The 143,094-nt window shown below is 34.6% G+C and overlaps 2 protein-coding genes across 2 annotated transcripts; both read left to right on the plus strand.

Annotated features, from left to right (window-relative positions):
• The first annotated feature begins 10,018 nt into the window (after positions 1 to 10,018).
• On the plus strand, positions 10,019 to 79,782 carry LOC132565402 (ceramide synthase 2-like). Its single transcript, XM_060230041.1, has 12 exons — positions 10,019 to 10,212; positions 10,374 to 10,458; positions 22,609 to 22,802; positions 34,403 to 34,529; positions 39,403 to 39,509; positions 44,452 to 44,509; positions 44,890 to 44,940; positions 46,779 to 46,871; positions 50,489 to 50,617; positions 50,889 to 50,995; positions 76,445 to 76,604; positions 79,651 to 79,782. Exons 1-12 carry the CDS (start codon positions 10,019 to 10,021, stop codon positions 79,780 to 79,782), a joined length of 1,437 nt encoding a protein of 478 aa, XP_060086024.1.
• A 15,344-nt stretch (positions 79,783 to 95,126) lies between these two features.
• Positions 95,127 to 128,900, plus strand: LOC132565432 (ceramide synthase 4-like). Its single transcript, XM_060230073.1, has 10 exons — positions 95,127 to 95,302; positions 107,190 to 107,316; positions 112,286 to 112,392; positions 113,011 to 113,068; positions 121,084 to 121,134; positions 121,321 to 121,413; positions 122,242 to 122,370; positions 123,886 to 123,992; positions 124,497 to 124,653; positions 128,742 to 128,900. The coding sequence occupies exons 1-10, from the start codon at positions 95,127 to 95,129 to the stop codon at positions 128,898 to 128,900; spliced, it is 1,164 nt and encodes a 387-aa protein (XP_060086056.1).
• The last annotated feature ends 14,194 nt before the right edge of the window (positions 128,901 to 143,094 follow it).

Raw genomic sequence — 143,094 nt, forward strand, 5'->3', positions numbered from 1 at the left:
AATCACTCTTGTTGGCCCGGATGTAAGCGCGCGAGGGGTCTTATTGTGGGAGGAAACCGGAGTACCCGGGGAAAACCCACGTGGTCCGGCAGGTGGCCCCTTACCTTTTCACGTCCGTTCCGGGAATCGAACCCCGGTCGGCTTGGTGAAAGGCGAGTGCGTTAACACTGCGCCAGAGAATTAATTAATGGGAGGGGGCGGGTTCACACTTTTGACAACTTTTGGTTGATATCAGAGTTGTCTTATGTAATTATATTAGATAATAAATATCTAATAAATAAATGTTAAATTGTACTGCATTAAGAACTGTTTAAAATAAATTGCTTGATAAATGTAGAGATATTTAAACCAGTTTGGTACTTATATATACAATTAAACGTGGGAGCTTTAAGCTAAAATGGCGGGATATAATGCCATCTCCTGACATATACCTTGTTAAGGATCTTTGTGTCTAACGGTGAGTATACATGTGCACCTTGTCTCAGACAGTTCATATACCCTTATATATACAATTAATACGTGGCAACTACACTTCACAACCTCAGCGATTTTAGTATACTTTCTTGGTTTGACTGTCACTGATATTGTACATATAATTTAGACATATAATTGTAATTCAACTGTTGTTCATAATTTTGTTCATCCAAATTAAGGTTTTAATAAGGAGTGTTTTCTAAGTTTATGCCCTGTTTTCTTTTCTTTTATCAATATGCCAGTGCACAGGCAGTGCGCTTGTTGTAAAGCACAATATAAGCTAAGGCTCTGTTGTCTGAATAAAACAGACATTCTGTCTTACTTGAAAGCAAATATTAATGATGCCTTAAGGTTTGGTGACCCCGTATGTAAAAAATGCAGGGGAAGATACTACAATCACCATTCATCTACTGAACATCCTAGTAGCGATGTAGAGCACCAGCTTGAGTCACATGAAAACAAAAAAAATCAAACTTGACATTCCACGGGCTACATTAGGTGAATCTCGATGTTTCATTTGTAAAATGTTAAGAGAGGAATGTAAAAGTAAAATGGTAATGCTCTCAACAGAAATGCGAGTAAAGATTTTTATTAAGACAGGTATCCTTGTCCCAAACACCTGCAGATGTTGTTCTTCCCACATAGTGAATGGTGATTTCCCATCTGATAGTCTATCTTCACTCGCATATTCCAGCAAAGACACTGAACTGGATTCTTCTGAAATATCAGAGATCCTTTTGACACTTAGGGCAGCTGCTTCAAAGAAAAGTTGTTTAGACTTTGATTCCTCAGATGGATTAACTGATCAAGATTACTACCGTCTCACAGGTCTGTATAAAAATCAATTTTCTGACCTTTTACGATCAGTTAATCCCTCTCTTTACTCTACACTGAACAGAAGCGCAAGGACTGCATTAGCCATCCTGCTTGTAAAGTTGAGGACTGGCATGTCTTTATCAATATTAGCTTCTCTGTTCAACATGACAAAGAGAATATGTGGAAAATGTATTCATTCAGCTCGCCAAGCATTGATGACCCACTTCGTTCCTTCACACCTTGGCCTGCAACACATCACTAGAGAACAAGTAATTCAAAACCATACAACGGTATTTGCAAGGAAGATGTTTGCCTCTGGTGAAGATGTCGCTATAGCTGTTGCTGATGGCACATATATTTATGTTGAAAAGTCCAGCAACTATACTTTCCAACGACGCTCTTTTTCGATGCACAAAGGACGCCCTCTCCTGAAACCAATGCTTCTTGTGGCCTCAGATGGCTATATACTGTCTGTCCTAGGCCCATATTTAGCAGACGGTCGAAATAATGACGCCAACATTACAAAACACATGTTGAAAACTAACACTGAGAACATCAAGGATTGGTTTCAAGATGATGATGTTCTTGTCGTTGACAGAGGCTTCAGAGATGTGACAGAACTGTTGAATGATGCTGGCATCAAAACAGAAATGCCATTTTTCTTGCCAAAGGGGCAGAAACAACACACACATACTGAGGCAAACGAATCTCGTCTTGTAACAAAGGTAAGGTGGGTTGTGGAGTCGGCAAATGGGCGGATTAAGCAGTGGAAGACCTTGGGACATGTTTTGCCCAACACTCTCATTCCAGTTGTAGGTGATTTTGTGAGAATTGTGTGTGCAATTTGTAATGCTTTTCGCCCCCCACTTGCCTCTGATTCTCCCAATGACCTCATCATTGCTGAGCGAATGTTGGCTCTGTCAAAATGTCCCAATAAATTGCAAATTCAAGTTGAAAAAGAAGGTTTGGCTAGGAAAAGAGCCATATGGGTCAAGCTTGATGAGGCCAGTTTGCCTGACTTTCCTCAGCTGACAGAACCGGAGTTGAGAGATCTTACCATGGGAGTATATCAGTTGAAGCAGGCAAAGTCATATACCATGGAGCACTTGTCTGAAGATGGCCAGTATGAATTAATGGCATGCAGGGAAAAGCCTGGCTTAATTAAAGTTCAGATTCGTTCCAGACATGTTGCTTCGAAACTGTACAACCTGTGGATTGAGTATTCCCCTGGTTTGACTCCTATATCTGGTTGGTATTGCCAGTGTAAGGTTGGTGCCAGGGTAGTGGGCTGCTGTGCCCATATTGCATCTGTTCTCTGGTACCTTTCTTATGAGCGACACCAGCCTAGGATAGCACACCCAACTGCCTCATCAAGCTACCTCAGCTGTGCTGATGACGCAATGATGATTGAGGACTGGTCTGAGTCTGACAGTGACAATGAGTAACTAACTATGTGTACGACCATTGTATGTATAGTGGAGTGAAATGCAACACTAGAGGTTAAGATTGATATCTTTCATTAGCCATTTCTGTGTTAATACTTCGGTAAAACCACTAGATACAGACATATGGTCAAAGTTGTCGAACTAAAATTCAAAGCACCGCCTCTTCTTTGTTTTCTTTAAAGTATGCAAAAATATTTCTTATTAAAACATGGTACATGATAAAGGTATTGTTTTTATGTACATTAAGGCAGAAAATTAAGTTCATCTTTAATATAATTAGCAATTAATGAGCTTAATTACGATGACCTACTTTTCAACAATGGAATATTTTTTTCAATCAATTTTACTAATGAATGTTTTGATATGGATTATTACATGAAAATTAAGAAGAAAAAATCCAAAAATATAATGTAGGTTTGTCATAATGGAGCTGTTTATGAATTTTACCCCCCACTTTCCCCCCCCCCCCCCCCCCATAACTAATGAATGGCTCAGATCTGACCTTAATTTTATGTCATATCATGACCGCCTAACCCCAAGGAATTCCTACACAAGAAATAAAAAATATCGGTCATGGCCGCCAGAAGGCCCAAATTGGCACTCCTCCTTTCTATCGTTCCAAATGACTGAATTTGGTCAATATTTTTTTAAAATTTTGTAAAAGAGCGGAAATCCTAATACCGAATGGTGAAATGGTCTTTGTTTTGTGTTGAAACAAGGTTTTATATTTTGGATCAAATATAAGTGAAAAATCAGGATTTGACGGATTTGACTTTAGCTTTAGCCAATTTATTTCTATAGTGATGGTTCGTTAGCCTCTACACAGAGGCTTGCTGTGGGTGTGGTCTTAAAAGCTCCGAGAGCGAACCTCAGACCCTGGTGATGAACAGTGTCTAATGATTTGAGATATAAAGGTCTAGAAGATCCACACACAATGGAACGTTATTATTTTTCTTATCCATTTGACTATGGATATCTGTTGTTAAACTTCAGTAATAAGTAGTTCCGCTTGATTTGTTCAATTAATGATAAAACAAAAACAAAATAGTCAATACCTTATCATAGCAGTCAAGGATAAGTCAGCCCAGGTACTTTTTACTCTACCATTGAAGTTGTGTTTAGAAATGTGGTCTATATATGTATCTGTCACCCTGTTGCTGATCATTTTCATAGTTTTCTGACAGTAGCCTCGACGTTTGAATAAGTTTTCTATCAAACTTGACCCTGGTGAAGTAATAATCATAAATACCATTGAAATAATCAATATTGTGTGGCATAGCGTACACTTAATGAAAACGATATTTGATAATCGTCAATTAAACATTTACTGAGTCTAAAAGATTCCGAGAATGGACTATACAATATTATAAACAGGTCGTTACTCCTCTCATCGACTCAAGACGATATATTAAGGTCCCTAAAACGTCACAGTAATTCGGACTGCTGTCTAGACGTCACTCATACCTTATTTTTCTATGACCAATACCATTGTAAAGAAAGTCAATATAGGTAGTTATCAAATTTCAATCACCTGACCACTTCTCTATAATAGGTACTTGCCTAACGTTATAAAATCCTTGTATCATGCCTAGCGTTACAACATCCTTGTATCATGCCTAACATTATAACATCCTTGTATCTTGCCTAACGTTATAACATCCTTGTATCATGCCTAACGTAATAACATCCTTGTATCATGCCTAACATTATAACATCCTTGTATCAATTCTCAACAATAGATAGGCATTGAAACTTTATAACAATTCTTTTTAAACACCATTTTCTTCTCCTTTCAGAGAGTTCGACTGACATATATGTTATAAAAACAAAAACGAAAAAAAAACAGGGATGTTTCGAACGCTTTTTGTTAAAATTTTGGGATTGTTGTTGACCATGTTTATGCTAATAGTCTAGTGATTTACAGTGTATAACTGGTCAATCTTTGAAATGACTGTAACTCATCAGTGCTAATTAAATGTTCTCTGTAGGTGTGTTTAGCTTTATATTCATAGGTACTACTTTATCGATTGATATCAATTCTTTGATGATGATGATGATGATGATGATGATGATGATGATGATGATGATGACAGTAAATTTACATTAAGTGTGCCTTCTCATAGTGTTATTTACTTGAATGCATATAATGGTGTGAGAAAGTGAGGTTGTGTATTGATGTATTTTCATGTTCATGTGTTATACTGAAAAAGGGAGAAAAAATGAAAAGAAAAAAAAAATGAAAAAATAAATGAATAAAAATAGAAAAAAATAGAAAATAAATATATATTCATAGTAATTAAATCAGAAATCTAAAGAGAGCGTTCTTATCAAACACATGTTAGAGAAATCTGGTCACGTGGTGTTATATTCAAGTCTCTGTTCATGAGATGTCTCCACAGTGTCACACGTGTTGTTGAAGATTTGGATAATTTTGGCAATGTTGAGAAGCTTTATTTTGTGTAACCAAATAAGAATTGTGTAAAACATATTACAAAAACCTCGGATAATGCTATTAAGAGGCGAAAGTTTTTTCTCCATTTTAGTGAGTAATTGGGCCAAATACAAAGCTTGTAGAAATCATGTTTTATTGAAAACTAGACAGACTAAAGCTAACTACATAGAGGAAGCTATTTCACAAAATACTCATAGTTTGAAAAATGTATGGAAAAAGATAAAATATTTTTTTACCGCCAGAAAAAAAGGAAATATTAATGTTACTCTGAATATTGATGGTAAAGCTGTCTCAGATAAATTTTAAGTTATCAATATTTTTAACAATTTTTTCAGTAGTATTGGTGCAGAAATAGGCAAAGACTTTGACAACAGTTTACCGACTGTTGAAACTTTCAATACTGAAAATCCCTTTGAAATACCATATATTACTCCTGAGTTTGTAGCCAAGCAACTTGAGCACATGTCTGCTGTCAAAGCCACTGGCTTTGGCGGTATGGCTGTAAAGTTGTTAATGTGTGCCGGTAACGCGATTGTACCACTGTTAACATTTCTGTTCAGTACATGTACTAGATCTGGTAAATTTCCTACCGAATGGAAGAAGACAAAGTTCACTCCCATTTTTAAGCAGGTGATCCTAACTGTGTAAATCACTACAGACCTGTATCTGTGTTCTCAGGCCTTAGTCAAATATCAGAAAGGCATGTTCATGATACTTTTCTATGAATTTTTTATCAAGTAATAACCTTATAACTGATAGCCAGTTCGGTTTCCGACCTCACCACTTAACCGAAACGGCTCTTTTGCATGTCTTAGACAAATGGTTTAAAAATATAGATCAATGTTATCTCATTGGTCTTCTTTTTATCGATCTACGTAAGGCATTTGATACAGTGAATCACAATGAATTTAACACAAACTTGAGTCTTACGGTGTATCCCAATCAGCCTTACACTTTTTTTCCAGTCATATCTATTTGACAGGTCTCAAGCTGTCAGCTATAAGGGTGCACTCTCTGAGTTCCAGCCAATTAATATTGGTGTCCCACAGGGCTCAATTCTTGGGCCTCTGTTCTTTATATTGTACATAAACGATTATCCAAAGTGTTTGAAAATCTTTCTGTTACCATGTACGCAGATGATACGTTGCAATATGTTAAAGTTAAAACAGTTGAGGTACTGGAGCAAAAAGTGTACGAAGACTTAGAATGTACATACAAATGGATGGAGAATAACAAATTAAGTCTCAATCTCAACAAAACCTACTGTATGATGATTGGTTCTGTGCAAAAACTTGCAAAATGTAGAACTCTATGTTTGAACTTTAATGTGAGAAAGTCATTGTTGATTGTGCCAAACTTCTCGGTGTTCTGTTAGACAAAACACTGTCATGGAAAGAACATATTGACAATGTTTGCAAAAAAGTATCTAAAAAAGTAGGAGTTCTTAAAAGTCTACCAGTGTGTTACATATTGTTCCAGTGTTTCGTGTGTTCCAAGCAACTAAATGTTTATTGACAATTTTTTTCAAACTACAAAAGATTTTACTCAACATCAAAGATATTTTAATGTCATCTAGTACTCTTATTAATGCATTGAAATGGATGCCTATTCCTGATTTTTACAATTTCAGGAAAGCTGACTTTTAACATTCTTAATGGACAAACACCACATGTTTTAAACAGTATGTTTTCTTATGTCGGAGATGTTTCCAGATCTGCCAGGGCAGCTACAAATGACAAACTCTATGTTCCTTTAGCCAAGACAAGTATTTTTAAGAGATCTTTTAGCTATAGTTGCTCTGTTTCATGGAACAGCCTAAGTTGAGATATCACAAGGGCTTCCAGTGTTGATGAAGAAATACATTGAAATGTTTTACAACCAGTAGACTATATGAAGCAGTACCTGTTTGTCTGTGATACTTTTCATTGTATATGCATTACATGTACATTGCTCTATGAATTGTTGACTTGTAACTTTTTATTGTCTTGTTAAACTTGTACACACATAGGTCGACACTCGACAGCAGGGCTATATTGTAAACTAGATTTTATCTAAATGTGTCACCCTGTTTAAATAAAATATATTATTATTATTATTATCCATTTTATAATTGTGCAGTATGAAATGTGATAATTTTATAAAATAATATGATGTTTGTAACGTTATGTAAAAAAAACCAACATTGTTTAGTAAGAGTAACTATAGGCTATCACTGTTTAGAGCGACTATAGTCATCCTGTTATATATATATAGTTCAATTGGGTGAGAACATTGTGTATCGTTAAAATATGTAAACATGAAAGGCCAACAAGGCAAATAAACTTGATTATCGCTAACGTTTTCAAGCCGTGTCTCGGCTATCTTCAGGCGAATACTTTAATGTCTTAATAACAACATTATGACGTAATTAAATCAATAATATATAAGGGAGATAATAACGTTATTTATATTTTTAAGGCGTAACGACACTGATTAATTAACATTTAGTGAAGAGTTTGACAAACATGTCCTTTTTGCAAAGTTTCTTTGTTGTATTTGAATCGGGCATCTTATGGAAAGGGTACACCCAGAATAGTCCCTTGCCACAAGTGTCTAAATGTGAACTGAGTGGAATTTTACGAGTTGCGGGTGTGCATATGCAAATACAACATAGGCCTACTATGCAAAGAGGACATGTGTAGTGGTGGTGGTTGTGTGTGTGTAGTGGTGGTTGTGGTGTTGGTGGTGGTGTGTGTGGTGGTGGTGGTGGTGGTGGTGGTGTGTGTTTTATGTGTGTGTGTGTGTGTGTAGAATTGGCTGTTTAGTAGTCATCTTAAGCGCTTTGTTGCGTATTTACTTCAAATCAATTCCTCTAAAGCATGAACTATCCGATCTTATATACACCTTCCAGGTCTACATGTGTATGATATATTTCCTGTACATCAGAGATAAAACTTGTCGTGTTACATTCAGCTCGTCGTCTGTTTACCCGGAAATCTTACTTCATATGCAATGAAACTCGTTTCATTGGTAAATGCTAGATAGTAAAGTGTTGTTTAAGCTTAACTCCTCTACTTTCTTGGCGTTAAAGTAAAATACAATACATGTACGTGACCTATCAGTGTATCACACAGGTACAGCTATTCTCCGAACGGAATTTTAATCCGATTTAGGATTCACTCACTTAAGCAGCAATGCTCTTTGTGTATAATTTATATAAAACATTCGATACATTGGGAGTAAGAAATGTATAATTTGCATTTGAGAATGACAACACGCACAATCTATTGTCATTGTATGGCACTGGTATCGTTGGTTTTACATTACAATGACATACACGATAGAATGAAAAAGAGAGATGTGTTACTTTATTCTGGGTCACATCAAAATAGTTCGTTTGTACATGGACTGTTTATATGTATGGAAATAGTCGGTGAATACATCCATGGGCAGGGCTCTTCATCTTTTTCACATTCAAAATTAAAAACAAATGACCATTAACTCTGCAACTAACTTTGCCATGACAAAATCACTAACTTGACTTGTTTTTTTTTTATCACTTAACGAAATTATGACAGAATGACGACTAAGTGTAACACTACATTCAGAAATAACGGGACATTTACAATTGTAGAATAAAGATGCAATTATCTACTAGAAAACCTAGAGCTCATTGTAGTGTATTTCATACTAAAAAGGGGGGTATTAATAACAATAAAAAAAATCCAAGTCGTTTTTGCTTAAGAAAATGTCTGTTTCTGTTTAGACAAGCAGATTTGCCATACAAATATTTGAAAGACGGATGTTAAAAAAGAAAGGTTATAGGCGATACCATTTTCCGAATTTGCTGTGAAAAAGGGAGTATTATCTCGAGGACATCCAATTAACACATAATATCAATGTCGATTTGAAAAATCCCTCATAAAATTAAGTAATAAATCTGAGAAAAGGTTTATGAGTATGGCGCAGACAATTCTATGAACTTTTAAAACCTTGAAAAGTTTTGTGGGGAGAGAGAGAGAGAGAGAGAGAGAGAGAGAGAGAGAGAGAGAGAGAGAGAGAGAGAGAGGGGGGGGAGAGAGAGAGAGGGGGGGGGGATGGGGGGACCTAAAGCCAAATTATTCTGACGTTTTATCGACTTTCCCATATCGGTCTGGAGTCGATGACCCGATAAAAAATATGTCGATAGAACGTCAGAATAATTCGGAGTAGTATCAGACATGGTTGGATGAACCAGACAAAAGAGCGTCAGTATACTTTTCGGATGTAGTTGATTTTTTTTGTATATAGTAGATTTATCTCCAAACTTGGCAGTAACAAATCGAAGATTTTGTTTTTTCCACGCATTTTTTTTACAATAACTCTAAAACGAAACCTCCATATCTACATCAAGTGAAAATTTCACACACACACATACACACTCACACACATCATTGTTAATTCCGTGCTACCAAACACAAACGTTTTTTGATATGAGATATTCTTTTCATACAGACGTTTGAAAGCATATTTTTATGCCGTTCATGGTAATAGTCTATTTTCTACATGACATCCACAAATTTAAATATCTTTTTTCTTTTTTCCCCATGTTTTTTCTTTTCTATATGCATAATCGTTACATCATTTTCTTTTTCCCAACACCTCCTACCTATCCGTCAATAGCACAATAACGTCGATATAAAATCAGTATAAATAAAATGAACGAATTCAGAATAAATCAACAAATTGTTACAGTTTCTGGCTGTGTCGGTTGAATGCGATCACACAATACGTGAATGATGGGAGACAATCCCTTGTCGATCCGGATATATTTACACGCAGGCCGAGTTAGTTGTTTAGATCAGAAGACAAGATGGCGTTTCTTCGGGAAGCGTTCGGGGCATTTCATGCCTTTTTTTGGGATGAAAAATTTTGGTTACCAGAAAGCGTAACTTGGAAAGATTTTGAAAATTACAGTGACGATTTCTATCATCCTGTTGTGTCGGATTTAAAATACGTGATATTTTGTGGTTGTATGTTGTTTGCCGTACGGAAGCTGTATGAAAGGTGAGTGGCTGGATTTCTCTTTCACCGGTACTGAGTATGAATACATATTGTTCTGCTTCTATTCATAACATGTAAACGGTTTGGAAATATATCTTTCTTTTTGTTAGTTAGTAAAAATGTTTCTTTATTTGTTTTAATCAAATTATAATCTTCATACATAGGCCTACTATCAGAAATGATACAGAGCTGAGCATTGAAAAACGGGCACCGCCTCGTTTTTATGCCCCATCCCTCAAACATGCTTCTGTATGATTCATTCCCCGGTCTAAGAACCAATCGTCACAAAGTGTTTGTTATTTACAATCGCGATCATCTTTTTGACAAAAAAAGGTGGCGTGATCACATTTTTGCGACGAATTATTCAATTAATAAATGAGTTTTATTGAGAATTATATCTTTCGTTCTACAGTGTACATACAGTTCAGCAGAGCAAGTCATAAAGTAGCTACATTACACAGTGCACTGGGTGCAACTCAGCCAAGAGCGATACAATTGTTGAATCACACTTTTCGTATGTTAAATATTTATAAAATGTTCATCAACTGTTTTGTACTAGTTACAAAAATGTATGGCCACAAGCATGCAAGTTCAGTTTTTTTGTTGTTGAATGATGTGTAATTCGCACATCACATTCTCAGTAGTTGCTACCAACTAGTTGGTAAATTTGTTAATATATATATATATTGCGTGTTTTGTAACATTTTCTTGTTTTTTTCATTCAATCAATAGCTGTATGACGTATGTACAGCAGTTTTCTTAGTTTTGTATGCTAAATGCAAGCTAATGCTGTGTCTTTATATATAAAGAATCTAATCATATCTTTACAGCTTCTACCTGCATTACAATTACAGTTTGTAAATTGTTGTTCATAAAATTATGAATCAATATTTATTGTTGCATAATAAGTCTGCCTCAGACTTTGAGGAAAAGGCATTATGTATATTACCAAGTATGTTGGCTCATCTGGACATATGGTGGATATAGACAGTAGAATGAATGTAACCTGACCACTAGTTGATACCTTGATACTATTGATGGAGGTCACACAGTTTGTCATATGACTTGGAGATTAACCTTTAGTAAAATAGTCTTATTTATTCTACAAATCAGATACAGTGTAACACACATATATATTCATATATATATATATATATATATATATATCTATCTATAACGTAGTTAATAGACTCTTATCAGAGGTGAATCAAATATGTGTACTTAGTAAACCTTTACAATTGGTGGCTACTTGAGCTCTAACAGGTCATCTTTTCATCATTGTTATCCAGTAAATTTGGTACTTCATATGGATACCCCACTGGACAAAAAATAACTTTTTTAATCAAATATTATGGAATATGAATAACTTTTATTTTATGGTAATTTTTTCTGTTTTTACAAATTATATCAAGGTACTAGAAAATATGGATCTCAGGTCTCCTCTAGATCCTCTAGAGGTTCTTCAGAACTCCCATGCCTAATAATTAAACCACAAAAAATTTAAATGCTAACAAATGGTGTTGCCCATTTCTATATGCCTGCTTTCCATACACTTTTTAGTTCTGAACTCCATCCGGTTCCCAATTTCCATTACCCTGCTGTATCTTAAAAAGCTGAATGGTTTTTTACATAAAAAAGCAATATCAGACTGAGGAGACCTAGTTGTACAGTTTCATAATTAGATACACACATGTACAGTATTTAGCCAGCTGGTAGATGCTATAGCCTGACCTATATTTTCAGGAGTAAATATCATACATAGCTGTTAGCTCAGGACATATCAGGCCAGTAGAGTTGTGGGTCCTTGAGTAATATGAGATATTATTGGTTACTTAAAATGGAATTTTTGTAATTATTGTAAGAATTTTGATGATGATAACTTCTATATGGGAAAAAATCCTACCATAACCATAAAAAAATTGCCAAAAGATCTGTATGCCTAGCTACATAAATGTACTACAATGACTGTTGTATCATTGAGTACATGACACTGTTATCATTTAAGGTACATAATGTTTATATGTTTGCTAAATTGCTTCATGAACAAGACACTTTACACTAATTGCTCTTGATGGCATGCTATGGGCCTCCAGTATGTTGTTAAGTAAGGTATAAATGTAGCCAACAGCAACTAAATCTTCTTCAAAATGACCTTGGCGGTTCATTGGGTGATAAGTCCAACAAACAAATGCTAAACCATTGTAGATATGGTACCATCTTGAAGGTGTTAGTATATATATACATACTTGGTACATAATAATTATGTCCTTAATTATGAAGTGAACCATATCTTTCATAATTCTGGTAAACCTATTTCCTTACAGTATAATGAGAAAAACAGAAATAAGTATAGCATATCCAAGTGATAATTAGGCCAATCATAGACATGGCTTCTTTATGGATATGGCTAGTTATGATGCCTTCTAAAACTTTATTGCTCTTTAATGTTAATGGCATACCCTGAACTGACCAGTAATTATTTGCTCTCTATCATGGTGATTAGTGTGTTAGTGATTTGAGCTGAAATACTTTGAGTTCTGTATAACCAAGCCATTTCACTGGGTAAATGATATTGATTTCTCTTGTAACATGATGACTTTTTTTACTTTATTGTTACAGGTGTCTGTTCTGGCCAATAGAAAATGTGGGATTACAGGGGAAAATAATCATATACCTTAATGAATGCTTAGAATTAGATTTTACAACAATTTCTAGAAATTTTTGAGTTATATACATTTATATCGCAGATATTTTTACAGTTAAGAGATCACAGTACATTCAATGTTGATCACCCAACTATTTTATGTTATATGTCAACTTTGTGATTCATTTAACGAATGTCAACAAATCATTATTAGATTATAAGACTCACAAAAAAAGGAATATTTATGAAAATAAAAGCAACATATTTTCAAGTGTTTATTACCTATTTCTATTTATCTTAATTTAGGAAACTAAATCCAGACACGCCTTCACTTACAATCCTGTGGTTTTGAATGAGTGCATACAGGTACTTTAACAACAGCTGAGCCTTAGAGGCCAGAGTTAAATACTGTATGTATATGGTACATAGATTCGTCACTGTGTGTTCAACAGACCTTTTTTCATTTAAACAATACTTAACAAACACTTTTCAATAACATCCGGTTGAGACTGGATTGACACATAATCCATTTCAGGGACCTAAGATTACTAAACGTGTAAGTAGACTGTCTTTGTGTAATATTGAGATAGCTGACAACACAGACTGTGTCTCTTCTTCCATGAAAGGATTGATCCCACACTCTAAATGTAATCTAACAATTCAGTAGGATTAATGTTATTTGTGTGTGTAGGAGGATTGGGTTGAGATCCTCACCTGTATTTGTAAAGGATACACAACACCTCCAGAAAAGTTTTGTGATATTAACCATTTTGCCTGTAGTGCAACCAACCTGAGAACAAAGGAAAATGGGTTTAGATTTTGTGGTAACTGTTTGACAGAATTTACAATGTGGTGAAACTGAATTGTGAAATCAATGGTTCACATCCTGAAGCAACAAGTACTGCTGCAGAAAAATTGTTACTAAACTGATTTTTCTGATCCAGCAAGTGCTTGGTCCTTCCTTTTCTGAAGAAGTATCATGTGGAGAGGTTGTGACGTGGGATATCAGAAACATTTTTTTTCCTTATTTGGTGAACTGAGACTTAAACAACATTACGTGTCAGATATTTTCTTTTTCTTTTGGAATTATGATTTACAAAGTATTACTTTTGAAAGTTAGGCTTGCCTAATAAGAACCAGATATTTTTCTTCCCCTGAATATAAAGCTCTTGAACACTCATGTAGCTGAATTTTTATTTTGAGGGTTTTCTAGGTCCTGTCAGCAAAGACAAATAATTCACAGTGGTAGACAACTAGGTTACACATTATTTTCCTTGATTAATTCAACCTTGTATTTTTCCATTCTTAGTGTAATGATGTCAATCTACTGTTGAATAAAGGTTATTTTCAAATTGGTCATTTGGAATTGTTTGTATAGAGGATCTGATCAGAAGGACATACATCTAAATGTTCCATTTAAGCATACTCCTGGACAGATACACGTTGGTTAAAGGGACTCCTTAGGTTTTTGCTTTGAAACATTTCATTTCTATGCCTTACTATATCGCAGTAGATTGTCAATTTTACCTTTTCATACTAAACATTTTCTGAAATGGGAGATTTTTTCAACTTTTTACACATCTTTAAAACATCAATATTTTACCAATAATTTTCAAAAACTCCATTGATATAATTGAAATAATAGATTAAAATAAATTATTTTGTTGAAATATTCTTCAAAACAGGAGTTGTTCTTGGATTTTCTGGAGATAAAATTTATTTATGATAGTGCCTTTTAGGAAGAATACAACAAAACTGGTCAACATCTTAGTAAGAGTGTACATTTGTATATGTCATTGTAGTCAGGCTGTGAGAGCTAGATATGTCTCTAAGGTAATAGGAAATTCAAACACACCTGGGTATACATAAGACTGTTATAATTATGTAAATGACCTTCAAATTGAAATTGGTGTTTAAATATTTATATGTGTAAACCAAACCCCCAGTAGAAATTTGATGTCATACATGGTATGTAGCAGTTGTAATTATATATATATATATACATATTGGAAAGTTTATCAGAGGATCTGTATAATGCAGCATAATACATTTGGTTAGTTATATTAGTTAAAACATTATTGGAGTAATATCACTACTATTGTTATTTTAAATCTGATTGCTGTAGTTGGTTGACAGGATTTTATGTCTATAGATGCTGAAGGGTGACATTTATCACCGCCCAGTACTTTGTTCTTAGTCTCTGGAACAAACTGGTGAATAGCATAACACAAGGGATCCCAAGGGATCTGTCAAGACAGTCATTATCAGTTGAATGCTGTCGTTTTAACCTACGGCTGTACATTTAATTTGTAGTCTAAATACTGATGATCAATAAAGGAAAATAAAATGTATTGTTTACTTGTAACTTAATTGAAAACTGGTTAGGATTTAATCTTTGATTAAAACCCTGATTTCTTTGCATGTGTTTGTAATATTACACCTGACCTTATATATTGAGACTGATGTTTGTATTGTGTGATATGATTAAGATAATAGGATTTACTCTAATGATGTGTTCGCTGTTCATGTAAACATAGTCAATAGTACAGGAAATGTGTATGTATCCTTATATCACTCATCCAATATGAATATTGGGATTGATTATTACCAGAGTTGACTCATTCCGTTAGTTAATCAGCTCCGAGATATTCATAGTCATGTCAGCTTTACCAGGTATTAATTGCCACAAATGTATTTGATATTCAAAAAAAGGGAAAATTGAAATGAGTCAATAAAGTTATTAAGTTAGAACTCATATTATCACCAATCTCAAACAGATGTAGAAACTGTTTATGAATCGATTCAAAATCCGGGTGTCTAGACAGGTGGTTTCTCCACCCACTTACCACCAATACAGGATCAAGTCCATCGCCTCCTGTTGTCATTGATTACTGATGATCATGAGACGAGGCTTAACAACAGGCAGATTCATGTAAATGAAAAACATACTATAACAATATGAAACAACAATGGATAGAAATTTCTGAAGAGAAAGAGTTAAGCTGGTAGTACTTCAATTGAACTGACTACTGGAGAAGGTGACCTCATCACATCCCATAGGTCAGTGATCAGGTGCCTGTAACTTGCTAGCTAGCTACCTGTTGTAATGGCAGCTCTGTGTACAGATCTTCCACATTCTGTTAAGCCTTCATTAGTGGCAAAGTGTATATTGATTTTCCTGTAGGTATGATATCAATAACCTGACTATATATACCTGTGTACAACACATACATTATATAGCCGGTCTCCTTATATACAGGCAAGGAAAATCATTCAAAGTAGCTGCACAAAAGGTTAGCTCATACAGAAAAAACTTCTATAGTGTCATATACAATATATTTATAATTGATGGGAAAAGTATAAATAGCATAGTGTAATCAATCATTGCTAGTCTGACCATTGGCTAAGACCAGCTGTATAAATGTAACTGTAGCATGAGCTTACAAACTACATATATGGTACCTATTTAACTCAATCAGGTCAAATAGTTGGATGTATTTGACTTGCATTGTGTTCATTCATTAGTTGGTTAGATAATACCTAGGTCATATGATATTTTGTCATGAACTTGAGTAATACATAGACAAGTCTATTTATTCTGCAATTCACACACATTATTTATTATGGCAAATAGATACTGGGTAATTCTGTCAGACAGTGGTATTTCACTGGATATTGGAAATTAGGCCATCCCTCATTTAGTAACCTGTAAAACCAATTCAGGATATAAGTCCCTGAGAGGAAATCCTCCTATGAGTCAGGGTTGAAATATTAATTCTAGAATTCAGGAAACAAGTGACTTGTTCCTGGTAGAGGAAATCCTCATAAACTTCATAATGATATGGATTGTCTGTATCAGGTTAATGATTTGCTTTTATTTGAAGTAAAGGGTGTTGGAGAGGTCCAGTTGGAAATTAAACATTGCTCTGGTTGAAAGTTTAGGAAATCCTTAAGTGACTAGCAACTGAGTTGTATTAGAAAGAATAACAGAGAGAAATGACCAGGTTCTAAGTGATATTATCTAGTACATGGATCTCTGTGGTGGTTTTACTTACTTCCACTGTACCTACCAACTACAGTGAAGGAATGTTATAACATGCCAAAAGTTCTTGGTGACTAGATATGTTATGACCATCCTTTCAACCTCTGACAATCTGCTATCATTCAGGTGTATAGATGGTAGCTTGGGGTTATGCTCTTGACCCAATTATATTGACAGTACATTGTGTCACTGATATAAGAGATAAATGGTTACAGGATGTTATATCTTATCTCTGATTACCTGCCCCTGATAAATATCCTATCGTGATGACTGTATCGTATAGTCATCGTTTAGCTGCTATATAATATTATTTCCCCTGGATTTTCATTTGCCATATCATGATGACTGTATTCATTAACCCGCTGAATGCAGTAGTGTTGCTGTTAGTAGACATCACACTAACCTGCATATCCTTGTGATGGTGTTCTTGTATTAGTACAAGGCCTTAGATATTTCATCTTTATTATTGGGGTATAGGAATTAATTTTTTGAGGCTCTGCAGATTGTCAAAATTCTTCCTTCACTAATGAATTAACATTTCCTTGAAAAACATGTCCAGTTATGAAGTAACTAGTCCTCTGTATTCCATGAATGAAATGGTACAAACATCCAATAGGATTTTAGATCCACTTCCCAGTTCTATAGATGTGATAATTTTACAATGCTAGAAGCTGACTAAATGCTATTATTTCAGTAAAAAGGTAAAATAATATTATGTAGATAAATAATGATGAACTGGTTAATCCTTGGGTTTTATACAGATCATTTTTGTTTATGATAAAATTTAAGTGGTGCATGTGTATCATCTGAAGTATGTATATATATGTATTTAGCTTAGGCTTTTCTGTTGTATCTGTCTTTGTAGACTGGCATTAAGTCATTGTAAGTGACTCATGTTGACAGTGCTAATATTTATAGTTCAATCATAATCTGCTGAAAAAATTCAAGTGTAAATACACAAACAATATATTTCGTCAAAAGTATAGTGTTTCCTTGTCTCAGCTTGCTCACTGGATCGATAGACTTCAATGATTTTGTTACCAGAAACCCTTGACTCTCGCCTTTAACTATTCTGCTCACACCCATTTAGCTGTCCTTCCTGAGCCCTTGACATTTTTTTTTACCTGAATCTTTGATCCATTCCTTTTTTAGCCCACCATCTAATAGATGGTTGGTTATTCAAATCACTCTGCATCCGTGGTCCGTGGTCCGTCCGTCCGTCCGTCCGTAAACAATTCTTGTTACCTCTATTTCTGGAAACGTACTAGATGGATCTTTCTCAAATTTCATATGCAGGTTCCCCTTGGTCCCTAGTTGTGCATTGTACCTTTTTTGAACTGATTCGCATTCAAGATGGCCGACAGGTGGCCATCTTGGATTTTGGAAGTAAAAGTTTGTTACCGCTATTTCTGGAAAAGCACTGGATGGATCTTTCTCAAATTTCATATGCAGTTTCCCCTTGGTCCCTAGTTGTGCATTGTACCTTTTTTGGACTGATTCGAATTCAAGATGGCCGTCAGGTGGCCATCTTGGATTTTGGAAGTAAAAGTTTGTTACCGCTATTTCTGAGAAAGTTCTGGATGGATCTTCCTCAAATTTCATATGCAGTTTCCCCTTGGTCCCTAGTTGTGCATTGTACCTTTTTTGGACTGATTCGAATTCAAGATGGCCGACAGGCAGCCATCTTGGATTTTGGAAGTAAAAGTTTGTTACCGCTATTTCTTGGAAAGTACAGGATGGACCTTTCTCAAATTTCATATGCAATTTCCCCTTAGTCCCTAGTTGTGCATTGTACCTTTTTTGGACTGATTCGAATTCAAGATGGCCGACAGGCAGCCATCTTGGATTTTGGATGTAAAAGATTGTTACTGCTATTTCTTGGAAAGTACTGGATAGATCTTTCTCAAATTCCATATGCAGTTTCCCCTTGGTCCCTAGTTGTGCATTGTACCTTTTTTGGACTGATTCAAATTCAAGATGGCCGACAGGCAGCCATCTTGGATTTTGGAAGTAAAAGTTTGTTACCGCTATTTCTTGGAAAGTACAGGATGGATCTTTCTCAAATTTCATATGCAGGTTCCTCTTGGTCCCTCGTTGTGCATGGTACCTTTTTTGGACTGATTCGAATTCAAGATGGCCAACAGGTGGCCACCTTGGATTTTGGATGTAAAAGCTTGTTACTGCTATTTCTTGGAAAGTTCTGGATAGATCTTTCTCAAATTTCATATGCAGTTTCCCCTTGGTCCCTAGTTGTGCATTGTACCTTTTTTGGACTGATTCGAATTCAAGATGGCCGACAGGCAGCCATCTTGGATTTTGGAAGTAAAAGTTTGTTACTGCTATTTCTTGGAAAGTACTGGATGGATCTTTCTCAAATTTCATATGCAGGTTCCCTTTGGTTCCAAGTTGTGCATTATACCTTTTTGGACTGATCCGAAATCAAGATGGCTGACAGGCAGCCATCTTGGATTTTGAGAGTAAAATCTTGTTACTGCTATATCTGAGGAAGTACTGGATGGATCCTTCTGATATTTCATAGATATTGTATTGGTTTCCCTTGGTCCCTAGTTGTGCATTGTACCTTTTTTGGAGTGATTTAAAATCAAGGTGGCCCATAGGCAGCCATCTTGGATGTCGACAGTAATACAGCACAAGCATATTGTCCATTATCCACCTGTAACTGACTGCTATCTAATGATACTTTGGGATCTTTTTCAAATGATATTTGCTAATAGGTGCTTAATAAAAATATCTTGTGCCATCATTGAGTACATTCAATGAAGACCAGTTCATGAACATTTACAACACCTGTAACAAACCAAAAAAAATAAACAAATCTTCAAGAACTGAAAACAGATCCTCAAATGGTGGGCGCCAAGATCCCTCTGGGATCTCTTGTTTTTTCACCTGAACTCTTGACACATTCCTATAGTTTATTTTTTTCACCTGAACTCTTGACACATTCCAATAGTTTATTTTTTTCACCTGAACTCTTGACACATTCCTATAGTTTATTTTTTTCACCTGAACTCTTGACACATTCCTATAGTTTATTTTTTTCACCTGAACTCTTGACACATTCCTATAGTTTATTTTTTTCACCTGAACTCTTGACACATTCCAATAGTTTATTTTTTTCACCTGAACTCTTGACACATTCCTATAGTTTATTTTTTTCACCTGAACTCTTGACACATTCCTATAGTTTATTTTTTTCACCTGAACTCTTGACACATTCCTATAGTTTATTTCTTTTTCTTCTGAACTCTTGACTCATTCCTTTGGATTATTTTTTTTCTCCTGAACTCTCGATTCATTTTATTATTTTTATGCTAAGAGCATTTTCAATGCTCTTCAGCATGTTGCTATCGCCCCTGAGGTTGAGTATCAAGTACTTTTTTTTGTCATAAAACAATTTTGTTAAACACTGTGTCTTTTAATTTTTTACATTTGGACCATTGACTCTGTCCTTTTTTGTTTTTTTCCCCCTGAATCATTGATACTCTTCCTTGATTATTTTTCACCTGGACAATTGACTCTCTCTCCTTCTTTTTGTTTTTTTTTCCCCCTGAATCATTGACCCTCTCTCTCTTTTTTTTACCTGAATCATTAACTTTTAAAAAAAATGTAAATCAGAATTTTTTGAAGTTGTCGTTATTGTCAGCTATATATGGCATAACATTTTGCTATTTTTATACTTTCAAGAAGTTGTCAGGACAGGATAAGTCAATATAAACATGATGCTACATACCAGGAACTTCTTCAGATTGTATTGAAATTACACTTACATGTTAAGAAACATCAAATCTGGCTTGTATTTGTTCATTGATATTCAGAGTTCATAAAATGGGTCTCCATAATTCATCTTTTTGTCCATCATGGCTTTTAGAAGCTCATTTCATATTATGCAAAATCTACTGCATAAGCAAGTATATGTATATATATATATGTAGGCAAATATTTGTATGAAGGGAATATGTTATTATATTTAAGATCCCTTTCATTCATGAAAATTTTTTGAAACTGTACAAGTAAGACTTCTGATATATTATTTGCATGGAAAATGAAACCTTCCAGGTCAAGAATTCCCCATATGACATTGGAAATATAAATAAAAGATTTGGTTTGTGTTTGTCATATGGAAATCAGCAGTAGTTAAATCCTGAATTATTTAAATGAAGTCACCAGACTGAAACGATGCAGAGGAAAATAGTTGTGACACGATCCTGGCATGGTGAAGGTGTTGTGTTTATGATTTTATAGATGAAGCAGATAAATTAGGACATCATTTAGAAATGAATTATGAGGGCTGTTTACAGAATAATTAAGGTTTTGAATATTTTTCTCTAAATTACACAAGATATCCTTTTGGCAAATGCTGTTTATTGGAAAATACTAAGAGTATATAGCCTTTCTGATCCATCTTTAGATCTTAAAAGACAGAAAAATTCAATACTTTAGAATCTCAGAATTATTACAGCATATTAGGGATGTAACACATTTACATCATACATGTAAATCAATGCCCCGTATTATACGTTGGCAGGTAACACTTTTACCTAGGCACATGTAATATACATGGCTTAATATATATTGCAAGGCAGAAGGCAATGGCATACCTATCATTTACAGCCAGCTGGATGCTTGTCATTAGGCTTGGACTCAATTTTTCTTTTATCATATATTGTGTGTGGAAGAGGGAATGGAGGAGGAGGGGTGGGGAGGGGGACTAGGAGGACAGTGAAATAATCTTAAGTACAGGATTCCCAATACAGCATGTCAGTGTATAAGGTTCATACTATTACAATACTTTAAAAAAAAATCAGAAATGATATTGATGGTCAAATTAATTTATCCAAAGTTGTTTAAGTAAGGTCCAGTACATTCTTTGTGTGGTGTGGTTTGCCCCCTTGGATATTTAGTAAAGGAGAAAGTACTTAAATGTGTGTAGCATCTCCAGGGCTTGAGAATTTATATGTTAATGAAGTCACTTTTACCTGTGTGTAGCTGACAAGGATTAAACAGACCTGGAGGAGTAGGTGACTATGAAGGAATTTTAATAATGGTGAAACTGTTGATTATTTGGACAGGGATATGATGGCTGTTAACAAGTAATATTAAAGACATGTCTAGAGGCTATGTACATAGGACAAAGTGATTCATAAAGTGTAGTACACATTCCATACAGGGGTATGTAAAGGTCAAGGTTGCTAGTGTGTGTAGATGAACTGTGGCAGGAAGTGACCCTCAAGTACTCAACATGTGTGGTGTGGTGTAGGATCAGTTGATAACAGAACAACGTTGTTTCATTTTGTGTGCTACATGGGAAAAGACAGGATCAGGACTGTGAGAATCAATTCAAAGAGGAGTTTTAGAATAAATTAGACTCAGTGTTCAGGTGTTCCATCACTACTGTCCTGATTGCTTCATTATTTGATTCCTAGTGGTCCACCATCTTCTAAAAGGGCTGTGAAAAGTGACGCTCCTCTGTAGACATGTGGGTCCTAACAACATATTGATAGCTCATTTGTGAACTAGATAATGGACTTTCGATAAAGTGTGCACTGGTTATGATTTTGATGGCTTTGTGAGATTTTCATTTGTTTGTTTTTAACTTGGCTCGTGAAATCTGATAGCCAGTGAAATCTGATAGCCAGTGAAATCTGATAGCCAATGTAGCAGAACTTATCTAGTAGAAATATTCATATCAAAGCTGGTGATGATGGAAGTATACGACTATGTAAGGACAACATTTTGGAGTGAGTGGTTTTGGTTTGGTGGATCAGGACATTCCTGGACTGACTTTGTAGATAAAGACGATGGAGTACGTCACCCCCAGTACACTGATTTACTATGGTCCTTGTACCTAGGCTTGGTCATATTCTTTATAAGGAAGATATGTGAGAGGTAAATACAGCTATTTTTGTAAAAATTATATCTTAACAAAGATTATGCAGCCATGAGATCATGCCAATATCTACCAGAACTATTCCGTAACAATCCCATATTTAGCAATCATTTAATTAACATAATTTTCACTGCCCTTCAATAAAATATAAGCACACCCCAGACCTGTGATCACAATTCATAAAAATTTTGTAAAAATGAAATTATTATTTAACTGAAGTTTTTGAATGTTTTTTAATTTAACTTAACTAACAATTTACAAAAAGGAAGAAAGAGAATGCTACTTAAAACAGCAGATGTGTTGTGAAGTGTTGAAATTGGTATTGATCATTGGCATTCCTTGCAAGGTACATTTCTTTCAAACACCTTCCTACACAATATAGAAAAGGCAATTCCTAAATCACACATGTCAGTGAGTCTTGTTTTTATTCTGTTTTTTTCTCAATAAAAAGGATTGATATTTATGAAAAATACACCATATTGGTTTTGGACTTGTGGTATTTTCCCTTGTTGTGATTCGGTCTCTGCTTTCAATCATATTATTTTTGTTATCAACACAAAGGAATCTGACCATGAATGTACTGGTAAAAAGAGGAGAAGATTTATAGGCTCAGCAAGTTGTAGAGCACCTTGTATGGTCTCGTTATATAACTGCAGTGAGATACTAAATAGGGTTGATTATCACACGATGGACAGCTGCTGACTGATAGAAAGATCACTCATCTTGAAACAGCAGTCAAGTTTGGAGGTGTGTTTATTATCAGCCAATGAAATCACTTGTGAAAGTGATTTAGAGCAAACAGTCGTCAATGGTTGAAGTCTTTTGATCATAAATTTAATATTTTGAATAACAAGCTCCTTTGATATTTACATCTGCTGCATATGCTAATGAAGTTACATGTAATTATATCTAAAAGAAATAAAAAGGTGTTATTAAGCTGCGATGGAATCGAAGAATATTAGACACTTTCTTAATAAAACTAGTTTTGAAAACCATATGATTTTAATTGTTTCGTGGCTTCTCTGTTTTGAGTGCTAAAATAATCTGTAAATGTCATGTTTTGTTTAATGTCTTATTTTGTTTACTATCACATTTTTCATACTCAAATGACACGTGATATTAAGCAAACTATGAATTGGGCTATACTTTTCTGCAGTCGCATTTATTTAAACTGTACAAGGAAGTTGAGATTAATTAGGTTTTAGGGATAAGTAAAGTAAGACATCTTGAAGTATGGGATAGATGGTACCATGGAATCTGGGTTGATATCCTCACACTTGAAACAGTTTAGACAGATTTTAGGGATAAAGAGACTGAGAAGGGCCTTGAGATCTATCAGAGGGGAAGAAAGTATATATACATCTTATTAAGGTGCTCAGTGGATGGTTAATGGACATTTAGAAATATGTTAAGGGGATGGGTCAGTGGATGGTTAATGGACATTTAGAAATATGTTAAGGGGATGGGTCAGTGGATGGTTAATGGACATTTAGAAATATGTTAAGGGGATGGGTCAGTGGATGGTTAATGGACATTTAGAAATATGTTAAGGGGATGGGTCAGTGGATGGTTAATGGACATTTAGAAATATGTTAAGGGGATGGGTCAGTGGATGGTTAATGGACATTTAGAAATATGTTAAGGGGATGGGTCAGTGGATGGTTAATGGACATTCAGAAATATGTTAAGGGGATGGGTCAGTGGATGGTTAATGGACATTCAGAAATATGTTAAGGGGATGGGTCAGTGGATGGTTAATGGACATTTAGAAATATGTTAAGGGGATGGGTCAGTGGATGGTTAATGGACATTTAGAAATATGTTAAGGGGATGGGTCAGTGGATGGTTAATGGATGATATATTTAGCAGATTGTTAGTAGGCAGTCAATGGACGGTTAGTTGATGGTTAGTAGATGGTTAATGGACGGTTAGTTGATGGTTAGTAGATGGTTATTGGACAGTTAGTTGATGGTTAGTAGATGGTTATTGGACAGTTAGTTGATGGTTAGTAGATGGTTAATGGACGGTTAGTTGATGGTTAGTAGATGGTTATTGGACAGTTAGTTGATGGTTAGTAGATGCTTAATGGACAGTTAGTCGATGGTTAGTAGATGGTTAATGGACAGTTAATGATGTGTTAAGTGGAGAGTGGGGGAGGATGGGGTGTTGATGGACAACTAGTGGACAGATGGACAGTTAGTGAATGTTGATAATTTTGATAATGGCATCTGTATTGAAGGTGAACATGTTTTTATTTGAACTAGAAATAAAATGAGACTGAAATTAAATGCAGTGCACCCCAAATATGATGATTATTGCAAATTGGAAGTTTTTAAAGGAAATGCATAATATTGACATGTTATAGTGTATATCAAACAACAAAAAACACAAAGAGGTAAAACCTTTGTTGTCTTTGGTCTTTTCCCAGACATCATTGATTTGGTCTGACTACAGGAATTTCCCTCTAGCTGAGGCTGGTGAAGTTGACTGTAGGTATTCTAATTGGCCTGTACGTATACCTGTATCTTAGTTGTCTGTGGTAACTCAAAACATTTCTTTTGACCAAAATTAATAAAACATTGATTAAACAGCTGTGAACCAGAAATAGGAATTGAAATCGTGTATACCATTTTCAAATAACTGAGAGTCCCTGACAAGTTGTAGGATTATATTATTTAGTCAACAATATACTGGAATGACATACTGCAATGATGGATACTGCAAACTAACATATGTAATATACTGTGTGTTAATTACATGTACTTCAGGAGTGATTCCTTCCTTATGGCAGAAACACACTGATTTGTGACAGTTTATCAGTAGATTGATTGTACCAATGTAATGGACATGTTCCTGAAGAGTATAATGGACCCAACACCATGATGTTAAACACTAGTGTATTGATCCATGGACTCTTCTTGATGCTCTTAAACATTCATTGTCCTCATCCCCAAAGAAATATACACCAGTCCATTGATATAAATTTTTCGTGTAGTCCACAAAGAAACCCCATGTTAATTCAGGGAGGATACTTAGTAAAGTTACTGCTTTTTCAGTAGTATTTTACAAGGCTTTGATGTGGCACCATTGGAACACAAGGTTATTGGTTTTTTATAGCTTGTCACAGTTAATGATTCCAACACAGTATAAACCAGTTCCAAAGTAGGACTGTAGCAGATTGATCATTAGTTCAATTCTACTCCAGCTCTGCTTTTTCCATTACACACATCATTTGTGTGATTTTTTATGAAACACTTTTAGCTAATTTACATAAATTAAATAAAACATGACAATTCTGTCTATATCTTATAATTCAAATTGACCAGTTTCACTTTTTTCTTTTTAATGAAATATACTATAGTAGTAACTTTTATATTTCATGTTTGCAGACGGTGTATTCTCTATCAATTTTACTACTTTCAAATAATCATATTTCCTCAATTTGAAAAGGAAAAAAAAATTGGATAGCAGCAGTGTTTTGATGATTCTTGTGTGATACAGATTAGATCCTCAACAAAGTTTCACTATTATAAGCCTGGTGGTGATATGTGTGCCTGGTATGGTGTGGAAATTAATGGGCTGATAATTGATATATGATTTGAAACTCTGCTCTGGGCTGTTCAGGTAGGTAATTACTTAGTGAAGATAAACATCCCTGTACATCCAAGTTGTACTTGTTATTCAAAGTTATGTAAAGTTTCTTATTCAAGATAAGATTTTACTACCCAGTGAGATGACAGACTTCTGATCTATAGAAATATATACTGGTATTGGGCACAGCAACATAACACTGTATTACCCAACAATAAACTCGTAACTAAAAATAAGTCCAATCCTGGCTATTGTTTATCAATGTAAACAAATTCCTCTACATCATTATCTTGTAATAAATATTCATGGTGAATCATTAGAAAAATCTTCAACAAGTTACGAGGGGAGACAACTTTTGAATGAGTCTTTTAAAGGCCACTAAATCGTTTACCTATATTTATGTTGAGTCCATGCAAAATGGTTTGAGGTTGTTTTTGCCCCTCAATTTACATGATCATTGTACTTTTGGCGCTGAATCTGAGTTGACTAACTCCCATTCTAGATTTTCACACCAGCTCCTAGCATAATGAACAAGTTGATGACTAAAATTAGACATGTGGTATATACATTACTGATTTCATATTGAAAAGTACAATGCTGGTTAAGGATATATATCTACTTACATAGAGAACAAATCTCACAAAATTTCATCTGAATCCTGTTTAAAAAAAAAAAAAAATTGTCATTACATGTGAGCTTGTGTCACAACTATATGAATTGACATAATCATATGTTAAGTTATTCATTACTCACAGTTAAAGAGTATTGTGTAACAATTAATGCATACAAGCATAGGATATTGTATTTCTTGTTAATAGTGGTATGGCCAGCACACAGTACTGAGGGATTTCCATCAATTGTACAAATTGTATGTTTCCTATGTTATCTAGCTATATCTGGTAAGCAGATAGTTTTGTACAAACTGTATGTTTCCTATGTTATCTAGCTATATCTGGTAAGCAGATAGTTTTGTACAAACTGTATGTTTCCTATGTTATCTAGCTATATCTGGTAAGCAGATAGTTTTGTACAAACTGTATGTTTCCTATGTTATCTAGCTATATCTGGTAAGCAGATAGTTTTGTACAAACTGTTTGTTTCCTATGTTATCTAGCTATATCTGGTAAGCAGATAGTTTTGTACAAACTGTATGTTTCCTATGTTATCTAGCTATATCTGGTAAGCAGATAGTTTTGTACAAACTGTATGTTTCCTATGTTATCTAGCTATATCTGGTAAGCAGATAGTTTTGTACAAACTGTTTGTTTCCTATGTTATCTAGCTATATCTGGTAAGCAGATAGTTTTGTACAAACTGTATGTTTCCTATGTTATCTAGCTATATCTGGTAAGCAGATAGTTTTGTACAAACTGTATGTTTCCTATGTTATCTAGCTATATCTGGTAAGCAGATAGTTTTGTACAAACTGTTTGTTTCCTATGTTATCTAGCTATATCTGGTAAGCAGATAGTTTTGTACAAACTGTATGTTTCCTATGTTATCTAGCTATATCTGGTAAGCAGATAGTTTTGTACAAACTGTATGTTTCCTATGTTATCTAGCTATATCTGGTAAGCAGATAGTTTTGTACAAACTGTATGTTTCCTATGTTATCTAGCTATATCTGGTAAGCAGATAGTTTTGTACAAACTGTATGTTTCCTATGTTATCTAGCTATATCTGGTAGGCAGATAGTTTTGTACAAACTGTATGTTTCCTATGTTATCTAGCTATATCTGGTAAGCAGATAGTTTTGTACAAACTGTATGTTTCCTATGTTATCTAGCTATATCTGGTAAGCAGATAGTTTTGTACAAACTGTATGTTTCCTATGTTATCTAGCTATATCTGGTAAGCAGATAGTTTGGATAATTTGATTTATTTCTGGTTAATTGATACATGGATCTTTTTTTTTTTCGTAAAAAAACTTTATGATTGAATTTCACTTTTTCTGAAAATATCTAGGTGAGATGATTCAATATGGCCACACATTTCAAATAAAAACTGTTGGCATTTGCCATTTCATTACGATACACTATTTGAGTAAAAGCAGAAAGTAGCTGACATTAAACAAATCACCTGCTGATCTGACAGGCAGGTTGCCATTTAGAAAATGTTGAGTGCCTGTGTCCTCTGTGCAGCTTACAATCTATGATTTTATCTTTGATTTTTGTTGGTTATTAGTAGGAAAATAACATTATGAAACTTTGTGCTCACATTTTCTTTCAATTCTCATCACATTGGTATTTTGTTGTTGTATGTAGATGCCTCATACATGCCATATAAAATCAGCTCTATCTGTGGCATGTGTTACTAACAAAAAAGTCTCTTTTAAGAAGGGCTTTAACTCTTAACACAAACACTGATTGAAAAATGTATTTGCAATCTCCCCAAAACATTTGTTTCCTTTACCAAGTAAAAAGTGGTTATGACTGAGTCTTTATCACTGTGAACTATTTGGCCAAATTTGAGGTTTTTCATGAAAAACCAATTTTCATGATAATACTTACCATAACTTTATGTCTAAATGCTTTATTTGTCCTTCTGAAGGACAGCTGATGTTTCCTCCATCTGCCCCTGGATGTTAAATATGAATGATATTGCAAATAACCAAATGAAAGAGTGTGTATTGTGAAGGGTATATAATCCTATAAAACCTAAAGTACATAAATGTATAGTGTTGCAGGCTATCCTTGCAGCCCTCTTGCCTGCAGTTTTAATTCCAAAACCCCTCCTTTGATCACATTTTTATTCTTTTGTCAAACACTGTCTGTTATCCACATGTGCCAAACCCATGATGAGATTTTACTCTTCTTAGCTGTCTTCTGAATTCTTTTCATTCAGATGAAATAAGTGAAGAGTTAAATGAAAGCTTTATGGCATTATTTCACAAAGACTTTAATTTTCAGTCCTATAGATTTGTTTTTCCATACATTCATGGGCTTAAGCTTGTTAACAGTTGTATCACTTCCATATATGTGTACATCGTGTTAGAATATAAAATTTGTAGCTTGAGATCAAATCCATTTTTCCTCTATATATGTACATGGTTTAAGGAGATTTGTGTTAAGGTCAGATATTCTTCTACATGAATTGTCCAGTATTGAGTTCAAGCTGGCAAACATGTACAGTATTGTGATAAGTGTTGACCATATTTAAATACCCACAAGTTTTATAGGTCATAGGATTCTAATTCTGTGACCATATTGTGAAGCAACAGGAAACATGGCTGTTTACATTTGAATTCATGTGCAGGTCTGTCTCTTTAAACAGCCCCACCCATATACACACAGAGAAATAATGACTATATAATAACTCGCCATTCACTCATTGTCATTGACGTCACAAAAATAACCTGATGCCACAACATCAAGACTTCACTAATTGTCTTGGAATTTAAATAATGGTTTGTTTGTCACCAAATATTCCCTTCATTGCCTTCTCTTTAGATCTCTTTTCTTTTTGATCATTATCTTGATGTAGTCTCATCTCAGTATAATTCATTTTCAGTTACTGTAGTACAGTTTTCATGTCAGCTCTGTCTATTGCTCTAGGGTATTGTTAGGGGTGGCCTCTGTTATACTGGTGTGGTGAGGTGGAACCTTCTGTCTAGATGACTAGTAGATGTCTCAATGTTGAAGTGTTTTGGTACATGGTTTCCAGCCCATATGCTGCATTAATGTATATCATATTGAGAGCCAAAGTGCCTTTGTGTTCAGTGTCTTCATTTGCAAAAGAAGGCTTAAATCTTAACATTCTTAAAGACAAAGTGGTTTCTTTGAAGTCTGAAAATTTACTTTTTTTTACCTTTACTTTTTAGGAAGTTGAAAACAGGATTTGAATTCTGAATGTAATTAGTTAGTTAATGCATTATGAAACATTGAAGTACATGTTTAAAACAAAGAAGTTGTGAGATCAACTATTGAAGTAACATGCCTGAGGTCAAGAATTGATGATGAAATTTGGTAAATGGTACAAGTTGTATAAAGACACATGTGAATAACACCATTTACTATGAATACAAGTTGAGTCAGATATATAATTGATCTAATATTCATTTACAGCTGGTTTTCATAAGTTAACTACAGATTAAGATTTCCATGTTGAAAGTCAAGTTCACAGAGGCTTCACAGAGACCATCAGACTTTGATGGTCTTGTATAATATGTTTCATATTTCTTGTGACATTCTGATGCGATGTTGTTCAGAGAACAAAGCAAGAATCATTATGACTAAAGCTTCAGTTCAATGTCAGTGTTACAAAGTCATACTCTTAATCAATATCGTCTTTAAAATCTGCTGTTTCTTGTTGGAAGTGAATTCTTCATTTCCGAATCAAAAACTGAATTACTCCTCTTAGCTCTTGTCTATTCCTCTCTGGTGAATAATCCTCACAAATTTTTCTTACAAATATTGATACACTGATCAGATTATGATGAAGTTGAATTTCCATCTCATCCTCCCATTTCCTCCTAAATCTCTCTGTACTGATCCTTCTTATATGTACTGTATGTTACTGGCAATCATAGGGAAGGTCCACCTTTGGGAATATGCTGCAATTGAAAGAAAAAAAACCTCAGAAGAACAGAAAATTGATGAGGTGTCCTTAATGCCAGAACAGGTTGACAGTTGCTTACAACCATTTTCAAAGATACTGCAATTGTATCACCTCATACAAAATATACACTAAGAGATGTTTAGACCTTTCCTGCTTAAGTGTGACAAGTATGTACAAATGTTTGTTGTACTCTTATTAAAGTTGTCTCAAGTGGAACTGTCTCGATTTTCAACAGCATAAAAAGATCTAAAAAGGTGTCACACAGGCGTCATTCAAAAATTGTTTTAAATACCAATATATAATTCTGCACTAACAGTAATGTTTGCCTAGTGCGTTCAGTTATAACTGTGTAATGTGTCATATAACCTTGAACCTTCTATCTTTTAAAAAAATAACCAAGACTTTTGTCAGATTATGCAACCTGTTCCCCAAATCCTTTATAATGTCCTTACTCTGTTTCATGCATTTACCTTTTAAGCTGTCAAATCAGTAGCCCCTTTTATTTTAGGGACAGGGCTTGGGCATATAGTGTTACTCACTGCTGTCTCAACCTGTGTCTTGCCATTCAGAGTCGATGTCATGTCTGAGGACCTCTCAACAGATTTGATATGAATTATGATGTGAATATTTTATAGGAAAAAGTAAAACAAAATAAGATAATATTTTAATCAAGATTGATTATGCACAAACTTGGTGTAGACAGTTGAAATTCTAGTATGTTTACATTGTACTTTGTATAACAAGGTGTTAGTTTGACAAAAAAAGGCCAACATCATTTCAGAGTGAGTGGGTTGGTTGGTAAGTGGGATGCTGCATGTTGGGTGTGGATACTGAACGGTTTGCCAGGCGATGAAATAAAATATCAAAATTAATGCAAGTAAGGCCTTGATGGACCCTTACACCAGAGGGGAAACTTGTGGGCCAATAAATATCTGACTTACTGGTAATGCTTGTTGTGTGATTTACTTGGATTAAAGTTGATAGTTTAGATACAGTATCTTAGATCAAGTATCTAAAGCAATTTATTTATTTGGAATTTCAATTATAACACATCATTGTCTTCAATAAATTAAGTTTGAAAGATAGAATTGGTAATATAAGGAGACAGTATCTATTAAATATAGAGAAGACTTTGGACATGTGATTGAACCAGTGACCTTTACATATAGGGGATTGTTTTGTTTGTTCACTGTGTGAGCAATGTACAGAGATCAGTCATTGACTGAGATTTCTGGTCACAATAAGGATAAGTGTTACACTCTTCATATCTACCAGTCCTCAACTCTTAATCAAACATGTAAAGTACATTTGATAATTGTATCACAGAGATTTCACATAGTTTTAATTTCTTCTTGTTAGGAGACAATGGCTTCCATCACAATTGATGATCATTGGATTAGTTTCCTAGAAAGTTTTATGTAGTTCAAATATTGTCATGTGAAACATCAGACCAGTAATAGAAATAGGCATAACGTTGTATGATTTTACAGGGGTTGAAAACTATGATACTCTGATGGATTTTAATAACAGCAATGAAAGCTTGTTGAAGAACTACTTTTAACATATTTCAATCAAAATTTTTAGCTTGTCTATTTGGGGCTAATGTAGTTACTCTGCCTTCAGTGGCATCCCACCTTAAAATGACAGTGAGCAGTTGATTACTAAATAGCTCAAGCATTAATGTGAGTTATTAGCAGTATGCTGAATCATATTTTTAATTTTGGGGCCCAATAGGGGACAACACTGTTTGTTTATTGTCTTATGCTACATTTTTTTTACAAGTTTTGGCAGGCAGTGCTGAATCACAAATGATAACAGGCAGTTGGTCATGAAATAGTTCAATAATACTTTGCATTATTAATTATATGCTGAACGATATTTCTATATCTATTGGGTCCAAAACTGGTAAATATTGTTTATCAGTATTTTGCAAAATGATTGCAATGCTTTAAGATACATATAACATTCAACTGTTATCCCACATCATATGGTGTATGTTACTAATGTAGAAACTGATGGGATAGACAAAAGCGTAAAATTCATAAAATGGTGTAATATATGTCAGCAGACGGCCATAAGCTGTTAAATGGGGTCCATTTCAACCTCAACCTCTTTCCTTTCATAATGTTTGCCCCATGAGTTCTGACAAAATTCCAGTCACACCAGGGAGCACTGAGCTGTAGCATAATTAGACCATGGTATGTTCTGTATAATTGATGTCAGACAGGACACTGACCTCAATGTTAATTAGCATCTGTCTTTGATGGGCAATTTTAACCATAAAAGATTGAAATTATATTTATAAAAGTTACTAGAAGTTTTTTGTCCCCCCCCCCCCCCCCCCCAAACACACACACACTGTTTCTATTTTCTAGTAATACTACTTCTGGTAAGAATTTCTGTTTTTGTGGACTAAAAGGCAGAAAGGCCATTATATTTGCAGATCCTGTACATTAACATCAGAACATGAGTGAAGCTAGTGACTGTGAGATAATTTAAAGCTAAGTACATAAGTGGTCATTTCCCTTTTGACTCAAAAAGGATAAAATAAAGTAGTAGAGAGGTAGTAAGAATTCAAACCATTTCTAGTGTATCTACCTGTCTTAAATATAGCAAACACTCATTCTTATTGGAGAGATTGAATGATTGGGACGTTTGGAATGAAGTGATTTATGATAATGCACATCATCACTATAGATATATCTTTATCGCAAGACTTGACTGTACTCAGCACACACTGCAAAAAATAGCCTCAACTGCACTGCTTAGGAATGTATGGAATGCTTAACTTGCAGTTTGGAATGTGTAGAGATTTTTTGTTGTTTTAATAATTTTTGGCTTTCTGATACCTATGAAAAGTCATCACATCCTGATGTATATAGTACTTGTTCAAATCAACTAGTGGAATGTCATCAACATCTGCTGATCCTAATTATGGTATACAGCATGTAATCAGCTGATAATATCATTTTATTACATTTCTGGAATGCACTTTACTAAATACAATGTCTTTGAGGTTGAAAATATGTTGGATGCCATTACATGTATATTTCATGTGTATTTATACATATACAGAAAAATATGTTTCAGCAAATTTGATAAATGTATGAAAATGTACAAAGATCTGATCAAACAAGTGATGAAAGTTATTTTATAGGACCGAGTTTTAACTTAAAATATAGTATTTAGCAGATTTTCTAACATTCTTAATAGTTAATTATGGAGACAGGGCCAAGTCTTAGCAATAGTTTGATCTCTTTTACAAAGAAGGGAAGCAATATAACCCTAAGGTATTTCTGTAAACTGTAGCAGTTGGAGAATGATGCAAAATCCATTTGTAACAATATATTGCTAATCAGACTGCTATGAAATGTACCTATGCTGTGTTTAAAGATTAGACAACATTGTACAATGCTTTAAGTTAATATTTGACTGGTTTTTCTTTCCACAGGTTTGTAGCTGCCCCTGTTGGTAGATATTTTGGAATCAGAGACACACAACCAAGGAAACCTCCGCCCAACCCAGTCCTAGAAAAAGCCTACAGGTGTCACAAATTTCCTGAAAATGACAAAATCCAGGTAAAAACCATGAAAAAGGAAATGAGTTAACAGCCACTGTTGAAAATTATTTTTTATTGTTATTTTGCCTCAGCCAGGATACAAAAGTGTAATAGCACATTTAGACACCCCAATCCCCTTAGGTGACCCCATCACCCAAGGCCAGAATAGGACATTCTAGTGTGATATCCCTCTGTTAACTCTTTCACCCATGGCCAGGATAGGACATTCTAGTGTGATATCCCTCTGTTAACCCTTTCACCCATGGCCTGTATAGGACATTCTAGTGTGATATCCCTCTGGTGACCCTTTCACCCAAGGCCAGGATAGGACATTCTAGTGTGATATCCCTCTGGTGACCCTTTCACCCATGGCCAGGATAGGACATTCTAGTGTGATATCCCTCTGGTGACCCTTTCACCCATGGCCTGTATAGGACATTCTAGTGTGATATCCCTCTGGTGACCCTTTCACCCAAGGCCAGGATAGGACATTCTAGTGTGATATCCCTCTGTTAACCCTTTCACCCAAGGCCAGGATAGGACATTCAGGTGTGGTATCCCTCTGTTAACCCCATCACCCATGGCCAGGACATTCAAGTGTGATATTCCCTAAGGGACCCTATCACACATGGCCAGGGTAGTACATTCAAGTGTGATGTCCCCTAAGTGACCCCATCACACATGGCTAGGGTAGTACATTAAAGTGTGATGTCCCCTAAGTGACCTCATTATCCATTGCCAGGGTAGTACATTCAAGTGATATTTCTGAAATGACCCCATCACAAGTGGCCAGGGTAATACATTAAAGTGTGATATCCCCTAAGTGACCTCATTATCCATTGCCAGGGTAGTACATTAAAGTGTGATATCCCCTAAGTGACCTCATTATCCATTGCCAGGGTAGTACATTAAAGTGTGATTTCCCATAAGTGACCTCATTATCCGTGGTCAGGATAAGATATTTTAGTGTGAAGTCACATTTAGATTTCCCTCAGGTGACCCCTTGTCCAGGATAGGACATTTCAGTGTGATGGCACTTTTAGTTGTCATTCTTGTTGTCCCACCACAGCATTATGACATTTGCTTTGTTATTGCTAAGACATGATGGTAAAACCCCAATTAAACAAAGTTATTAGTGTTTCCCCCTTACATTTTTTGATTGATCCTTGAAAATTGTTGTTTTGATGACCTGTCTTTGTTGAGCAGCAATTTGGACATGGTCCAACCTTTCAACAGACTAGGAAACACTGAAAACTATCACTCTTTACTGTTACAATAAAATTCTCTTTGCAATAAAAGGTAGTTTCCCCTGATAGGCACAAAAGCAGTATTTGTTACAGAAGATTGTATCAGATAAAATCTGACAATCTTGTGATACTTGGTTATTATCATGAAAACACTCCAGGAATTTTACTGGCCTACATATACTAAGATAAAATTACAAATGTCATGTGATGTTTTTATCAATTTGTATCATAAACAAAACACAATTGTAGTTCTTTTAACCACTGAACTGAGGAATGCAGCAGAAACAGAATGTTAAGCCTACACAAGTAATACACATCAGCCTACACCAGTAATATCAATCAGTCTACACCAGTAATACATATCAGTCTACACCAGTAATACATATCAATCTACACCAGTAATACATATCTGTCTACACCAGTAATACATGTCAGTAATACATATCAGTCTACACCAGTAATACATATCAGTCTACACCAGTAATACATATCAGTAATACATATCAGTCTACACCAGTAATACATATCAGTCTACACCAGTAATACATATCAGTAATACATATCAGTCTACACCAGTAATACATATCAGTCTACACCAGTAATACATATCAGTCTACACCATTAATACATGTCAGTCTACACCAGTAATACATGTCAGTAATACATATCAGCCTATAACAATAGTACATAACAGCCTATAACAATGCATATCAGCCTATAACAATGGTACATGTCAGCCTATATCAGCCTATAACAATAGTACATAACAGCCTATAACAACAGTACATAACAGCCTATAACAACAGTAAATAACAGCCTATAACAATGCATATCAGCCTATAACAATGGTACATGTCAGCCTATATCAGCCTATAACAATGGTACATAACAGCCTATAACAACAGTACATAACAGCCTATAACAACAGTACATAACAGCCTATAACAACAGTACATAACAGCCTATAACAACAGTACATATCAGCCTATAACAACAGTACATAACAGCCTATAACAACAGTACATAACAGCCTATAACAACAGTACACAACAGCCTATAACAACAGTACAGAACAGCCTATAACAACAGTACATAACAGCCTATAACAACAGTACACAACAGTCTATAACAACAGTACACAACAGCCTATAACAACAGTACACAACAGCCTATAACAACAGTACACAACAGTCTATAACAACAGTACATAACAGCCTATAACAACAGTACACAACAGCCTATAACAACAGTACATAACAGCCTATAACAACAGTACATAACAGCCTATAACAACAGTACATAACAGCCTATAACAACAGTACATAACAGCCTATAACAACAGTACATAACAGCCTATAACAACAGTACATAACAGCCTATAACAATCGTACATAACAGCCTATAACAACAGTACATAACAGCCTGTAACAGTATTATAAAACATGGCAATGACATTATTTCATTGATTCAGGGCTACCTTGTAGGTTGATGATTGATACTAGTAAATAATGTGTTGGTCTGATGTTCCTGATTATTGATACTATGTATGTAAAGTGAAGAAACCATCCACTTCACCAGGAAACTTTCCAAGTAGAAATTACATGCGATATAATACTACATCATGCATGAGCTACTGTAGATCTAAATATATACAACATTCTCAAATAAAACCATCATACAATGCAATTTTTGCTGCCCAGTAACAAGCCCATCCTCTGACTTTGAGTAAGATAAAAATTATATACTGGGCCCCTGGGCTTATTGTAAGGATGAACCTAATGTAACTTTTTATCGAAGAGTAAGGTCATCTTTATTATAGAATTATAGTCTATGTTGGCCATGTTTAAAGTTTTGAAACAAATGGTTTATCTCCAAAAATAGCCAGTTTTGTATTGACTTGTTGTAATATGAATCTATATACATGTATATGCTAAAAATACCCTGTTCAAAAACAAAGGGATTTATCATTAGCAATGCTGAAAATAAATCAGTATTGTTGTGATTTACTTATAAGATAATGATAGAGAGGTGTTAAAGGGAGATAACTAGTCACAAATAAAATATGTACTATAGCATAGATGTAGTAATTAGATCGGCTGTTTTGTTTCAGGATGTTTATATGGTATGATGTAGTTTTATTCTTCCATTGCTAACCACTTGTATTCCTTTGACCACAAGCACTCAGTCCTAGTTTCTGGAGGGAATATATTAATGATTTTTCTCTAAACATAAAACATATGAGAGGAAGGATTTCATGTGACACCTGTTAAAAACATCTTTACCTCAGACAACAAGAACTGGTATTCAGAAAGGAAAATGTTTGTTGTAGTATTGCATATCAAACATATTTATAATAATTAAGTGTCAGACAATTTCAAATTTTGTCATAAAAAGCTATCCCTCGAGAACTGGGTTGATCCTCCCTAGGCTGTTACCAGACTGCAAGCACCATATGTAATCAGGCAGGTGATTGTATTGGAAGGCTACACAGTTATCATATATTAAAGACAAATTTTGCAGAAAAGAAAGAAAATCCATTGTTTTGAAAATAATTGATAAATGTTGGTTCATTTTCCTTGTAAATAAATGTTATGACACTGAAGTTTTTACTGTATTTGATCTAGACCAGTACACAGTGTGACATGTTTGCTATATATTTTACATTAATCTTTTTAAGTATTGGAATCTGAAGTGAAGTTAACAGTGGTAAATCATATTTCCATCACTGGGTTTCAATTCTTCTTTAAAACATTTTGTTGTTTTTATCCTAAATTTTGGTATGAAATTGTCATATTCCCTTTTTTGTAGAACTAGGGTGAAAAGGTTTATATAGCCGAACAAAGGTCAGAACCCTGCACCCAATACTCAGCCGCTAGTATTTATATGTCACCATCAAAACTTAAGTGTAACAAAAATGCTTGGTGACTATGTTAACCAGTTATTGTAGTAGTCGATCAACAGTGACAGATTGATCTCCTGTGTTACCCCAGATTCTGCATTATTTAGCATTGTTAGTAGGCAGGTTTTCTCTTGCACTAGGTTGTTTGGTGATTTTTTTTATGATTGATGATTGAAAAAAGTACAATGAGATTTTCTTGTCCAGTTTATATAAACTATTTTCCTTCTCTGTTGCTGTGTGGACTTTGAGGCCTAAAATGTTGATAAATTAACATTGAACACACACCTTGAAACATACAGATATGCAGTGGTGTGCTGTGGATGTTTTCTTTTTAATATCTGTTGTAAAACAAAACTAAAACAAAATTTACATGACATGAGCAGGTAATTGAATTAAAATTAAATTTTCAAGAAAAGTTTGAAATTAAAACACCAAAGTGTTATCAACTGCAATCAATACAAAATCATGTAACACTGATTTAAATTTTAACCCACAAATATATGTACAGAAATAGATTGATATTTTATATGTATATTTTAGCTTTTAATGAATGACATACAGTTTCCATCTTACTAAGATTTCCAGGTGAAGCTTATTATGCAACAAAAACATGTGGCTATATATTACATATAATTACTTTGTGTTGTTAATTTCTAGATTTGTTATATTGCTATTTTGTTCTTATATTTAGAAAATATCCTTTAATTCAATAAATTTTGATTTCTTCATTATGATCTGATTTGCAGGATTTATCAAAACAGACAGATTTATCTACGAGAAAAGTGGAAAGGTGGTTTCGGATGAGGAGGAATCAAGATCGTCCGAGCCTTATGAAGCGTTTTACAGAAGCTGCGTAAGGATTTAAGAATTTGTTTTCTATATATATATCTGGGATTTGCTTTAGAATCAACTAGTTTGAGTAGGTGGTTTTGTGTTATTCAGTTGCTGGCAAGTTTTGAAAAGAGCATATATATTTGGGGGGGGGGGGGGGCAATTCTAAATTGTACTTAAAACAGTCCACATACATATGCACACATCAAACAGTAGTTTTGTTGATTTCTTTGTTTACACTCATCTTGTACAGTGAAATTTATACCGGTACAAACTTCTTATTTGCTAGGTTGTTGACATGTCTAGGAATCCCTGTTACATTGAGGCTTGGAATAATGTATAGACATGGACTTAATACATATTTGTTTAGTAAAACACTTTATTATCATACAGTCTAGAAAGTGATCATACAGTCCAGAAAAAGATCGTAGAGATCAGAAAGTGATCATACAGTCCAGAAAGAGATCATACAGTCCAGAAAGAGATCATAGAGATCAGAAAGTGATCATACAGATCAGAAAGTGATCGTACAGTCCAGAAAGTGATCGTACAGTCCAGAAAGTGATCAAACAGTCCAGAAAGTGATCGTACAGTCCAGAAAGTGATCATACAGATCAGAAAGTGATCATACAGATCAGAAAGTGATCATACAGATCAGAAAGTGATCGTACAGATCAGAAAGTGATCATACAGATCAGAAAGTGATCATACAGATCAGAAAGTGATCATACAGATCAGAAAGTGATCATACAGATCAGAAAGTGATCGTACAGATCAGAAAGTGATCGTACAGTCCAGAAAGTGATCATACAGATCAGAAAGTGATCATACAGTCCAGAAAGTGATCATACAGATCAGAAAGTGATCGTACAGTCCAGAAAGTGATCATACAGATCAGAAAGTGATCATACAGTCCAGAAAGTGATCATACAGATCAGAAGGTGATCATAAAGTCCAGAAAGTGATCATACAGATCAGAAAGTGATCATACAGTCCAGAAAGTGATCATACAGATCAGAAAGTGATCATACAGTCCAGAAAGTGATCATACAGATCAGAAAGTGATCATACAGTCCAGAAAGTGATCAAACAGTCCAGAAAGTGATCATACAGATCAGAAAGTGATCATACAGATCAGAAAGTGATCATACAGATCAGATACTGATCATACAGTCCAGAAAGTGATCATACAGATCAGAAGGTGATCATAAAGTCCAGAAAGTGATCATACAGTCCAGATAGAGATCATAGAGATCAGAAAGTGATCATACAGATCAGAAAGTGATCATACAGTCCAGATAGAGATCATAGAGATCAGAAAGTGATCATACAGATCAGATACTGATCATACAGATCAGAAAGTGATCATACAGTCCAGAAAGTGATCATACAGATCAGAAGGTGATCATAAAGTCCAGAAAGTGATCATACAGTCCAGATAGAGATAATAGAGATCAGAAAGTGATCATACAGTCCAGATAGAGATCATACAGATCAGAAAGTGATCATAAAGTCCAGAAAGTGATCATACAGTCCAGATAGAGATCATACAGATCAGAAAGTGATCATACAGTCCAGATAGAGATCATAGAGATCAGAAAGTGATCATACAGTCCAGATAGAGATCATACAGACCAAAAATGATCATACAGTCCAGAAAGTAATCATACAGATCAGAAAGATAAACAAATGACACTATCCTAACCATCTGTATGTAAGGGAGGATTTCTGGTCTCTCTTTAGTGAGGTAATTTACTGCTTTGTGAATGACTTTATCTTGTTTGATTTATTTGTCCTTTGAATAGCCAGGGTCATTTTGTAGAAGCTGATGACAACCTCATTGAACAACATGCAGGAGGCCCATCATATGCCATCTAGAACAATTAGGGCAGTGTCTCTTGCTCATGGATATAAACATGCTTACACAAACTGGTCTGTCTTTCATCTTTCTGAGAAACACAAACCACATTCAACTTTGCAGATATATGATAGAGACATAATCTTGTTAAATAGCTTGATTGGAGTGAGTGAAGTATTTTGAAAGAAAGTGCCAGTTACGTTGGGAGGGTTACTCCAGATATACTTTTTCAAAACAGATCTTTTCTATTTCAAGAATTTCAGTGATTTAAGCAAAACAACCATTCTAAAATTACCACAACATAATTGTTAAAGATTATAATTTGGAGTTATTAGGAATATCTCTTAATTTTTGTTAATTCATAGCACTCCAACTATTCAAATATACAGATGTAATACAAGTCTCCACAAGGACAGAAACAGGACTCTTGTAAGGCTACATGTATAGCTGAGAATGGGAGTCTTGGCAAGGGATATTAACTTAATCAAGCTCTTTCATCAAGTAAAATTCTGCTGTGAATTGGAACATCAGCTACCGTTGTAGCCACTCATCCCCACCAGCTACTGTTGTAGCCACTCATTATCACCAGCTATGTTGTAGCCACTCATCCTCACCAGCTACTGTTGTAGCCACTCATCCTCACCAGTTACTATTGTAGCCACTCCCCTTCACCATTCACCAGCTACTATTGTAGCCACTCATCCTCACCAGTTACTGTTGTAGCCTCTCCTCCTCACCAGTTACTGTTGTAGCCACTCATCCTCACCAGTTACTGTTGTAGCCACTCATCCTCACCAGTTACTGTTGTAGCCACTCCCCTTCACCAGTGACTGTTGTAGCCACTCCCCTTCACCATTCACCAGCTACTTTTGTAGCCACTCATTATCACCAACTACTGTTGTTGCCACTCATCCTCACCAGCTACTGTTGTAGCCCTTCATACTTACCTGCTACTGTTTTAGCCCTTCATCCTTACCTGCTACTGTTGCAGCCACTCATCTTCACCAGCTACTGTTTTAGCCACTCATCATCACCAGCTACTGTTGTTGCCACTCCCTTCACTAGCTACTGTTTTAGCCACTCATCTTCACTAGCTACTGTTGTAGCCACTCATCCTCACTAGCTACTGTTTTAGCCACTCATCTTCACTAGCTACTGTTGTAGCCACTCATCCTCACCAGCTACTGTTGTAGCCACTCATCCTCACCAGCTACTGTTGTAGCCACTCATCCTCACCAGCTACTGTTTTAGCCACTCATCCTCACCAGCTACTGTTGTAGCCACTCATCCTCACCAGCTACTGTTTTAGCCACTCATCATCACCTGTTGCTGTCTTAGCTACTTGTCCTGACTGCTGTACCAGTTCAGCTTAGTCATTGGTAAAAGATATATGTAGGAAGAGAGATTTACATGTGTATAGAGTGGGAGGCGAGGTATTGATTATTGGTGTGTATTATTATGGTCTGATTCCTTTTTTAATGTGTTTGTCCTGTAATCAGGTGATCACCCCACTCTGGAATGATATTTGTTTGTCTGACTGACAGTACGTTATATATTCACTGTCCCATCTGTCCTGCCCACAAGTTATGTGAGTGAGTGTATATACAGTGACCTCCCCTTTTCATCAGACCTCCCCTTGGCTTACAGACCAATGATTACATCCCCTTTTCTCATCTTTCCACTTTACTTGTCTACCACATTACTGCAGTTCACATCAATTTTTTCCCACTGTGGACTTGTTCAGTACCATACAGTTAAATAACCCTTACACTGTGATACCCTCAGTCAACAATGCTTTAGTTAGAAATAAAATTCTCATATGTATTTCACATCGTTGAAGTCAAGATGCATACTACTAATCTCTTTTTATTGCTCGTGTCAAATATCTTTTATATATATAACGGTTTGTTTAAATGTTCACATGAAATTCTACTACAAACTCCTTTATTACAGAGATCTTATAAAATCCATTCAAGGAGTAACGTACTTGTTTTGTGTCTTTCATATTGAAGTTACCATTCTAGAATTATATAAGATAATGGGAGGGATCAGACAGGTATAGTAAAACTCCTTTAATGTAGAATCTGCATATGTTCAGTGATTATAGATGTAATTTGTTGAAAAGCAGAGCATAGTAAGGAGAAAAACCTCAACTGGTCAATGTAAGGTTTAAAATGCTTTTACAAAAAACCACACAAGTGAATAATAGATTTCAACACAACCCTAAATAAAGTATAATTAATACTATTAGTCTAAAGAGTTGGAACCAATGCACTTAACACATGATTCAATATAATTTATAATTCTGAATAATATTTCAGTTAGATATGAGAAACCCTATAGCTCACCTGGCCTGAAGGGACTCTCACCAAACTTCACACACTTATGAAGCATTAAAATATCTTTGTCATATTTCAGGGTTGTTGGGTTAGGGTCACTTTAATTATTAAAAAAAAAACCTGATGTCAGCATCTACTGACTTTATTTCATTAGGGATCCTCATCAAAGTTCAAAAATTTTCATAAGCATCATATTATCTTCCAAAAGTTAAAATTTCAATTTTGTTGGATCACTGGTGCTATTTTTAGGAGATAATTGTCAGGTTTCTACTGGTTTTATATCTTGAAGGATTCTAATCAAACTTCACAAACTCATACAACAGCAAAATACATTTAACCAGTTTTGAGTTCCAGAGTTTTGTGGTCACAAGGTCAATGTAACTATTTTTAGACAATCATTGTCAGCAGTCTAGCATTTTCACTCCTTCAATATTAAAAAACATTACTCATTTTGAAAGCCCTAAATTGTTTTGAACAAGTTGAGTTCTTGGGTTGTCAGGTCAAGGTCAAGGTCACCGTTACTATTTTTAAAAAATTGTTGATCAGCACTCCAGTGACTTCATTCCTTACAGACTTTTGAGCAATCCTTTAACACTAACTAAATGTATGTTTTTTCTTTTTTTTCCTTTTCCAAATTAATACCCAAGAGTGCCATCTTCATAATTCATTACATTGTAAAAGCTCATTGGGGCAGCCTAGGGAATATGTAGTGTTTCAGTTATACTAGGTGTGCTTTTTAACCTGGAAAATGTTGTTATATTTTACAGATGGAGATTTGCCTTCTACATTTCTGTATTTATATACGGTGTGGTGGTCCTATGGGATGTAAGTATACAAACATTTATTTGACAGAACATCTCTGTATTTATATATGGTGTGATGGTCCAATGGGATGTAAGTATATAATACAAACATTTATGTGACAGAATGTTGTGTTAACTAGTCAGTGTGACTTATATGTTTACTATTAACAAGTGCTTTTGCGAAAGTGATGTGCAATTAATAATTTTGTTTTAGCTCACTTAAAGGTAATTAAAGGAGTTAAAATGAAACAAGGGCAACATCAAGCATCTCAGCTTATTACTTACTAAACATTCCATATTTCTAGTTTAGATCAAATCTTATATTCACCGTTTTGATCAATATTTAAAAAAAATGAACTTGGAGTCAATCATATTTAAATGTTTACCCTCATATCATTTCAGAAACCATGGTTTGCAGATTCCTCAAATTGCTGGAATGGGTACCCTCACCATGTAAGTTGACTATGTACTGACTGTCAGGGGATATAGAAGATTAACTTTTAATGAAAGGAATAAAACAGAAAGTTATCACTTTGTGTTAATGGTGTCATAATAACAGCCTCCTGTAAATCAGAATACTGTTTGTCATTTCCTGACTCATCATTTATAAATATCTTAGGGGAAAAACAAAAAGAAAGATAATTCTTTAATTTCTAAGAAAAAGGGAAGGTGAGACATTTTGTAGTTCGCTTTCATAGAAATTTCAGAGGTAATATACTGTACACATATCATATCAGGTGAAATCAAATTTTACTACATTATTACATTTTGGTAAATTAGCCCAAGGAGAAAGTCACTCATGCACGATACTTATTAGATACATGTAGTATATCAAAACTCTTCATTGTAGGACACTCAGTCTTTTTAGCTATTACCTAGATCAGCTTGTAGCTAGCTAGGCTATTTATAGACTGGACCGAATTTTACAACACAAAAAGACCCAACAACGCACATATACCTCTGCAAAAAGAATAGAACATCTATTTTGGAATTAGTTCATGAAGCAGTTGATGCGGTCTTTTATTGAATACATGTATATTAGATAAAGAGATGAAAAAGGAAATGTGAAAAAAAGTTTTGTTTTAAGTAACAAATTGGAGTTTCTTCATGTAGATATTACTACGCTTCTACTCTGTTTGGAAGGACATTTTTATTATTTACACTGTTCAATTTATCTCACTTTAACCACACTTTTAAAGTTTCCTGTGTACTTCTGTAGATATTTTGTGGTAAGGTCTTAATCCCACTACATAATACAAACAATGTTTGAATATTTTCAATTATTATATGGAAGATATCAGTGTTGCATAGATGATCATACACATTTGAAAGGGTAACTGATTTCTGTCCTTATTCTAAAACTAGGACTTCATATTTTAGTTAGACCTGCCACACACACTCCTTGCCAATATCTTAATCTTTGGTACCACTATGCCTATGACATCAAGGTTCTTACATGGTTTAAACAATTGACGTTTGAAATAATCTTCACTTTTGAAAATTATGTACCTGGTAACATTAAATTAATTAATTTTTTTCCATTGAAATGAAAGCTATTGTGTAGTCGTTGTTGATTGTATCTGGAAAGGCGTGATTGATTCATATTTTGACTGAAAATGAAAATGTTGAGATTTTCTTGGATTTTGATGCATATATTTAATATATACAAATCTGCTCTTATGTGCATGGGTTTGAATTAGGCTTCTTTTTCTAGGTTATCATGATTCTGGTGAGGGTATAGTGACTGTTTGGTCTCTTGGGCGACACTCAATCACTATACTAAAGAGAAATTCTCTCTTTAGCCAAGGCTAGAAAGGTGACCATCATCGTCTACAACTTGTAGTATCAGGACTCATCAGTTTTACACTTTGTATTTTAGAACTAATAATGTGCAGTGCTGTTGTGTAAGGTTTTTTAAAAATCACTAGAAAAAAAACAGTGAATTGGATAAACAAGCCAGTAATTGATTGGTTGTCAGTGGCTGGTTTTAATAACTGATCATCAATATTGAAATCTCAACACGTCCCCATCAATACAAGTAAATATTCAACTGATTAACTAGAGTTCACTACTTGTTAATGATTAAAGAAATGCCTATTTTGTGAAAGCTGCAAAAGTATTTCGAAGGAGAAAATGTAAATAAAATTATGAAGATTAGCATTGAGACAAGTATGACATTTTGCCATTCTCCTGGAAAGTTGATGATCAGTATAAATTAACAACAGCCTTGTACTCCTGTTAAGTTCTATTTAGTGATCAATTTACTAATATTGGTGTTATGTATTTTTCAGCACATCCCACCATCTATATTTTGGTACTACATGATAGAGATAGGATTCTACTCGTCATTGATGTTTTCACAATTTATAGACGTCAAAAGAAAAGTAAGTATTTGACCATTGCCAAGTAGATCTGGAAGGATTGCATAATGATAGATTTTGCAAATTCAATTTTTTTATGTAAAAGAATTATGAATATTCTGCATTAAATTGTGGTTCCATTGATTCCACTTTTTTTCCAACATAAAATGCATTACATGATTTGTATGATAGCAGTGAGGAGGACTGATTTGTATGATAACAGTGAGGAGGACTGATTTGTATGATAACAGTGAGGAGGACTGATTTGTATGATAACAGTGAGGAGGACTGATTTGTATGATAACAGTGAGATGACTGATTTGTATGATAACAGTGAGGAGGACTGATTTGTATGATAACAGTGAGGAGGACTGATTTGTATGATAACAGTGAGGAGGACTGATTTGTATGATAACAGTGAGATGACTGATTTGTATGATAACAGTGAGGAGGACTGATTTGTATGATAACAGTGAGGAGGACTGATTTGTATGATAACAGTAACAGAGAGAGGACTGAATTGTATGATAACAGTGAGATGACTGATGATAACAGTGAGATGACTGATTTGTATGATAACAGTGAGGAGGACTGATTTGTATTATACCATTGAGTTGACTGATTTGTATGATAACAGTGAGGAGGACTGATTTGTATGTGTATGATAACAGTGAGGACTGATTTGTATGAGTAACAGTGAGGAGGACTGATTTGTATGATAACAGTGATGATAACAGTGAGGAGGACTGATTTGATTTGTATGATAACAGTGATTTGTATGAGGACTGATTTGTATGATAACAGTGAGGAGGACTGATTTGTATGATAACAGTGAGGAGGACTGATTTGTATGATAACAGTGAGGAGGACTGATTTGTATGATAACAGTGAGGAGGACTGATTTGTATGATAACAGTGAGATGACTGATTTGTATGATAACAGTGAGGAGGACTGATTTGTATGATAACAGTGAGGAGGACTGATTTGTATGATAACAGTAGGCATGGAGGATGACTGATTTGTATGATAACAGGAGGACTGATTTGTATGATAACAGTGAGAGGACTGATTTGTATGATAACAGTGAGGAGGACTGATTTGTATGATAACAGTGAGGAGGACTGATTTGTATGATAACAGTGAGGAGGACTGATTTGTATGATAACAGTGAGGAGGACTGATTTGTATGATAACAGTGAGATGACTGATTTGTATGATAACAGTGAGGAGGACTGATTTGTATGATAACAGTGAGGAGGACTGATTTGTATGATAACAGTGATGATAACAGACTGATTTGTATGATAACTGATTTGTATGATAACAGTGAGGAGGACTGATTTGTATGATAACAGTGAGGAGGACTGATTTGTATGATAACAGTGAGGAGGACTGATTTGTAACAGTGAGATGACTGATTTGTATGATAACAGTGAGGAGGACTGATTTGTATGATAACAGTGAGGAGGACTGATTTGTATGATAACAGTGAGGAGGACTGATTTGTATGATAACAGTGAGGAGGACTGATTTGTATGATAACAGTGAGGAGGACTGATTTGTATGATAACAGTGAGGAGGACTGATTTGTATGATAACAGTGAGATGACTGATTTGTATGTATGATAACAGTGTGATATGATAACAGTGAGGAGGACTGATTTGTATGAGGACTGATTTGTATGATAACAGTGAGATGACTGATTTGTATGATAACAGTGAGGAGGACTGATTTGTATGTAACAGTGAGGAGGACTGATTTGTATGATAACAGTGAGGAGGACTGATTTGTATGATAACAGTGAGGAGGACTGATTTGTATGATTTGGAGGACTGATTTGTATGATAACAGTGAGGAGGACTGATTTGTATGATTTGTAACAGTGAGGAGGACTGATTTGTATGATAACAGTGAGTATGACTGACTGATTTGTATGATAACAGTGAGGAGGACTGATTTGTATGATAACAGTGAGGAGGACTGATTTGTATGATAACAGTGAGGAGGACTGATTTGTATGATAACAGTGAGGAGGACTGATTTGTATGATAACAGTGAGGAGGACTGATTTGTATGATAACAGTGAGGAGGACTGATTTGTATGATAACATAACAGTGAGGAGGACTGATTTGTATGATAACAGTGAGGAGGACTGATTTGTATGATAACAGTGAGGAGGACTGATTAGTGAGATGACTGATTTGTATGATAACAGTGAGATGACTGATTTGTATGATAACAGTGAGGAGGACTGATTTGTATGATAACAGTGAGATGACTGATTTGTATGATAACAGTGAGATGACTGATTTGTATGGTAACAGTGAGGAGGACTGATTTGTATGATAGCAGTGAGGAGGACTGATTTGTATGATAACAGTGAGGAGGACTGATTTGTATGATAACAGTGAGGAGGACTGATTTGTATGATAACAGTGAGGAGGACTGATTTGTATGGTAACAGTGAGGAGGACTGATTTGTATGATAACAGTGAGGAGGACTGATTTGTATGGTAACAGTGAGATGACTGATTTGTATGATAACAGTGAGATGACTGATTTGTATGATAACAGTGAGGAGGACTGATTTGTATGATAGCAGTGAGGAGGACTGATTTGTATGATAACAGTGAGGAGGACTGATTTGTATGATAACAGTGAGATGACTGATTTGTATGATAACAGTGAGATGACTGATTTGTATGATAACAGTGAGGAGGACTGATTTGTATGATAACAGTGAGGAGGACTGATTTGTATGATAACAGTGAGATGACTGATTTGTATGATAACAGTGAGATGACTGATTTGTATGATAACAGTGAGATGACTGATTTGTATGATAACAGTGAGATGACTGATTTGTATGATAACAGTGAGATGACTGATTTGTATGATAACAGTGAGGAGGACTGATTTGTATGATAACAGTGAGGAGGACTGATTTGTATGATAACAGTGAGGAGGACTGATTTGTATGATAGCAGTGAGGAGGACTGATTTGTATGGTAACAGTGAGATGACTGATTTGTATGGTAGCAGTGAGGAGGACTGATTTGTATGGTAACAGTGAGATGACTGATTTGTATGATAACAGTGAGATGACTGATTTGTATGATAACAGTGAGGAGGACTGATTTGTATGATAGCAGTGAGGAGGACTGATTTGTATGATAGCAGTGAGGAGGACTGATTTGTATGATAACAGTGAGGAGGACTGATTTGTATGGTAGCAGTGAGGAGGACTGATTTGTATGATAACAGTGAGGAGGACTGATTTGTATGGTAACAGTGAGATGACTGATTTGTATGATAACAGTGAGATGACTGATTTGTATGATAACAGTGAGGAGGACTGATTTGTATGATAGCAGTGAGGAGGACTGATTTGTATGATAGCAGTGAGGAGGACTGATTTGTATGGTAACAGTGAGATGACTGATTTGTATGATAACAGTGAGGAGGACTGATTTGTATGATAACGGTGAGGAGGACTATTTTTTGTATGTTTTAAATATGTGAATGTATATTGATCATGAAAATAACGCCGGTGATTATATATTACGCTAATGATTGTGGCATTTCTTGAAGATGGTAACAGATATTTATTTGTTTATATATCATTCTGATGATTGTAGGATTTCTGGGAGATGTTTACACACCATGTAGCCACCATGCTCTTACTGTGTTTCTCCTGGTCAGGAAATTTCGTCCGGGTCGGCACTCTTGTATTGGTCATTCACGATGCTGTTGACTTCTGGATGGAGGTATCTTAGTGAAATCCTATCACAGGAGTTTGACAAATTTTTTTTCTTCATTTTTATTATTTATAAAGTTATGTTAGATAAAATTATGTATTCTTTTTACAAAGGAATTAAACTCTAATTATTTCACCTGTAGGCAAACACCATTGAAGGAACTTTAAGATTTTCATCGGAATTAATATCTGAGAATGGTTTTGCTGTGTTCTATTTGTACCTATGTTAAATACCAAAATGTTGATTCAATGATTGTACTATGATCCTTCTGGTTTTACAGGCAGCTAAGATGGCTAAGTACCTGAAATACCAGCACCTGTGTGATGTACTGTTTGCCATCTTTGGTATAGTTTGGTTTGTAACCAGACTTGTTATATTCCCTGTCAGGTAGGTGCTTTTAACTTGGTGCATGGCGACTATGTATCATAACAATATGGAATGAGAGCTTTGAGTGAGAATGTAAATAATCTCTAGATGGTTTAGCATGGTCCTTAGATTGCTGGCTCCTGATCCAAATGTCCTCATATGTTTTATCTTAACTACCTTTACTGAAAAAGAAATGTATATATTATATATAAAACTTGTAGACCCTGTAATTAATATCATACCTTCATGTATTGTTTGTAATGTTAAATCATGAGGCAAATATTATGACCATATTCACTATTACTATGTATAATTATAATGCAATATTCCAGTACAAATTTTGAATGTTTGTATCTTTGTGTATCTACAATCTCATATATTTTATGTTCTCAATTATAGAATTAAATATATATTCTAAATGATAATCTTAAGTAATGACTATTATGTGTTGAATATGATTCTATGTGTTATACAGGTGAAATATTTACCTACAATACGATCAGTAACTTCATCATTCTTGATGTATGTTAATTTTCAGTTCAAATCGTAAGAATATTTTGTATTCTTATGTCTATACATTATTTTGTTTTATATACTACTATAACAAAAATTACAAAAAGAAAGGCTTATTCCAGCAAAATATTTGTAAGTAATAGAAGGGAGGTAACTGTAGCAAAATATTTGTGAGTGATGAAAGAAGGTAACTGTGTGTAAATATTTGACCTGTAGTATCATTGAAGGCACACTGTCACACTGTAAGTCTGTGTTTGGAGATCTGTCCTACTTGTCCCAAGAATACAGAACACTCTTTGCCTCTACATTATCCATTCTACCTTCAACAGAGAACATATATCGTATACTATATACTATGCAGTATAATATACAATATAATATACTATATCAGCCAAATCAGAAAATCTACAGCCAGGTTCGGTCTTTTAGAAATCCAGTTCCTGAAAGCTTATAAAATGTGTATAGTTTACATGATTTAAATAGAGTTAGGACTTTTGACTGAATTTTGCTGTATTGTTTAGCATGTCCGTGTTAGTATGAAACAAGATTTGATTATCGTTATACAGCATTAGTGTTTTTATTTAAGGAAAGCATGTTCTTTTGAAGCATGCATGATCGATCATTTTAGTATAATGTTTAGATTGTGTTTTACATTTCCTTTTGTAACTGTTTTAAATAAAGGTTTGGAAATAACAAGGATACTAATTTTACTGAAACAAAATAAGTTTGATACTAAATTAAAATTTATAAACATGTGTGATTATACTTCTCAAACATTTGTTGCCAGTGGAGTTTGAACTTTCCTCTCCTCTAGACCTAACCTAGCCACCCTGTGTGATTTACACTCATGTCCAATATCATTTCTTTAAATTACACATATTATGGAACCTTTAAAATCCTTTGTCAAATCCTACACCAAAACAAATCAAAACAAACCAATTTGAATTGATTTTTTTTGAAAATCTGCATTGTCATATCATATATGGGGTATTTTTTGCATTTAAAAAAAAAAAAAAAAATTTTCATCCCTATGAATTATGAAAAAAATGGAAAATTGTACAATTTGTCTATTGTCTGTTAGAGTTTGACAAGTTTTATGTTAATTAATTTAATTTCCTTCAGTTGTAATTTATTGATATGTAATATTTAAATAATCATTGTAACCCTTATAGTACTTACCTTTTTTTTTATATATCAGCATTTTGCCATGCACTTTGGTGATGTGGAATAATATTGTTTAAAATCAAATTAAGTTTTTGTATTTTCATTTTTCAAAAAACCTGGAAATCATCAGAAATCAAATACTAAAATAGAAGAAAAAAAAACCTGCAGCAAAATATACATTTTGAAGATTTTCATAAAAGAAAATGAAACTTTGCAAAAATGTCCCAATATATGTTATGTAGTACAGATTATAGCCTAAGTTATGTGGCTGAAATCACACCTTACCGTGTTCTGCCTTAGTGCTTTACCCTGTTTCTGTACCACATCAGCTTTTAAAGAGATGAAGGAGTTGTAGGTAACATGCAGAAAGCTAATGCACAAAGTTGAAAAAAAACAGGAGTAAAATGAATCATTGGCTGACTGATAATGATTGTAGAATATTCATATGATTGGTGAGCTGGGTTTAAGGTGATTTTGTCTCATTGGTGTAGAATATTCATATGATTGGTGAGCTGGGTTTAAGGTGATTTTGTCTCATTGGTGTAGAATATTCATATGATTTGTGAGCTGGGTTTAAGGTGATTTTGTCTCATTGGTGTAGAATATTCATATGATTGGTGAGCTGGGTTTAAGGTGATTTTGTCTCATTGGTGAAGAATATTCATATGATTTCTCATTGGTGTAGAATATTCATATGATTGGTGAGCTGGGTTTAAGGTGATTTTGTCTCATTGGTGTAGAATATTCATATGATTTGTGAGCTGGGTTTAAGGTGATTTTGTCTCATTGGTGTAGAATATTCATATGATTGGTGAGCTGGGTTTAAGGTGATTTTGTCTCATTGGTGAAGAATATTCATATGATTTCTCATTGGTGTAGAATATTCATATGATTGGTGAGCTGGGTTTAAGGTGATTTTGTCTCATTGGGTCAAGTAAATGCACTGGGTTTAGGATATATCTACAAAAACAGTTACATTGCAACAAACCAAATCTACATTCTTATCAGATATGTATTCAATTTGTATAAGAATAGATCTATGCAAGTGTACTCACTGCACTGTGCTTGTATTTCAGAGATGTCTTTTGACTATTATTGCAGTAAATTAGAAAAACAATAAATATGAAAATTGTGTTGTTCTTCTATTGTAGAATAAGACCCAATATGTTACTTTATTTGATATGATGGGTATGTAAACAATATTTGATCTTTAGGATTTGCTGTTACATGATGTAAGCCTAACTGGTTGATATTTCATCTATCTTATAAAATCACATATAGTGATTTCCCTACAAGGAGTTGACCTAGTATTAGGTTTCTCTTCAAAAAGTTGATCTTGTATAATATTTGCCCCATAAGGAGTTACCTTGTAAGGTCATGTTTGATAGTTCCTCTACAAGGAGTTGGTCTTGTATGATATTGTCCCATATGGAGTTGGTCTTGTATGATATTTGTCCCACATGGAGTTGATCTTGTATGATATTTGTCCCACATGGAGTTGATCTTGTATGATATTTGTCCCACATGGAGTTGGTCTTGTATGATATTTGTCTTACATGGAGTTGGTCTTGTATGATATTTGTCCCACATGGAGTTGATCTTGTATGATATTTGTCCCACATGGAGTTGATCTTGTATGATATTTGTCCCACATGGAGTTGGTCTTGTATGATATTTGTCCCACATGAAGTTGGTCTTGTATAATATTTGTCCTACATGGAGTTGGTCTTGTATGATATTTGTCCTACATGGAGTTGATCTTGTATGACATTTGTCCCACATGGAGTTGGTCTTGTATGATATTTGTTCCACATGAAGTTGGTCTTGTATAATATTTGTCCCACATGGAGTTGGTCTTGTATGATATTTGTCCCACATGGAGTTGGTCTTGTATGATATTTGTCCTACATGGAGTTGGTCTTGTATGATATTTGTCCCACATGGAGTTGGTCTTGTATGATATTTGTCCCACATGAAGTTGGTCTTGTATAATATTTGTCCCACATGGAGTTGGTCTTGTATGATATTTGTCCCACATGGAGTTGGTCTTGTATGATATTTGTCCCACATGGAGTTGGTCTTGTATGATATTTGTCCCACATGGAGTTGGTCTTGTATGATATTTGTCCTACATGGAGTTGGTCTTGTATAATATTTGTCCCACATGGAGTTGGTCTTGTATGATATTTGTCCCACATGGAGTAGGTCTTGTATGATATTTGTCCCACATGGAGTTGGTCTTGTATATTTGTCCCACATGGAGTTGGTCTTGTATGATATTTGTCCCACATGGAGTAGGTCTTGTATGATATTTGTCCCACATGGAGTTGGTCTTGTATATTTGTCCCACATGGAGTTGGTCTTGTATGATATTTGTCCTACATGGAGTTGGTCTTGTATGATATTTGTCCCACATGGAGTTGGTCTTGTATGATATTTGTCCTACATGGAGTTGGTCTTGTATGATATTTGTCCCACATGGAGTTGGTCTTGTATGATATTTGTCCTACATGGAGTTGGTCTTTCATGATATTTGTCCCACATGGAGTTGGTCTTGTATGATATTTGTCCCACATGGAGTTGGTCTTGTATGATATTTGTCCCACATGAAGTTGGTCTTGTATAATATTTGTCCCACATGGAGTTGGTCTTGTATGATATTTGTCCCACATGGAGTTGGTCTTGTATGATATTTGTCCCACATGGAGTTGGTCTTGTATGATATTTGTCCCACATGGAGTTGGTCTTGTATGATATTTGTCCTACATGGAGTTGGTCTTGTATAATATTTGTCCCACATGGAGTTGGTCTTGTATGATATTTGTCCCACATGGAGTAGGTCTTGTATGATATTTGTCCCACATGGAGTTGGTCTTGTATATTTGTCCCACATGGAGTTGGTCTTGTATGATATTTGTCCTACATGGAGTTGGTCTTGTATGATATTTGTCCTACATGGAGTTGGTCTTTCATGATATTTGCCCCTCAGGGAGTTGATTTAGTATGTCATTTGTCAGGAGTTAGTCTGTATGATATTTTCTCTGTCAGGAGTTGGTCTGTATGGTATTTCCTTGATATGAGTAGATCTGTATGATATTTTTCCCATTAGGAGTCAGTCTATATAATTTCCCCATCAGTTCGCCATCCATCAGGAGTCAACTTTGTATTTTCAACATTGTTATTGACGAAAGCTTTATATCTTAATGAACATAATGAAATATTCTATACTTTAGAACACATTTTTGATACAAAATTTTTTTATGTGTTTGATAATAAAAAACAAATTTAGATTTATTTTATCTTGGAATGCACAATTCAAGTCCTTGTTGCAGCATGCAAATTCAGTAAATTAGCACAATGTTGACAAATTAGCACAATGTTGACAAATTAGCACAATGTTGACAAATTAGCACAATGTTGACAAATTAGCTCAATTTAGACATGCTTTTGTATTTAGTATACCGGTAGTTCTTATCATACCAAATTTAGCCTTCCTTCATAGTAGGATATAGAATGCATCACCAAACCAAGCATTAGTATATAGTGATCTATATATCTCATATTTATATGATATAGGTTTACACATAGTTATATATATCATAAATATATGTTCTATGTTATTTGGTGCATTTACATTGTGAACTCTTCTTAAGCACAAGATCTTCATGGATTCATTAGTCCATGAATCCAATAAAACATGCATTTAATCCTTTCTTGTCATACATGATCACATAGAGATATACAGTATTTAATTATCATATGATTATTAGATATATCCATTATGTGTCTGAGAATGATGAACCAGGTATTAACATAATATTATTATCATTTTTGTATGCTTTGTTTCGGTATATAGACAGCTTGGTGTGCAGTATAATCCTGCTTGTTCAGTAACCATACTGGGCTTGTTGCATGTGAGATGTGTGTGAACGATTTACTAACACTGCATGCCCCATGTTTCCCACCCAGTTAGCAGGAAATATGGAACATTTTATTCAAAAGCAAATAAACAATCTTTTATTTATATTGTCTGAAGAAAAAGATTTAATCACCTCAAAATCCAGGCTATTATCAAAATTAATTGTTGGCATGTTTGCCCCCTAGATTTTTGTTGTGTTGTATATCTATATGGTGAGAAAGTCTACGCTAAAACTCAATGTAGAAAATGTGTTTTTATGAGATGATGCTAAAATCTTGGTGAAGAAAAGTGGCTATACTTTTTGTTATTGTTTGCATGTGACTGTTGTAAAGCTTATTGTTTTGGATTTAGAAGTTTTGGTTGTATTGGTTTTTCTCTTTTGTGTAAAAAAGACATATGAGGCACACTGTTCACTGATCTCCAACATTTGCTTGCCTTTACGGTGAGGGGTGTTGTTATAGTTTTTTTTTAAATCGGTATAATTTACTTTGGATGCAATTTTTTGTCATATAGCCATTACAATGGGCAGTTATACCACTAACAGGAGAATGTGGTATCGTATAAAATACCATCAAGGAAATATACTAACAAAACCAAATACCATAGGATCCTTGTTTGTCTAAAATATTATAACAGTATTCTAATGTTATTTACAGGAGGGCTGTACTTTAGTGTCATCGTGAGGGCAGTATCTTACAATGGTAATTTAATAGTAGCCAATGAGGGCATTTTGTTATTACTATGCAAACAATATGAGAGCACTATTTTACTGTTACTCTGAGGGCAGTATTTTTAATGTTATTATGAGGGCAGTATTTTAATGTTACCATGGATGCAGTATTTAAATGCTACCATGGAGGCTGTATTTTAATGTTACTCTTTGGGCAGTATTTTTATGTTACCATAAGGGCAGTATTTTAATGTTACCATGAGGGCAGTATTTTAAAGTTACCTTGGAGGCAGTATTTTAAAGTTACCATGAGGGCAGTATTTTAATGTTACCATGATGGAAGTATTTTAATGTTACCATGAGGGCAGTATTTTAAAGTTACCTTGGAGGCAGCATTGTGTTGTTCATTATTTACTCCAGAGTTCATGAAATATTCTATAGAATGTAATGATGGCAGTACTTTTGATGGCAGTGTTGTAATTTTTAATTTTATGATTTTCTTGTTATCTAATGACATGATAAGGCCAGTGTTTTGTAGTTTCTGTGAGGGCAGTATTTTCTCATATCATGAGTGTAGTATTCTTTTACCCTTTTGAGGCCAGTATTTTATCATTTCTATAATGGTTACTAGTATTTTGCTGATATCACAAGGCCACAATGTTATCATTTCCATTATTCATTGATTTATGTGAGAAAAGTGCCCATAATTTACTTCAGGTGCCAAGTGAATATAGTATTATATGATGAGACTTACAGTTGTAGGACAGATGTCTCTGGAGGTTGGTTCTAGTCCTTGGTCTAAATGATTCTGTATACTCCACTCTGGTGTGTTTATACTGCTCTCGTAGAGCTCTTGGTATAGCTTTGTCTTGTGAGATTTTTAGAAAAAATTATGCAATGATAATGTTGATGATGACATTCCCAATATTGAATTAATACAAAATCCTCTCAAGATCCAAAGCTGTTGTATCCTATATGTATCTACACTGTTACTCTCTCAGGGTCAATTTGCAAAGAAAGCACCAATGTCTGATTACATGCCATAATTTGTTGTTATTGGTAAGCAAACTCCAAAAGTAATCCAATAAAATCTACATGTACTGCAGACATTTTTGTACATTCCTCCCCTAGGGCACAGCTATACTAACCATTGGTTTTCCGCTAACATAATACCCTGTGTGGATTTGCCAAGCACAACTAATTGGCGTGTTTACCAAGCAGCAGTTGGTGCAATATAGTATGTATGCTATCAACATACTTTCTTTGATCTGGTCACTGATAGTTCCTTCAAATGCTTATATAATGAGACTTCAAGTTATAGATGAATGCACTCTGGGAGGTTTTCAGCTCTTCTTATGAAGCTTTCTTTTTCTATCATAAAATAATTTTTATGACATCTTTCCAGGTGGATAGAAATACATTAAAAAATCTTGAAGTCTTATGTCTTTACAGTTATAGCTAAGTCATACTGAAATACTTGGTGTATAAAAGTGGTAGAGTTCTATGTCTATACAGTTATAGCTAAGTCATACTGAAATATTGGGTGTATAAAAGTGGTAGAGTTCTATGTCTATACAGTTATAGCTAAATCATACTGAAATATTGGGTGTATAAAAGTGGTAGAGTTCTATGTCTATACAGTTATAGCTAAGTCATACTGAAATATTGGGTGTATAAAAGTGGTAGAGTTCTATGTCTATACAGTAACAGCTAAGTCATACTGAAATATTGGGTGTATAAAAGTGGTAGAGTTCTATGTCTATACAGTTATAGCTAAGTCATACTGAAATATTGGGTGTATAAAAGTGGTAGAGTTCTATGTCTATACAGTTATAGCTAAATCATACTGAAATATTGGGTGTATAAAAGTGGTAGAGTTCTATGTCTATACAGTTATAGCTAAGTCATACTGAAATATTGGGTGTATAAAAGTGGTAGAGTTCTATGTCTATACAGTAACAGCTAAGTCATACTGAAATATTGGGTGTATAAAAGTGGTAGAGTTCTATGTCTATACAGTAACAGCTAAGTCATACTGAAATATTGGGTGTATAAAAGTGGTAGAGTTCTATGTCTATACAGTAACAGCTAAGTCATACTGAAATATTGGGTGTATAAAAGTGGTAGAGTTCTATGTCTATACAGTTATAGCTAAGTCATACTGAAATATTGGGTGTATAAAAGTGGTAGAGTTCTATGTCTATACAGTTATAGCTAAGTCATACTGAAATATTGGGTGTATAAAAGTGGTAGAGTTCTATGTCTATACAGTAACAGCTAAGTCATACTGAAATATTGGGTGTATAAAAGTGGTAGAGTTCTATGTCTATACAGTAACAGCTAAGTCATACTGAAATATTGGGTGTATAAAAGTGGTAGAGTTCTATGTCTATACAGTTATAGCTAAGTCATACTGAAATAGTGGGTGTATAAAAGTGGTAGAGTTCTATGTCTATACAGTTATAGCTAAGTCATACTGAAATATTGGGTGTATAAAAGTGGTAGAGTTCTATGTCTATACAGTAACAGCTAAGTCATACTGAAATATTGGGTGTATAAAAGTGGTAGAGTTCTATGTCTATACAGTAACAGCTAAGTCATACTGAAATATTGGGTGTATAAAAGTGGTAGAGTTCTATGTCTATACAGTAACAGCTAAGTCATACTGAAATATTGGGTGTATAAAAGTGGTAGAGTTCTATGTCTATACAGTTATAGCTAAGTCATACTGAAATATTGGGTGTATAAAAGTGGTAGAGTTCTATGTCTATACAGTTATAGCTAAGTCATACTGAAATATTGGGTGTATAAAAGTGGTAGAGTTCTATGTCTATACAGTAACAGCTAAGTCATACTGAAATATTGGGTGTATAAAAGTGGTAGAGTTCTATGTCTATACAGTAACAGCTAAGTCATACTGAAATATTGGGTGTATAAAAGTGGTAGAGTTCTATGTCTATACAGTTATAGCTAAGTCATACTGAAATAGTGGGTGTATAAAAGTGGTAGAGTTCTATGTCTATACAGTTATAGCTAAGTCATACTGAAATATTGGGTGTATAAAAGTGGTAGAGTTCTATGTCTATACAGTTACAGCTAAGTCATACTGAAATATTGGGTTTATAAAGGTGGTAGAATTTTAATATATTAGAAGAATAACCTTTTAAGGAATTTTCCTTTTATTCTGTCCTATTTCAAAAATTATCTTAAAAACTGATTGAAATTAGCATTAACTATAACATTATAACTATAATGTGTGTTTTCATGTGTAATCTGTTAGTTGTAGACTTCATAAAATTTTGATTTAAAAAAAAAATGACAATATTTTGAAATGCCTTATTTATTGTACTGATTAGATATGCCCTTGGTTTACGAAAATTAAGATTTGTAAAAAAAATTTAAAAAAAAAGAAAAAAAGAGAAACGGAAATTCATTATTTTTCTCTCAAGCAAAAGAAACATTACAAAATTCTTTATGATTCTTTTTACTCAACACCTTTGATAGGTATTTTCGTCTGTTAATAATGGACAAGAAAATTTCACTTCCTTCATTGTCTACTGCTATCTGTAGTTCCCTCTGTCAGTAAATAGGACAGTGATTTCTGTAGTCCCCTCTGTCAATAAATAGGACAGTGATTTCTGTAGTCCCCTCTGTCAGTAAATAGTCCAGTGATTTCTGTAGTCCCCTCTGTCAGTAAATAGTCCAGTGATTTCTGTAGTCCCCTCTGTCAGTAAATAGTCCAGTGATTTCTGTAGTCCCCTCTGTCAGTAAATAGTAGTGATTTCTGTAGTCCCCTCTGTCAATAAATAGTACAGTGATTTCTGTAGTCCCCTCTGTCAGTAAATAGTAGTGATTTCTGTAGTCCCCTCTGTCAATAAATAGTACAGTGATTTCTGTAGTCCCCTCTGTCAGTAAATAGTAGTGATTTCTGTAGTCCCCTCTGTCAGTAAATAGTACAGTGATTTCTGTAGTCCCCTCTGTCAGTAAATAGTACAGTGATTTCTGTAGTCCCCTCTGTCAGTAAATAGTAGTGATTTCTGTAGTCCCCTCTGTCAATAAATAGTACAGTGATTTCTGTAGTCCCCTCTGTCAGTAAATAGTAGTGATTTCTGTAGTCCCCTCTGTCACTAAATAGTACAGTGATTTCTGTAGTCCCCTCTGTCAGTAAATAGTAGTGATTTCTGTAGTCCCCTCTGTCAGTAAATAGTAGTGATTTCTGTAGTCCCCTCTGTCAGTAAATAGTCCAGTGATTTCTGTAGTCCCCTCTGTCAGTAAATAGTAGTGATTTCTGTAGTCCCCTCTGTCAATAAATAGTACAGTGATTTCTGTAGTCCCCTCTGTCAGTAAATAGTAGTGATTTCTGTAGTCCCCTCTGTCAATAAATAGTACAGTGATTTCTGTAGTCCCCTCTGTCAGTAAATAGTAGTGATTTCTGTAGTCCCCTCTGTCAGTAAATAGTCCAGTGATTTCTGTAGTCCCCTCTGTCAGTAAATAGTAGTGATTTCTGTAGTCCCCTCTGTCAGTAAATAGTAGTGATTTCTGTAGTCCCCTCTGTCAGTAAATAGTAGTGATTTCTGTAGTCCCCTCTGTCAATAAATAGTACAGTGATTTCTGTAGTCCCCTCTGTCAGTAAATAGTAGTGATTTCTGTAGTCCCCTCTGTCAGTAAATAGTCCAGTGATTTCTGTAGTCCCCTCTGTCAATAAATAGTACAGTGATTTCTGTAGTCCCCTCTGTCAGTAAATAGTAGTGATTTCTGTAGTCCCCTCTGTCACTAAATAGTACAGTGATTTCTGTAGTCCCCTCTGTCAGTAAATAGTAGTGATTTCTGTAGTCCCCTCTGTCAGTAAATAGTCCAGTGATTTCTGTAGTTTCCTCTTGCAGTATATCAGAGTTTTCTCCCTTTTCATTGTCCTACTGTAGTGTTTCATGCACCTTGAGATTTTGGGTCAAATAACAATGGATGATTTTTATTGTTACTTGACTTTAGAATTCCCTGCATTAAGGTCATGCTTCATATTTTGACTGCTGGTCATCTGTAAACCCCATTCCCAGAGAAAATTGGTCATTCCATTACTGTTAACACCTGGCAGGTTATCATAGTTTTTAACTATTTGTGCCTATTTCTAGCTCACCTGGCCGAAAGGGTGACCCATATTCAAGGTCACAGAGGTCAAATGTGTTTAAAAAATTTAAGCGACGTCTTTCAAAATACCTGGAGGCCTAGAATCATTATATATGGCTGGAAGGTTCCTTTGATGAAGCCCAACCAAGTTTGTGAAAAGAAATGACCTTGACCGATATTCAAGGTCGCAGAAGTCAAATGTGTTAAAACATTTAAACGAATTCTCTCCAAATACCGGAAGGCCTAAAATCATTACATTAAGCTACTATGTTCCATTTATGATGTCCTATGAAGTTTGCTAAAAGAAATGACCTTGACTGATCTTCAAGGTCACAGAGGTCAAATGTGTAAAAACGTTTAAACAATTTCTTCTGAAATATCGAAAAGCCTAGAATCATTATATTTGGCCAGTATGTTCCTTTTATGAAGTTTAAGAAAGTTTGCAAAAAGAAATGACCTTAACCCATAGTCAAGGTCACAGGGGTCAAATGTATTAAACATGGAACATATACACAGATATAGTAATGTTGGTCATAAAGATCCAGGTGAGCGATACAGGCCCTCTGGGCATCTTGTTGGAAATAGGAATAAATCTTTTGTGGAATACTGAAAAACTTTTCAATAATGTTAACCTGAATAACACGATCCAGTCATCAAATTCAGTGAATCATTTGTGTTACATGTCTAGCCACTTAAAATAGAAATTACTAATCAATGCAAGGAAAATCTGAATCTTTAAAATGATTGAATTAAAGCAGATAATTCAAATGGATATACATGTAAATAAGGAGAGGTGAGTTTAGTTTATGTTCCCACGCAATTAAGATAATAATGTTAATTACCTTTTACTGGTCTACTGAATAGTTTATATTTAGGTTATAGGTTTTATTAATAACAATCGAGATAAAATTTACTAAGATTTTGAAATGGTATATCTTTATACGTAAGCACTTATGCTGAAATGAAAACAAAATTGATTTTCATTGGAAACAAATTTCAGTGATATTAGAATTGTTGACCCTTCAGTTTTCATTAACTCCCAGAATTTGTATTTGACTGTTAGGATGCCAGAGCTGACTGAGACTTTAGTCCTACAAAGATAAGTGACAAACCTGTTACTGTATCCTCTGTAGATGTTTGATGTGGACAGTGTGCCTTTATTGATTATAGGACCAGTTTATGTTGTTTTATGCTTTTTACATAAGAATTAGTTTCATGTGCCTTTTCTGTTGTTCTCCATTGATTTGATGATAAAAAGTAATGAAAACTTTAGGGGATTTAGGGTAGTTGATTGACATGCTGTGATGAGTGTGTATGTATGTGGAATTTGTAGTATTTTGCATGAGTCTGAAAATCATTATCATTTATTTGAATATTGGTTGTTGTTTAGAAGTTAGATGTTTAATAACCTTGTTATCATGATTTCTATAACCACAGACAGAACACACATTACAGCTAGCACTTACTCACAGTCTGTGGAACATCATTCACTAGCAATGCTAACTTCAATTTCTCTGATTCTCATAGTTTTAGCCTGCTATTAGATGGAAGGCTTTTCAAATCACCCTACGTCCATGATCTTTTGTCATCTGTCCATCTGTCTGTCAATTGGAACTGATCAGAAAAACAAAATTCTGGCAGTCTAACAAAGGTTGTGAAAAGAAATGACCTTGAAAAATAGTCAAGGTCACAAGGAACAAATTTGTTAAAAACTTAAGTCAATAACCAAAAGGGGTAGAATCCTGTTTTATTTGGATGGTGCCTGGGATGAAACCCAACAAAGTGTGTGGAAAGAAATGACCTGGTACAGGTGTCAAATTTATTTTTAATTTGAAAACTTCTTCTCATCGAAATGTTTAGAGTTATGTTAAGTTCTTCAAACAATTTCATGTCAATAACCAAAATGTGTTAGAATTATATTTGGCTGAAAGGTTTCTGGGATGAGCCTAGACAATATTTCTGAAAAAAATACCTTGACCTATATTCAGGGTTTAAGAAATCAGTTTAAAAATGAAAAAAAAAGGAAAAAGAAATGACTTCTCAATAATGAAAGGCAGAGAATTATGTTATTTGTCCGGAAAGTTTCTTGGATGACACTTGACAAAGCTTGCTTAAAGAAATGACCTTGACCAAAGGAACACCTGAAGTCACAAGGGTCAAATTTGTACAAAAAAGCAATAAAGAAAAGAAAAGAACACTTTAAATGGCTTCTTCTTTATAGCCAAAAGGCCTAGAATCATGATATTTGGGTTAAACATTCTAAGGATGAACCCTGACAATGATGACCTCTATTTATAGTAAAAGAGGTCAAATTTCATAAAAATTTGAAGGACTTCTCAATAATCAAATGCCTTCAATCATGATATTTGGCTGATAGGTTTTAGGAATAAAGTCCAACAAAGTTTGAGTCAAGAAATGACCCTGACCCTATTTAAGGTCAAAGAGATCAAATTTGGTAAGACCTTCAAAGAGGTTTTTGAGATAAAACCCAGAGGAGATTGTGAAAGAAATGACCTTGAATCATGTTAAAGGCCGTAGGGGTTGAATATGTTTGAACCTTTCAAAAATGTCTTATTACCAAGACTTTCAATGACAATTATGTGAAATGTTAATGTATTTGGGTACCAGGTATGCAATGCTGGCCAAATAGACAAATACTAAATAAAAACCTATGAGGTATGTCTGAGAATAAACCAAAACAATTAAATTGAAATTAAGAAAATATTATATACCTATTTCAAGCAAAAGACATTTCAAGATTGACATCAGAACAGTATAGGACACACACTTTTATATAGACATCAGGACTGTAGAGTACACACACTTTATATAGACATCAGAACAGTATAGGACACACACTTTTATATAGACATCAGGACTGTATAGGACACACACTTTTATATAGACATCAGAACAGTATAGGACACACACTTTTATATAGACATCAGAACAGTATAGGACACACACTTTTATATAGACATCAGAACAGTATAGGACACACACTTTTATATAGACATCAGAACAGTATAGGACACACACTTTTATATAGACATCAGAACAGTATAGGACACACACTTTTATATAGACATCAGGACTGTAGAGTACACACACTTTATATAGACATCAGAACAGTATAGGACACACACTTTTATATAGACATCAGAACAGTATAGGACACACACTTTTATATAGACATCAGGACTGTAGAGTACACACACTTTATATAGACATCAGAACTGTAGAGTACACACACTTTCTATAGACATCAGAACAGTATAGGACACACACTTTTATATAGACATCAGGACTGTACAGTACACACACTTTATATAGACATAAGGACTGTACAGTACACACAATTTATATAGACATCAGGACTGTAGAGTACACACACTTTATATAGACATAAGGACTGTACAGTACACACACTTTTATATAGACATCAGAACAGTATAGGACACACACTTTTATATAGACATCAGGACTGTATAGGACACACACTTTTATATAGACATCAGGACAGTAGGACACACACTTTTATATAGACATCAGGACAGTATAGGACACACACTTTTATATAGACATCAGAACAGTATAGGACACACACTTTTATATAGACATCAGGACTGTAGAGTACACACACTTTATATAGACATCAGAACAGTATAGGACACACACTTTTATATAGACATCAGAACAGTATAGGACACACACTTTTATATAGACATCAGAACAGTATAGGACACACACTTTTATATAGACATCAGAACAGTATAGGACACACACTTTTATATAGACATCAGAACAGTATAGGACACACACTTTTATATAGACATCAGAACAGTATAGGACACACACTTTTATATAGACATCAGAACAGTATAGGACACACACTTTTATATAGACATCAGAACAGTATAGGACACACACTTTTATATAGACATCAGGACTGTACAGTACACACACTTTTATATAGACATCAGAACAGTATAGGACACACACTTTATATAGACATCAGGACTGTACAGTACACACACTTTATATGGACATCAGGACTGTACAGTACACACACTTTATATAGACATCAGGACTGTACAGTACGCACACTTTATATAGACATAAGGACTGTACAGTACACACACTTTATATATACATCAGGACTGTAGAGTACACACACTTTATATAGACATCAGGACTGTACAGTACACACACTTTATATAGACATCAGGACTGTACAGTACACACTTTATATAGACATCAGGACTGTAGAGTACACACTTTATATAGACATCAGGACTGTACAGTACACACACTTTATATAGACATCAGGACTGTAGAGTACACACTTTATATAGACATCAGGACTGTACAGTACACACACTTTATATAGACATCAGGACTGTACAGTACACACACTTTATATAGACATCAGGACTGTACAGTACACACACTTTATATATACATCAGGACTATACAGTACGCACAATTTATATAGACATAAGGACTGTACAGTACACACACTTTATATAGACATCAGGACTGTACAGTACATACACTTTATATAGGCATCAGGACTGTACAGTACATACTTTATATAGACATCAGGGCTGTACAGTACACACTTTATATAGACATCAGAACTGTACAGTACACACACTTTATATAGACATCAGGACTGTACAGTACACACACTTTATATATACATCAGGACTGTACAGTACACACACTTTATATATACATCAGGACTATACAGTACGCACAATTTATATAGACATAAGGACTGTACAGTACACACACTTTATATAGACATCAGGTCTGTACAGTACACACAATTTATATATACATCAGGACTGTACAGTACACACTTTATATAGACATCAGGACTGTACAGTACACACTTTATATAGACATAAGGACTGTACAGTACGCACACTTTATATAGACATAAGGACTGTACAGTACACACACTTTATATAGACATCAGGACTGTACAGTACACACTTTATATAGACATCAGGACTGTACAGTACACACACTTTATATAGACATCAGGACTGTACAGTACACACACTTTATATAGGCATAAGGACTGTACAGTACATACACTTTATATAGGCATCAGGACTGTACAGTACACACTTTATATAGACATCAGGACTGTACAGTACACACTTTATATAGACATCAGGACTGTACAGTACACACACTTTATATAGACATCAGGACTGTACAGTACACACTTTATATAGACATCAGGACTGTACAGTACACACACTTTATATAGACATAAGGACTGTACAGTACACACACTTTATATAGACATCAGGACTGTACAGTACACACACTTTATATAGACATCAGGACTGTACAGTACACACACTTTATATAGACATAAGGACTGTACAGTACATACATTTTATATAGACATCAGGACTGTACAGTACACACACTTTATATAGACATCAGGACTGTACAGTACACACTTTATATAGACATCAGAACTGTACAGTACACACTTTATATAGACATAAGGACTGTACAGTACACACACTTTATATAGACATCAAGACTGTACAGTACACACACTTTATATAGACATAAGGACTGTACAGTACACACACTTTAGACATCAGGACTGTACAGTACACACACTTTATATAGACATCAGGACTGTACAGTACACACACTTTATATAGACATAAGGACTGTACAGTACATACATTTTATATAGGCATCAGGACTGTACAGTACACACTTTATATAGACATCAGGACTGTACAGTACACACTTTATATAGACATCAGGACTGTACAGTACACACACTTTATATAGACATCAGGACTGTACAGTACACACTTTATATAGATATCAGGACTGTACAGTACACACTTTATATAGACATAAGGACTGTACAGTACACACACTTTATATAGACATCAAAACTGTACAGTACACACACTTTATATAGACATAAGGACTGTACAGTTAACACACTTTATATAGACATCAGGACTGTACAGTACACACTTTATATAGACATAAGGACTGTACAGTACACACACTTTATATAGACATAAGGACTGTACAGTACACACACTTTATATAGACATCAAGACTGTACAGTACACACACTTTATATAGACATAAGGACTGTACAGTACACACACTTTATATAGACATAAGGACTGTACAGTACACACACTTTATATAGACATAAGGACTGTACAGTACACACACTTTATATAGACATCAAGACTGTACAGTACACACACTTTATATAGACATAAGGACTGTACAGTACACACACTTTATATAGACATAAGGACTGTACAGTACACACTTTATATAGACATCAGGACTGTACAGTACACACTCTTTATATAGACATAAGGACTGTACAGTACACACACTTTATATAGACATAAGGACTGTACAGTACACACTTTATATAGACATCAGGACTGTACAGTACACACACTTTATATAGACATCAGGACAATATAATATACACACTTGCTTACTTGATACAAATATCATCGAGTAAAATTTTTTTGCAGGAATCAAGTGTAAAGCAAAGCATGGTTTCTATTTCACATCCATTTGACAGAGGATGTTGACTTGACACTGTCTTAAGTATTTTGATGACAGATTGTTAGGTGACGTCCAGATTTTAGCTTGTCTGAATACCCTGATTGATATACAAGATCAACATGTAACATTTATTTTAAAAAAACAATCCTCTTAAGATATTTTATTATTTTGAAGATCAGGAAGTACAACATATAATTAAAATAACTGATAATTTCAAAGCATGATTTTATGAAGCATCTTTCCATTAGTACATCAATTCGGGTATTGGATGGTCATGTGATCTATTTAACTAATGCTGTAGTTTTATATAAAAATTTTGTATGTTTGCATCTGAGTCCCTGAATTGTGTTCGTGGTTTTTCGTTAGACAATTAGCCCTGATTTTTGCCCGGTGTTTTTGTTTTTGCAGGATCATTATGAGTACACTATTCTATGCCCACCCTATCGTCGGATTTGGGCCAGTGTACTATACCTACAACATTCTCTTGATCTCCTTGCAAATTCTGCATTGTGTATGGACAGTACTGATAATCCGCGTCTTATATTTTGGGTGGTACAAAAATCGAAAGGTAACATTTACTAGTTTGCTGGGAAGACCTCTTAGAAGCATGGAGCACACAGTTTACACAAATCTTTATTAAACAATGTTTTATATTTTTTTTCTCTCTTGTCAAGTAAAGAATGACTAAAATTGGTGTTTGTGCATTGAATATTTTCATTGTTTCTATTTTTGTAATTTGGTTATGGTCTAAAGTGACGCACTGGCTGTTTTGAATACTGTTAAGGTACGTGTTTGATATGAATAATTGGATCAGTTAGCAGAGTAGTAAATACCTACTTTTCTTGGGAAGGGTAATTTCAGTTGTAACTTGACAAACTCATACGAAGAGAACTTTACATATCATAATCTATTCCTTCTATCTAAAATCTCTAGTTAGATAATGATAACTACACTGTCCTTACATACTTGCATCATCTGATATTTTCTGTAAATGAAAGAAACATCCGGCTGAACTTGGGACTGATCATCCTTGCCTGTCTGACATATGTAAACTTTCTGCATGGTTGTTGTTGTCTTTCTCTTCCTTGGTTTCTTTTTCCTGTTATTGTTTGTTGTATCTTGTTACCAAACATGTACCACAATCACCTTTACATTGTCATTGATTTTTGTATCTTGACTCAAAATTCAAAATTGACAGAAAGATAGAAGTAATTTCGCTTTGTGTTTGCTGCAAACAACATAAATAAAAGTCGGGTGAGAGAAACAGGTAAACATACTTAAGGTGCTAGCTTGAGCTTTCTTGTTACATTGTGCAGGATTGTTGCAGCTTAGATTTGATTGACTGGAATGAGAACTTGTTTGTTAAAACCCTTTTATGGATAAATGAAGATAAGAAATTTGTGTGCCTTATTCAGTTGTAGAAAATTGAAACCAATATTATAGCAAATGGTTTTCAGGTAATTAATGGGCAGATGCAGGCAGGATTACATTGTTATGAATTGATACAACACTTTGAGAATGACAAGCCATAAGTTGATATATATTTAAGGAAATACTATTACACAAACATCCTCCAGGGGAAACAGTTTTGAAACAAATCAAACAAAAGATGTGTACATAAAGTAAAGGCAAGAGAACTAACACAGATAACGGGTCTAATGTGCAAGTTAGTATATATTCCACAGGGGAGTTAACTTTGAAACAAATCACGGGGATGGGGGTGGGGGGATAATTCTGATAAATATCACAAGCATAATGTGTTAGGTAGTGTATATCCTACAGGGGAGATAACTTGGACACTAATGACAAGCAGAATGTGTAAGGTAGTGTATATCCTACAGGGGAGATAACTTGGACACTAATGACAAGCAGAATGTGTAAGTCAGTGTATATCCTACAGGGGAGATAACTTGGACACTAATGATAAGCAGAATGTGTAAGGTAGTGTTTATCCTACAGGGGAGATAACTTGGACACTAATGACAAGCAGAATGTGTAAGTCAGTGTATATCCTACAGGGGAGATAACTTGGACACTAATGATAAGCAGAATGTGTAAGGTAGTGTTTATCCTACAGGGGAGATAACTTGGACACTAATGACAAGCAGAATGTGTAAGTCAGTGTATATCCTACAGGGGAGATAACTTGGACACTAATGATAAGCAGAATGTGTAAGGTAGTGTTTATCCTACAGGGGAGATAACTTGGACACTAATGACAAGCAGAATGTGTAAGTCAGTGTATATCCTACAGGGGAGATAACTTGGACACTAATGATAAGCAGAATGTGTAAGGCAGTGTATATCCTACAGGGGAGATAACTTGGACACTAATGACAAGCAGAATGTGTAAGGTAGTGTTTATCCTACAGGGGAGATAACTTGGACACTAATGATAAGCAGAATGTGTAAGGTAGTGTTTATCCTACAGGGGAGATAACTTGGACACTAATGACAAGCAGAATGTGTAAGGTAGTGTTTATCCTACAGGGGAGATAACTTGGACACTAATGATAAGCAGAATGTGTAAGGCAGTTTATATCATACAGGGGAGATAACTTGGACACTAATGACAAGCAGAATGTGTAAGGCAGTGTATATCATACAGGGGAGATAACTTGGACACTAATGATAAGCAGAATGTGTAAGGCAGTGTATATCCTACAGGGGAGATAACTTGGACACTAATGACAAGCAGAATGTGTAAGGTAGTGTTTATCCTACAGGGGAGATAACTTGGACACTAATGATAAGCAGAATGTGTAAGGTAGTGTTTATCCTACAGGGGAGATAACTTGGACACTAATGACAAGCAGAATGTGTAAGGTAGTGTTTATCCTACAGGGGAGATAACTTGGACACTAATGATAAGCAGAATGTGTAAGGCAGTTTATATCATACAGGGGAGATAACTTGGATAACAATGACAAGCAGAATGTGTAAGGCAGTGTATATCATACAGGGGAGATAACTTGGACACTAATGATAAGCAGAATGTGTAAGGTAGTGTTTATCCTACAGGGGAGATAACTTGGACAATAATGACAAGCAGAATGTGTAAGGCAGTGTATATCATACAGGGGAGATAACTTGGACAATAATGACAAGCAGAATGTGTAAGGCAGTGTATATCATACAGGGGAGATAACTTGGACACAAATCACAAGCAGAATGTGTAAGGCAGTGTATATCATACAGGGGAGATAACTTGGACAATAATGACAAGCAGAATGTGTAAGGCAGTGTATATCATACAGGGGAGATAACTTGGACACTAATGATAAGCAGAATGTGTAAGGTAGTGTTTATCCTACAGGGGAGATAACTTGGACAATAATGACAAGCAGAATGTGTAAGGCAGTGTATATCATACAGGGGAGATAACTTGGACAATAATGACAAGCAGAATGTGTAAGGCAGTGTATATCATACAGGGGAGATAACTTGGACACAAATCACAAGCAGAATGTGTAAGGCAGTGTATATATAGTGTCAAATTTCTCCTACTCGGGAGATAACATGGACACAAATCATTTACATGCAAAAAACATGTTAATGCAAAAATATTTGTATGTTTTGATAGTTATAAATGGAAACTAACACATTGATCGATAGACCACATAAGTCCACAATATAGCATTTTCACACATAGATGTTTCCATTGCATCACTATGATAATGAATATACTTTTAACACCCAATATCCCGGACTGCACACTGATCCAGAGTGTGTTTCCAACATCTTCTCTTTATCCTAGAACCACAGTAGCAAAAGAAATCATTTGGAAGTGTGTCATTGTTAGTGAAATCTAATGTTTATCTACAAAAACTCCACTAATTTTATAATCAGTATTTTATCTTCCTTTGGTGACAAGTTCTGGAATGCTTTAGAAACATCAGTCAGCAGCTTGACTGGCAGTGTATATTATTCATTAGTAGACACCATGTATGCTTTTACTAGAAACTAAATAACTGGTATCTACTTTGTGTATATATTGACAGTCATATTCAAATCATACATTACAAGCACACTGATGATTCAGATTAACTGACACAAGGGCTTGCGGTACAAGAATTCGGTATTCTGTTGAAATGTAGTTTAATGAGGTATTTGTTGGTCATGCTGCATGATGAGATTTGATGAAATGTTTTCATGGTGTGCAATAATTAATAGCATCATCTCCTATTTCCTTCATCACAATGGAAAGATATACATTAAATCTCTTATGCTTTCACTCTAAATATTGTTAACAGACATTTTAGTCATTTGGTTGATCTGTTTCATTTCTGCTTCCAACCTTAGTCTTTCTTCTAGATTTTCAAAATTGTTCTTATCTATCTGTCTCCTGTACCTTCAGCGATGTGTCAGGAACTGATATCACTGGATAATTCAGTGCCTTTACTTTCATTCTGGTTTCATGAATACCACAAGATATCCTTATTTCATCTTCAGAGCTGTTAGTTTTGTGGAAGTCAGGATTCTTTTCACCTTTTTTCTTTATATTCTGAATCAGGTTTTTCAGAGGGAGTTATCCCCCTTTGTACCTCAATATCACTCTGACAGCTAGTGCATTAATGAATTTGAGTTTAGCTTTGCTTTTCAATGAAAAAATAAAATGCACACACAAGTGGCTTATAGTATTAAGCTACTACTTACCACAGATGTTAAGGTTTTAGTAAACTGCGTTCTTAATGAAGCTAAGAGGTTGTTCTCCCCTTCACGCTAGGTGATGGATGCTTATGCACACCCTGTATGTTCACTTCTCCATCTAATACACTCACTTTATCTGTCCTGTTTACCTACATATGTCTGGTCTTGTGGACTGCTTTTAACTTTCTTTGAATTCTAAAAAGATTTTGTTGTTGTTACTGAATAGTTGACTGATTTGAATGAGTACTTGTTTACTATAAAGACCTATATACACTGATTATTTCATTAGATGTATGGAGTGTCATTGATATTGGTATCTATTTGATCTGACTGAAGTTTGTAGCATGCTAGATAGTATAACTACTTACATTACCTAATTAATGTGATCAATCTGTGATTGTCAATACAACTCTTATAATCACAAACTGTTTAACCTTTCCATGTTAAGGGTAGTTGTTGTTTTTAAATCTTCAGCTCAATTTTGTGGCAATTTAAACAGTTTTTACAAAATTTGATGAGACTAAATTGGTTTTAAAAAGATAATGTTGCTTTAAAAAGGAACAAAGATTGATTTTAAAAAAAAGGTAGTTTTAAAAGTATTTAGTGTAAGGAAAACATAACATATATATAACAATATCTCTGTGTGTGGAATTCTTGCCCATAGTTCCTTAGCTTTCTTCTGTTTAAAGTGGGGGGGTCCAGTCCCTCCAGGTGATCCAGATATATATAGAACTCTACCCAGGAAAATATTTGGTTTTGTTTGCAGAAAAGCCCTATTAGAAGATTATATGCCTGTTTAAATATATAAAATGTTGGTTGAGACTATTTTCATTTTGACTGATATGCTTGATGCAGCTTAGCATCTGTTGATATGACTGTCAGTGTCAAGGACATAGGACATATAATGGTCTGATAACCCGTCAAGGTTCAAATTTCATGAGATCAAATTACACAAGTTACGTAATGTATAAATATGAAATTGATTATCAGTAACATAAAAGTATTACAGGAAGAACAAAATTTAAAATTAAATGAAAATTTGATAATTGTGTATGTACCATATGGTGTTTAAGGGGCCTAGTGTAGGTAACCATGGTGGAATACAGGTGTGATATAACAGGATTCTACACTGTACATAATACACTGTATATCATATGTAGTCCATCTGAATCACCCTACCTATTGTACAGGTACATAGATCAAATGATCACCTCATCTGATGTATGTATACTCTGAAAGTTCAGGCGCTTATCTCTGTCAGAGATATAAGCGGTACTACTCTGACCTAAATACAGTGTTTATAATCCACAATAATGATATAAGTTTTCTATATTGGAAAAAAAAAACATTATATATACAGATATATTTATATATATATGTGATATCAGTAATAGCAATTTAAACAGGTTGAAAATGCCTTGGAAAATCAAGACTTTCTATTTACGGAGATTTTTTTATATTTTGCTGATTGTGTCCAAAATGAAATTTAATGAAAATGAAATAATTTCAAAGATATCCACAAATCTTGTGGTTACACACACCTTTTTTCATTTGAAAATGTCTTTCATTGTTTTTTAACCTTCTAAGAACAGGAAATCTAAAAGGAACTAAGAAATCATTGAAATTCTTTAATAAATGAAACGAAGAGGTGAAACAGTAGTGTCTCAGTATTTCATGCTGTTGTGTAATAGTTGGGGATTTGGTTATGTTAACACTGTTTTTTAAAGGTAAAACTTAAATGACTAATCTGAGGGCAATCTTTCTTTCCCATTACATTGGAAGGATCTCCTTAAAAATAAAGACAAAAGCTAAAGAGAAATTCTAACATAAAAAGGGAAACAAAAACCAGCATGGATTATATAGATGATTTTTTTCATTCAAATATATTTTCAATAAAAAAAATTCTTTAAAAAAAAAAAATAAAAATAAAAATTTTGATATATATTGAATACATCTTACTTGAATTTTTACCCTATTCCCCTTGCAGCATACCAGCATAACGTGCATGTATGTCTTTGTCTCTGTTTGATATATACTGTGTCTTTTGAATTGATTGTGTTTGATATATATTTACTAATTTCTCAGTGGCTTGCATGTTCTGCCCTTTGTGGTACACATACTGTACGTGTATTTACTAACTTTGTGGTGAGGTGAGTGTTTCTCCTTTGATTCTACACATACTATATACTTTTATATTGTACTTACTAATTAAACTGCAAATCTATGTATCCCTTTTTTTTTGTAGCTTTAAAGGTTGAATCTTTTCACACGAACATCTTGGCCCATGATGTTCTGTGTAATTATAGATGGGGTAATGTTTTCTTTCAGGTGCATGTTACCAATAGCAGAGCTGTAGAACAGATCAATAAGGATAATTTGAGAGACATCTCAAATACAAACAAATTCTGTCAAAAACCAGAGTTTTCAGCACAGGTTCTCTCCTACAGCAGACATCAATTCCCAAATGCTGCCCTACCCCATGGCACAAACTACAGATTGTGACAAAGTCTCCAACACAACTTACACACTGACAATAGTGCCATTGGTTGTACCATATAGATAAACGACCACAGGAGACTTATTCTTATAGTATTATCATCACTTGTAGATTCCTGAACTTTATACAATAGAACCAGTTTCTATTTCATGTTTTATCATTTTTTTTTGGACAAAAAATGAAAAAAGAAAAGTGTAATCCCTGAATTTAGAATTAAACAACAGTGAATGTACAAGTGAAGTTGATTGGATGCCATATGAATGGGTCTCTGTTTTTTCTTAGTTACGACCTGGTCGTATATGATGAAATATATATCGGTGTGCTCTGTTGATTTCTTTATAGGGTGATCTACTCCACGTACTTTGAGTTACCTCTTCTGGTGGGGTATTTTCCCGCCATGTATATGTTTAACGCGATGCTATGCCTACTGCTGGTATTGCATGCCTATTGGTTCTCCCTCATCGTCAAGGTGACATACGACGTCCTCACAAACACTGGAGAGGTATATACTTGTGTCCCCTGACCGCTGGTCAATGTTCCTGACCATTGGTACAGGCGGTCCGCATGCTACAGGCTACAACTAGTGTTCGTTTGCCCAGAACTTTGCTTCATTTTGTCAGTGTACCTGGCCAAAAGTTAATTAAGCTATGTCACAACATTTGTCGTCCAAATAGAAATGATGATCTGTCAGGAACGAATTACTGTATATTGAGAGTTAAGTGTGAAATATATATCTTGGCCAGGGAACCACAAATTCCAAATTTACCTATTTGTCTTTGATTTGAATGGTGCAACACTGAAATTTTAATTCAGTATACTGTACTGATACTAACTATAGTACAATATGTAACATATAATGGTAGGAATCCTTTATAATGAAATACTGAGGTTTTAGTTGGTTAGAACAAAACAATATGTTTGCTGAAGAGAAAATTGACAAAATTATTTGAGGAAAATCTGCCTAAATAAAATACTATGTATATCTTTATGGTACATCATTATAACACTAAGTAGATTTCAACCTAGATTTTATCCTATGATAGTTCCCTTTATTGATAGTCTCAAAGATAAGGGGACATAATGTTATGAGACATTATGCCGCCTGAGTTGCAACAAAATACGTAAGTGCGATTTAAGACTGTACTGTGTCAGACATGTGCTAATTGCATGCACACTTTGTGAAACACTTATGACTTCATTTTGGTAATGATTTTATTTTTAAACTTGCAATAGAAGATCAAAGGTCATGGTCAAGGTCACATGGTCAAAAATTTTGGTATCACCAGAAAGGTCTTGTCACAAGGAATACACATGCTAAATATGAAAAGCCATACCTCTTATGATGCAATAGTTATGGCCAATGTTAATATCATTCAAATGTAGATCAACGGTTATGGTCAAGGTCACATAGTCAAAATCTTGGTATCGGAAAGGCATTTGTTACTAGGAAAACACATGCCAAGGTTAAAGATTAAATAATGGAAAAGATTCTCCTGTCTCCATGGCACAAAAACCTAAGATTTAGTCCGTGATTAGAGGTGGAAGAGACTAATCTTGAAAAATATGAGATATTTTAACCTTATAAATGATATATGTGAGGTTTGAGAATTATCATAGATGTAAACTGAGGGAGTTTGGAGGGTGCTATTTAAGGTAGACATGAATAAAAACTTTACTCTTCATAAACAAATGATTGGCAGCCTAAAATAGTACAGAATGAGGAAAATTTATAAAATAATTCAAAAGGTGTGAAACGAAATTTCTCTTCTTGGCTGGTGCAATATATATGAAGTGATCATAGGATGTTCTATGTTAGATCAGGTGAGATATTCAGGGTCCTAGTACTCTTGTGTGATAATTGATCCTATTTTGTTTAATTTTACATTTAAGATGAATGATATAATGATGTTATCATTCCTAACACAAGTCAGATGTTAAACTAACATGTATGCTTACTTTCTCTTCCAACTTTTTTTTATCGTTTTCCCTCCGTTTTTATTGTGTTGCTTTATTTAATTTCTTTGAGCATTCAAAATATTGTTTAATGATTTGCAAAATTGATTGAATTAATTTGTCAACTACTGTTTGACAATGTTTCTTTGAATTATACCAGCCCACAATTATCAGATGATGAAATGTGATACTTTTCATCTGTCATAACACTGCTGATATCTCTGTCACTCAATAACTACTGGATGCCTGGTATACCTTTCCCGATTTTTCCTATACCTGTCTTGGTTTGATCATTTAGTGCACTGAGAAAGGACAAATTATAACCCATTACAGATAATCGTCACTATATTTTAAAGGGAATGTTGGCCTTACTAAAATTTTCTTAGATTTCCATCGTTTCTAAAAAAACCCCACACACAATGGCTAATGGGTACCCCACTTTATACAGAGAAAGTTTGTTGTCTGTCTTTCTCATGGAAGAACTTTTGTGATTCTCTATCAACTCATTGTTTTTCATTGTCCATAGTTACATATCTTCACTTTGAATTCAATATCCAATGTTATTCACAAAAAGTATTGGATGGATACTACTGATATTGTAAATATTCTACTCATCAGTCATATTATTACTCATCTCATTTGTGTAAATTTTGCTGATGGAAATTTTAACATAAAGTTGACATGTTTGGATTATTGATTATCACAATGATTACTGAGGTCACCGTGTTTTTGTTTGTTTTTTTCATGAATTTATTCTTAAATAATTCATATTACTTTGATTTGAATTGTAACATGAAAATATATTCCATTTTTATTAGAAAAAAACATTGACATCAATATTTAACAATCATATAAAGAAACAAAACAAACAAAAAAACAACAAAAAATGCTTTATTTGCCCCAGCTTGACACACTGCATTCCTGCCTTTGAAGGAAATTTGTTTGAAAATAGATGTTTGTGGAATAAAATTGATAACATATGTGCCTTCCATTGTTTATAAACAGGTTTTACATGATTTGATCCTAATTTCCTTTTGTGTAATTCTGACTTAGTAATATCATGCCACATAGAATATATGTCACAGACTTCCACTGGTTAATTTGTATATGTACTACATCTGTTTTACTTACATCTGTTTTACTAAAGTTGATGTATTTCCTTCTGAAAAGAAGATGTAAGAAATCTGTAAAATATCTTTTTGATGATTCTATAAATAGAAAAATTGACATGTTAACTTCTTAATGACACTAACTTACCATCAATCACAATGGTACATTGGTACTGATAATTTTTGTGTCTGTAGAGAATTTTTGTTCCTCTAATAGACTAGAACTGATTTTTAAGACTTGCCTCCAAGTGTGTTCCTGTTATCAGGCTTTCTTGATTTGGTATTGAATATTAGTTATCAGCTGATTATAAGAACCAAATTTGAGTGTTTATAATATTGATGTATTCTAAAGCTGAGGGAAGTGAAAGCATTGTTAAACCTGTTCATGATAAAAGCAAATGATATCAAATATATGTACATGTAGACAAATTCTGGTTTCAGTTCTCCGAATATTGACCTAATTTGCACAAATTTTTCTTTTCACAGGAGGTTACAGACATTCGTAGCTCTGAGGAGGAAAATGTCAGCGAAGATGAAAATGGGCATGCCATTCAACCTAATAATAATCACAACCACAACCACAACCACAATCACAACATGGTGAAATCTGTGTCTTAGTGCCATTACCATTGGCAGCATGCAGGGGGGTGGCAACCACTGTTGCCATGGAAACCAGCCTCTTTATACACTTCTTAATTAGACTAAGCTTATGACCGTGGTGCAATTGTGTGGCTGTGCATTGTAAATACAGCTCAAACTAATAATAGGTTGACGTATTTCTTCTTCAAATAGAAATGGTTTGTTGTAACTGACAGGCTTTAGTCAAACTTAAAATACAGTGCTAGGTTTTTATATATGCGCTCAGTACAAGTGGACAGAGAGTTACTTCCCCTGGCAGCTCTCTATTCTGGTAAGGCCAAAAATATTGTGAGAGATTGCAACGATCATTTTTGTCCATTGACACTGGAAATGTTGGTCAATCTCTTGTAATTTTGAGAAAGTATTCAGCTGACTGGCTGTTGTGCAATATAATATGTTTTGTTGATATGAAAATTTTGTAAGCCAATCTAGCATGTTGTATGGTGAGTTTTCTGTTACTTTATGTGTGTGTTGTATGTGACAAATGAAATAATGTAAGGTGTTCCGACTCTTAATATAGCAAATCAGTATTCGATGGAAATGTTGTCAGTGGCATGACACTAGTCTTTTGAACTTGTATTAATGACAACGCCACTTGACCTTTTCTAAACTTAAATTTGGAAAAATATGCCTTCAGACTATGCTCTGTTGCAATCATTTTGTGTAATATATTTCAATATCAGAATGAACTGAAGGTTGTCAGTGTGCCATCGTTGTCAGTTTACCTGGTCTGACTGGTCGACCACTGTTATGAGTATGGACCAGATGCAGCGAAAACCAAGCTCGCTGTATCATTACTCAATCTTTATCACTGATACTACGTTTACTGATAAGTTTTGCATGTCAAGAGTATGGGTGTAAAGTTTTAATATCAATTCAGCTCATTATAGTGATTAGTGTTTGATTCAAGGTCAGTAGACAGTTACTTGTATGTTCATTAATTTTTATATTACAACAAATGCATTGCTTCAATGTGGAATGCATGCATTAAATTAAATTTAACAACATATATAATGTTTAAATTTTAAATCTAATTTATCATTTGTTTGAATTATCATATTTTGGGGGTTGATATTACAAGGAAAAGATACATTGCATATAGAGCTATACAACCGTCTGATTCTAGTAGTCTTTGATGTCAGTGTTCAAGGAGTTCAAAGGTCAACAAAACCATGCACACTGACCATTACTAATTTTTATTTGTTTTTTTTTTAAAAATCAATTTTAGTCGACAATTGTTAATTGTTTAATAATTTTTGATAAGTGCTGTAAGTAATTTACTATTGAGATTAATATAGCTGGTGATTGATAGTCTAGGATGGAAGTTTTGGAGTTTGGAGGACTGAGTTTGTGCAAGATGTGTGTCAAAGGTCATGCCCTGCATCATGTCTAGATTGTATAGATTATTTTTCCTTAAAAGAGTTAAAAGAAGTTTGATAATGTTATAAATTAATGTAAAAATTAATATAATACCTTATACTTGTAAATATGATATTTATCATAAATTATGGCATTAAAATTGTCGAAAAGGACATTTCAGGGAAGGAAAAAATTAAGACATTTTTCTCTAAACATTAAAAAAGCATGAACAAAAGGACAAGAAATGAAGGGAACTATAAATCCTGGATTAGGTATGTGTATAATATTCCATTCTAATAATACAAGTTTGAATGGAGCAGAAATGTAGTACGCGACAGCTTCATATTCTGTCTGAGATGGGTATTTTATGCCATCACATGTATGAGGTGTGTTATAATACAAAGAATATGGCATGAAAATTGGGAAAATTTTCACACAAAAGTTTGAGGTGTTCATGCTGAAGAAAAATATTTACAACTTTATATCAAAGTTCTAAAGTTCAACTTTGTTTACAGGTAAACAAAATTTTCGGTTATCATGATGGCAAGTTGACAGTGTTTCTGATACTGTGACTGATAACATCTTTATAAGGTTATCTCCATGGAGTAGTAACCCTTGACACATCGCTTCTCTCCTTGATCTAGCAGTGCATAGCTATTAGCAACTGTTTGAACAAAACAAAGTACACTAGTACTGTCTACAATAAACATGTTGGTAGTACTACATACCATATTTGATGGTTGATAAGCAAATGTCTGGTCATAGTCCTTCTTATTCCAGTTTCCTTTTCTCAGCATATGCTAGATTAAACATATTTTCCCACCTAAAATCAAGTATATTTGATCAAAATGTCTGCTTGTTCTGGATGTATGTTTAATATCTTTATTTCTGACAGTGTCACCTTGACCTTGATCATTGTTCACACACTATAATATATTCCTATTATGATGACTATAACAATCATTTTTGCCCCTACATGAATTATGTTCAATTCATTTCTTGTTTTACAGTGTTGATAGTCCGTTTGAGATGTTTAATATTGAAGATAACACAAGGTAGGGAAGCATTGTTTTAACCATCTTCCTTACATCACAGCTTGATGCGTGGTATAATAAAAGTCTTTGATATAAATACCTTAAACATTGAGAGGACCAATCTATGTAAACAGGGAGTAGAGAAAATCGGGTATCTTTTTCATTGAAATTTTTTTCACCTATGATTTTACATCACATTATCATGAAATTTATGACACAATATGAAATTCAGGACAATAATTTCAAAATGAATATAGAATATTATTTATTACACATTTATACATGTGGTACCTGTAGTTGAGAGATAGACCTTGCTGTAAATGGATATTTCCCAATTCTGAGGGAACGGGTGTAGTCTTACAATAAAAGCCCAAACATTGACTGATGAAGCACTGTGGGTTATGGTCTCATTCTGATAGGGCATAGCTAAACACAGGTTGTGATCACTCAATGAAAGGATGTGATTCTCCAATGAGGGTGTGGTCACATGGCGAGGGGGCGTAGCCTATCACTGAGAGTCAAAATGCCTTGTTGAGAGTGTGTATCCTCATGTAAGTAGTTTGTGACCCTTGGTATGTGTGTCCTCATGTAAGTAGTTTGTTACCCTTGGTACAATCACACTCATCAAAAAGTACAGTACAACCATAATTGTGAAATCCAACATTAATTTTCCCCTCACACTACTATTTAGTTTTGTTACAAAATTTAAATAATAAAAAAGTGTATTTTAATTTTCATCAGGATATGTGAGTATTGCTTTGTATTGTAACAGTTTGATAACTTGGTACTTGTCAAACATGTTAATATTGAGACTTGTGTTGTTTTTGTATTGTCAATCAGATTTCAAACTGACATATATACCATTGTAGATCTAAACACTACACTTTACCTAAAGAACTTTTTAACATAGGATATCTTCACAGATCTGACCTAAGCATGAAAAAACCCAGAATTTAGATTTTGACTTGATGTCGCAGTGAAAATCTACGTATGAAAAAAACATTTTTAAATTTCAGTGAAATTAGGCATATGGTGTTCAAATATTAATTTCAAAATAAGCAATTCCTAATTCTAGAACTGATTATCATATTCCATGTAATGTTAAGCAAATGTTAAGTGGTAAAATTGTAATTCATTTATAATGGTCAAGGATAATGGTCAAAAAAGAAAAAAAAAAAGAAAAAAATGGTAATACTTTTTTATCATTGAATCGTAATGAAACCTGCACAGAGGATAACAGCTGTACTTCAATATTTAAAAAGTGGAGAAAAATTTAGACCCATGTGCTGTTTCTGGAAAGAAATATAAAAACATGGATGAAATATACATTCTTTGTTTGTAATTTAAACAAGTATACTGGTCCCTTTAACCTTTTGTTTTCACAGAGAAAAATAGATAAGTGAAATATACAGGGCTCATAGACCTTTTGTATTTTAAGATGAAATGAGTGAGAAAGAGTAGGTGGTAATGGAAATGTATAGGATGTCGTTGATAGATGTAACGATTATGATGTAAATACTCCATGTGTATATTAAACGTACAGTTTGCTTTGGTATTTGTATAGATTCTGTACGACATAAGTGTTCTGTCTGTGGTTAAGTGTACTTTTATTGATATTACAATGGCTTTTTAAAGTTGCTTTGTTACCCCTTGGTATTCATTGTTATGTTGTAATACATAGTTTTTTGTTTTTAATTTACTACTGAATGAAATGGGGATTCATCACCACCTAGGATTATTAATGAGATCTTGTCCTTCGGTATTCTTTCTTTTATATCGTGTAGAAAACTGCATCAGCTTGAGTATTTGACTGTGACATCATAATTACAACAAAACAATCCCAGCTTTGAACATATGAACAGTTGTTTCCTGAACATTGGCTAAATGATGCTGGGTGATGTTCTCTATCACTGTAAAATCATATATATATATTAAATTTTGTGGTTTTACAGAAATATACAGTTTCATAGGCACTTAAATTTGTGAATACCTAACTAAATCAATTTGCACCAAAATTTTCATCAGTTTTGATCTGGTTATTATTTTATGGACATAAGAAAATGTGGATTTGAGTGTGACCATGAATTTAACAAAAACGAACCCCCAACTCCCCACAAAAATAATGATTCTACAGTATATCATTTGCTGCCTTTGTTTAGAGTATGATATAAATTGTGTGCCTTTGACTACTCGTTGAATATTTGAAAGGGATGAAAAAAATACTTTGTGCAATGAGATTTTTTATTCGTTTGAGGGAAATTTGTTATTTTTGTGTCCTTGCATTAATTAAAACATACTCTGTCCTATTGGCAATTTACAACAAAGTTTTCTCCCAGCCCAGTGTAATATTATGTTGAAACGTATATGCTGTTAATGTGTTGTGACTGTTTTAAGTTAGCAATTTAAGATTGAAGTTGTTTGGAATCATGGAACTTTAAATTACAAAATAGTCAAAATGCCATGCTCTTTATTTCTCGCCTTCAAACAGATTTTATATAACCCACTCCAGCTATCAATGCCTTTGCTAAACTTTGCTATCTCGAAGAGGACGGACCATAAAAATCTTTCAAGATATTCAGGAACTTGAGTAAATTATAATTAAGATAAATGAATTTGACCCGGACCTGATAAATACCTACTGACAGTAAATTAAACAGGTGTTCTGAGTTATCAGGGTTAGAGATCTCAAGAGTTTCACTATTTTTGATATAAATGTTTGAAAGAGAAGCATTTTGACTGTGGTCCAGTGGAATACAGTTGGGACAGAGGTGTATAACAAACGTATCTAGTCAAGGACCCCAGGACACTCAGTCTTGTGGTGTGATCAGTGATCAACTTTTGTGCCTGTTAACACTTTCAAGGTCACTTGAGAGAATATAGTCATGTGTTGGGTTATACAATTTTGTATAAGACTTTTTATAGTGATTTGATATAGTAAGGGGTTCCATGTGCCAGAAGTTATTACTGAAGTATGGTGTAGGGTCTACATACAGATTTTATACAGTTACATTTGTTTGGTATTTAAGTACATATATTTTTTAAAACTCATTGATGAATCAAAATTGAAAACCAGACTCCCAGTCATTAAACAAATCATTGTAAATGTCACTTCTTTAAGGGACAGAAAAACAAAGGATACTTAGTAAAGGGAAATTACTCTAAAATGAAAACAGAAAAATTGGTTTGATCTGACATTGCCTTATATGTAGGATTATATGAAGTTCTGAAATAGAAATCTTGGCACTTATTATCAACACATGTAACTCTTTACAGATTAAAGCCCTATAAAATGACTACGTATGGTCATGTGTATTAATAAGGACAATTTATCACATAACTGGCCTTGTGTCATGTATATAACCATGTCGTAAATATAGTATAAAACAAGTGTGATAACGATAGTGATGTGATAAGTAAGTTGTATCTTGATGACATCAAATGATTAGTGAAAGACATGCTATCCAAATTGAAATAAGCCTGTCTAATAAGGAAATTGATTTGCGAGTTTTCACTTTTGAGAAATATCAGTTATATGATGGATAGAATTTAACATCCATGCCGATTATCGAACTTGTTAAATAATTTGATATGTCACTAGCCCAAATGCTCATGACATATCATCAACACTCGTGTAAAATCCTGTATTTAAGAATGTTTGCAAATATTTATGATTTAAGTCCAAGCCTATAGTTGTGTATAAAAATGCATACAGTTGAGTTATGGTCGTGTCGTCGACAACTTATGTTCAGGATTGTTTTACTATCATCAACTCTTTTTTATTTTGTTTGTGTCCATTTCTTCAATGATTAATAGTTTTGTAATATTCTAGGAGCAGTATAGAAATCTACCTTCCAGCATTGTTTTTATAACATGGAAAAGATTTTACCTATACTGCTGACTTATATTTTTTGTTACATGGAACGTTGGTTTAGTTATAGTATGTACTGATGTATAAAAACACTGCAGTATTATTTGTCACTTTGTAGGCGTGGTCAGAGAGAGCGGGTGTGGAAAACTTAATTTATAAATATTAATAAAAATACTTTTTATTTTGAGTGAGGTAATTATTTTGGGGGTTCAGATACTATGTTATAATTGATGATAAAACTGGAGTGACAGCCATAATATAATGGTGATTCCTTACTTTAATTGGAAACAGACTTAGGTGTAGATTTTTTGAGACATCAGTGTTTATATATTGTAATTGTTGTTAGCTTTAAATGAAATATAAGTAAACCTACATTTCAGAGTAGTCGATTCCAATAGGTCTTAATTCCTATGTATTTTCTATCAAAAGAAATTGTATATATCCTTTTTAACCAAAACTGTCTTGCCAATTAGATTTATAGTAAAGTCAGTTTTCACTTTAGCATGTCAAGTTTGTATTGCCAATATTCAAGTTTTTTTTATAGCAACAATCAGTAAAATCCATTTGGATACTGAACAGTTTTATATTTAAGTAGAGTATAAGACCTTATTGGGAAAACTTGGTACCAGCCAGCTATATTTTTGTGTCTTTACCATGAGATTAAAATTCATAAACTACTGATATGTTTGTAAACTTTGCGTCAGTAGAAAATTTCTGATAACAGTTGATCCCACTCATTTATATTTCTATTTTTACAAAGTAAAACAAAAAAATGCTAGAAGTATTTCCTTCTGGCTTACCTCTTGCCTTCACCCTGTAAATCACTTTGGCTTCATGTAATATATTTTTACATTATTTTGCAAGAAGAATCTGTACCAAATGAAGTATTTTGTGACTATCTATTTCATACCTGGTTCCATCACTCTCGGTCCATATTAACAGGCAGTTTTAGTAAATAGTGTACAGTAATATCAAACTGTCTTTCTTTGTTATATGAAATGCAAAAAATTTAAGTTATAAAGACCATTTCAGATGCTTGTATATCAAACCAACATGTCATTTGTTCATGGAGCATTGTCAAGCCTCATCAAATAATATAGATCTACAAGCAAGTGTACATTAGGATTTTATATCTTAAACAATCGTTTAATTGATAAACCAAAAACCTCTATAGATACATCAAAAATTGTTTGGATTGGAAACACTTTTAATAGTTATGTATATCATATTCCACATTTCTTAGTTCTTGTGTAATTCATGAACACATAACAAGTGAATTGATCTCGAATAATAAACGCTCTTCACCCATTCTGCTAAAAAAAAAAAAAAAATCAAAATGATACTAAGTGTGTGGTTTTGATGAAAGGTACTGATATTGACTTTTAACGTGGAGAGTTGATTATGTAAAGCATAGCTATTGATTCTAATTTTGAATTATTAAATGATGGACGAGAAGGTTGGCTATGCTCCTTAAACGAATGTTATGGTGTTGTACGTGTTGATTGATGTTTATTCTGTATTCTCTTGTAGAAGTTACTGCATTCTACATTAAAACCACCTTAATGGTGATGAAACCTTGTTGATCACCACTTGTTGGTTATTATATATGAAGCAATCGTTTTCTTGTCCATCTAAAATTCTTGCAAATAATGTGTTTTACAATATACTTGTGGGGAAAAAGATAACTCATGAAAGCAAGTTGATTTACAGTTATACACATTTTATTGTTGTTACCTTTTTTGTTAAGTTGAAGTGATCATTTTTAATGATATTTATGATTTTGTAACTGAACTGGAAAGAAATGACATGGATCTGGTAATCCTTGATTTTTCCAGGCAGTGACACTATGTCTAGATTTAACCTCATGGAAAGTCTATAATTGGTAACACTTTTTTCTATTGATTCCTTTTTTTATATTTTCAATTATCTTTTTTTTCCATTTATTGATTTTTTTTTTTTTTTTTTTTTTAAATTCAGATATGTGTTCATCAATTATATGCACTTAAACTATTAAAAGTTGATTTTCCTGTGAACATTTTTTCATATAAAACTGAAAATCAAAATGGTATTAAATTTGTAAATGTGAATAGCCCTGGTTTCCCAATGGACCATGTACATTGTATCCACATACAGGAGCAGTAGTTGGTTTTTTTACATTTTAAATATACTGCAGTCAATCAGTATGAAACACAGATATTTTTACTATCAATATGGTACACATGTATTTCAATTAGTCTTTTTAAGCTTTTACTAATATATCAGAATCAGTGATTATACACATAAATGTGGGTATGTATGAGAGGGAACAGCTTCATATTGATGTACCTTATGGGGAAAACAGTGACATACATTATGGGGATAACAGTGACATACATTATGGGGATAACAGTGAGTACATTATGGGGATAACAGTGACATACATTATGGGGATAACAGTGACATACATTATGGGGATAACAGTGACATACATTATGGGGATAACAGTGACATACATTATGGGGATAACAGTGAGTACATTATGGGGATAACAGTGACATACATTATGGGGATAACAGTGACATACATTATGGGGATAACAGTGAGTACATTATGGGGATAACAGTGACATACATTATGGGGATAACAGTGACATACATTATGGGGATAACAGTGACATACATTATGGGGATAACAGTGAGTACATTATGGGGATAACAGTGACATACATTATGGGGATAACAGTGAGTACATTATGGGGATAACAGTGACATACATTATGGGGATAACAGTGACATACATTATGGGGATAACAGTGACATACATTATGGGGATAACAGTGACATACATTATGGGGATAACAGTGACATACATTATGGGGATAACAGTGAGTACATTATGGGGATAACAGTGACATACATTATGGGGATAACAGTGAGTACATTATGGGGATAACAGTGAGTACATTATGGGGATAACAGTGAGTACATTATGGGGATAACAGTGACATACATTATGGGGATAACAGTGACATACATTATGGGGATAACAGTGACATACATTATGGGGATAACAGTGACATACATTATGGGGATAACAGTGAGTACATTATGGGGATAACAGTGACATACATTATGGGGATAACAGTGAGTACATTATGGGGATAACAGTGACATACATTATGGGGATAACAGTGACTTACATTATGGGGATAACAGTGACATACATTATGGGGATAACAGTGACATACATTATGGGGATAACAGTGAGTACATTATGGGGATAACAGTGACATACATTATGGGGATAACAGTGACATACATTATGGGGATAACAGTGACATACATTATGGGGATAACAGTGACATACATTATGGGGATAACAGTGACATACATTATGGGGATAACAGTGACATACATTATGGGGATAACGGTGAGTACATTATAGTAGGGACAACAGTGACACACATTAAAGGGATGCGTTTGGTTGGATAAGATATAAATTTGGTTTTTGATTATCGTGATTTCATTCCACATACAAGTCTTGGTAACCAAATTAGTAAAGTATCAAGCCATAGCACTTTATTAACAAATCTATCGGGCCTAGGAAGTGATTTTTATAAAACTGCTGCATACAACTATAGTCACTACTGCTGTCGTGTAAAAGGATTAGCATGTCAAACATGACTTTGTACTATGTCAGGACATCTGACAATGTGACAGTGCAGCCTACCAAAATAAGAAAGTTTCAATATAGTAACCTGATAGATTTGGATACAGCCCTAATGTATACATGTTAGTGACGTAGGTGTAAGATGGGGATTATGATGACCCAGAACTTGTATTAGTACGGAAATAGCCTAATCCAGGTCTGGATTAGTTGTGCCCTGAATATTTGTCAATAAAATATTTCATTTCTTTCGTCATGTCTTTGTTTATGTTCACCTGATTTTCCCCCCACTTTGTCGGATTCAAGTTATTTAGATAAACTTTAATTCCATACGTTTGTTTGACTAAAGCGCCATGCACTGAGCGTCTTTCTTTTTGTAGTCAATTATACAGACTCCTAATATACAAGACTTCAGTTCAAAGTTCCAATCATGGGTTCCATGAAACGTAAACTTAAGCAAGCCCACAAACTTCCAGTCAAAGTTCAATTTTGAAAACTCGAACTGTATTCAATGACTAGATCCGTGGGTCTATGAAAGTCATAATTTTATAGAAGTAGATCTCCTGGATCAATTAAACATTTTCAATTTATGAACCTAAACTGTACCTTGATTACAAGAATTCCAGATTTACTACATGACCTAGATACCCAATTTCATCCAAAACTTCATAAAATTGTAATCCAAACTCATACAAGCACTAGACTCCATGGTTTCAGGAAAAACACTTCATCCAGATCCCTGGACCCTAGACTTTGGTTACTCAGGTCCATAAAACCAAACTTAATAAAGACAGAGATCAATTAATGTAACAAAGTCCAGACTCTATACAAGGACTTGATCCATTGGTGCAGTGGAAATCAGCTCTCCTAAATACTTTGTATTTATGAAACACAACTTTCAAGATACTATAATGTTAAAAATACACTACGAGAAAACGATATGAAACGTTTTATTTTCCAATAGTATGTTACAAAACTAAGACTTTCTGTTAATTACTAAAATTAAAAGTCACTGCAGCCATTTTTATTGATATCTAATAAAATAAAGAATGTTAACAGTGCGGCCTTGATCAAATTCATACATTACCGCTCGTAACTCTGATGCTGCGCATGCGTATAAGCCTGGAAAGAAGCTATATGGCGGACGCAAATACGAAAAAGCAACGAGGACCTGAAAGTTACCTTACAGAAAGTGCTAGAAAGCGAAAAAGGAAAGAGTCAGACAAGAAAAGAGGACACGCAAGAATTTATATTAGATAGAAGATTGATAGATGGCGAAAGATCAAGGAGGATCTCGAACTGAATACGGATTTGGAATTTACGAAGCTGCTGCTTGACTGGTTAGCTTAACGTTAGCCCTTTAAGTATAACGTATCCGCCTGTCATTGATTATAATCCAAAACCCAGTGTTTTACACGTGAATATATTTTGAACAACACTACTTAAAGTGTTATCTGATAAATGTTGAATGAAAATAGTTGTGTTGTTCGCTTGAATTTACTATCGACAACGTGTGTTTGTTGTTGACTGCAAGGTGGGTCCCAACTGGGGGTATTCGTTCTAAGTGTAAAAATATGACGGTACTGATAGATTGATATATATTGTAACACTATAGAATCATTTACTGCAAACAAGAATTAGCAGTAAGGCGCAAAAGCAAGTGTCTTACACAAGACATGTGCGTTTGTTTACCTCGAAATCCATTTTTGCGGCGGAAGTAAACGATTTCGTCACGTGACAAGCCATGTGGCCCACTCGGCTTTCTTCGTAACAAACCGGGCGTGAAGATGTTGATAAACATTAGTCAAGATAAACAGTGTTACGACGCCGAAAATATGTACAAAAACAACAAATTTGACGTTATAGGCACGTGTATCGCTTTATTATGGATATACTTTATTATTCATAAGCCGAATTCTGCTTTTCCCGTTGTTGAAATCTAAGGTAATAGCCGCTTTAAAATTTTATCTGAACCTCCTCGATGACACCAACCCCAAACACCACAGGGCATAGATAAAAAAATCGTAGATTCAGTGGTTTTATCACGGACTTTTCCTAGATCCTTTGAAATCCAAACTACATACGTGATGTCATTGTACAGAGGTTGTTTGACTGCTCAACATGTCAAAGTAATTAACCTTCTAGAGAAACAACAAAGAACTGTTGGATTGCATGTCGCATCGCCTGCAAACTTGTGTCTTTAGTCATAGGTATTGAACACTAACTAGACGTACCGTGGTTGGACAACTTGAACTCTTTATCCATACTTCAAGCACCCTAAAAGACAACACTACGAAGTCTCGACAAATCAATGAAAATGTCTGGACTTTAGAGTGAAAGCAAAGTTATTTAAAAGGATTTATAGAGAATGCAAAAATATTGGAAACATGACATGGGTATCGACAGCATTTTAACCTTCCGATTATTGACCTGAAACACCTAGAGAAGGCTATTTGGGGTGGGGCGGGGGGTCTATCTAGACAACGCCATTTTATCATGAATATATGAACCAATGGAAATGTCTACAGTTCAAATTTTCGTATTCTGGTGTGAACAACTGTGCGATGCTAGGTGGTCCAAATGAGACGAGTGTGGACAAGTCAGTACAGTCCGGGTAATCAAGGACCGGACATCACCCGCGGTCGATCACGCTAATGTCACGGGATAACAGCCACACGTACACGTGAACAAAGAGCCATATTGAACCATATATGAAAGCAGAGTCGTTTGTTATCACGTGTCTCTGGTACAAGTTACATAACAGCAATATATTATGGCACAGTCATTGATCCCACGTTTAGGGCGATTTTTGTTGTATATGGAACTTCTTTTTGAGTAATTTTAGTAAGGACGTATGAGATTTTACGAAAGTCGCTTCATGCCACTTGAAATATTTTCTTTATCTTGTAATTACGACTTAACATGTCGTAATTACGACTTGCTCCAAATTACGAGAGAATTCAGTTGTGATTGCGAGATTACAAAGTTGTAATTACGAAAAAGAAATACTTTAAGTGGCATCAATCGGCGTTCGTAAGTTTTAAATTATCCTGATAACTAAAACGAAAATTCTTTGAAAATTAAAAAAAAAAATCGAAAATGACCAATTTCGTCAATATATTATTAGATATATCAAAGTCTGTGCATTTGTCATTGCCTCACGAAATTTAACACTCCGGATTGTCAGTTTCTGTCTCGGAATAAAAGATTTTACATTAAATGGTGGTATTATTTTGCGAAATAAAACATGTTTAGGTAAACCACTTTGAATGTTGCTCAGTTCTTTCACACTTCACATCCACACGTTTGACAAAATCAAATAATGTCTACTTGATTCTGTCACAACTGGACCGCTGCAGTTTGAAATTTATTTTATTAACACATCCTCTATAGCAGCACGTGCTGTCGTTAGAACCTATCTCGTGGACTTGTTTCAAGTGATTTGGTTCAAAATCGGAACTTCATCTTATCTTGACAAGACTAGACCGACTCCACAACGACAGATCAACAACAAAATCCCTACGAACGTCTTTATCACCGCTTCGTTTTCACTCTAAATCTATATAGTTTTTAAACACCACTTACTCCAATAAAACGTGATCATTTTTTGCTAGGTAAGTGCAGTTGTTAAGTAAAGGCCGATGTAGTCCTTTAGTCCTTGGTTTCCTTGTGATTAACAGTTTTTCATCCGAAAGCCTGGTGTTGTTGAATAAGCCGGTGTAGTGTCCCAACGGGATTTCCCGGCGCTGTTTTTAAGTTGTGATATCCCCAACTGAGTTCAAATAATGCTGACTGATCCCTGATCTTAGCTACGCTACTTCCTCCGTAGTTACGCGGTCGTAGTCGATTTTCCAGGGATTTTGAACACATTCAATTAACGAGCCTGTGGTAAAAAGTAGGGCTGGGACTATTTTGATATTTTTAATACTTTAAGAAGCAGATTGTTTCTGATATGAGAAAGTCATTAAGTTCATCATATTATGCTGCGAAGTCAAGTGTGCCGAAATTGTGTAGTATGGGACGCAACCCTTTGTTCAATTGAGAAAAAGTCAAACAGAAAAAAAAAGAAGGAAAATAAGTGATACTCGGGCACATCTCTTACGTTATACTGTCAGCGATCTAGATGATGCCAGTCTCACATCAAAAATCGGTCTATAATTGATTATTAAAGATTACGATTGACGATTCACCAATCGTGCTACACAGCATCAAACAGCATCAAAATAACAACAAAGTTAGTAAAAACGTTTTCGCGGCATACTCTGGTTTGGATTTTCTCTGCTACATCATTTAATATGCCTTTAAATACCTGGAAATTTGGTTCACCGTTCGGAAAACACAGATTAACAAATCAAAATTATTCGAAATATTTATCCAGGAAATTTATTTGTATCCTTACCAACTCTAATAAAACACCTAACATGTGATAATACACCTAAATTGACCAATTTTTACAGCCAGTATGATACTGGCCAGATAGCTGTTCCCCGTTATTTTTACTCTGCTAATTTGATGTACAGCTATATATATGTGTGTGTGTATAAAGGTAGTCTTTATTCGTCTAATTCGTAGTTATATGGATGACTGTTAGCAATATTTCAAATGTTCTAGATCAAAAGTTTATGGTGTGCTTTAATTTGTGGGAGTATTTGGTCGTACATTTAAATGACGCTACAATATGCATACTTGTCACAAGATACCTAGATTGCCTCTTTGTCATGGTCTCTATTGTTACCAAAACCTGCAATGGCTTTTAAATGCAAATATAAAACGAAAAATCCGTAACTACAGATACTTTATTCGTATGATATATGGGGCGCCGTTTTAATATTTAGGTACAAAGTGCGATATCATAAAATAAATAACTGTATTTCATGTAGTGACATCATTAATTCGATTTAGTGGTATCAATAAATATTTGATATAGAAAATATTTAAGAATATATATTTTTTAGTTCGAATTATTGATATCATTATATGAATAACTGATAACACTTATTCAAATTATTATCATCTCATTTGAAGATAGATACTAAAACGGCTTGTCAAAAGGATATCGGCTTTTCTGACCAAATCGTTAATCATTCTTTCGAATAATCGTGTCTTCAGTGTAAGCTTAACAGCTACAGACCAAATATGGACTGTGAAAGATAAACTGCAGTGAAGATTTATTTGTCCTCTCAGCAGGTATTTTATACACAGACAATTTTTTTTTCTAAAAATCTCAGTCTAAAGATTGCGTCAGCACGATATTTGTCTTTATAATAGTGTGTTTAGTGAAAACGCTCAGGAGACTATGAATTCTATATGCGTGCGCATTCCCGTAGTGTACACAGGTTATCCCACTAAACATCCGACACTTGACAAGTTGTTTGGACCTGTGTAGCTAAGCTTTTGGCTGTGTACGACACAGCAACATGGAAAGCTTTTCCGAATGGTTTTGGGATGAAAAGTTCTGGCTGACACCGGGCATAAAATGGGAAGATTTAAGGTCAAAGACGCCAGGAGTTTACTATGGACAATTTTCAGATATCGGTCTGCCCTCGATTCTCATGGGCTTACTAATGACTGTCATAAGGTTCGCGTGTTTTAGGTAAGTTTTAAACTAATACAGGAATGACGTCTCTCAATCTGCATGTAAACATGTGCACGTTGAATGAAATTAAGTTCAAAGGTCAAGTCAAAACCACGCCACTCCGCTTGCGATATTTCTGAACCAATCGTGGCTTTTCGGCTAATCGTATAACTGGTAGCCGCTACCGGCACCAAAGGGTCACGCCCAATTGAATCGTCACATTTCAGGTGTCTTGGGTCGTTTTTTGAAAACTCGTTCATATAACTCAGATTTTCAGGTGACCTAGATCCAACTGATATAATTTCGAATGATAATTGTATGAAACACAAAACATCTCAACATATTCCTATTTTCAATTTCAAAATTTGTGTATACTTTCATTTTTGGCAAGATATAAAGTACATGTAGGATAATGGCCACCTTCAAGTTTGATAATTTGCTTTAAAATTAGTAGACAAGAAAGATTGCATAGGGTTGTAAAGCTATCCTTGGTGGTTGAGCACAGATCTGTTGCATATTAATGGGATGATCTATTTTAACTAAGGTATACTTGTTTTTATGTATAGCATGAGCTTAGAGCAAGTTATTATGGGAACTTTGATCTTTTTATATCTAGTTTGGACTAAGGAAGGGTTAGTACCATAACATTGATCTATTTATATCCAGCCAGCGCTGAGGACATAGAGTGTCTTAAAATATAAGTTGTATTTTGGAGAAAGTGAAGAAAAACAAAAATGGCAAGCCTCTGGTGAGCCAGTTTTGTTTTTCTATCCCTCACCAAAATTTTCAACATTGACTGAAAATCAGACTTTCAAAACTTCAATAGTTATCTTTATATTGTTGAATGTAATTTGTAAGTTAATTCAGAAATTAAACTGAATTCACGCACCTGCTAAAATACCACTTATTTTCTGTCAATGCCGAATACAGCAAAAATATATGTGGCAGGCATATTCTGACAATGTCAGTGCTAGTTCGAGGATAAAGGTTAATATGGTAACTTTGATCTGTTTACATCTAGCCAGGGCTGAGGACAGTTTAATACAGTAACTTTGATCTATTTATATCTAGCTAGGACTGAGAACAGGTTAATACAGTAAATTTGATCTATTTATATCTAGCTAGGACTGAGGACAGGTTAATACGGTAACTTTGATCTACTTATATCTAGCTAGGACTGAGGACAGGTTAATACAGTAACTTTGATCTACTTATATCTAGCTAGGACTGAGGACAGGTTAATGCGGTAACTTTGATCTACTTATATCTAGCTAGGACTGAGGACAAGTTAATACAGTAACTTTGATCTACTTATATCTAGCTAGGACTGAGGACAGGTTAATACAGTAACTTTGATCTACTTATATCTAGCTAGGACTGAGGACAGGTTAATATGGTAACTTTGATCTACTTATATCTAGCTAGGACTGAGGACAGGTTAATACGGTAACTTTGATCTACTTATATCTAGCCAGTGCTGACAACAGGTAAATATGCTTCTGCCCAATTGTAATGAAGGTTAAGGTCCAAACTGAATCAATGATTTCTGTTGATATAACAGATCGTTATATTGACCTATCAATGGCGATATTTATTTAATGAGTAACTGACATCAGAATCTGTTTAAAGCAACTCAACAACTCCACCAGTCAGTGTAAATACTTCTACATACTATACCTGCCATTGGACAGACCATATTACCTTCAGGACAATGACTTGTTCATTGTTTATGATATCTGTCCTCCACATGCTTTAGGTACAGGTAAATTTGTAATTTCTGTCCTCAACATGTACTGTTACAAGTTACCCATGGTCAACATATACAGGTACAATTGTTACCCGTGGACAACATATACAGGTACAATTGTTACCCGTGGACAACATATACAGGTACAATTGTTACCCGTGGACAACATATACAGGTACAATTGTTACCCGTGGACAACATATACAGGTACAATTGTAACCCGTGGACAACATATATGTAGGTACATGTGTTACCTGCCTAAATCATACATCAAACATTTTTATGTATAATGGATGTTTCAAGCTTTCCTTGGTTCAAAGGTTTCCATCAGATTTTTGAGTGCCTTAAAATAGAAGTTGTTATAAACACAACCAGTAGAAGTTTATTAGAGTGTGACATTTTGATGACTTCTTCATCAGACATTTTGATGACTACCCAAACTTCTTCATCAGACATTTTGATGACTACCCAAACTTCTTCATCAGACATTGTGACATTACCAACCTGAAGAAAATGCTAAAAAAGCTTGCATATCAAACATATGATGGAAGCGTCTCCCCATTTTTCTATAGGGCAGTTTTGACTGCATTGAACTTGTGACGTCACTGATGTGGGCTACCCATATTGAGGCAGTCATCCCAGAGTCAAAGTTGTGCATTTCAGATACACTTGCTTATCACAATATCTCAGAAACGGAACAAAATATGACATTCGCAATTTCTTGATCTTTTATCGTATAATATGAAATATCTTACAGCTAAATAATGCAAAACACTCTGGGTACATGGTTACTGCATGGTTAAACTGTTTCCTCCTAAGAATGATCAGTGGTGTTAGGGACTGAAGTTTTGAAACTTAAGAGTCAACTTCAGAAAATTAAAAGTTAGCTTTGCTATGACTATTTAATATTGGCCCCAAAAGAGAGAAATGATATTTTCAATGAAAATTTTCGAAGGTGTATAAGTCACAACTACAACCTCACTGTATTCTGACAGTTTGTTTACCTGTAAATAAATAATGTCATCTTTCAGTGAACTTTCTACTGTAAAATTATGTAGCTGAATTAAATTTTTTTTCAAAAATTACTACCGTTATTACTATTTCATTGACGGTTGATTTTGTAGTTAGCTCAATAAATCAACTTAAACTTGTATTAACAGTTTGTAGATATCTGAATTCATGGAAAAGTGTACCTGTGAAATTGACAAAAACAAATCCTGTACAAAAATGACTGACTTTACCCAAATAGTTTTACACATATCACTACTTGGTTCAGTAGCAATGCACACAGACAGCTACTCCACTCTTAAAAAAACTGGTTAGACTTTAATACTGTTGTAAACTTGGCTTTATGTATCAAGGTTTTATCAATTCATAGAAAGATTAATTGATATTCTACCATAGCCTCATAGAGAAATCAATATCGTATGTTGATAAAAAAAATGTGCATCAAATTAAAGCACGACTAAATATCATTATACGGAAGTGTACATAAACTACAGATATGTTTATTTGACATCAGTGACGCTACACCTTTTCTATAAGTTGATCTAGCAATTTATTTACCTAGTTCGTAGAACCGTGACTGTTTTTAAAAGGATAGTCTTAAGCTTTTAAATACCTCCTGAGGAACTTGATTTATTTCCTGCCTTCTGAGCTTCTACGTACTGAAAATTGAATCTACTGGGTACATGAGGTCTAAGAAATACTGAAAAACCCTCCAACCAAATCACTATTATCTGCTAAATTTAGTTTGAGTTTAAAATCACTTGTGCTAACATGTACTGGAATACCGACCTTGGGGCAAGTTGACGATGTAGGACAGTATATTGACCAACATTTGTGTGAAGTTAAATCCCATACCTTTCTTATTGAATAGGAGGGAATTTTATTGCAAGAGTGGAATTTTTCTTGAAACAAAGTTCATTCATGTAGACACTATTTACACTTCTATGAGCTCTTTGTTTGGTAGGAAGGTAAAAAGAATCACAGCTAAATCATGTACATTATATATGTCTTTTTAAGAAACCTCCATTTTTGTATAAGGTACCAGTGAATCCTGTGAATTGTGCTTAATTTTGGCAAAAATACTACTTGTCTACTTCCAGACTTATACAGGATAGCTTGATAAAAATGTTCATGTTTAAAATTGATCCAGAAGTAAGAGAATGATGTAAAGACAGGTGAAGAATAGATACAAAAAGTAAGACTACCACACAAATTGAGTTTACTTGGCAGTATGCTAGACAGTTCTACTACTTTGAGGATGAAGAAGAATAACATTATGAAGTAAACCATTTAAATCATAAATGTAAAATGTTATAAACAAAATCAAACTGAAATTTTAGTTTAATTTCAGAAGTCAGTTTTATGAGTACACGTGTACTAGGATTTACTATAGGCCAAACAATGAATTGGTTGGAGTGCCTTCTTTACACTGGAAATTTTGTGCATGAATTTGAAGACTGATTTGAGTTTTAAATTAGTTTCTGAAAATTTCAAAACAATAAACCAAAAATGTTTTTGATTTTTAGTTGTTATCTTTAGTAGTAATAGATTTAAAAGAGGTCTGACAGGAAGTTTTAACCGTTATATACTTAATAACATGAAAGACAGTTTTACACAAAAATAATCATTACATATCGGTTAACTAAGCAATATTCAGATTATGAAAATACAGATATGATACTGAATGATAAAAAATCCAAGTTATCTCACATTAATTCACCTTCATGAGCTTGTAACCTTAAACAAACAGTTGATATTTTTGGCCTCAAGTTCATAAGTCAGGTTACGAAAAGAATTATGTGTACTTTAATATATATAGGTCAAATTGGTGGGCTTTGACCGATTTAAAGATTAATATTACGGTATGTAAGTTCCACTCAAAAGTCCTATTTGACCTATTTGTGGGCAAAGTTTTATTACTGTGACGTTGCTATATATAACATAATTTATTTCTCTCATTTCGGTATATATCTAAGGAAGATAAAGAACTTGGATGTTCATATTACCTGTATTTTATAATTACTGTCCATGAATGTTCAACAGAAATGACCTCGTGAAAACCTGATTAAGGTGACAAAAATGTAAGACTGAAGTTCAGTACAGCTTTGATCGTTGTTGTTTCACGAGTTTGAGACGTGAAACTTTCATAGATAGTGGTGACTTCAGGCCCTGTGGTCATAGGCTAATGATATATTACAGGTGTAAAACTTTTAAAACTAATAATACCTTAGTGATTTAGCTGGCAAAATTCTATCAAGAAATGGGATAATTTGTGAACAGTAAATAGATTAACTTAAGTGATCTTCCGAATGTTAATATCGTATAAATGTGAAAAGGAATATTCCAATGTAATTTTCTACTGGAACACCGCCAAACCGAATAGGAATATTCAAATATTGGAATATTTGTTGACATCCCTAGTAAATAGCTTCAAATGTTGTATATCAACAGTGGGCAATGATAGCTGAATTGATAGATTTTCGGTTTTAATGATGCTCGCGTGAACATTTAAGGTTCATAGGTCCAGTTTAGGAACTGGTGTTCCCTAATACCCCAGTCTGTGGATACAAAGCCCTACAGATTTGTGAAATGGTAGTGTCTTTATGTACAGAAATATAACCCAAATTGCTTGTGGAGGCATGTGATGGTCATTCCATAAATAATGCAGTGAAATATTCACTATATACTTCCAGGAGACTTTGTCCCTGTTGACAGGGTGATACACCTAGCAAACAAAGGTGTCAACCAATTGACAGTGTATTAGTGTTCAGCATGTGCCTACAGGAGATTTATTCTGAAGGCAGTTTTTGTGTATTTCATTTTTTTTCATCAGAAGACACAAACATCAGGTACCCTAAATTTGTTTATCTAATTTTTGCAGTCTTCCCGGAATTTTACTGTGAGTTATAGGACAGAGGAGTTAATGTATCTTAATGCTATTTTGCATTGGAAATGGAAGTAAATATTGCCCCATGGGACTTCTAGATAAAGGCCTGGTATGTTTGTAATCTTATCATTAAAGACAGTGTAATAGACAAAATTAATTCCTAAAACCTTTTATAAGTTGGTGAGGATCAGGGATAAGTTGTCTTTCAGATTCACACCTTAGTCATGTTATAATGGATGTTATGTATCTTCAGTGTAAGGGACTAGACAGAAAGGTTATTACAATGTAGGGTATTATATATGTCCCTGGCCAGGCAGTACAGCTTGTATATATGGCATATTGGTGTCCTCAGTATAATGATATATCTTATATCTCTGGTCTGGTGATATATCTAATATCTCTGGTCAGACATCTAATATCTCTGGTCAGACATCTAATATCTCTGGTCTGGTGATATATCTAATATCTCTGGTCAGACATCTAATATCTCTGGTCTGACATCTAATATCTCTGGTCTGGTGATATATCTAATATCTCTGGTCAGACATCTAATATCTCTGGTCAGACATCTAATATCTCTGGTCAGACATCTAATATCTCTGGTCAGACATCTAATATCTCTGGTCAGACATCTAATATCTCTGGTCTGGTGATATATCTAATATCTCTGGTCAGACATCTAATATCTCTGGTCTGGTGATATATCTAATATCTCTGGTCAGATATCTAATATCTCTGGTCAGACATCTAATATCTCTGGTCTGGTGATATATCTAAGGTCTGACATCTAATATCTCTGGTCTGGTGATATATCGAATGTCTCTGGTCTGGTGATATATCTAATGTCTCTGGTCAGACATCTAATATCTCTGGTCTGGTGATATATCTAATATCTCTGGTCAGACATCTAATATCTCTGGTCTGGTGATATATCTAATATCTCTGGTCAGACATCTAATATCTCTGGTCTGGTGATATATCTTATATCTCTGGTCAGACATCTAATATCTCTGGTCTGGTGATATATCGAATGTCTCTGGTCAGACATCTAATATCTCTGGTCTGATGATATATCGAATGTCTCTGGTCTGGTGATATATCTAATATCTCTGGTCAGACATCTAATATCTCTGGTCTGGTGATATATCGAATGTCTCTGGTCTGGTGATATATCTAATATCTCTGGTCAGACATCTAATATCTCTGGTCTGGTGATATATCTAATATCTCTGGTCTGACATCTAATATCTCTGGTCTGGTGATATATCTAATGTCTCTGGTCCGACATCTAATATCTCTGGTCTGACATCTAATATCTCTGGTCTGGTGATATATCTAATATCTCTGGTCAGACATCTAATATCTCTGGTCTGGTGATATATCTAATATCTCTGGTCAGACATCTAATATCTCTGGTCTGGTGATATATCTAATATCTCTGGTCAGATATCTAATATCTCTGGTCTGGTGATATATCTAATATCTCTGGTCAGACATCTAATATCTCTGGTCTGGTGATATATCTAATATCTCTGGTCTGGTGATATATCTAATATCTCTGGTCTGGTGATATATCTAATATCTCTGGTCTGACATCTAATATCTCTGGTCTGGTGATATATCTAATGTCTCTGGTCCGACATCTAATATCTCTGGTCTGACATCTAATATCTCTGGTCTGGTGATATATCTAATATCTCTGGTCAGACATCTAATATCTCTGGTCTGGTGATATATCTAATATCTCTGGTCAGACATCTAATATCTCTGGTCTGGTGATATATCTAATATCTCTGGTCTGACATCTAATGTCTCTGGTCTGACATCTAATATCTCTGGTCTAGTGATATATCTAATATCTCTGGTCTGACATCTAATATCTCTGGTCTGACATCTAATGTCTCTGGTCTGACATCTAATATCTCTGGTCTAGTGATATATCTAATATCTCTGGTCTGACATCTAATGTCTCTGGTCTGACATCTAATATCTCTGGTCTGGTGATATATCTAATATCTCTGGTCTGGTGATATATCTAATATCTCTGGTCTGGTGATATATCTAATATCTCTGGTCTGACATCAAATGTCTCTGGTCTGACATCTAATATCTCTGGTCAGACATCTAATATCTCTGGTCTGGTGATATATCTAATATCTCTGGTCAGACATCTAATATCTCTGGTCTGGTGATATATCTTATATCTCTGGTCTGGTGATATATCTAATATCTCTGGTCTGACATCTAATATCTCTGGTCTGACATCTAATATCTCTGGTCTGGTGATATATCTAATATCTCTGGTCTGGTGATATATCTAATATCTCTGGTCAGACATCTAATATCTCTGGTCTGGTGATATATCTAATATCTCTGGTCAGACATCTAATATCTCTGGTCTGGTGATATATCTAATATCTCTGGTCAGACATCTAATATCTCTGGTCAGACATCTAATATCTCTGGTCTGGTGATATATCTAATATCTCTGGTCTGACATCTAATATCTCTGGTCTGGTGATATATCTAATATCTCTGGTCTGGTGATATATCCAATATCTCTGGTCTGGTGATATATCCAATATCTCTGGTCTGACATCTAATATCTCTGGTCTGGTGATATATCTAATATCTCTGGTCTGACATCTAATGTCTCTGGTCTGACATCTAATATCTCTGGTCTGGTGATATATCTAATATCTCTGGTCTGGTGATATATCTAATATCTCTGGTCTGGTGATATATCTAATATCTCTGGTCTGATATCAAATGTCTCTGGTCTGACATCTAATATCTCTGGTCAGACATCTAATATCTCTGGTCTGGTGATATATCTAATATCTCTGGTCAGACATCTAATATCTCTGGTCTGGTGATATATCTTATATCTCTGGTCTGGTGATATATCTAATATCTCTGGTCTGACATCTAATATCTCTGGTCTGACATCTAATATCTCTGGTCTGGTGATATATCTAATATCTCTGGTCTGGTGATATATCTAATATCTCTGGTCAGACATCTAATATCTCTGGTCTGGTGATATATCTAATATCTCTGGTCAGACATCTAATATCTCTGGTCTGGTGATATATCTAATATCTCTGGTCAGACATCTAATATCTCTGGTCAGACATCTAATATCTCTGGTCTGGTGATATATCTAATATCTCTGGTCTGACATCTAATATCTCTGGTCTGGTGATATATCTAATATCTCTGGTCTGGTGATATATCCAATATCTCTGGTCTGGTGATATATCCAATATCTCTGGTCTGACATCTAATATCTCTGGTCTGGTGATATATCTAATATCTCTGGTCTGACATCTAATATCTCTGGTCTGGTGATATATCTAATATCTCTGGTCAGACATCTAATATCTCTGGTCTGGTGATATATCTAATGTCTCTGGTCCGACATCTAATGTCTCTGGTCTGGTGATATATCTAATATCTCTGGTCTGACATCTAATATCTCTGGTCAGACATCTAATGTCTCTGGTCTGGTGATATATCTAATATCTCTGGTCTGGTGATATATCTAATATCTCTGGTCTGGTGATATATCGAATATCTCTGGTCTGGTGATATATCCAATATCTCTGGTCTGGTGATATATCCAATATCTCTGGTCAGACATCGAATATCTCTGGTCTGGTGATATATCTAATGTCTCTGGTCTGGTGATATTTCAGTAGCCCTAGTAAGCATTTTCTTTGTCCCTGATGCATTATGGTAGGTGCTGTGTATCCTGTGTTTAGCTATGATGTATGTTTCACTGTATATCATATGACATATGGAATCTTACACTTGTGTTAATGTTGTATTGAACTGATTAAACTCCTTCAGTAAAAGCTACAGGATGATGTCATATCAAACTATTCACCAAGTAAACAATGTGGTATAACCATTTGTGTAAGATTCTCTCTATATAAAAAGAGGTGAACATTAACTATCTTATCTCCTGCTTCATGGATGACAGCAGGTGTAGGTAATCAATTTGAACTATCTTATTATCAGTACATTGTCATATATGATACCTGTCATACCCTGTGATAGATCTGTCATTCAGTATACCCTGTGATAGATCTGTCATTCATTGTACCCTGTGATAGATCTGTCATTCAGTATACCCTGTGATAGATCTGTCATTCGGTATACCCTGTGATAGATCTGTCATTCAGTGTACCCTGTGATAGATCTGTCATTCAGTGTACCCTGTGATAGATCTGTCATTCAGTGTACCCTGTGATAGATCTGTCATTCATTGTACCCTGTTATAGATCTGTCATTCAGTATACCCTGTGATAGATCTGTCATTCAGTATACCCTGTGATAGATCTGTCATTCAGTATACCCTGTGATAGATCTGTCATTTAGTATACCCTGTGATAGATCTGTCATTCAGTATACCCTGTTATATATCTGTCATTCAGTATACCCTGTGATAGATCTGTCATTCAGTATACCCTGTTATATATCTGTCATTCAGTATACCCTGTGATAGATCTGTCATTCAGTATACCCTGTTATATATCTGTCATTCAGTATACCCTGTGATAGATCTGTCATTCAGTATACCCTGTTATATATCTGTCATTCAGTATACCCTGTGATAGATCTGTCATTCAGTATACCCTGTGATAGATCTGTCATTCAGTATACCCTGTTATATATCTGTCATTCAGTATACCCTGTGATAGATCTGTCATTCAGTATACCCTGTTATATATCTGTCATTCAGTATACCCTGTGATAGATCTGTCATTCAGTATACCCTGTGATAGGTCTGTCATTCAGTATACCCTGTGATAGATCTGTCATTCAGTATACCCTGTGATAGATCTGTCATTCAGTATACCCTGTTATATATCTGTCATTCAGTATACCCTGTGATAGATCTGTCATTCAGTATACCCTGTGATATATCTGTCATTCAGTATACCCTGTGATATATCTGTCATTCAGTATACCCTGTTATATATCTGTCATTCAGTATACCCTGTTATATATCTGTCATTCAGTATACCCTGTGATAGATCTGTCATTCAGTATACCCTGTTATATATCTGTCATTCAGTATACCCTGTGATAGATCTGTCATTCAGTATACCCTGTTATATATCTGTCATTCAGTATACCCTGTGATATATCTGTCATTCAGTATACCCTGTTATATATCTGTCATTCAGTATACCCTGTTATATATCTGTCATTCAGTATACCCTGTGATATATCTGTCATTCAGTATACCCTGTGATAGATCTGTCATTCAGTATACCCTGTGATAGGTCTGTCATTCAGTATACCCTGTGATAGATCTGTCATTCAGTATACCCTGTTATATATCTGTCATTCAGTATACCCTGTGATATATCTGTCATTCAGTATACCCTGTGATATATCTGTCATTCAGTATACCCTGTGATAGATCTGTCATTCAGTATACCCTGTGATATATGTCATTCAGTATACCCTGTGATAGATCTGTCATTCAGTATACCCTGTGATAGATCTGTCATTCAGTATACCCTGTGATAGATCTGTCATTCAGTATACCCTGTGATAGATCTGTCATTCAGTATACCCTGTGATAGATCTGTCATTCAGTATACCCTGTGATAGATCTGTCATTCAGTATACCCTGTTATATATCTGTCATTCAGTATACCCTGTGATAGATCTGTCATTCAGTATACCCTGTGATAGATCTGTCATTCAGTATACCCTGTTATATATCTGTCATTCAGTATACCCTGTGATAGATCTGTCATTCAGTATACCCTGTGATAGATCTGTCATTCAGTATACCCTGTGATAGATCTGTCATTCAGTATACCCTGTTATATATCTGTCATTCAGTATACCCTGTTATATATCTGTCTGATGATGAGGAGTCAGTAGTCATAAATAGGATTGGAAATGACACAGTTTTGCTTGATAATGTGTTACCAAGTGTGACCATCATTTCAAGGCAATGTCATTCATAGCAGTTATAAATCCTATAGGAAGACAGGACAATGATTAGATGAATATTTCGATCCTATTTGCTATATATAATGTAATTAGATTGATTCTTAATGAAGTTGGTCAATACTTTATGGAACAGATATTTTGATGAGTGGCATTATATGATTAGACTAAATAACACTTTTTTATTATATGAGAAGTGGCTATCAAACCGATAATATCTCTTTATATTTATATACAGGATATACCATGTAGATATTAATGTTGTTTTCTTTTATTGTGTTTTGTAGGTTAATATTTATTCCCTTTGGGAAACAGTTTGGAATCCGTGTCAAAAGACCAAGGAATGCTGTGCCTAATCCAATCTTGGAAGTAGAATATAAAAAATCTAAATTTCCGAAAGAACCAGTAATAGAGGTATAGTATATTTAAAGTTTGTTATATTCATCACTAAACAGACATTTCCAAATCAACCTGACACAGGTTATCCTAAATTATATCCCAGATGGTTTCTTAGTCAATTTCACCAATTTGGCTTAGAAAAAGTGTCCTTTAGTTGATTGAGTGGAGGGCCAGCTTGAGAGCCATAGATATTGACCTATGTTGCCTTTGAATTATTGACAAAAATATATCATTGTTACTTTTAGAATAAAAAAAAAACAGTTCCTTTCTGAAGGCAGTGTATATCAGCCAGGTTGATTATGAAAATTTTATCCATAATTTCCACCATTAACTTCTGATTTTGTTCCATTAAAGTATTGTATATATATATTCCTACCATTAACTTCTGATTTTGTTCCATTAAAGTATTGTATATATATATATTCCTACCATTAACTTCTGATTTTGTTCCATTAAAGTATTGTATATATATATTCCTACCATTAACTTCTGATTTTGTTCCATTAAAGTATTGACTTGTATTATATAGATGAATTTGAATTTCTTTGCCGTGGGTATAAGTTACTGTACCTAACCGATGCATAATTAATTTTCTGAAATGAAATTCATGATATTAAAACATGATAGGTTTTTTATACACAAAAAACAATATTATTTATATAGGAACATTTATTGACTGGTCCAGATGGAATGAAGTGTAGAGTCAACATTTATCACGATATGTGTCATCTGTATAGTGTATACAAACATCATACTCCTGATGACCAGTATACTGGTTTTAGAAATATTGTCCAACTTAAAGTCATTGATATTTAAAGCAAACAGAATATCCTTTTCAGGGTTTGACAAAAAAAAGGATAAAAAATGATTGTTTGATTTTTGTTTAGACCTCTATTAAAATAATGTCAGAAGTTAGAAATAACACTAGTTTATACAACACAAAATTTTTCCTACTACTGCCGAAGCGGTGGAGATGTTCTGACTAAAAAACAGAGGATTTTTAGACTCAAACTCAAGAGGGTACAGTTCTGCTATAAAATCAGATGTTGCTGTCTAACTCAAAATCAGACAGAGTCTGACTCAGAATCAAGGAAGATGTTCGGACTCAAAATCAGTTGGTGTCCTTACTCAAAATCAGAGGGGGTCTGACTCAGAATCAGAGAAGATGATCTGACTCAAAATCAGTGGGTGTCCTTACTCAAAATCAGAGGGGGTCTGACTCAGAATCAGAGGAGATGTTCTGACTCAGAATCAGTGGGTGTCCTTACTCAAAATTAGAGGGGGTCTGACTCAGAATCAGAGAAGATGTTCTGACTCAAAATCAGTGGGTGTCCTTACTCATAATCAGAGGGGGTCTGACTCAGAATCAGAGAAGATGTTCGGACTCAAAATCAGTTGGTGTCCTTACTCAAAATCAGAGGGGGTCTGACTCAGAATCAGAGAAGATGATCTGACTCAAAATCAGTGGGTGTCCTTACTCAAAATCAGAGGGGGTCTGACTCAGAATCAGAGGAGATGTTCTGACTCAGAATCAGTGGGTGTCCTTACTCAAAATTAGAGGGGGTCTGACTCAGAATCAGAGAAGATGTTCTGACTCAAAATCAGTGGGTGTCCTTACTCATAATCAGAGGGGGTCTGACTCAGAATCAGAGAAGATGTTGGGACTCAAAATCAGTGGGTGTCCTTACTCATAATCAGAGGGGGTCTGACTCAGAATCAGAGGAGATGTTCTGACTAGAAAACAGAGAATGTTCTGACTCGTAATGAGAGGGTGTAGTTCTTATATAAAATCGGAGGTTGCCATCTGATTCAAAATCAGAGTATTGGTTTCTTATAAAAGACAATTATTTGCATTTGTTGGCAAGTTTACTGAACTGGATGGGATTATTTCCATGCATGGTCTTATTGCTTGATAACTGTAGAACATGGCTTCCTGGACATACCATATACTGTGGGACTTCTCCAAACAGACCAAACATGGGACATGAATATTTGGTCAGTTTAGGGAGGGTTCAGTTTGTAGAAGTCAAGCAAGTTGACCAGTCCATACTCTTGATTTAATTTAACAGATTCATTCTCTTCATTACATTAACCGTTCACATTCACTTTCAGCATTTACACTCAACATGTCCAACAGAATACAGATAACAAAATTTTTTATAAAATGAAAATTTTTCAGTAAAGTGAAAAAACAGTGATAATTGTATTCTAGTCAAAAAGAAATCTGCGCATTGCCTGGCGCTCTCAGAAGTAACATGATTTTACATACAGTTCGATGTGGCCCTGGTCAGATGGTTGGTTTGTCTGAAAATGTTACCAACCAATATATTTGATGAATATGTGTTTTGTTGATCAGCTTAAAAACTTATCTTCTAAACCGACATTTGATGAATAATTCCATTATATATATATATTAAATTAACTTTATTCAATTACTAACGATATAGAAGCAAAACTGCAGCTTTCTATTTCTGCACCAGTACATATTTTGGACTTTATCAGTAGCTGTTTCTCACTTCGGTGAAATGATGGACTTTTTGTGGTTTCAATTTGTCGTTGGAGGTAACTTTACATTATGTATATCATAACCTTCCTGATCAAGGTTGGTGTAGTATGCAAAGCCTACCCATGCTAGGCATAAATGCCAGAGGTGCAAAGCTTATTACTGTTACCACAGGTGTTGATTTCTTGGTCTGCGGGTCCAAGCTTGGGTCTTGATTGTTCAGGTAATGCTGGTTTTCAAAAGTGATGTTCGGAATATTCAAGCATATTGCATACAAAATCGGTTTGGTATTTGGAATTGAAAGGGATCGGTATTGGGAAGGATTTTTAAGCCCAAAGTGTCATGATGACCTGTAGCTATTGTACTTCATCTGTATAGTCCACCGTCCACAGTACGTAAACTTCGGACATTGTAAACTTCTCCTGAAATTCCATCTGTGGGATTGAACTCCCAACTTGCATGAAATTATCCTAAGATGGTCCCGACCAAGTGTTGTTATGTGGGTATGTCTGAAATCCAAGATGGCTGTCACGGCTGCCACCTTGAAAAAAGTATTTTAAACTTCTTCTCAAGTTCCACTGGTGCCATTGAGCTAAAAGTCGGTGGAAATGTTAAGGAAATTTAGCAACAAAATGTTGTTATGTTTTGACCTTGTCACGGCAGACAGGGAGACCATTTTGTAACATGATTGTGCAATAATGGTTTTCCTGTACAACACCTATTTCAAACTTTTCGAGTTTCACCACTGGGATTGAACTCAAACTTTGCTGTCAAAAAATAGGTAACACTTATTACAGTTACCTACTGCTCACCAAACTACCATCTGCATCATAGAAAACAGCTTCTTCGTGAATACGAACATTTTGACCCATGAAGAGAACCAGCTTTGCAGAAGAAATGGTTTACATGTTCATATAGCTCAACCACTCTGAGATGTTGTACATTTGTAGTGATTCAAAGTTCATCATATTATGTACTAGACGACCTTCATCAGATAAGAACTAGTGAAGGTCAGACCATGTTACTGGTGATTTCACTATTAACACTGTCAGTACCATATTTGTACAGCAGTAATTAAGCACTGACAAGATATATTGCTGATCTGTAGAATTACAAACAAATGGTGTCATCCTGCTTAAATACAATTTATATATTTTAGAAATTTATAATTTCTGTCTATGTTGCATTGCATTTTGTGAATAAGACAGACCTGCTCTATAAGTGTTGAATAAAATCAAAGCTGAGAATGTAGATTTGTATCTTCAGGCAGCTCACCTAACTGTTGATGTGATGATGAGGTGTTAATGCACCAAGGTAGACATGATATTGGCAAAAAGCCAGGATGCTGGGGAATTTCTAACATAACCAAGTACTCACTAGGAGGCGCCATTGATTTTATGTTTGTAAAATGAGCTAAGAAGTTCAGAATTATTTCACTGAAGAACTTTGAATTCGGCCACTCAGCCCAACAGTACATCGATCAATTTGTCCAAATAACAACTGCTACCAAATTTTCAATGGAAGTGCTTCTAGGGTTGGAAAACTGACATTTATTGAAATAGATCTTTGTCCCATGCTTTTGCAGTGTATATAGAGTTGTGGCCCTTTATTCTGGGTGTTTCATCTTGCTTGGGACATACTGAGTCACCTTCAATTGCCAGATTTTATAACTGTATGTGTATTTTTGCAAGGAAAGGAATGACTCTAACATGAAAGTAAAATAGGTTTTTTGCCACATTCTACTAAATATTTAGATAAATATACTTTCTCAACAGCTATGTTTATCTTTAGGTTTTGTTCAGTATAGAACATGGCTTTCCATTGTTTTTAAATAACATGAATCTACTGTTTTAACATATAATTGAAAATACTTTGTTAAGGGACAAAAAAAGAAAGAAAATAAGATGTTATTTGGAAAATTCCTTTCATGTTGTATGTATTACAAATGATTCTTAAGTGGCTTAGGTTTTACATTTAGTTATTGTTTATAGACCTACTAACATCTTAAGGATATCACATGAACCAGAAAAAAAATTGATATATTTCACTGGAACAATTTTGGTAAATCCCAGTGAAGTACATACACATCTTGTATTTGAAGAAGTTATCATGTCCTATAGGGAAGGACCAGGTGTTCTAAATGAAATCCAGCACTTTTTTTCTGTTACAGACAACTAATATATTGGTGTTTTAGTAAAACTTTTAATTTTGGAATACATTCATGGTATATTTATCACTGCTATCAATAATAACAATAAGATAAATTTCAGACACACATGTAATAAAACCCTGCAGATCTGTGATTTCATGTATTTCTGTTGGTCCTATAGTGACGTAATGATCATAACTTCATGTTATGAATTTAAGGAACACAAAAACAAAGTAATATAACTTGAGATCATGAATCTCATGGGAATGCTAGCTCATAAAAAATCTTCAGTATTAGTAATTTAGTTGTGAAAATAACCTTCATTCTTTCAGAGCCTGGTAAAGAAGACCAGTTTAACAGAACGAGAAATTCAACGATGGTTTCGCGTCCGTAGACAACAGGGGTCACCTGGTAATATGCAGAAGTTTTGTGAATGTTGGTAAGTTATGTTAATACAAAAAAAAAGTGTTTGTGCATACCAGGAAAATTTAGCCTTACATGATAATGATTTTAAAGTGAATTAAAAATGTAACATGACAATTACCTTTGTTTCCTATTGATAAAGCTTACTTTGGTATGATTGAATATCAGTATATTACTAAAATATTGATGGTGATATATACCCTGGTGTTTAAGTATATTAGTGGAAGTTATTATCAGTCATTTTCAGAATAGAAAAACAGCAATCTTTTAATATGCTGAAACTGCAAAATTTAAGTGGCTTTGAAAAAAATATTATTGACCCAGTTGGTAAATGTTGATGAAAGTGGGACAATTATAAAAGCCTTGGATTTCTTAAATGACATTTATATCTTTCGATCTGTCAGTGTAAATATTTCACAGGATGTTAAGATTTTAAATAACTTTAGAGTCATTTAATATTGCTGGATAACATCACTATTAAAATCCTCGCTAATCTACTTCCTGCAGTATGATGTTGGTAGAATTTACCCAGCAAATTCTTTTGTTAAATGTTCCTTAATTAGAGGCAATATTTTCTTAGATCTTATAAGTTAAAAGTTAAAGTTTCAAAGCAACTTTTCTGTTTGTTTTACAGCTGGAATTTCCTGTTCTATGGGTCTATTTTTATTTACGGAGTGATCGTTCTATGGGATGTAAGTATGAATGATGGCCATCTCTATTGGTGTGTTTTCGCCTTTATAAAACATTAATACACAATTTCTTTTAAACACCACTCATTCATTATTCATAAACTTTCTGTTTTACACTTTTTGGAAACTTTTTCCATATATTTATGTTTAAAGTGAAATAGCTAAATGATTACAGAAACCTATATAGTCAGTAATGATCTGAGGAAAGTTGTAGAAAGAATTGTAGCTATTCAGCACTATTTGTCAGCAGAAATTTTCACAATCTTTAGAGATAAGAAACACACAATCACTTTGTTTATATACATTATCTACTCCTGTTCTGTGATTTATCTAGTGAAAGCAAATAGCTGGATTGATTAGGTCTTGTTGGATGACAGCAGCAGTAATCTGCCTTTATGCAGCGAAAGAGTAATCTGCTCTTGTTCAGTGATAGTCAGGATGAACTGCTTTTGTTCAGTGATAGTCAGGATGAACTACTTTTGTTCAGTGAAAGTCAGGATGAACTACTTTTCTTCAGTGATAGTCAGGATGAACTACTTTTATTCTGTGATAGCCAGTGATCTACTTTTGTTCAATGATAACCAGGGTGAGCTGCTCTTGTTCAATGATAACCAGGATGAGCTGTTCTTGTTCAATGATAACCAGGGTGAGCTGTTCTTGTTCAGTGATAACCTGGGTGAGCTGCTCTTGTTCAATGATAACCAGGATGAGCTGCTCTTGTTCAATGATAACCAGGGTGAGCTGTTCTTGTTCAGTGATAACCAGGGTGAGCTGCTCTTGTTCAATGATAACCAAGGTTAGCTGCTCTTGTTCAATGATAACCAGGGTGAGCTGTTCTTGTTCAATGATAACCAGGGTGAGCTGCTTTTGTTCAATGATAACCATGATGAGCTGTTCTTGTTCAATGATAACCAGGGTGAGCTGTTCTTGTTCAGTGATAACCAGCGTGAGCTGCTCTTGTTCAATGATAACCAGGGTGATCTGTTCTTGTTCAATGATAACTGTGGTGAGCTGTTCTTGTTCAGTGATAAACAGGGTGAGCTGCTCTTGCTCAATGATAACCGTGGTGAACTGCTCTTGTTCAATGATAACCAGGGTGAGCTGTTCTTGTTCAATGATAACCAAGGTGAGCTGCTCTTGCTCAATGATAACCGTGGTGAGCTGTTCTTGTTCAATGATAACCAGGGTGAGCTGCTCTTGTTCAATGATAACCAGGGTGATCTGTTCTTGTTCAATGATAACTAGGGTGAGCTGCTCTTGTTCAATGATAACCATGGTGAGCTGTTCTTGTTCAATGATAACCAGGGTGAGCTGTTCTTGTTCAATGATAACCAGGGTGAGCTGCTCTTGTCTGGTTTAAAGAGCGATTTGTTCTTGTTTATAGATAGCCAGGAGTTATCTACTTTTTTTAACGATAGGCATTCATCATCATGTCATATACATACAGAGAATGATCTGCCTTTTGTTTCACTTTATCAAACTTTTAGCTAGAACATTTCACTACACTTTTGTCTTAGTTAGTACAGAGAAGGATCCACAATAACAACATTTTTCTATCCAATTCACATCACCTGCACAAACTTCATTAAAGCTTTGCTTAAACTTAAATTGATAGAAATGTTGTTTCAGGCCCTTTTTTCTCAGAAGAAAATAAAATGGAAGTATGGAAATCTGATTTCATTTTTGCCAAACAAAGAATGTTGTGAGGATTCTGAATAGCATGGTTTTTACTCAGGAGTTGAAAGGAGATATCGCAGCAGATTTACTCTACAATTATTTGTTTTCAACGTTTTGAATAACATTTCTGGTGGTTTCACTAAATTGACTTGTTGCCTTTGAATATTCATGTAAAGCTATGTGATATAAAGTTTTATTCTGGTTGTAACACATAAGTATGAATACAAATATAGATTTAAATAGATCTTTTGGTGAAAGTTGTCTGTTTAATTTAGGTCTAGAGGGATGACTTTTGTAAATAGAATGTGAATACAATTTGTAGGTTTAAATGTTTTGTTTAAGATAATCTTCGTTTAGACATGGATCTAGGTTTCTGTGTAAATGAGTATATTGTTGTAGGTGTGATGTATATATGGGTGTTATAAAGTGTGAGATTTCTTGCATGTATAATGTGTATATGTGTACTAAAATTGTGGTAGAAGTTTCTGTAGATTTTGATTTCTGGTTGTTGATAGAATTAGAGATGATATATTAAGATGGACAATGCTTTGTGTGTAGAATCAGAATTAGAGATGATATATTAAGATGGACAATGCTTTGTGTGTAGAATCAGAATTAGAGATGATATATTAAGATGGACAATGCTTTGTGTGTAGAATCAGAATTAGAGATGATATATTAAGATGGACAATGCTTTGTGTGTAGAATCTGTTTTAGAACTGTTGTATATCATTTAGTGTTTTAGACTTCGTAATGGCTTCTGCTACACAATACAGCATAATAACTAAATCTTATCACTTTCATTTCTTCAAAAAGGGTAAAGATGATAGTGTAATATACTTGACAGAACTATTTACATTTTGTCTCATTAATTACACAAACTTTATCTGTTATAACTTGGCAACTTGATGTCATGGTTATTCTTATGACCTCTGGTATTAACACAATGTCGCTGATATTTTGACAACCTTTAGTGTTAACACAATGTCATTGTTACTTTGACGACCTCTGGTATTAACACAATGTCGCTGATATTTTGACAACCTCTGGTATTAACACAATGTCGCTGATATTTTGACAACCTCTGGTATGAACACAATGTCATTGTTACTTTGATGACTTCTGATATTAACACGATGTCACTGATATTTTGACAACCTCTGGTATGAACACATTGTCAATGTTACTTTGACGACCTCTGTTACTAACACAATGTTGCTGATATTTTGACAACCTCTGTTATTAAAACGATGTCACTGATATTTTGACGACCTCTAGTGTTAACACAATGTCATTGTTACTTTGACGACTTCTGTAATTAACACAATGTCGCTGATATTTTGACGACCTCTGTTACTAACACAATGTTATCATTATTTTGACGACCTCTGGTATTAACACAATGTCGCTGATATTTTGACGACCTCTGTTACTAACACAATGTCATCGGTATTTTGACAACCTCTAGTGTTAACACAATGTCGCTGATATTTTGACGACCTCTGTTACTAACACAATGTCATCGGTATTTTGACGACCTCTAGTGTTAACACAATGTTGCTGATATTTTGACGACCTCTGGTATTAACACAATGTCAATGTTACTTTGATGACCTCTGGTATTAACATAATGTCAATGTGGTATTAACAGGATGTCATTGTTACTTTGACGACCTCTGGTATTAACACAATGTCAATGTTACTTTGATGACCTCTGGTATTAACATAATGTCATTAGGTTTTTATGATGATCTGTGGTGTTTTCCTAATATCATGATTATCACTAATTTGACTTTGTGTGTCCTCCATTGTGTCACAAAATGAGGCTAATCACCTCTGTTTTGAACATGTCTTTATTAAGGAACGTTATACTGATTACTTGGTTAATTAATCTGTGTTATATTTCTAGATGCGTCTCCTTTACTCTCCATTAAGGTAAATCAACCATCGGAAGCCCTACTTGTTTAGTTTGGGGAAATGTTAAAGAACTAGTCCTATACACACGAGTATGTAATGTTTTAAATGACTTCTAAAATGCTGATACATAAAAAAAGGAGATCTTTTTAGTGTTATACTATATTAAATACCTTCAAGGGATATGATATTGATGTGTTAGACTTTGCTGTAGGGTTCATTATTTTAGTGTTATACTATATTAAATACCTTCAAGGGATATGATATTGATGTGTTAGACTTTGCTGTAGGGTTCATTATTTTAGTGTTATACTATATTAAATACCTTCAAGGGATATGATATTGATGTGTTAGACTTTGCTGTAGGGTTCATTACCAAAAACATCAATTTGTTTTATGTATATTTTTAGCAGTCTTTTACAAATTCTGACATTACAAAGAGTCACAGAAAACATCTGAAAATTAGGTTGAGTGTATGATATATATATATATATGTATAAAAAATGTGTTGAATTTTTATTGATATTCAGGAGACGCTAGTATTAAATTATATAAAAAAGTTAGGCTGAATTGAATTGATTAGTGTTTATTAACACATGTAATTTTATATTGTTGTTCTACGTAGTCTTTTAATAGACTTTCAACAGTATTAAAATCATCTATCTTCTCCATCCAATTCTCAAGTGATGGGTTTTATTACCAAAATAGTAATTTAAGAAATGGCTGATGTAGCAAAGATCACTGGAATCTGTAACAGCCTACAACTAAAAATAACCTCTAACCACTGAAAATATTGAGGAGAAATTGAAAGAATTCTTAAATGGTTGTACAAATAGCCTTGGTTCTACAGAGTCTGTAATGTTCATCAGTTGTAATACATGATAAAATGAAAATGTTTGTGGGCAAAAAAATAGAATCTTAATGCAATAACTTCTTCAGCAAAACATTTAGAGAATGAAATCATGTTCTTACTAAATTGACTAGGATTGGAGTACACTTAGGAGTATGTTTTAAAACATTACACTCTCTTTGGGATGGATATGCATGTGTGGTATTTTTCTTACTTATCCTGGAATGAGGTCTGGGTGTAGATTTAGGCATGGCATGTTTGCAAGAGCATTTGAATGAGGTTTCTTTACAGCTTCATATTTTCTTATCAGATACCAGTCTTCATCTAGATTCCTGAATCAAGAAAATTTCAATATATTCATTATCATTTAATTAAAAACTTACTCATTACAATTAGCAACTTTTTAGAAATTCCAAAGGAGAGATTTGATATGCTTATAATCCCAAGCCTTGTTATATTGTCTGAAACACTACCGCTGGGCTCTCAGTTTGAATAATTGTCAGTCTTAAAATTTATAACAATTGAAAAAGATTTCCTAATAATTCATTTCAGAAATTGGGGTAAAAAAATAAATTGTGTTTGTCATGAATGGGGAGTGTGAGGAAATGTGTATTATGTATCTGGTGGCATAAAAACTAGTTTCGATTTTAGAGAGAGGAAAAAAAGTTAGCATTTGACAGTGTGTCTGCATGCATTTGTGAGACGGTCCAACCATGTAGACTGTGTTTCTTGTTCAGCTATTTTATGGATCTTGCAACAGATTTCCATTCATGTATGTTTCCAACAGTTATGCAGTGTTAATTTCCGTTTCTGCACTTTTTAAAAATTAAAACGATGATTTATTCAAATCAAAAGAATAAAATTTTACTTTAGACCATTTTGACACATGCTAAATTTCAATGGAAAATCATCACAAGTGATGGGGAAAGTCAGTTGTCTTCTCCTTATTTTCAAGGAGAAATTCACTTTTTATGCAAATTTTTTTCAGCTTGTATATCTATTTAAAAATAGTTCATTGAGCTTGCTGCAGAATGTAGTCTGCTGAGCTTTACTTCATAGTGAATGTTTCATCGGGGGAAAATATTCTGGATCTGAGATTCTAGTAACTGGTGCAAGTTCAGGTGTATCCAATTATATTCTCTGGTGTTCCCTTTCTTGTTCATTTGAGGCAACTAATGTGGACCTTATGTTGTTGAAAGGGAAGTAGGAGACAAGGCCCAGCCTCAGTGTTTGGTCAACACACATATTATCATGTTATCATATCAAGTTCTTAAATCTATTTAATTACTTGGTATATACACCATTTATAAAATAATGATGAATTGTACATAATTCATCAAATTATCTTACATTTTCTTTTATTTGAGATCAAATTTTTTAAAATCCATTTTTGCATGCTCATTTACCAGTATTTTGGTAAATATCCCTGTAATGGCATGTTGGTGAAATGGAGCCCCTAGCTCCCAGGGATTATGGTTATGGCTACATACATTTTAAGCACGGTATTATATTGATGTTTTGATAAGACGGTCTGGATTACTGTATGTAATCTGTAGTGAAGTCGGGGACCAGCATACATCATCTGACACAAAGTCTTAGGGTGGGCTTACTACAGCAACAGAAAAGGAACATTAGACATGGGAGGGTATACCAGACATGGGCTTATCAACGTGTATGGTATGGAAAATCACATGTAATTACTGTCAAGTAATACTGTTTCCTGGAAACTCTTGCTGAAATTTAACTTTGATATACTTATTGGCTTCTTTTCAAATTTGCCTGCAGTACAGACAGGATTAACCTACTTTATACAGGTAGTACATCATGAAATCAATCACTGGTTATTTTTTATCCATGATCAGTACCATGATAAAATACAAAACAATTTCCCATTGATAATTGCTGAATTATATATCTGTATTAAGATGGTGGTGGTGCTATGGATGGGATCTGGCAATCCACAACGGTTGCACTTCAGGTGTAATTTGGTTTTGTGTCCTTAGCTGCAGAACCTCCCTGGTGTAGGGGGACATCATTCGTACTTTCTCCAGCATTGCTCGCCCCTTGAGTTGGTTCATCTGATTACACAATCCCCTGTGTGTTTTGCTTTCAGCTTTATCTCCAATGAACATGTTTTGTACTATTGTGGAAGAACTTGTTTTATTTGCCCCGATTGGAGTTTTAGACTTTTTGATATCATCAGCCACTTGTTCCAGTCATCCTCGGAGAAACCACAATTCATCAAACTTTCTTCTGTGTTAATCCTATCTAGTATCACCCATTAAAACACTTTCACAAGTTATCTGATAAGTCTGTCTCTGTTAATCCTATCTAGTATCACCCATTAAAACACTTTCACAAGTTATCTGATAAGTCTGTCTCTGTTAATCCTATCTAGTATCACCCATTAAAACACTTTCACAAGTTATCTGATAAGTCTGTCTCTGTTAATCCTATCTAGTATCACCCATTAAAACACTTTCACAAGTTATCTGATAAGTCTGTCTCTGTTAATCCTATCCAGTATCACCCATTAAAACACTTTCATGAGTTATCTGATAAGTCTGTCTCTGTTAATCCTATCTAGTATCACCCATTAAAACACCTTCATGAGTTATCTGATAAGTCTGTCTCTGTTAATCCTATCTAGTATCACCCATTAAAACACCTTCATGAGTTATCTGATATACAGAGGTCAAGTAGTCAAAGTTTGTTACACCCTTAGCATGATATAGGAACACATTCATTCAATAGGAAATGATTACCTTGTTTATCATTTATTTACCTTTTTATCGAGAAGCTTTCCTGCCATAGTTAGAATTTCAGTACTGTTTTGGTTATTTTCTGTTTTACAGTGAAATTTTCCTAATCATTTTCATCTAATCTATTTCCACATCTTTACATAAAGGAGGCTCTTATTATGATTAGCTATCCTGAAACCTAGAAGTTGAACTACGTTGTATACACATGTGCTTATTAGGCATTGGTTCTTGAAGAATTTTCATCTCCTGGAGATTTATTTCATTGATGTTTAAAAATATCGGCCAAAGTTAAATGATGGCAACAGTTTCCTGGTGAACAGTAAAACAAACTAAGATTGTTTGATGAATTCTTGAAACCAGTTTTTGTGTGTAAGAAGATATGAAGAGACGAGGGGGCTAATGAATATATATTGAATTCAATATATTTGCTAAAAAATAATAGCCAACAGAAAAATTCTGTTCTGGTGATGTTAAGTGTAGAAACAGGATTACCTGGTTAAAACTTGGAGATACTACAAAGTGTAGAAACAGCATTACCTGGTTAAAACTCTGAGATACTACAAAGTTTAAATGATTTTGTGCTATATAACATCAACTTATTAAAACACAGTAGATACGGATTGTAGAATTTTTATAGCTCAGACCAGTACTGTTAAAGTAGATATGCTAGATTTTTGTAAACCTTCACAAATATATTTACAAAAGTTAAAGATAAGAAGAGTAAACTAAAAATAGATTTTGAGCTATAAACTGATGATGTATTTGGTTTGTACGAAAAAAGTTCCGTTATTTACTCATGAATTTTTATTTTCTAGGAACCATGGTTTTGGGAAACCAAGTACTGTTTTATAGACTGGCCTTATCAGGTAAGTTCGTTCTTCAACAAATTTATATTCTGATCATGGATTGTTTCCTCTGTTATAAATTCTGGACTTAAGGTTTTGATTCCGGAGGAAAATTCATAAGTTAGGACGGTAAATGTTTCCTCATTCACAGCAGTTGTCAGACACCTGTTGTATGATTTGTGTATAATGATTGTTGTCTTGTTTCAGCATATCTCTGATGGCCTGTATTGGTATTATATGTTGGAGATGGGATATTACTGGGGACTGCTTTTTTCTCTCATGTTTGATTACAGACGCAAAGTAAGTACAACAACTCCTGTCACATTAACAATCATCACATCAAAGTAAGTACAACAACTCCTGTCACATTAACAATCATCACATCAAAGTAAGTACAACTCATGTCACATTAACAATCATCACATCAAAGTAAGTACAACAACTCCTGTCACATTAACAATCATCACATCAAAGTAAGTACAACAACTCCTGTCACATTAACAATCATCACATCAAAGTAAGTACAACTCCTGTCACATTAACAATCATCACATCAAAGTAAGTACAACAACTCCTGTCACATTAACAATCATCACATCAAAGTAAGTACAACAACTCCTGTCACATTAACAATCATCACATCAAAGTAAGTACAACAACTCCTGTCACATTAACAATCATCACATCAAAGTAAGTACAACAACTCCTGTCACATTAACAATCATCACATCAAAGTAAGTACAACAACTCCTGTCACATTAACAATCATCACATCAAAGTAAGTACAACAACTCCTGTCACATTAACAATCATCACATCAAAGTAAGTACAACAACTCCTGTCACATTAACAATCATCACATCAAAGTAAGTACAACAACTCCTGTCACATTAACAATCATCACATCAAAGACAGTACATTTCTTATGCTGTATTGTTTTCAATCTATATTCTGCTTTGTCTTTGTCGTATCAACTGGGTCCACTGTTGCCCTTTATGAAGGCAGTAAATTAACTCTATCTGGTAGTTTATATAGGAAAATAACACATTTTGGTGTATTTTATATATTTGGGGAAAGTTGTGAATCAATTGATATGTATTCAGGTCTAAATTGATTGATATATTTTAGGATTGGATGGAGATGACACTTCACCATGTCATTACACTACTTCTGATGGGATTCTCATGGGGCATCAACTTTTCTAGAATTGGTTGCATGATAGTCATAACACATGACGTCGCAGACAACTGGATGGCTGTAAGTATAGATATCACACATGATGTCACAGACAGCTGGATGACATCACAGACAGCTGGATGGCTGTAAGTATAGATATCACACATGATGTCACAGACAGGCGGATGGCTATAAGTATAGATATCACACATGATGTCACAGACAGCTTGATGGCTGTAAGTATAGATATCACACATGACGTCGCAGACAGCTGGATGGCTGTAAGTATAGATATCACACATGACGTCACAGACAGCTGGATGGCTGTAAGTATAGATATCACACATGATGCACAGATAGCTGGATGGCTGTAAGTATAGATATCACACATGACGTCACAGACAGCTGGATGGTTGTAAGTATAGATATCACACATGACGTCGCAGACAGCTGGATGGCTGTAAGTATAGATATCACACATGATGTCACAGACAGCTGGATGGCTGTAAGTATAGATATCACACATGATGTCACAGACAGCTGGATGGCTGTAAGTATAGATATCACACATGACGTCGCAGACAGCTGGATGGCTGTAAGTATAGATATCACACATGACGTCGCAGACAGCTGGATGGCTGTAAGTATAGATATCACACATGATGTCACAGACAACTGGATTGATGTAAGTATGGTCATGACTCATGACATTGCTGACAACTAGTTGGTTTTAAGTAGGAAGACAAAATCAATATTTATGTAAATAGGATAAAAGTTTGTCTTCCTTGATCCTTCAGCATAAGTGAATAACTTATGTGTAATATTATTATCTCCCTTTTTTTGTCCAATTAAAGGGGCATTTATGTCTTACAGACCTTTGAGTTTGTGAGGTATAATTTGTAAGAAAGGTTTCCTATAGTTCCACTTTTATTCTATATAACTATTGAAAAGTTTGGTAATTCTGTCATAATGACTTCCCCTCTAGGGAGCCTCTTTAAAATTAGAAATCTATATGTAGATCATGATAAAACCAAGTTAATCACCTTTATGTCCTTATAAATCATAGGATTAGGTTTCAGAATTCTTGCCTGAATTGCAATAAAAAAGCAGTATGGGTTGGTTTAAAGTTGTTTATCACTTAAGTTTATCACTTCAATGTACCCAAGAGGTTATTGGATATTATGGAATCAGATTGTCCATATACTGAAAATTAAATTGACAACTTCTCCTAGACTTGAAGGTTAATGTTATTGACCCAATGACAAATGTCATTACTACTGCTACCTTAGATTGTACATCTTTCTATTATATTTTCAGTCCAATGATTTTTAATGGAGTTATGTCCCTTGTTTAATCGTTCTCATGGAGCGATGTCTATTTGTTGAAAATTAGTCTTAATCTTTGTCTAAACGGCTCCTCTTAACCTTGTAAGCTCAGTAAAATTCTATTATGTCTTAACTTCACCTGCTGGTGTTGTACATATCTATTTTTAGATTAATCTGAAGTATACAATGACTGATAAGATTTTGTTGTCTAGAGATCCCCCCTCCCCTCTTATATTAATTGTGACGGTCTTTGTTATGTTTGATTTTTCAGAGTGCAAAAATGGCAAAATACTGCAAGAAACAGAAGCTATGTGAGGTGTTATTTGGCGTGTTTGTTATCCTGTGGCTTTTCACACGGTGCTACGTTTTCCCCTTCAAGTAAGCATTCATTATATAAAAATAAAAATGTTGTCAATTTTTATTAAAAACTTTAATGTTTATATGAACAGTCTTTCAATTTAGAGAAATCTTCCTATCATATTTACTTTTGTAATTGATTTTTATTTTTTGTTTTGATTAATAATGAGGGCATAGCTGTGGGGTGCACAATGAGAGCTCTCAAGTGGCAAAGATGCAGAGTTATCTCCCATCCTCATTGTGTAGCAGCATTATTGAAGTGGTCAGAAAACTGTGCTATAGTGGAGAAACAGAAAACATAGTCTTGAACTGCAATAAATTGATTGAATATATATATACTTCTTACTCACTTGAAATGTTGGTTTATAGTCTTCAGTGTCCTTTTGTGTTAAGGTTCAAATAGACCAACTTTATCATATCCTAGTGAGAGTGATAGATAATAATATTTTGTTACAACCATCGCTATTTAGTGCATGGATGGTTTCATACTTTATTTGAGATGAAAGGATATATTATATGTTGTAGAATGCTGTATGCTGGTATGGTGGAAATCCACGAGTATGTGGATCGTTTTCCTGTTCACGATATTTTTGTTGGACTGTTGTTGTTCCTTCAAGTATTACATCTGCTCTGGACATACTCAATCCTTTCTATAGCATTCCAGAAGTTCACCGAAGGGGAGGTAATTGCTGTTTTATTTTTGTATGCCTCAGGGTATGACAGTTATATTGTCATTCTTCCCTAATTCAATAATTTCTGCAAAATGCTGGTTTATGCGGTAGGTCCCCTCCTCTCCTTTGTAGAATATATATTCTCATCCCTACTTACTTTGGATAATTTCTAGCATGTTTGACTAAAATCAGACAAGAAGTCTCGTAGGAAAAGTTGAAAATGTTCTATGTATGTAACTTTATATAGGCCCCATAATCAGGGTCATCAACGGCCCAGTACGAATTTACATGTAGACAGAGGATAATCCTTGTCACTCAATGTTAAATTTCATTTTGTGAGATTGAAACTTTAAAGTGTACCCTGAGAGTAATTTTATATTTAGATATAATGTTAAGAATGCCGTAAAAATAATAATAATGAAAACCCTGTCAAAATCCGTCGCCCCAGTGTCGAGTTATTAAAGCTCAAAGTCGTCGATTTTCACCTGTCCGCCCAGGCCTAATCAGCCGAATCGTCATTTCCGCGGAATCGAGGCTCTTCTACTCGTGACGTCATAAGTTCAACAGAAATGGCAGTCAACATGACTGACAGTGACAACGACACCGCAACTGAGAGCGATTTGAGCAGGAGTTTTGAGGAGTCTGATTATGGTGTGAATGATATGTCTGAAGACGGAATCCAGCCCTACCGATTTGAACTGGAATTACAAGACGATGTATCCAGTGAGGAGGAAAATGACCCTTCGAAAAGTGACAATCGCTTGGGCAACATAGATTGGCATGTACTTCACTTGGTCTCACCAGTAGTCATGAAAGTAGTCGAACAGTGAATCGTCGTTTCAAAGAAACAAAATAAAATTGGGTGTGGTTTTGGACTAATTTTACTATCTTCAAGTCTCGATCAACAATTTCTGACATCGGGAAATCGCGTTTGTGCAAGACTATGCATATATTCACGAGGTGTCGGGAATTTTCTTACCGAAGAAGTTTCGTCCGAGGGGAATTTTTCTTTCCAGGGAATTTTCGTTGCACTATGGATATATATAGATAGGGTGTCAACAACCAATTATAACACCCTCCGCTGTGTTAATAATAAAAATTTGATGTTTTAGAAGTTTAAACAATTATTTGACTGGTTTTTACCCTAGCACTGGTACGCGTCTGTTGTTAGTCGACAGGCGTGTCGCCTCACAGGTGTCACAATTGTTTTTTCCAGCCACAGAGGTGCTAATTACCTAACCTGGCACAGGTGTGATTATGAGTTTAGATGACATCTCTACATTGTGAACTGTGTTTTCAAATCAAGATTGGTGATCTTATTGTTATTTTTACGATCGCAAAATTAATAACTAAACAACATCGTCTGCTGGAAGATCTAAAAACCAAATACACCTTATACAAACAACATACACACATAACCTATTCTATAAATTCTAATAATTCTATTCTATACTATATAATAGTTGTATGAAAATTCTCGGGGTGAAAATTCCCGTGACCCATTCACGACTAGGTCGAGTATTAGGCGTTCACGATTACGAAGGAATAATATTCCTATGACCGCCCAAGTCATAGGCTAGCCTATCAATTTAAAATGTTTAGTTGTAGAATTAATAACAAAATATCAACCTAACAAATATACTTTTATTTAATCAACAATCAGTTTTATTTATCGACGTCATGCATCGACACCCCATCCGTGTTAGTGTTAGGACAACCATACACACCGCTTCCCTCCTCGATAGGAAGCCATTTTAGCGGATTTAAGCGCTAATTCACCGACCCCTCGTTCACTACCTTAGATATTGCGAAGATGTGAAGTACGTTCACGTAAATAAACAAAGAAATTACCACGGAAAATCCCGAAATAGATCATGTAGCACAGTAAAGACAATATGGCTGCATCAACAAAAGCGTTGAACTTATGACGTCACAGGTTTGGGTGCCCGAAGACGAGGTCAACGCCTCTCAGCCAAAGGTGTGTTTTTCAGAAAAGTCGCAATTTCTCAGTAACGGAACATTCCACGGCATTCGCGTTTTCGGCATAGCATATCTTATGTGCAGAACTATTTTTCAAGGTCAACATAGCTGACCTCTCAGGGTACACTTTAAGCTCTTGTGTATAACATAAAATGTAAACAGATGAAATATAACAGTTATTCAGTCAGAAACAAGGAATATTCTGTTTGTTATATTTTATCAAGTCCTTTCATTGATGCTAGTTTTGAATTGCATATTTGTCTATTTGTGTATGCTAATCACTTAATAATAATGAAAGTAATATCATTACTCTGCCAGATAATATAGTTATACATCTAGGACACAAGTCTTCCCATAATTGATTTTCTTCATTAATAATTCAATTCTTTTCAAGATTTGAATAACCAATTTTACACACAACTTGCCAGATGTTGACCAACTGTGAGTCATAAGTGATGTTTTCACTGCAAATAATGCTATCTGATCGGTCAAAACTTATTGCAAAAATCACACAGTATTTTCACTGAGTGAAAATGCCATTTATATTTAAATTGTAAAACCTTATGGGTTTTTTTTGGTTATGATTCCCATGTATATTTGAAGGTCTTTGTTTGCAAGTGGACATTGTTAAAATGATCTGATGTGAACATATACATGTCATAAACAATGTACATGTGATTCACTTCTTCATTCTGAAGATCTGGAACTTATTTAACACAAAACATACACCGTAAATATTCGCGTATAGTGCGCACTCGCGTATAGTGCACAGGTACTTTTTGGAGATCAGATTTAAAAAAAAAAAAAAAAAATCTACAGAAAAATTAATTGACTGGTCACTGCGACGAAACATTTGATGTGGTCTGATCCATTGATAATTAGGAAACCACAATGAGCGTGACCCTAACACCTGTAATTACCTTAAGTAAACAAATTTACCCAGGTGACCTAACAAGCATGAAAGGCTTGGCTGATTGTATAATTAACGGTTAATGACAGTTAACACGTTGAGTATGAGGAGACTGATGACACCCGGCTTGGGCTGAACGCGTACTATTGGTCAGAAAACGATGTTGTTTTAACTGTCTGAACATTTTCAATCCTACCTTGTCGCCATAAATCAGGTGGTTTGTTCAGTATAAGCATGATCTTTCATGGTATCTGTACCTACCGCGGTATCCGAAGGTATTTAATGATAGATTGTTTACACCGACTTCGACATGGGGAAACTGCGAACGCCATTTGACTACGCCGAGAGACTGGAGTTTCGTGCCGCCGGTCGCCACTTCGACATTCCAGAGTGAAATATCAAGGCACGGAAGAAAGAAAAGACCGTTTAGAGTCCCAACCACTGACCAGAAGGGCTGACATACGTGCGACAGCGAAACACCCAGAGATGGAGAGAGAGAGAGCTGTTCAACTTTGTATGCGATCGCCGATATCCCGGCATCGTTGCCAGTACAACAGAACTGCGCGTGCGGGCCATGCAGATCAAGAGAGGTCATGGGGTCACCAACTTTGGGCATCGGTGGGATGGGCTGTCCGATTTATGAACAGAACGACAATCGCTTAAAAACTTCCGGATTCATGGAATTCCACAGATACATCATCAAAATGACGGGAAACGAAAAAAAATTAGATTCACCGTTATGCTAGCGGGAATGGCAGATGATTAAAACATTTAATTTTTTTGTTGTTTTTATCTCCAAACTATCATATAAGACCGACATCTTTAACATAAAACTATGTGATGGGAGGTAATCCAATATGGCGGATGCAGAACTCGGGAATGATAACCCCCGGAATGGCATGTACCTGCGTATAGTGCGCACCCCCTTTTTGACACGACAGTTTCAGCTTAAAAAAGTGCGCACTATACGCGAATATTTACGGTATACTAGAATATTGACTCAATCATTAGTATGTAAGATCTTTTGATGACAAAATTTTCTTATTTCACATTTGCCCAAATTTTGGCAGTCAGATTAGCATACTATATGCAGCTGACCTTGAAATATCTTTCTACAAAAAAAAAAAAAAATGGCACCCGTAATATAGTCGTCAGCTTTGGTCAACCAGGACATGGTTTGTTGATATATGATGTTTTTTCTCACTCCAGTTAAAGAAGGATGTACGCAGTGACACAGAAGATGATGACGATGAGACAAACAGCGATGATAATGCTAATGAATCAATGAAAGACTTTAACACCATTTTGCCTCATGTTGGTAATGGAGACATGGGTAATTCTGAAGGGCTGTTACAGCGGAAGTCCTAGAGTATTTCTGGTGTTTTCAGGAGATTTGAGGAGGCTTCCTAATTCTGTGACATGATTTTTGTTCCTGGCTCAGATTCAAATCCTGTCTGATGCGAACCTACACACACACACAGTGGATAATTCAGGGTCCCTTGGATAATTTCTCCTCAAGAATTTGACTGATGCACATCACTGGACTGTTCATTCCATTGAAGGTTAAACTGGTTGTAATGATCACTTTTCCACCTTCCCTCCACAGATATAAAAGTTAATCTGGGTTCCTTCCAAAGTTAATATCTGAAATTGTCCATTATAAAGTCCCTCCAAGAACATAGAGCCAACAACAATAAAAAGAAAAGGAGAATGATGTCAAAGGCTGTTTCAACTTTTAAAGTTTCTAAGTAAGAATAGACGTTCCCTCATATGAATACGGCCATTTAACCAAATCTTGGCTTATAAGTAAGAAAACAATTGAAAAAAAACTTTGATTTGAAATTTTTCAGATTAAGATTTATCGTGAGGTTTATAACCACTATAACATAGAAAGAAATAAGGGATTTTTCCTGAGCAAATCAAAGTTTGATTAACGGCGGGCCCGTTATACTTTTAATGACCAAACATTTAGTTTGTTTTTGAAGACTTCTATAGTCTGGACCAGATATTTTTCAGACCAACTGGACCCAAATTACACATGTTTAAAAGTAATCACTGCATTTTGCTTTTTGTTTAAAAAGAAAATGTCATTCTGTATTGTTGATCCACATTTTGTCCCATTCTGTCATGAAATCCATGTATTTACTTAGTCATACATATGTAGTTGTGAAGATTATCATTTTTGTTTTGTTATTTTGATTAAGGCCTCTACTGTTCAAGCTGAAGTTAGATAGACTAACACATAAATCTAGCCAATATGTTTCCTTTTTTATGTGCTTTATTTAGAAATTGTATAAAGATATTAGCAAGGCAAACTAGTCGATAAGTTGTCCCCTTGTTTGTGATTTGTTTGGAAGTATGATTAGACAAGCAGAGAAAACTAGTCAATAAGCTTTCTTCTTGTTTATGGTTGTTGTGGAAGTATGAATAAGGAAAAGCATTTTTCATCATTTACACAAGCTTGACAGATCAAACCTGTGTGCCAGGCCTGTCAGCCCAAACCTCTTTACCCAGGCCTGTCAGCCCAAACCTCTTTACCCTAACCTGACCCACCAAACCTCTTTACCCAAACCTGACAGATGAAACCTCTTTTCCCAGGCCTGTCAGACCAAACATCTTTACCCAGACCTGTCAGACCAAACCTCTTTACCCAGGCCTGTCAGACCAAACCTCTTTACCCAGACCTGTCAGACCAAACCTCTTTACCCAGACCTGTCAGACCAAACCTCTTTACCCAGGCCTGTCAGACCAAACCTCTTTACCCAGACCTGATAGACCAAACCTCTTTACCCAGGCCTGTCAGACCAAACCTCTTTTCCCAGGTCTGTCAGACCAAACCTCTTTACCCAGACCTGACAGACCAAACCCCTTTACCCAGGCCTGACCCACCAAACGTCTTTATCCAAACCTGTCAGACCAAACCTCTTTACCCAGACCTGTCAGACCAAACCTCTTTACCCAGGCCTGTCGGACCAAACCTCTTTACCCAAACCTATCAGACCAAACCTCCTTACCCAGACCTGACAGACCAAACCTCTTTACCCAGGCCTGACCCACCAAACGTCTTTACCCAAACCTGACAGACGAAACCTCTTTTCCCAGGCCTGTTAGACCAAACCTCTTTACCCAGGCCTGTCAGACCAAACCTCCTTACCCAGGCCTGTCAGACCAAACCTCTTTACCCAAACCTGACAGATGAAACCTCTTTTCCCAGGCCTGTCAGACCAAACCTCTTTTCCCAGGCCTGTCAGACCAAACCTCTTTACCCAGACCTGACAGATGAAACCTCCTTACCCAGGCCTGTCAGAGCAAACCTCTTTACCCAAACCTGACAGATGAAACCTCTTTTCCTAGGCCTGTCAGACCAAAACTCTTTACCCAGACCTGACCCACTAAACCTCTTTATTCGGACGTGATAAACCTCTTTTCCCAAGCCTAACACACCAAACGTCTTCAGCCAGGCCTCTGACACACCCAAACCTCTTTGGTCACATCTGACCCAACAAACCTCTTTACTCAGGCTTTTTACACCAAACCATTTACCAAGTCCTGACAAACCAAACCATTCTATCTTGGGCTTGGTAGACAGACAACTAAATCCATATTTCTGAAACCAAGGAATCTTAACTGAAATGATAGAGGTCAAGGTTCATACTTCAGTAAGAGTAAATGAAGTCCTGAGAAGAACTGGTTGACTTGTTTAAGTTAACCATGGTACTGTTAGAAGTACCAACCTATATCATCATCATCAGAAGTAAGGAAAACTAGTGGACGTGTTTGCTCAGTCAACCTCAGCCATCAGCTTAGTAGCCACTTATTTGGAATTTGAGGATAATTTTAAAAAAAATGCTTGTACAAGTAGTGAATGAATGTGATAGTGAATATGATATCCTACCATCTTACACACATCTCATTATCATGTTGCCTTATAAACATGTACTGTCAGTACACAAACCAATCTGAGATTTTCATCTAGTTGTCATTGTTGTCTATACATTATAATTCCATGCAGACATCATGCTGATTTACTTACCCATACTATGAACCCTACCCAAACAACAGAGTTTTGTACGATTGAAACCTAGAAAAATGTCAAAGTATCCCTAAGTACCACAACATGAATTCTATGGTTTGTTGTAATTTATCTTGGTGTCTGATCAATAGTAAAATCAGTCATTTTCATTGGGGTTTTATTTTTGTTAGTTACAAGGGCACTGTTAATCCACAAATTCATATGTCCACAAACTTAAATTGTGTTGTGTTGAAACCCAGCTACTGACTCCATCCATTCATAAACTTGAGGATATTTAGAAAGAAATGAGCATTGTAATCTACTCAAAGTATCATCTGATTTTCTTTCTGTTGTAACACTACAAGCCTCTCAACACATAACTCTATTTATTGCTGGAATTTTCAGGAGAATTGTTGTGATGGAGCTTGATTATAAAGAACAGTAATATCTGGTAGGATATATCCTGTAATGCTATATATGGTAGTACTAATATATATAATGATTTATCTGGTTTTACCAATATATCTGACAGTACCAAGTATAAAACAACTTGCTTTTTTAACTTACCTTGTGTACATTGTAGATATTTAATTTTTTCTTCTTTTCTATTTCCCCCCGTTTTTTCACACAAATGACATATTTATTTAATGAAAGCACTTTTTACATTTTGTGATGTGAATAAATTGTGACATTATATGACTACAATGAAATAGTGTTACACGCTTTCAGATATCATTATCATAATGTCACTATGGAGACAATTGACTGAGAGCCAAAAAACAAATTACCTAAAAACTTCCAAAGTATTTGTATACATTTTTGTTATAAGATAAAGAGGATCAGGATTTGTTTTTCTGTTACATAGTTTATTGAACATCTTACAGTGTCACTGTAGCATGTCTTTCACAATTTGAAATGGAACCTTGTTTAAAATCCCTTGTGTTCTCCCAAGTGTATTGCCAAACCTTGTATAAAAACCCAAATACCACTGTTTCTACCATATTCTTCTCAACTATCAACAGTATACATTATGAAACTTTTTTTAAAAAATGTTTTGATTTTTAAAAAAATTGTATTTGGCATTGTTGCTATTTTGTTTAAATATCTATATCTATATACATTTTTGAAATACCTGGTATTTCATGCAAATATAGCATTAGTTGTTATCTAAATATAGATATTTTAGTACAATACAGAATGTTATATTTGATGATACAGGAAACTTTTAATTCTTAGGTCTTGATTTTAATTCCTGTGATATTGGAACATTTGAAAAGGTTATCTACTCATATTGAGTCAACAAGGCAAGGATGAAACGAGGTCTGGAGATATGGGATTTGGAAGCAGGAGAGGAAATGTTTTGTTGAGTATTTTTAAGAAGTCGATGCTGATTGGTTTTCATATGAATTCCTAACCATATAATAATAATGATAATAATTTTGTTTTGTTGACTTGTGAGTAATGGAGTATTGAGATAATCACCATTTATGGTTAGATTACCATAAATTCAAACCTCAGTTTCTAAAATTTCACATCATTTAACCTCAATTTCTCAAATTTTGCATCTTCAAACCTCAATTTCTAAACTTATTCATCTTCAAACCTTGATCTCGTATATATGGATATGTTTATTCTGAAATTTAACCTTATTAGAGGCTTAAAATATTTTAAAAGCTTTTTGTCACATTAAGAAAGAGATATATTTTTTTCAATGAATGCATGGAATTCTGATTACTGTAATGTGAAATGTGAAAGTTTTTTTTTGAGGAGTTGTGTATTTCACTTTTTTAACATTGACCTTAAAAAAACAAATAATAGATAATAGATACAATGAAAGTGAAATTCCAATTTCAGATTAACAAATATACAATTAAATATATATAGATATAATCTTGAGCTTTTCTTTTTAAGTCATGAATATCAAATCTGAATAATAGAGATAAATTCCAAATGTGAATGAATGATTTACAGTTTTGTATAATAACACACCTGTCCAGTACCATTTGAACATTTTGTGCGAGTTCATTTAGAATTTTTTGTTAAATTTTCTGCCAAAACAATGTATGAATAATGCATTCCGTTTCCTAGGTTGTTTGTTGGAAATGTTTGTTTTCCTGTTGTATCCTCATTTATTGAATATTTTGCTATATCACAAGAGTGTGTATGACTTAAATGGTTGAAGATTATTTCTCAATAGTTTTGAGAATCATGACGTCCCAGAATTCTGTCCATGACCTTAATTAGTTGTTAAAAGAATTGTGAATTATTACATATCAAAGTATCATGTATATACTATGTACACTGATGTATTATATTTTCCTCTCAGCATTAGTATTTACTATGTGAATATAGCTGTGGTTGAAGAGAAGAAGGAAAATGCCTTATTTTGAACAAAAATCTTATCTTGTCCCTGGTGACTGGGCTGGCTGTCGAAGTGTCCTATTGTCCAAAGCTGTCTGTCATAGTGTACTAGTGTCTAAGACAAGGTAGTTGTAGTGACCTGGTGTCCAAGGCTGGCTGTCCTAGTGTCCTAATGTCTGAGACTGTCTGTTCGAGGCTGGCTGTTTAAGTGTTCAAGGCTGGCAGTCATAGTATCCTGGTGTCTTAGACTGGCAGTCGTAGTGTCCTGGTGTCTTAGACTGGCTGTCTTAGTGTCCTGGTGTCTTAGACTGGCAGTCGTAGTGTCTTCGTGTCCAAGGCTGGCAGTCGTAGTGTCCTGGTGTCTTAGACTGGCAGTCGTAATGTCTTCGTGTCCAAGGCTGGCAGTCGTAGTGTCCTGGTGTCTTAGACTGGCAGTCGTAGTGTTCTGTGATTTATTTTTACGATATGCCTGGATGGAGGTAAAGTGATATTAAATCCATGACAAAATATGCAAGCTGTATTTAACCAATAAGCTTCTGTGTACAATTCAAGAAAAAAAATAAAATTAATGAAAAGTACAAAAAGCAGTATGCTTAATTTATTTACTAGGAAAAATTTCAGCCATATAATGTAGTGACTGAGTTTATCAGATGCACAGAGTGAAGATGTATATATTTCCATCGATAGATGAAAAAACAAGTACAATAAGCTGACTTTTTAGGAGATGAAGCATATACAAGCAGATATACTTATTGAGTCAAATATAGTAAAATATTTGCATTGTTAGATAAAATTGTAAAATATATTTCAAAATAATATGAAAAAAATTATTTAACATTGATGTATTGTGAAAAAAAACTATGCAGATTATGTAAATATGAATATCTGTTGTAAACATGGAAATTCATGTGAGGGGGGAATTTACGCTAATAATGCGAAGGTTGTTAGATTGTGGAAATTCAGGTGAGGGGGGAATTTACGCTAATAATGCGAAGGTTGTTAGATTGTGGAAATTCATGTAAGGGGGGGAATTTACGCTAATAATGCGAAGGTTGTTAGATTGTGGAAATTCATGTGAGGGGGGAATTTACGCCAATAATGCGAAGGTTGTTAGATTGTGGAAATTCATGTGAGGGGGGAATTTACGCCAATAATGCGAAGGTTGTTAGATTGTGGAAATTTTAAAGACAAATCCAAATGAAAATTGATTGCGAAATTAACCCCCCACAAAATTTCCATGGTTACAAGTAGATATTTTTATGAAGTATGCTGTCCTCTGATAGGGTGATGGAACATCAGATCATTGTTGAAGCATTTTCCTGTTATAGAGGTTTGTAGAAAAGTATTTTTGTTATTATGGATAGTTCCCCATAAACTGTGTTGTTCTCATGAAAATAGGTTGTTTAAAGCTGAGTGGATTGTCAATACATATATACTGTAGAAATAGTGATATTGCCTTGTGAACCAGTGATCAACAGACATGTCCTGTATCTTGGTAGATTAAGACAATTATGATAATCATTAATCAAGAAATGTGTGCCTTGTTTAACTTGCAATAGTTTGTACAGGTGATCCAAATCTTTTATGTTACTTTGTTAAAGATGGATAATGGAGGTACGTTAAGACTGAAGATATCAATATGAATTGAAATATAAAAGCTTAGAGGCATAATTTTCATGACACCTGTTTGAAAGTGGCTTATTTAACATATTGAAAACATCTGTGAATTCATATTTAAAAATCACTATGGTTATTTGTTTTTGAATTTTTTAGAATAATTAAAATCACAAGCTGTAATGTGAGATTTGGAAGTAGAAGTTTTTGAATTATTAACTTCCGAAGCTGTAATGTGAGATTTGGAAGTAGAAGTTTTTGAATTATTAACTTCCGAAGCTGTAATGTGAGATTTGGAAGTAGAAGTTTCTGAATTATTAACTTCTGAAGCTGTAATGTGAGATTTGGAAGTAGAAGTTTCTGAATTATTAACTTCCGAAGCTGTAATGTGAGATTTGGAAGTAGAAGTTTTTGAATTATTAACTTCCGAAGCTGTAATGTGAGATTTGAAAGTAGAAGAATGGAAGCAGACATGAAAAGAGAATTTTGGTGAATGTGTAAACCAAACTGCGATTAAAATTCAGATCCTTACCAACTTTGGATATTGCTGAAAGACATTTCAGTGACAGATCTATTCCCACCATGACACAAATCATTATGAGATACTAATTAGTGGGAAAATATAGTCACAGATCGCTTCAGTGGTGTAGGTTTGAAAAATAGTTCAACAAAAAAAACTTCTCTATCAAACAATTTTACCACCAAACTGATATAAGTTGACATTTAAGACTAAAAATCTGACAACTACTCTCACAGAGTTCTTCATGTGGTGCTTATCATCCTTACAGCATTTCAAATCACAATTGTTCTGCCTGAAGTAATTTTCATTTTAAGAATCACTTGTTTGTACTGTTGCTGCTGCGTCATATTGATGTGAACAATATATATATAGATATTGATACATGTGGTGTTCGATACCTTTCCTGTACTGCAGTACACCGTATTTATCCTTCAGTAGGCCCAGGCAGTCTTACATTACTTCTTATTCAAAGTATGTGGATTTACTTATTACGGTAATGGCAATTTTTTAGGATTTCTACAGAAAGTTCAATAACTGTGGATGTTATCAGGTATAGTATTATCACTGGATAAGTACATTGCCATCTCCAATTAATCCATCGTGCCAACATATTCTTAATGTCTTTAAACTTCTTCAATTAGTCATCAGATTTGTCAAGTCAGTCTTCAGGTTTGTCAAGTCAGTCATCAGATTTGTCAAGTCAGTCATCAGATTTGTCAAGTCAGTCATCAGATTTGTCAAGTCAGTCTTCAGGTTTGTCAAGTCAGTCTCAGATTTCTCAAGTCAGTCATCAGATTTGTCAAGTCAGTCTTCAGGTTTGTCAAGTCAGTCTCAGATTTCTCAAGTCAGTCTTCAGATTTCTCAAGTCAGTCTTCAGAGGGTGGGCTTATTACAAGGCAATGAAACAGCAATGGTTTATGGATTCACTGAACAGCAATGTAAATCATTCTACTAATTACTAGGTGGGAGTTTATCACTGGATAAATAAAAAAAGTATACCATTCTATTAATCAGTTATCAGTTTTAATGATCAATCTGTTCAATTAGAACTAGGTAGAGATAATCCTTTGTCATTTGAATTTGTGATGATTTTTGATGAAATGTAAACAGTTATTATCACAATGTAATGAACTATTATAATTGGTTAGAATTAAATTCTAATGGTATCATTTCATTTTATAGATATTCACTGTAACGGGTTACATTTATATCAGCATTGAAAACATATTGGTAATGTATATGGTTGGTTATGTATATATGAAAGTTTTTATCTGATATTTAAATCATATTAATAGAGTAATGCATATCTTATATGTGTATTTTAGAGTTAATTACAGATTTATGATATACACTTTTGAATTTTAGTCGAGATTAGTATATATATATTGACAATTATACAAAATATATAAAAAGATTTGGAATTTTGACGTTATGTGCTTCACTCTTGTATCTATCAGGCTCATCTCTGTATATATTGATTGACAGGGTTTCCATCTTCGTGACTCCTCCCATGTCCATGTATCATCTCACCGACCAACATCTGTGTTCTGGCGACATGTTCTCTGTATAGACTGACTTGACATTTAATCTTGAAAATCATTACAGAGTGAGGGATAATAAGTAGAATGTTAAACAAAACATTCCTGGCCCCCTGGTGTTTGACTATAGACTCCTTCAATGGTCACTAGATGTCTGACTATAGACCCCTTCAATGGTCACTAGATGTCTGACTATAGACCCCTTCAATGGTCACTAGATGTCTGACTATAGACCCCTTCAATGGTCACTAGATGTCTGACTATAGACCCCTTCAATGGTCTCTACGTGTCTGACTATAGACCCCTTCAATGGTCACTAGATGTCTGACTATAGACTCCTTCAATGGTCACTAGATGTCTGACTATAGACCCCTTCAATGGTAACTAGATGTCTGACTATAGACCCCTTCAATGGTCACTAGATGTCTGACTATAGACCCCTTCAATGGTCACTAGATGTCTGACTATAGACCCCTTCAATGGTCACTAGATGTCTGACTATAGACCCCTTCAATGGTCACTAGATGTCTGACTATAGACCCCTTCAACTAGATGTCTGACTATAGACCCCTTCAATGGTCACTTGATGTCTGACTATAGACCCCTTCAATGGTCACTAGATGTCTGACTATAGACCCCTTCAATGGTCACTAGATGTCTGACTATAGACCCCTTCAATGGTCACTAGATGTCTGACTATAGACCCCTTCAATGGTCTCTACGTGTCTGACTATAGACCCCTTCAATGGTCACTAGATGTCTGACTATAGACTCCTTCAATGGTCACTAGAAGTCTGACTATAGACCCCTTCAATGGTAACTAGATGTCTGACTATAGACCCCTTCAATGGTCACTATGTCTGACTATAGACCCCTTCAATGGTCACTAGATGTCTGACTATAGACCCCTTCAATGGTCACTAGATGTCTGACTATAGACCCCTTCAATGGTCACTAGATGTCTGACTATAGACCCCTTCAATGGTCACTAGATGTCTGACTATAGACTCCTTCAGTGGTCACTAGATGTCTGACTATAGACCCCTTCAATGGTCACTAGATGTCTGACTATAGACTCCTTCAATGGTCACAAGGTGTCTGACTATAGACTCCTTCAAAGGTCACAATGTGTCTGACTATAGTCTCCTTCAATGGTCACAAGGTGTCTGACTATAGACCCCTTCAATGGTCACTAGATGTCAGACTATAGACCCCTTCAATGGTCACTAGATGTCTGACTATAGACTCCTTCAATGGTCACATGGTGTCTGACTATAGACTCCTTCAATGGTCACTAGATGTCAGACTATAGACCCCTTCAATGGTCACTAGATGTCTGACTATAGACCCCTTCAATGGTCACTAGATGTCTGACTATAGACTCCTTCAATGGTCACATGGTGTCTGACTATAGACCCCTTCAATGGTCTCTACGTGTCTGACTATAGACCCCTTCAATGGTCACTAGATGTCAGACTATAGACTCCTTCAATGGTCACTAGATGTCTGACTATAGACTCCTTCAATGGTCACTACGTGTCTGACTATAGACTCCTTCAATGGTCACTAGATGTCTGACTATAGACTCCTTCAATGGTCACTAGATGTCTGACTATAGACATTTATTTAGTCTCATAGGTTGTATCCGATTCTAGATCCATCAATAAAATCAGCAAATACACTTTAGAGTGACATCAATATCTTTATGAAGTGTCAATAAAACCAAAAAACCAGCACTTAAAAAAAGTGTTGTATGTCTGTAATGATCATATGATCATAGCCTATTTGGATGTAAATGTTAAAACTGTGAAACTGCAAACCACATTTATCATGTAGTAAAATATTGCCTGTGATCATAATGAAGGAAGGTCTGTTTTAACTCAGATTACCAATATGGATTGTGAGACATAATACTAGTGTATATCATTATAAAAGTCTTTGTGTGATATTATGTAGTTGATGTGGACAGTTTTGAATGTAACGTCTGATTGAAAACTGCTTCTATAGATATAATTTTATAGATTTTACATTTTTTAAAATTTGTCAACAATGTGATATTTTGCAATTGAAAAAAAAAAGAAATACAATCAAACGCTCAGTATGATTTATAAATGATTCCAGCCATTATAACTTGTTTTCTTATTCATCTTTTTCCATTTCCCGTTGATAGTGAATATTTACACCGAGAGTGATGGTGCCATATCTACTCATTTATGTAACTAGTGGTACTTGTAGCCTCTGTATAATGTTTTTATTGTTTTTGTTACTTATGCAATTTTCTGCTACACTCAATTATGAATTATTTATTTAATTGTATTTGTGTAACCTTTTTTTATTAATTATATATTTTTGCGCATAAATTTCATTCTGAATTTTAAATTTAAGATCAAAGTAAATTAAGATATTTTTGCAATTACCTTTTATATTTATGTATTTCATTACAATCATATTTTTTGTGTGAGTACTTATGTAAGAACATGTGGTAATTTTCATCCACAATGTAAAATGAGACTGTATTACCAATCTATATGTGTTTAAAGGGAGATTACTAGATTATCTTCCTTAGTCTGTGGTATTCAATACATAGAAAAGAAAACCACATATATTTCTTGACTTAAGAAATCTTCTTTTTTTGTTTTTGGAAAATACAAGGCTTTATTGAAAATTTGGTGATCAAATGTTATCTGTTATGTCCTGTTAAAAATATAATTTTTAAGAAAATGGAGAAGAAATACAAATGTTATTCTTTTGTCAAAAATTTAACACTAAGGGAGACAACTATGTCATTACATCCAGAGAGTAGTTCAATATACTTGTGCTTGCTTCACAGAAAGGCAAGTTCAAAACAGAATCTTTGCAAACTATGTAATGTAGTTATATGTTGTGTGTATGATCAGTAAAGAATTAATGTTGTGAAGGATGTATACTGAGAATATTTATGATTATATGTGTGAGCTATCTTTGCACTGTTATTGTAGTTTCTGTAGGAAGGTATCCAGTGTCCATTTTAGCAGGGTAAATGTTGTCTTATTTAATATAAACAAGGTCAAAGAAGTTTTCTGTTTAATCTTTATATTTCTTTTAGAATTGAAATATCTAGTTGTTGCCTTAGGCTCAATCTGCCATTTCTAGAATATTAGTTCCATTGTTTGTTATAGTTGTTATCATTATAGAGTAATAATAGACATCTTATAGAATCAGACAAAAATTAAAGTATGAAAAACAATACAACTGTTGAACAATTTTTGTGGTATATTTCATTTAAGCCACAAGATTTATGTTAAATTTATTTACATGAAATTTCATTAAGTTGAGACCAGGAAGTCATCAGCTTTAAGTACTTGTATCTAGTGATTCTGGATAAGAAATGGTATTTTCTTCAGATAAGAAAGTCTGGGGCCAGATTTAGTAAGTAATGTAGATCGTCATCTTATGTAAAAAGGTCAACTTTTACATAGAATACTAAACCATTTTGTTCATGTTGGCAAATAATCAGAATTTCATAGAAAACTAACACAGCTCCTTATCTGTAGAGCATATGCTGTAGGAAAAAAATCATCATGGTTTATTAGACAATAGTGCATCTTATTATGCTGGAAAAAAATAACTTTCTTTAAATATTTGTCAGCATTCATTTTCTCAACACAAAATAGCTGGTGTTGATTTTCAATATTTGAGTACAATGTAGTTGAGGTTTCACACCTGTATAAATGACTTTCAATATTTGAGGACGGTGTAGTTGAGGTTTCACACCTGTATAAATGACTTTCAATATTTGAGGACAGTGTAGTTGGGGTTTCACACCTGTATAAATGACTTTCAATGTTTACTTATTTTGTGGTTGATGTTTCCCAGCTGTATCAATGTTAAAGCTGATTACACAAGCCTATGTGTCTGTATAACTTAAGTCCTGCATCAGCATCTTGTTTCTAGTTTACACACTGCAGATTCCAGGTCACATGTATTTTAAATGGTCTTAATGAGTTTGGAAAATAAAAATATGATTTTTATACAGATTTCGTTTTTTTTATAATTGATGTCCTGATGATATATTGGATATCCTGTAAAGACAATCACTCGATCCTTTGACTCGAAAAATTATTGAATTAGCATTTCTTCATGCGATATTTTTACCAGGTAGACTGGCTTTCGAGTAAGTCCTTACCCCATGGCATATTATGGAACTAATGTCCAAATGCTCGTGGAAAAGTGTCATGTCATTTCAATGGCAAAATATGGCAATCTCAACGAAGGGTTTCCACCTCATATCATCCAAAAAAATCAAAATCACATGCTATTTCTAGCAGCTTGAAGAAAATATCTGAAGGCCTTATTTTGAACTATGGTAATTTCTCTGTGTTAAATAAATCCCCAAATTCCACCACCATAAAATAAGATTAACTCCACCAGAGAGGTTTATAATAATTAACATTGTAACATATTTCTCCATCATGTACATATTTTGAATAACTTGAGCTGACACTGCTCTACTTGCAGACTTACACAGTTTCAGAACAGCAAACTGTATCGCTCACCTGGATCGTTATGACCAACAGTACTATATCTGTGCATATGTTCCACAGTAGATGCTTAAAGCAATATGACAAATTACTCCATATGAGTTCTGTCCCTTAGTAGTCCAAAATTAGTCATTTGTATATAAGCCTTTAATGGCCAAATATGATGGGTTTTTGGTTAATCAGAAGAAGTTGATTAACTATTTTACCAAATCTAACCCCAATGACTTAAATATCATTTTTTGGTCAAGCTATATTTTTCACACACTATGTGGGCACCATTAAGGGAACCTTTTGGACAAATATTATGATCCTAAGCCTTTAGCTTAATCAGAAGTTGTTCAAAGGTTTAACAAATTTGACTGTTGTGACCTTGAATATGGGTCAAGGTCATTTCTGTTCTCAAATATTACCGGGCATCATTGAGAACCTATTTTGGAATAATATCACTATCGTAGATGTTTTGGATCATCAGAAAATGTAATTTAAAGGTTTAAAACATTTGACCCCTGTGACTTTGAATATGGAGCAAGGTCATTTCTGTTTGCAAACTTTCTAGGACTTCATAAAAGGAACATACTGGCCAAATATAATGATTCTAGGCCTTCCGGTATTTGGGAAGAAGTCGTTTTAAGGTTTTAACACATTTGACCTCTGTGACCTTGAATATATGTCATTTCTTTTTGCAAAGTCAAGGTCAAATAAAAAGATTTCTGGTTTTTGAAAGAAGTCGTTTAAAGGTTTTAACTCATGTGACCTCTGTGACCTTGAATAAGGGTCAAGGTCATTTCTTTTCGTAATCTTTGTTTAGCTTTATAAAAGGAACCTTCCAGCCAAATATAATGATTCTATGCCTTTTGGTATTTTGAAAGAAGTCGTTTAAAGATTTTAACACATTTGACCTCTGTGACCTTGAATATGGGTCAAGGTCATTTCTTTTCGCAATAATTGCTGAGCTTCATAAAAGGAACCTTCCAGCCAAATATAATGATTCTAGGCC

This window comes from Ylistrum balloti, unplaced genomic scaffold (genome assembly GCF_031769215.1).
Source record: "Ylistrum balloti isolate Yb309-2 unplaced genomic scaffold, AGI_CSIRO_Ybal_v1 Utg369722, whole genome shotgun sequence".
Taxonomy (NCBI): domain Eukaryota; kingdom Metazoa; phylum Mollusca; class Bivalvia; order Pectinida; family Pectinidae; genus Ylistrum; species Ylistrum balloti.

What these genes read in the sequence shown, in the direction of transcription:
- LOC132565402 (XM_060230041.1), top strand. Translation starts at nt 10,019, where the DNA reads ATGGCGTTTCTTCGGGAAGCGTTCGGGGCATTTCATGCCTTTTTTTGG. An exon ending in TTATAGACGTCAAAAGAAAA is followed by an intron (nt 46,872 to 50,488) that starts GTAAGTATTTGA and finishes TGATGATTGTAG; the next exon opens with GATTTCTGGGAGATGTTTAC. An exon ending in TCCTCACAAACACTGGAGAG is followed by an intron (nt 76,605 to 79,650) that starts GTATATACTTGT and finishes TTCTTTTCACAG; the next exon opens with GAGGTTACAGACATTCGTAG.
- LOC132565432 (XM_060230073.1), top strand. Translation starts at nt 95,127, where the DNA reads ATGGAAAGCTTTTCCGAATGGTTTTGGGATGAAAAGTTCTGGCTGACA. An exon ending in ATAAGGTTCGCGTGTTTTAG is followed by an intron (nt 95,303 to 107,189) that starts GTAAGTTTTAAA and finishes TGTGTTTTGTAG; the next exon opens with GTTAATATTTATTCCCTTTG. An exon ending in CAGAAGTTTTGTGAATGTTG is followed by an intron (nt 112,393 to 113,010) that starts GTAAGTTATGTT and finishes TTTGTTTTACAG; the next exon opens with CTGGAATTTCCTGTTCTATG.